Genomic DNA, 136207 nt, shown 5'->3' with positions numbered 1-136207 from the left:
ATGTCGTCCCTAAATATCTTTGGCCCGTTAAGGAATGGCCATAAATTATGGAATAACAAATACAAAATAGAAAGCTCGCTGTCGGAGAATGAGTTGTGAAATTTATGAGAAACTCTCACACACATACGGCGGCCATTCACAACCACGAAGCGTTCACCATGGCATAAAAAATGAAACAAATGGGATGCATAAATAGAATTTGCAAACAGAATATGGTAGCCTCTAATGCCAATTTAACGGCATTTATTTAACAGCGGATGCCAGCTAGTAAATGAAGATTACGATTTTGCACACGCAAGTAGTTCGGATGGGAATCGCTAGTAACGGCGACGCTGACTTTGGTGGATTTAAAACGTTCAATCCCCCTTAAAATTCCAACCTATTGCAGCGACATTGGCACCAGATGTAATTTGTGTTGTTGTTTTTGTTTTTAATTAATGCTAAACAAGCTATTTCCGTTAATCACTATTCGAAGAGAACAAATTTTCATCTACTTGGCTAGTTCCCACCCATATTTGTAAGCAGTTTATACTTTATCAAAAGCATAATACGAATTTAACGAAATAGTTAACATACGATGTGAATGGACAAACAAACTGGAACTGGATCAGCTAATATGTCATTTGATTTTAAACTCTGTAATAATTGGTTAATGTCTGGTACAACGGAACGTATGGATTTTTTTATTTAACAATTGTAACAGTATTCATACGAAACCTTTCCTTTGTATATGCTCGATTGAGTGTTTTTGGAAAATAGATACTCCGACGAACTGGCTCATTGAAATAAAATAAAAAAAATCAAGTAAAGCGTTGGCAGTCCCTTTATAAGCGATTTGCGTCGATTGAATAGGTACTGGCTGAGCGAGTTCGATAATAAAATAAAATGGAAAATTTGATAAGATTTGTTTAAGGAAATTCCAATTGGCCACCATCCACATCTAATCACAACAAATGATTTGCACTACAAACAACGCTGTAAAAAATATAAGATACATCGTGAACTACGTATCCATTATTAATGTTAAGTGATAATGTATAGATAGGCGTATTAATTTTAATTTGTTTGGTAATACAGATGCCTATTATGCATGTATTCCTTTATATTTTTGCCATTTTCCCATTTGAGATGAAATCGTTTTTGTTATTTTCCAGCTTTTGTTAATAAATGTTCTAAGAGGGAATTGTCTTTTATTTGCCATGAAATAAAAGCATTAAAGGCTTTTGTTTTACAGTTGTAACCAGAAAAAACCAACATCGAAGAGGTTTTTTTATTCGTCTTATTTTTCTGTCCATACAAGTACAGAGACTCAGTTACATTCGCAACGAGTCTTTTTGTGACATCTATCGATTTATTCATTTGGCTTATAACATTTTCGGAGATTATAAATGTACTTCGGTGTCAAAATTTTTGGGAGCGCTTGTTCATATTTATGGATGTATATATGTATCAAACATTACACAGACACACGCAGTTAAGAGTCGAGGCAAATGTTTATAATGTATTTGAAATAAAAAGCCAATGGTTGCAGAAAACACGTTTTGTGGCTGGATGAATGGAGGGGAAATGACCATTCGGTCGCCCTTCCCGCTTCATGGTTACACAACAGTCAATCTTTCCAAGCTGGGGTATACATATGAAGGTCAAGAGTGTATCGCCATTTTCCTCATTCCCCAGGCAGCCAATTTCTTGTGCTCTTTTTACCAGCAAATTGATAAAAATAACATTTTACTTGGGGTCTTATAAATTATGCACGCTAAGTGATTGGTATACATACACATATTTAGCCATATATATATATATATTGTAGTACATGTTATATAAAAATAATTTGTTTAATAATCCAAACAGTATTTGAATAAAGCATTTTCACAACCAATAGAAAATTTCGACTTTAATCGCCGTTGGAATAAAATTAAAAGTTATATTTAAATGTGGAAAATACATAACAAACAAATTTTAAACTGCAAGAATCTTGTTTGGAAATTTATTAATTTTAACCCAAATGCCCAAAGGTCGCAGGGATATAGGGCGTTGAGAGCGAGATTAAGAACATCCTTTTCATTCATTCGCTATTATTGATAAAAATAAATTAGTTAGATGTTTTAGGTTTGCTCTGCGCCATAAATTGTTCCCTAGTTTCGAACCACTGCTGCCTGCAAGTGGTTATATGCCATTTTTAAAGACGCCATAATTTGTATCACCTTTCCAAGTTTATCGCCGATTGTTGTTTTTCATCCCTTGTCTAGTTCAAAGTTCTTATCACCACATCACATTCAGTATCTTGTTCTTCCTTCATGCAAAGCAGAAAGGCTCTACCTTTCCATTCGAATGTATATAGCACACCTGCGATATTTTTCAGGCCAACATAAATGTGGTTGATTGGTTGATGATGAAATGTATTCATTCGTGCGATACTCAGTCACACGTTGAATTCGCCATAACCATGAATGCTTTCACATCGATGTTGAAGGTTTTACACAGCGAGAGCTTGTACTGTTCGTTTTGGCGACCGGAATCAAAGGAGGCAAATCCGAAACTATACAGCCTTATTCTGGATGTCAATTCCACGTGAATTTACTCGCCCTTCGTCCTACTGAACAACATTTCTTTGTGAATTTTTTTCGCATTCTCGCTTTCGCCTTATTCTGAATGAAGTTCGAAAGCGAAAAAATCCGCTTTGGGGAAAAATTAGGTATTCTGGATTACAGGGAGTAGGAGAATGAGATAAAATTTTGTGCGAAATTTTTCGCTAATAAATTCAAAGTGAGTTGACTACAAAAACATAAGTTATAAATATTTTTATGAAAAATATTAACACAATACATATTCTATGACGATTTAGAATATTATAAATGATAATAAGCAAATATTTATCTGGAAAACAGCAAATAAAATGCCTTTGGAAATCCTATTGATAATGATGACTGCTGAACCAAATATTGCCAAATGTATAAGGGTAATAATGAATATTTAAGTCGAGTTTGATGCATTTGGGAGGCGAAAAACAGACATTTTGGTTGAGGATCTGTCTCTCAAGAAAAAAAAAAATTGTAGAAAAACCAAATTTGCCTAATGAGCCGCTTAGCAGTGAAAACTTAAATACAAATTATGAAACAAAAAAAAAAAAAAAAAAATACAAAAAATATATATATTTTTTTAAATGATCGTTTGCATTATTTGAAGGAAGAAATAAAGGAGTAGGTCACTTTAAGAATTTGGAGAGATAAAATATCGAAATTAAATTAAAAGGCACACAATTATGTGCCTGTGTTTTTGCCATCATAAAAAATGTTCTTTTATTTGTAATCTATTGTAGTTGTTGCACCAAATTGAATCAAAACAATGAACAGCTGTTTCACATGTCATATTGTAGGTTGTCATATTTTCAAACTTTAATTAAATTTCTTTTAATTATAAAGCATTTACAAAGCGGATTCTTGATATTTCAAATTTGTATTGTTATAAAGTTTAAACAACAATAACAAGTAACAATTTTTAATAAAATAATCAATAAATAAAATATTGAAAAATATTACACAATTAAAATACAATAGGGCAACATACATTACAACTTAAATTACAATATGGCAACACACATTACAACTTAAATTATAATATGGCAACACGAATCTTTTTTTCAACCACCATTTTTGAAAACTCGAATCCGCATCTCGCATTTTTTGCGTCTCCCTATTCATTCAGAATAAGGCGAGAATGTGAAAGCGAACATTTTTGTGCATGCGAGATATCTCCTAGCGAATATCCAAAATAAGGCTGATAGCCTTTTTAGAAACCCAAAAACTCGCTCAGTCACACCAAATTATAAAAATGTTCTGCAAAAACGTTTAGTTTTCAAAACGTCTTCTGTAGGCCTTCATCAAAAGCGGCTATAATATTTTTACAAATATTTTTAATCAAGCTACATGTTGTTGATATATATATATATAAAAGAGGAGCACGCATAAAATCTCAAAAAAACGAAATTAAGGGGATACCGTTATATGGGGCAACCCTTAAAGGTGAACCAAAATTTATCATTTTTGGTAAGAATATAAAATGCGAACCCATAATACCAAATTACAGGTAATTTGGTTAACTTTGACATGTTATTTGTAAACCGTGACCTACAATGATATAAACATTTATAGTACAAAATAACACGTTTTTTTCTCTCTAACCGAAATGGACTTTTTGCAAAAAAAAAAAAAATTGGTTTGCTGGCCCATATTGTGATGACTGAATATCGACAAATTATAATGGGGGAATTGGAAAAGGTCTTAAAAGTAGACAATTGATTTGCCCCAGTTCTCCAAGAATCTACTAATTTGAACTCTTCTTTTCGATAACATAAAGGAAATTTGTTATCGTAGTAAAAAATGTACATTCTTGCAGCATCTGGAACAGATCAAATTTATTAAGTGCTATTACTTATCTTATACATACATATATGCATATATACGAATAATTTACAATGGAACTTTATTTGAGTTCCAGTTGTTGCCAATGAAAATGTGCCATTATTTTGAGATTTTTGTATACCAAGTATATATCACAAATTTGCATTCCCTTTCCTTGCAGGTGAAAGTACACCATCCCTTTATATTTCATGGGGTTCTAAGAGGTTTAAAAAATGATATTCCATTGTGGTATCCTGCAGAATTGTTGTATAAGCAACAAAAGAAGTGCATGCTTAAAAATTATTCAATACATTCGTATGCATGTGCATAAAAACAGATTTTCCTTTGCTTCGCTTCATGTTGACTGACTCCTACTCTATGAAGAACCCCGTTTCGCCCAAAAAGTTAAGTCAATAAAAATCAAGCTGCACGTAATATAAAGAGTTCATTAAAAGTTCATGGATGTTGCAACAAAAATATAAAGGCAAGTTGCCGGATATGCAATCAACCGTTACAATGGATATGCAGACTAGCAGTTAGCTGTGAAGCCTGTTGGGTAGCCTTCCCCCCAAGAGCATGAACGAACATAATTCGTGAAACACAACCATCATTGTAAGTTCCCAGGAGAAATGCAATGATTATCGATTGAAAACTGATGAACCGAACAGGAAAAAGAGCAGAAAACGAGCATTTTGAAAATATGACAATGTGTAATAATAATTGTCTATTCGTATGACAATGTGTAATAATAATTGTCTATTCGTTTAAACTAAACCACAAATTGAAAATAAAATGTTGCTATTTCCTTTCATTTATCCTGCTATATGTGTCAATTTTATATTCATAGTCCACTGTTCAAACTGGTTCTCTGGACACCAAACTCAGCGACGACATCGCCAGCCAATGGTTCCAGTTATGCAAACACTATTTTTCTTTTGTCCTCCTTTGTCTACCATCAAATCATGAGTATTTAATTCAATAAACTCTTTAGAAAACATTCACTTGGCCCATAACTTTGGCACTGCGGCTCTATATGCACATACAGACATCGGGAAAATATTTTTAAAATATTTACGTTGTTTTGGCTAAACTTCAGATTTTTGGCGCTGGAGAAGGTCGACAGATGTTGATATAGGTCCATGTGTCATTGATACATTTACTGTTGTCCACATAAAATCAAGCAAATATATTGAACGGCTAATATCTATTATCTATAGGTGGCACAAAATAAATTTCCTTAAATATCCTTTACGACGGTTTAATACGATATCATTGCCATCGGCCACTTGCCCTCTTCGTGCCATTCTTCACGCCCATCCCCATAGATGATAATAATTTCCTGTTTTTGCCTTTACGATTACAAATGATTTTCTCTTTGAAGTGGAGAAATGTCGAAAGCGCAACGACAACGACAAGGAGCAAATACATTTTCACGGGCTTCCGTAAGAGAAATGAATTGCCAACAACAGCAAATCAGCAATTAGTTTCACTTAGTCATCACGATGAAGATGGATTTTCTCATAACAGAAATGGTCAATGTACATCGGTCCAAAATTGAATTTTTTTATTTGGTCATTTGGTCAATCCTGCCGGACATCAAAATTAATAACATGTACACCCAGATTTGGCATAATCTAAATAGCGAGAGCTATTATGGGAAATTGCCTAAGAGTTCTAATATGTATAGCCCGTACCTAAATTCATGCGTATGCGTAAGATTTTATTAATCTGAAATGAATATTACCCAAATACGCTTTGCGTATCAAAGTATAAAGTTGAAAATGTTCAACAAATATTTGTCCTCTTTAGGAAGAGCTGCAGGTATTCTTCATCCTATAGGAGAGCTGCAAGTATTTTTCTTCATGTGGAAGAGCTGCAGGTTTTCTTCTTTTTATAGGAGAGCTGCAGATAATCTTCCTCCTGTGGAATAACTGGAGGTATTATTTTTCTTATAGGAGAGCTGCAAGTATTATTCTGCATGTGGAAGAGCTGCAGGTATCTTCCTACCTATGAAATATATTTCATATTACTGAGAAACCCGATATAATTTTTTTCCATTAGCAAATTAGACTACTCCAATCTGAAAACCCCCAATTGCCATTTTTGCTGTACTTATATTTTGTTTGGGCAACCAAACTATTTTTATAAACTATATCGAAATTTTTATGATCCTAAAATTGTTCGAACTTTATTGTTAAATCATGAAATAAATAAATAAAATAAAAAAATCTAATGTATATCCATTCGATCATCCGATTTTTAACGGGCGTTTTTGGTGTTAAAACTGCATTTCACAAACAAATTAAAAACAAAAAAAAAAAAAAACAAGTAAATAAATTGACACAGAAAGCTTATCATGAATTTTAGTTGTATACTCGCTGGATTGGAAAACGTCAGTATGTGAATAGCTTAGCTACTACCTGCTGGACAGTGACAGTTGACGTTTTTCAGTGTATTCGTGGACTTTAAACATTCCAAATAACAGAGAAAGCGTAAAAATACAAAAAAAATGGTGTGTCATTATTAATAGATTTCCAAACACATATACACATACAAGTCCGTTCACAAACAAACGGACAAAAGGACTCGCTACTAAATATCCAAATATTGTTTTCCATTAAATATTTATGTTCGGTGGGAATTCGGTTGAAATAAATTTAAGTTACCCACTACTGTTGCAAATTGGAGTGGTGCGAAATTTATTGCATTTAAATACAAACAGTTTTAAATTTTTGACAAATGTAAGCCTGAATCAGTCACCCTAACTAAAATGGAAACAAACCGGATCCATATACGACGGATGTCTACATGTTGCATATAGTTTATATTGTATGTTATTTATTATTTTGTATACTGGGAAATTTTCTATTTCTTGTTATTTGTAAGATCAACTGTGGGTATGCGAGTGACTGGTATATTGAATATTACTTGAAACGCTGTGAGTTCCGTTGCAAGAGGTGGCAGGGTGGCAGACTACTATTCTTAAACGGAGTTATTGTTATGGCGGCACTCTCCAAATTCAGATACACTACAGTTTTCCCCACAACTGTGTCTGTATTTATATTTTAATAAATATGTAATTATTGCCAGTACACACAACAAACGGTCGCCTTCAGCTGCACGAAGTGACCTTAAAGTCCGTTCGAAAATTGAAATACGAAAATATGATAAAGATTGAAGTGCTATGTAAATAACCCTTTATTTTGAATGGTTACAAGTATAGCAAGTCCTAAGGAAGAGTTTAGCGTTTGTGACGGCACACTTTAAAAGTTGTTGGTAAAAGTTGCCATGAAGTAGGAAACTATAGACTTGAGGAGATCGTTTGCTTTTTGTATACGTTCTATTTAAAAAAGACAGGAATAATTGCATGCTGAAGAAATAAGAGCTTATAGCCTAGACAGACGATAGCCTTAATTTGCATTAACAGCCTTAATTCAAATTAACTTGTACATTATCCTCATTTTTATGTGTTGTTAATGCACAAAATCAAACTGAATTTATACTGAATTAGGCAATTTCAATATGGCAATGCTGTCGAAAATTAATTGTTTCTTGTCAAATTTATTTATATTTATGAAAATAAAAAGAAGGAATGAAGGCAAATTTCAACCATTTTTTAAATTGGGAGCTGTTTTGCTAAAGATGATAGTAGCTATTCCTCCTTATGTCATGTATATATCTCCTAAAGATGTAATCCCGAAAATATCGAAACGTAAAAAAAAATTCATCCTACACACAGACAAACAATTGTTTTGAAGCAAAAAACTGTTTCGTAAATGCAGAAACCCGCGTCTGTCATGGGTAAATATTAATTCAAATTAAGAAATTTTTAATGCAAATTCTGTCTATGGTATTACACGTATTATATAAAACAATTACTTTGTCTCTTCCAAAACCTGCAAGAATGCAATTTTTTCCTTTATTATAGCGAAAAAATAGTCAAAATTATTAGATGTACTTGCAGTACGGAAACAGGTCAACTATTTTCTTGAGAAATGACCAAACCATTAAATGTAGTTTGCCGTTGGAGCCAATACATATACAATACATTTATTAGCTTTGCTAAGTATTGCTTCCTATTGAATATGATTGCATAATTTATTTTTTTTTTATTATATTGCATTAAGATATATGTGAGAATGTTCAAAACAAGTGAACATACGAACATACGAGTAATTGATAAAAGTATAGCTCATCATTGTAATTAATAGACAAATGGTCAATAGGTAGAAAATTCTGCTGAAGAATTTAACATTTTATACCGACTACCATCATCTGGCAAAATTCTCAGCGGCTATTAGGACCAATTATACAACCTATGACACGTAGGACCGATTGTGCTTATGATAAACTCTTGCAATTGGATCTTTGGAAACAATATATGTGCACAATACTACATATAAAATTGACTCAGGCGAAGCATGGATCCATGTTATAAATATGTTTATCAACATCTACTGCCAACATCGTTTGTTGTAGTTTTTCGTTTTATTTATGTATTGAAATATACAGAGTACCACTGATATCTTATCACTTACTTTATTCTCACACGCCCTCGAGAAAATCGTTAACTCATCCAAACACCACTGTTGTAAAACAAACGTTGTTTAGGCGACATTCTGAAAAGTCTCTTCGTGGTAACATGTATATTGTCACAAATTTTAAATTTTTAACAGAAATTTTCAATACTTAATTCGAGCCTCTATATACTTACAGCCAGGCACCGTAACAGTTATAAGTAATATCAAATTAGTTATATAATAAGAACTATTTTGTGACCTAAATAAAATAATCCCTTTAATTTATTGAAAATATCTACGTGAAAAAGTTAAACGGAAAATGGCATTTACAAAAATAGTTTAGTGTACAAATCAAGGAGCATCATTCCCTGGACTACAAGGTCGCAGGTTCTAGCACATTATATAAGTGGTAGCGAGCCAGAATGTGTTTTATTTTCTGACGGAAAAGTAAAATTTGTCGAAGATACGCCTATTCGATTCAGTTTATTTATTTTCGATGTTATTCTATCTGCGTTTATATATATATGTTTAAATGTTTCTTTAAATTTGTCAAAATCTTTTTGTATTTCAAGTCATTTTCGGAATTTCCGTTCACAATTCACCACAATGCTTTGTGAAAAGATGAAATTTGCCTTCTGTGGTCGCACCACTTTTGCTGTTTTCTGCGTTTTCTTATTGTTTGCTTATTTGCGTGTGTATGCATGCAGCAAAGCCAATACGATGAGTGGAGGCGGCATGAGTGAACACATTTTGTTTTTGTCACTTTGAGATCGTAGTTTGTATACATAATGGCTGGCCTGTATGTATCTATATTTTCATATATGTAAATATGTATGTTTTTATGAATTTTTATACACATGTATATTGAATTGCAGATTGCCCGAGGGACTCCTTGTTCGCCGGAACTGACAGATATATTTGAGAGATGCTTATCTTGGAGTTGACACAGTCTTAAACGCTATTTCTTCAAACCGATGCAACCAATGTCACTAAAATACCACAACACATACAGACACACAAGTATGTCTAAGCTATCCAGGACACACCACTTGAGAAATCCATCAATGGCAAACATGGAAATGACTTTAATAACAAATCGAACCAAGACACCTGATGGGTGGGTCAATGTCTATAAATAGTTGGTCGATGTTGCAATGTCATGAGGGCGAATAGGCATAACAAATGGGAACCATAACAGGTCCGACACAACACAACATTACATAAAAATTAATAGCTACACATCTACACTGGTTTTATAAATTAGAATGGATTTTGTGAAAATAGGTAAGGCCAGAACATGAGAATTCAATCTTTTCAGGTAATGAAAACTAAGTGTAACTACAAATTTTCCATGAGAAGGATATTAGGGGACAGTAGAGGTGTGACATGCGATCGTTCGGCGTATTGGCTCCTTTGGTGATATATATGTATAAACAGATTTGTATTACGTTAAATTTACCTCACACATTTCTGTTGTAATTAATTTTGAATACAATTGTAGAAAAGGACACACCCGCCCCAAACCGACTTGCAAAAGCTCTCATTGCAATATTTGTGCCGCCGATTAATTTTATTCAACTGATGTAGCAAAAATAATTGCAGACTTCGTTTTAATTACATCCTAACCGAAGAGCAGAAGGTCGCCCATAATGATTGGACTGAATTAATGATTAAATAAGAGTGTGTAAGGATTGGGAAGTGGGTGCAACATGACGTGCGGAGGGCAGAAGTAAAATTGTCAAACCATATGTAAAAATATTCGAGACTTGTTGTTGTTATTGCAGCCAGCAGAAGCAAACATACTCACCCACCCCATATCAAAGATATGTAAATGTGGACGAAAGGCACAGTAGATGGTTTCTACAAATTTGACCTGGTTTTTTTTTACAACGGACACAACATTGTAAACCCTTTAATATTTTGTGTATTCCTGAACGTGGATTCACCTTTAGTGGCAGCGGCCACACACATGAAATTACTTTGTAATATGCCTGTTCAAATGATGATGATTCGATAAAAATAGATGACGCCTAAATTGCTTCCCGTTCTTTGCAGCGGTATATTGTCATTCTTTGAATGTAAGCTAGACAATGTGTTTGTTGTTTAGTTAGGTTTTTATTCCAAAACCATGTGGAAGGACTGCGCGTGCAGGGCATTGCAAAACAAGCCAGTAAGGTTCGTTGGGCAAGGCTTTTTATTAATTTTGTGCAACTTTTAGAAACTTAATCTGAATCGCACACAAACCACCCAGCCCCATCAACAATGTTCGTCCTAAACTAATTGAATTAATAGAATGTTCGACCTTCCGTAATCCCTGACTTAATAATGTCTGCTAACTAGTGCATTATCTTGTCCCCACCCTCCCTCATGGATGGAATAACATAGAATGCCTAATCAAAACAATTCAATTGTCAATTCTTGTTAGAATATGTAATCGTCGTCGGGCGAATTAGGCAAAGACAACAAAGCGAATTATGTAAATTAGAATTTAATCTGAGTTGTCTGGCACCACAGCCCACCGAAACTATTAATATTAATTTCTGGAAATTTGAAAAATATTCAGAATGTTATAAATCCACATCCTCCACATCAGAAGTACATCCAATTTTTTTGGTGGCATCCGGTACAAAAATGCATTCACACATACACACAAATACTATCAACTATTCCAATATTAACACTTCACACACAATACACGCCTCATTGAGAATCCTTCGATTGTTCATTGTTTCGAGAATTTCGAATCGCCCATGAAATAAAGAGATAAAGCATGACTTAAATGACGTGAAGAGTAATCGTGTGAAGAACCTCGTGCTATTTAGTTCGCGCACACCTCCCCCGCCACCCATACGGTGTCACTGGCATCGATTAAAAATGTTAAGTGGTTATGATATAAGTAAAGTGCAGCCGCCGAGGACAGCTGACATAAAACAAAGCCCGTCATCTTCAGCACCACCTCAATATCTGTGCTCAGCTGAAGTACTATTAGTTTGGTCTGGTACTCAATTGTTGTGGCAGTTCAAGCTGTTTTTTTTTTTTTTTTTTTTTGATTTTGCTAACATTGTGTTTTTTTACTCGAATGTCTTACTAAATGGGAATCGACGTTAGCTGAGAGCATTCCACTATTTGTTGAAGGAGAAGCGTTTGTTTTTGAATACTGATTGGTCCTGGCCAATCAAACTAACACCGAGTGCAAAGTGATTAACCTAATCGAATTGTGTTTGTAATTAACTGAAAAATTGATTTTATTGTCAGCTAAAATAGACTTCAAATGTTTCCAATGACGTTAATCTAGATTTCAATACGTAAAACGAGTACAACAAAATTTGGGCATGGGAATGGAGTGGAATGGTGTTAATGAAGAACTCAACGACAGTATATCCGGGAAAATACAATAAATTGAAGTCAAATTTAATGTTTTTATAGTATTAAGTGAATTGAGTGTACATACCCCTCTTGCTGTAGCTAGTTTGCCCTGGCGAATGGAACGCGAAAAAGCTGGAATTTGTTCCCGATGCCGGTTTCAAATAATTTTTTGTGAAACTAACTAAAAATCCAAGTTTCTCCAAATGCCCTTTGGATATAGTCGCGAAAAAGATGGGACTGGTAGTGATTTACTATTTGATTACAACACCAGCTAACGCCAATGGTATTTCTAACAAACAAACGAGTCCTTAGAATTTTTGTCTATCTGACGGTTTACTTCCGCACGGGTTCTATTTTCCTTTGATTGAGTGGATCAAAGTAGAAAACACCTTACTCGTTCAACGTTTGAAATGGTTTTGTTTGTGACGGTGGCCTCGTAACAGCTATACACTTTCAGTTTGCTTTCGTTGACACACGATTTCATTCTCAGATTTCTTATTTCTAAGAGAGAACCAGGCGCATTAAAGGCATGGTAGCCATCACGGGGCACAAAAATAGCAATCTACGGGAGAAACGTACATCGACATGAATGTGTATCACAATAACGCTCGGAAACAGCGGTATGTTAAGCTTTTGCGGAGATGTGAAGGCAATTCTTCTCTCTTCTTCTCTACCGTACAAATGCTGTTGTAAAACCGGGAACATTCTCACTCAGCTCAGCCAATACAGATGAGATATTTATAAGACTTATTTACTGCGGGAACACGGTTATTTTTGCACAAAATCTAACAGTAAGAAACGAGCTTTAAGCTTAGCTGGTGGAAGGGTAAAGCTCCATGAATACATTTTACTTATGCCATCATAAATAACCATTCCCGCCTTTTTTTATTTTGAATTTTTATATTTGGAAACCTTGAGGCAGATGTTTATGCAAGAGCGAAAGCTGTCCTCATATTAAAATAATAGCCCTGAAAACTATAAATTTCTGTTTCCATAGATTAAAGTAAGAGCTTTGATGGAAATGTTAAACACAATCGTTGTGCAGAAATAGCTGTGTTCATTTTTAATCCGTGAGCTTTGAAGGTGAAATTAGTTGTGAATGAAAAAGGGCGTTAGGAAATATCTACACTGTAAAATTGGATAACAAATCCGTTTCATATAAAGATGTCGGGTTTGTTAGATAGTATTTGAATATTTATTTCGAGTATTGTGGCTCAACAGTCAGTGAAAGAAGATGTCAACAAAATCTCAAGACCCTCAATAATATCTTCTCTTCATCAGCGAATTAGTTTTACTCCCGAATGGATGAGTGGACCAAATCAATGTGTAGAAACCAAAATGTTTACATTGTGTTTTCTGACTGGGTTTTGTAAAAATTTTTAAATTTGTAGACATTTTGATGTGCATACAATTTAAATGGTTCTGGTATGATTAACTTGACTATGACTTTTTTCAGCACTGGACTACATTCAAGAAAGATGATATTTTCAACACTGAGAGTTGCTTTTTATTATTAGACAGCCATGCGATAATTGAACGACAACAAAATGGACGGATGCATAGAAAAATACTTAAAAGGAAATGTCTAAGAATATACAGGTTATATTCAGAGATACAAAGAGAGAATGAAAGTTAAACTAGACATGCAAAATCTACCAGAGAATAAAACACCAAAAATATAATTATTCCAAGAACAACAGGTCCAATACAAGATGAATAGAGACAAATGATCGATACAAACAAGCACAACATTTACAAATCGGAAACAATCATCGATTAAAAGTTGAATTCACACTCACACACCAATGGAATAGGCCGTTATGGACTTTAGTGTTGTTGCGACAATCAGGCGTGTCAGCTAAAACGAATTAACATCAAATTTGAAGTCAAGATCCAGGTTTTTCAGCGGATTGCGCCGGATCTTTGTGCTGCCGTGGTGATGATGATGGTGCGGTATGTGTATTGTCACTTCCTTTTCTGCATTCCTTCAACATAGCAACGGTTTGTAGGGTTTCGTATGTGTTTGGTTCGCAGTCCATACGTAACCAAAGAGCGGCATTAGTTATAGTCCGTTCGTAGTCGTTTTGAGGCGGTAAACATAAAAGACCAATAAAAAGAAAAAAATGAATAGGAATAAACAAATAATATAAATAATAAGTTAGGTGTCCAAAGAGCAAATAATATGCCTGTAAGCACCCCTGTAAAACGAGCTTATTGATCACCCAATGTGGTGGCTAGACCTTTACAATTGAAATGGTATTTTCTTGTAATGTTTTATTGTGAGTTTATTTTGTCGGCTTACTGTCTAGAGGATGAATTGTAGTTAAATACAAATATATATATATATATATATAATATATATATATATATATATAGTTTTACACGTATATATATATATATATATATATAATTGTTATGTCTGCCATTAAACTAAATAACTAAATTTGTTAATAAAATTATAGTCTATTATTCGTCATATGCAATATCGCCCTGCCGGGCACACTTTTTTTGACATGTTTATAGTTTTCATTCAAAACAGTTTTTTGCTTCTCCTACACAATTATGCTTTTGTTAGTTACGCCTTTTTGCATTTAGCTGGCGCTATATATATATATATATATATATATATTGTTTTGGATTGGTACACATGTTTGTATTGGTCCACTTCACCCGATGATTTATTACATTGACTATGTATGCATTACTGAACTTTCGTGTAAAAATACAACATTTATTAACATCTCGTACGCAGACAGAACAGGATAAAAATCAAGTTTCTTTCACGAAATTGTATATTCCAGTTAAAACAAAAACGGTATAATTTGGACAGACGACGAAGTCTACATGGCTCAACCATATAATTAAACCTTGCAAAAAACTATAAATATAATTGCCAACTCGTTTATTCCTTAACAAATTCAAAAATTTGTACAAATTTTGTCTTTTTTCTTCTTTTAATTTTATTGTTTATTTCGCTGAACACTGTGTTAAAGGACATCATTTAAGAAATGTTACAAAATATTGAGTTCAAAGATAGTCGTATTGTGTATTCGACATTTCTGAGCGACAATTATTTAAAAAATCATAGCAAATGCAATGTGATACGAGTGTATAAAAACTGACATTGGCATTTAATAAAAATTATATTACGAAAAGGATTTGTTCATCGGTGTCCCTGTTTGACTGGTGGATTTAACTAAGCGTCAACTGTGCCAGTAGACATGTCGACAACACACACACACACACACAAAGAACAAAAACCGGGCGCCATTTAGCTACCATGTTGTCCTTTGCGTTGAACACACAAACCAATACGCATGTTTATAAAAATACAGCAAAAATCTGACACTCATACACATGGAGTGGTACACACAAATATCTACCCGAATCGATGACGGGGTGCACCACCTGTGATGTAGAGATATGGAATTATCTGAAGTAGTACTGAAATCATTGTTCGAACCAATTTCATTTACACTATTATATTTTCTACATTGAATTGAAATGCCTTTAAATATTCTAGTGTCAACACAGATATACCACCTGCTGAACGCTGGCTTTAGGGAGAGAAAAAAACAAAGCCCATTATATCCATAAGTAAGTGTTTGTATGCGAATACAAGATGCGTGTTTATATAGATTTATATCACGCATACGATCAGCGACAGGGGAACAGCACCAGATACGTGTTTTAATTTTTTAAATTAAGGTGATGCGTGATTGTCCAAATTTGTGGAGCAAATCCAGACGTATGCACCATAAACATAAATTTCTATGTTTAGCAACATAGCCAACAATTCGATAAGAGTACGGATCAAGCCCTGTACGTATCTGATACTGAGGTATAGCATGCTGTCAATTAACGGATCAGTTTTTGTATGTTTTGCAAGTATGTGAGTGGGATAATTACATACACCAACAGAAATATACATCACACTTTTCCATATCCCCAATGTAGAAACGTGTGACACATACACATTTCCTAAAAGAAACGTAGTAACTGCTTTAGGGCACGGCGAATGGCTGACTGACTAACTGACAATTTCGCACAGAGACATTTCACAGCAGTATAATTTAGTTTAAAAATCACTAAAATGAGCGCCCCAAACGGAAGGGAGTGTGGATATACGAATTAATTTAAAGAGGAAACTCCCAAACACACCTTGTTTTGAACACAGAAGCGAGGGTGGGGTTCACACGAAACCGCATTTAAAATGTAAATAGAAACGTACGAAAATAAAATGTTCGGCAAATCCAAAGGCGTAGCAAGGAGAATGGGTATTTTGGCCATTCGACAGCGTAGTGGAGCCCTAACAGGCAGCAGAATTACAAATGCGTGTGCGGATGACTCACTCACCTTCATCTTCGCCCATATCATCGAATTCCATTTTCTCGGCCTTGCTGCAGGAGTTTTGTGGTATAGCACCGTTCTCTTTGGCCGGCGACGATAGTCCTGTCTTTGAATTACAATGGGTATTGGTGAAATGCTTGTTATTGGTAGCACTACCGTTTGAATTTATTGAATTCGTTTTGGAGTGTTGACTTCTTGTAGACTTTTGTGATTCTCCCGTGGTTGGCTTGGATGATTCTTGGGTAGCAAGTTCGTCCATCTTTTTCTCCTGTGCTTGTGTGGCATTTTCGTTGTTGCAATTTAGTTGCTCGGAGGCGGAATTTTCTCCGTTCTGTTCCCCAACTTCTATAGTGGTGCCGTTAACGCCGGTTGTCGAACCCTCTTTGTTTTTCAGCTCTTGGCTCGTGTTGCAACCCATCTTCGTCTCCTCTTAAATTACACAAATTCACACACACACAGACACTCGACTTATATGAAATGCGTTCTGTTTTCAAAAGAAAACACGGAGGGACTTATTTTAGGCAAGTCTTTCTAATATCCAAGAACACTTATAAAGGCCGTTTTAATTATTCCTAATTTAATATTTCGCTTAATGGTTAATTCATTGTGGTGTTGGTGGTGTTGTTATTTATCAGTCGAATATTATCTATATTTCGCCAAGGCAACGTTTGCACATAAAATTGTTTAATCAATTCTTTTTGGTTTGTTTTCGCTATTACAGGCGACACAGCACGCAACTTTATTAAACTTCATGCACATCGTTAAGAAACCGTCCCAGTATTTTTTTAAAGACACTTCTAATTACTGTTGATGATTAACCGTTTTTGTCATCAATGAAGCTTGTCTCCAGATGCTATGGGCTGGCCTTTCACTTGCGAAGCGATAGAAAAGGCGTCTGCTGCTATACTCTACTCGATAAAGTCTAAAAATAAACTAACTCTGTGTACGGAAATTTCCCGCAGGATAACCTTACATTCACACATACACAGAAACAGAAACGCTGACTCTTGAAATGGTCGTCATCGTAAATATACGAATTTCCCCATTACAACGTGACACACACAGAAGATAATAACAAGAGAGCGAGTGATTCTCTTATTTCCGGTGTGTTGGGCGCAAAAGTGGAAAGCAACAGAGCCTTCCATAAAACAGTGTGGCAAAAAAGTTGTGTAGTTATATGGCAAAATAGTTATAGAAAACACTGAAGTGACTCAATATTTACGAATATTTTTTTTTCTATTATATTCAGATATGTTTGTAAGAGAATTTAAAGTATTGGATAAATATTAGTCTGCTATTAAAAAAATAGTCAACTCACACACTTTCTTAACCTAACCATTTTCAAATATGTTTTGTGAACATTAGTATGAACAAATAATTAAAGAGGGAAATCATCCTTTAAACACAATAAATGCGTTTTGTACTAAATTGAGTGGAACTATTAGTAGGATCACCAATGACCAATGAAATAAACCAACAAAAGGGAAACAAAATATCTTCAAAATGTAAAGATTTAGGTAAGTGTTTTTTCCGAGTACGGCTGTTATGTTACAATTTCTGTGTTTACTGTTAATTTTTCTAATGGGCTGGTTGAGGCTCTACAGATGATAGCAGAATGCCTAAGAAGCAAAGTAATGCCGTAAGCAAAGTAATTAAAGAACAGGTGTACTGCATTTTTAATCCTTGGCATATATGGGTTAATTTGAAAAAAAAAAATCTTAGAAATTACAGTTTACACGCAATTAAGGAACTTTGCAATTAAGGAGTGAATGGCAATGTTCTTAGATAACTACACAGCTTTTCCAATAAAATTCGCAGATACGACGGGCGTTTTCTAAGAGTGGTGTCTACATTTAAAAAAGGACGTAATGTAACAAAAACATATGTTAGAAATGTGCAGAACTATAATATCTAACCCATATAACCCATTACAAACAAATGCAACGGAATTTGATTAAAACAAACAATAACATTTATTATAAAAAATCATAGTCGTCTTTCTTATTATCTGAAGTCTCTTACAAATACAATAAATAATAATATTGTGCAATATATATTTCATTCCGTACGCGTGAAAAATAATATAAAATCTAAAAATAAAAACTTTTATTTTGGCGTACAAACACAGTCTATAATCTGATTACAAGTAGGCAAAATGATGTCATCGTGTCATGAGGACAATTTTAGGAATTTCTTAGCAGATTGCAAACAAAAGTACTCTTAAGTAGGTAAATTAAAATGCAGTTTATTCCAATGTTGTATCGACATAATTCCAGGGTTTCTGTGACAAATACAAAACCACAATCGTGGATAGTGCGCTCACCAAAAATATTACATCGAACCATCGATGGTAGAAGTTAAAATGAAGGTTGCCTAGTACTTCGGTAATAATAACACGATATTCGGCTGGCATATTCATACGCATTAACAATACCGAAGAACAGAAATACATGCCCATAATTTGGGCCAATATCAAGACGATTATATTGGAAGATTTGCTTGACGAAATGCGGTAGAAAAACTATAATGAAACGAAAATAATACGCAATAAAAAGTGATGGGCAATTTTGCTAGAAAATATCCTCTATTTACCTTAGTCAATGTCAGCAGCAAACCTCTTATAGATGTTACAACAATACATCCCACTAACAAAAAGGATATATGTTGGTTCCAAAATGCCAGGTCTATATCAAAGCCACACCAATGAACCGCTATTTCGAGACCTCTAGTTACTGGGTCTTTCCGACCAACTCTGTCGAAGATAATATTCACACAACACTGTAAAATGTGACAAAGGTTAGTCAGTTCCAACGTCAATGTACGCCATTATGTTTCATACCATGAATATCTTATACAGACAATAGACACTGAAGAAATGCCCAATCACATTAAAGTATTTGCCTTGTAGTGTTTGCGACCATTTCTGACGTTCCTGCATGTTTTTCAAGTAATTGATTTCGAGAAACAACTGTCTCAGCAGTTCTTCTAAGCCATATATCTCCATACGCAACTGATTTATATCTATCAAAGTCTGAAATTAACATTGTAAACAATATTTCGGCAAATCACTTACTTTCGCCTCCAGTGTCGGCTCTGTTCACCGCTGAACTTAGAATATTCCATAAACGGGGGCGGGACTGATTTGATTTGTTCCTTCGGTGCATCTCCAATGCAATGCGTTTCTTCTTTCCCGTTAACATGTCTACAGTTAGGAGAAGTCGGCGTTCTAAGTTAAGTATATCACTCTGAGAAACGGGCCTAGTGGAGAGGACATCATCTTAACAATTTTACGACGTGTCTATTAAAATTACCTACCGAATAAAATACGTCATGCTTTGGAAGGGACAGTTAACAGCACCAAATCCTGAAAGAATCGCCATTACTGTAACCCCAATAACCCCAATTCTCGATACTCCCTGCTCTATCGTGAATATACCATTTGACACGCTTAGTAGTGGAAAAGGTTCTCCAATGCGCCACAAGGAATACAGAAATACAAACCAGCAGCAAACAGTCATTATTCGGACCCATTTTTCAGAGACTATATAATATGTATAATTAGTGAGATTTTTATCGATAAAAGTAGCAAATTAGAAGCGATGATTTTTGAAATAAATGTTCACCCTTTAATTCAACGAAAATGCATTGAATGACATAATTATATGTAGAAGGTAGTCTGATTTGAGAAATTGGCATCATAATTCTGTGTTAATTTATAACTTATCTATCAATTTCAAATAATATGAAAACTAATTTTTCATAAGTTTTTATGCATTTTTTTAATTGATTCGTCTTTATTGAAAAATAATGTTTCATAAATGTTTATGCATTTATAAAATAGCACAAGTAACACATTCATTTTGATAAAAAAAATACCTTTAAAATGGAGAAACGTTTTATGGGAAGATGAAAGTAAAATTGTGCTGTATGGAGAAAGAGAATCTCAAGAATATGTCGGACGACCACCAAATGCAGAACATAAAAAAAAATTATACACCATCTAAACATCACCATTGTTGATGTAAATTGTTTTCAAGATTACAGAGTCAGGAAACTTCAAATTATAAAACAATATTGATAATAAATTTTCAATTATTGCAAACTTCTTTCCAATTGCAGGCATTACATATCCCTAAAGTCGGCATGTCGTATTTTAATTGAAGAAAAATTATATGTATAATATTAATTTTTTCCTTTAAGGGGACCCCCCTCATTCCCTGGGTCAAAATTGTTGTTGATATAATTCGAATCTACACTGATTAAAGAATGTCTCTACAAAATTTCAAGTGAAAATCTCAAGAACTCTTGAAGATATAGCCGATTTATTGTGTCAGCATTAAGTGACGGCTGAAGGGCTTCTCAAACTTTAAACGCGTTTTCTCTAAACATTTTTTTCCGCCATACGCAAAATAACTCGCACGATAACTCAAAAACTAATAATCCAATCGGTTCCAAATTTTGCAACGTTTCTCTGTGAGTGTATAGCTATCGTATGAACTAGGATGAAGCCAATCGGTGAAGATCTTCCTTATTTTTTAACTTGGTTTTTGGTAAAAATCGGCGATTTTCCAAAAATATTTTTTCAAAGGTCCACCATTTTGTTAATTTTAGAGCGAAGTCAATAATCCTAGTTCATACGAGAGCCAGACATGTACTCTTTCTAACACCGTTGGAATTTTCGGATTCCGATGTTCCTGTGAGGAGTTATCATGCCCGCCATCAAAAATAAGGACTTTTATTTAATTACGAAAAACAACAACAAAACAATAACAAACTTTTTTTTTGTAAATTATTTTTCTTCTCTTTTAAATCAATTATATATGTGCAAAGTTACAAACCTTAACAAGCATTTGTATTCATTTACCAGCCCATTGAAAATCTTGAAAAATTAAAATCGAGAATGGGGGGGTTCCCTTAAATAAAACATTGTTATAAAAAATATTCCATTTACATATTTATATTGTATTAAGAAAGTTTAGATTTATTTTATTAAAATAGCAAATATAGCTGCCGACATTTAGAAACATATATGGGAAATTACGAAAATCTTTTAAATTCCTTGAAGCTGAGGTTTTCAAGGTTATAACTCGCGAAATATGAACATATTTCATATAATTTAAATTCATTTCTATAAAATGAAGTGTTTTTGTCATAATCTTAAAGTATTGGTAATAAATAATAAGTTGCGTGGAAGCTGTGATGGTGGTAATGTAAAAATATGGGTGAAAATGTGTTGAAGCCAACGAGTTTTTTTGCGTTCCTTCCTGATTTGTGGCTAAACTACACGACGCACGCACATGTGATCAGTGACTAAGTTGCAGAATACCCCATGGACAATATGTCAGCATCCAAAAAGGATGCTGACATTTTGAAGCCGGATTTTCGGTGTTTTTTGAATTTTTCTTATAATTAGGATGCGCATCCCGATAATGGACTAAACTAATTATATGATTGTAGAACTCGTGATTTTGCTTCGTTTAGTGTATATCTCATGAATGTGCCCACCGTAGCTTCTTTGCAATTGGGTTCCAAAGACGATAATTTGGTGCGTAAATTTTTATAAAAAACATATTTTTTGAGTCTAAAATTAAGAAAGTCCATTAAAATTCCGTGGAACGCCGCGTGATTTTAGTTTTTTTTATGTGTGAGATCTAATGAGCCCATCCATGTTCAATTCCGCCCAATAAAACGGCGGATATAGGTACCTTGAATGTGGGAAAAACTGCAAAAACTTATTTTGACAAATTCGCGTATATAATCGCGTTTTTCTTCGAATTGATTTCACATACATTCATTCTTGTGTTATCATATTCGCGAATCTGTGTGAAAATAGCTCAAAAATATATCGATACGCGGTTAATATGCGTATTTTATTCAAAATCGATTGTGGAGGCACATCCGCGGTTCTTAACCGATTCTTTTAAAATAGGTGTCCTTTTGTTTATTTTTATAGGAGATTACTGAAATCGGATGTTGCGTGATTATTAGGGTTTTTGCATAGTAAAGTGCATCGGGCGGCACACTTTGACCGCTAAATTAAACATCGAAAAATTCATAATTATTGAAAGACATTCATTCGGTTTATACCTAAACCACATGCGCATCAACTGATTTCAACTAATACGCGAATTGCATGCTTTTAAATATTGATAATTTTTATGTATTGTAACTGCAATATATTTAGTCATTTTTACAGTTGAAACTGTTATCAGATGAATATACCGATATTTAACAATCATCATCAATTATTTTATTTCATATATCTTCATGCTTCTATTTGTTTTTCGCCACAATTTAACCGTATTTGACTAGTATGCAAAGAAAACAAATGTGTTTAACCATTTGTGAAGAAATTCGCGAATTACAACAAAAAGGAATTAATTTAATTTATATTTGAAATACAAGATTTAAAATCGCTATAACTTTTGTGCGCAGCATCCGAATTTGTGAACGCGAACATATTTCGAATCAGCATATTTTTCTTAACCTATGTACCAAAAATAGGTGTCCTTTTGTGTATTTTTATAGGAGATTACTGAAATCGGATGTTGCGTGATTTTTAGGGCTTTTGCATAGTAAAGTGCATCGGGCGGCACACTTTGACCGCTAAATTAAACATCGAAAAATTCATAATTATTGAAAGACATTCATTGGGTTTATACCTAAACCACATGCGCATCAACTGATTTCAACTAATACGCGAATTGCATGCTTTTAAATATTGATAATTTTTATGTATTGTAACTGCAATATATTTAGCCATTTTTACAGTCGAAACTGTTATCAGATGAATATACCGATATTTAACAATCATCATCAATTATTTTATTTCATATATCTTCATGCTTCTATTTGTTTTTCGCCACAATTTAACCGTATTTGACTAGTATGCAAAGAAAACAAATGTGTTTAACCATTTGTGAAGAAATTCGCGAATTACAACAAAAAGGAATTAATTTAATTTATATTTGAAATACAAGATTTAAAATCGCTATAACTTTTGTGCGCAGCATCCGAATTTGTGAACGCGAACATATTTCGAATCAGCATATTTTTCTTAACCTATGTACCAAAAATCATGAATGTGCTCGCAAAAAAAATTTTCAAAATTTTTTTAATGGAATTTTAAAAGAATTTTGTAATTTCCCATATGCAATACTGGATTATTAATCTTTCTTCATGAAAAGTTTGACAAGGGTATTATATGGACCCTTTGTTAATGGAGGTAAAAATACTACGTTGTGCAAAATTTGGGTCGGATATTATACAATAATTATTTTTGCAAAATTTTGACCATTTGTAGGGGAGATACTGGAATGAATTGTCTGATATTCTCCATCTTCGAACATGATTTATGTTTGGAAGAAATATGATATTACGATGTGCGAAGCTTGGATTAAATCTGCAACTCCATTCGAAAGTGTATAGAAATTGAGTTTATATGTAAAAACTTTTTCTATTAGTTTTCCGATAATGAACATTTTATTTTAATCGAATTGAGAGAGTTTTCTTCACAAAAAAAGTCAGGAGTGAGTCAAATTGGCTCTCTTCCGTACATGTATGTATGTATATACTAAACAACAATAAATCTATTGTGTAAAAACCATGTCTAATCTTGTAGAAATCCACTCAAAACTGATTATTTGAATGAATCGTACTTTAGAATACATATTTAAAATTTTCCCAATTTTAAGAAAAAAATAGTATTTTTTTAAAAAAGAAAAGTTTCGAAATTACAGTATCTCCCAATAATTTTAAATTGCACCACTGCATTGGGAATCTTTGTTATTTGCTGTTAATAAGAAAATGCAAATGAAAAGTATTTAATTCCCATTCAGTACACCTGTTATTTTTAAGTTACTATGCTTACTGAACCTTAAATATTATAATCAGAATGCTGAGGCTCTGCAGAACACCCCCCCCCCCCCCCTCCACTATTTTATATATAAAAAATATACTGCCAACAAACCTTGCCATTTAATTTGGCAATTTCCCACATTTTTCCCAATATATTTGAAAAAGAATGTGCTACCGCATTGAAAGCTGGTAATAAAATAGTTTGAATTGCTTTATAAATTCCTCGTGTCCTACTTACCAAAAGATATGCTGTGTATGACCGAGTACAAGATGTACAGTGGAATAACAGCTATGACCATAAGAAGCAATGACGTTAGACCCAGTCGCCAATGGAAATACCGCGAACTGCTGTCCAGAACTCCCAGAATTTCGAAAATAATTAGCTCGAACATAGTCAGCGACAAAGCAAACGTCACAGAGAATATAAGCTGAACTGATATGTGGCGAATCTCATAGTTCTTGAATAGTTGTTTGACAAAGAAAATCCAACCACCAACAAAAAACAGTACCTGAAAATTAAATTAAAATGTGGAGCTGGTGTTGAACGGCTATTTGCCAAGGGCACATACCGCACATACCTGTGAAACGAATACAATAGTTGTGTCCTCCAAGAAAGCCATTTCGCTCCGGAAAAACTTTAGTTGTTATTGTACACCACCTCTCATCCAACCATTTCCAAGATTTATTGAAAAACAGCTTTGTTAGTTGTACCTGTTGATGTTGGCGCCTTTCTTCCAAGCGTGTCTATGCGTGACTTTCTCGTAGAAATAGAATCGGTTTTAAAATCCCCAAAACATTGGGCTTGCTGTCCCGTATTGTATTGTTGTTGTTTTTGCAGTTTTTTTTTTTTATCAGTTTTATATAATTATTTTAAAAAAGTTGTTGTATTAAATTCATCCTCAGAATCTAGTTCTACCGTAGGAAGATCTTTAACACGGCTGGATAAAGGAATGGCTTAATTACCGCCGTAAAGCCATCCGAGAATGTATAAAGAAATTATTTTGGTTGTTTTGTTGTAACTGAATAAGTGCGATGACAACCTATAAATATATAACAAAAAAAATAAATCAAAATAAATACAACATTTTCCATTTAAAAGAGATACATACCTGTTTTTAAATAATTGATTTTTAAACTTTAAGATTTTAGTGTTTTCGTGTTTTGGTCGACCATCTTATATTTGACAAAATTAGCGTAGCGTAGTATCTTACCGATAACACCGATAACGTCGACAACAAATTAATTGATAATTTTCGATCTGTCGATAGAAAAATCTATCGTGTGACAGCTTGGGGGATTTTAATCGAAAATTGCCGATATTGCTTCTTACTTCAGAACTTTTAGCCGTTAACTTCACTCTAGTTTAAAAGAATCTTCAGACCAAAATAAAGTTCGGTCAATAGATCTAGTAAGATAAATGGCGCAATCAGAGCTGGACTTTATGGCAGTTAGCTCATTAAAGGTTGGCCTTCCGTTGCAACGGAAAGTCTTTCCTGCTTTCAAATAGTAATCGCAAATCCAAATTTTAGAATTCCAGCTTGGTCTGTTCATTAAAAACAAAATTGTACCAGATCTAGTACCATTCTGTAGTTTTCGTACCTATATTCCAAACCTGCTTTGAAATTTCAGTTCTGTTTGTTCATTAAAAAGCAAATAGTACCAGATTTGGTATCATTCAGTATTTTTGTATCCATATTCCAAACCTATATCAATCCTACACTCCCACAGTATCCTAAGATGCAAAATTCAGATTCAAATTCTACCCGTTCACAAAAGTTCAAATTGTACAAAATTTTGTGATTTTCGTACCCAAAACTACGACTTCAATAAAAACCTTAAGTCCAAATTTAAGGATTCCAGCTCCATCCGTTCACCAACATACAAATTGTAACAAATTCAGTACCATTTATTACTTTTTGTAGAAGTACGAGATTCTAAAACTTTCTCAATTCCACACTTATTTTTAATCATAAATTGCAGGATTCCAACCTTATGCGTCCTCATAGATCCAAATTTAGTACCATTTGGTACTTTTCGTACTTATGAGTTTGGATTTCCAACACGGTCTGAATCCTGTACTCTAACCATGGTACAATTATAAAAGGTAACAGCAAATCCTAGCTGATTTGATTCCAACGTAATACTAGTGTCAATATGAATTTGACAAATTATGTTTTTAAAAATCACCCAACAGCAAAATTGGGAACGCATACAATCTGAAATTGTTCTTTATTAATGTGCTCCCATATTCAATTTACTCAATCTGCCTGCTGGGAAAGTTTGAGGAAGCAAATCTTTCATGAAGGAATTACTCGCTATTCCCAGCATTGTCATATGTGTTACACATATATATGGCAATGACTTAATTAAAGGAAAGATGTGGAAGCGATAGAAATATAAATTTGATAGATTTTCATTCATGTTTTTCAATTTTTATTTTGAGGATTCGTAAATATTCCATTTTCAAAATAAAAATAATTTGATGATAATTTGTTTGTTTGTTTACATTTTTCTGTCAAATAATAAAAGGTAACAGCAAGTGTTGTTGTACAAAAAACGATACAACAACCACATGGAAATTTGTTGTTGTAAGTTCTACTAGTGTCAACTCATTTGACAGAAAAATGTAAACTATCGCTTCCACATCTTTCCTTTAATTGAGCCATTGCCATATATATGTGTAACACGTATGAAAATGCTGGGAATAGCGAGTTATTCCTTCAAGAAAGATTTGCTTCCTCATTTTTAAAATTTTTGACATTAGACTTGAGAAAAAACAGCTATTTTCCGATTTCGATTACTATCTTGGTGACCTTATTAATAGATCTTGCCAAAAATGTTTCAATAGTTATCAAAAATGTTTCAAGTGTTGTTGTACAAAAAACGATACAACAACCACATGGAAATTTGTTGTTGTAAGTTCTACTCAAATTTAAAATGTAAACTATCGCTTCCACATCTTTCCTTTAATTGAGCCATTGCCATATATATGTGTAACACGTATGAAAATGCTGGGAATAGCGAGTTATTCCTTCAAGAAAGATTTGCTTCCTCAAACTTTCCCAGCAGGCAGATTGAGTAAATTGAATACGGAAGCACATTAATAAAGAACAATTTCAAATTGTATGCGTTCCCAATTTTCCTGTTGGGTGATTTTTAAAAACATAATTTGTCAAATTCATATTGACACTAGTATTACGTTGAAATCAAATCAGCTGGGATTTGCTGTTACCTTTTATAATTGTACCATGTAAAACTACATTCATATCTAAATCCTACACTCCACCCTTAATTTTAATTCCAAATTTTAGGATTCCCGCTCACTCAAAACTAATTGTACCATATTTATTACCATTTAGTACACATAAGTAATATGCATGGCCTATAAATAAGGTCACCAAGATAGCAATCGAAATCGGAAAACAGCTGTTTTTTCTCAAGTCTAATGTCAAAAATTTCGACTTTGTTTACGTTTTCATAATGGAAGTCAATTCACAATAATGCATTTTGACAGCAAACTTGAGAGGTATCGATAATCAGCTGGTCTCCCTTGGTGACCTTATTTATAGGCCATGGTAATATGCTTCCATATCTCAATTCTATTCACCCCTATTCCGTATGTTGTCGTCGTTGTCGACGACGTTTCTCTTTCGACATCACTTCGCATCGACATCACTTTGACACTGATTTGGTATTCTGTAACACTCATGCGACGATGTCGACTATTTATCGATAATAATATCAATAAAAACAAAAACACATCTCTAAAAATGTGGTCAGCTGTTTATTTTGTTGCATATTTTTGGGCAAAAATGTGTTTGTATCCTTCACCGCACTGTGGCACAGAGCATTATGTCTTGGTAAATGTGTTTGCAACGACCAAAAAGAAACGATATAGACCCATAATTACTTTTTAGTATATATATATATATATATATATATATTTATTTTTTATTTATTTATTTATTTTATTGCCACGAAAAAGCCATCTGGCCAATAAATATCGCAACATGCCAAAACTACAAAAGTGTACTTCACATTATAAAACGCATCTTATAGCTATACAGTATATATCTTAATATAAATTATGAATTCTAAGTAACAAACTTTAAAGCATATTTAAATTCATTTTAAAACTAAACAGTTCATATACTAACATAATATATGGATTTTAATTAACAAACTACAAAGCAGAAAAGGCTCCCCAGCCATGTAAAAATAAAGCAGTAAAGACTTTGTTGGTAATATCTAAGCAAAAGAACTGAATAAAGTCGCATCTACCAAACAAATTAAAAAATACATTAGTCCAGCATGTAATTAACAGCAAAATCTTCAAACTTGCGTTGAAATACACTGCGCGAATAAGAAAAATGTCGTAGTTCAACAGGAAGTTGATTCCACAAACGTGACGAACGAATAATAAAAGATCTTTCATATAAACAAGTGGAATAGCGCGGGAAAATTAACTTCCAGATTATGAAAACAAGTCGATCACGCAGGACACCGGGAAGATCTAAAGTGACAGATTTATATAGAAACGAAATAACTCTTTTCTTTACGAAAACAGAAAACGGTACTCCTAGAAATTCAGCCGCATAAGCTGAAACATGATCTGATCGACGTAAATTATAAACGTACCTTACAACCATATTGAACAATTTTTCTATTTTGTTAAAATGCTCATGTGTGGTGCCAGATACAACTTCTATACCATAAGAAATAAGCGATATTAACAGAGAATAAGCAAGATTTCTCTTTACAAATCGTGGCAAATAGAATTCAGTTGAGTATAATTTTCGAAGAATATTCATTACTCTAGGGTGTAGAGCATCAATATGAGCAGAAAAATCAAGTTTGCTATCAACAATAACTCCTAAGCACTTTATGCGATCAACGAACTCAATAATTAATCCATTAACACGTATATCTATACTATTGAGATCTATTAATAAGGTCACCAAGATAGCAATCGAAATCGGAAAACAGCTGTTTTTTTCAAGTCTAATGTCAAAAATTTCGACTTTGTTTACGTTTTCATAATGGAAGTCAATTCACAATAATGCATTTTGACAGCAAACTTGAGAGGTATCGATAATCAGCTGGTCTCCCTTGGTGACCTTATTTATAGGCCATGGTCACCAAGGGAGACCAGCTGATTATCGATACCTCTCAAGTTTGCTGTCAAAATGCATTATTGTGAATTGACTTCCATTATGAAAACGTAAACAAAGTCGAAAATTTTGACATTAGACTTGAAAAAACAGCTGTTTTCCGATTTCGATTGCTATCTTGGTGACCTTATTAATAGATCTTGGGGAATACCAATTTGGAAAAGACAACTCTCTTCGACGTCGTTTCGTGTCGACGACGACATCAGAATGGGGGTGATTATTCCTTAGTATCCAGCTCTCTCCAATCTAGTGCCGTTTAGTACTTTTCGTACACCATCTATGTTGACCCTTTCAAGCAAAATCCAAATTAAATAAATAAATTTAGTACTAACTACGAATTTTCCAAATTATACTGCAGCTCTATCTGTTCACGTAAATACAACTTGCACCAAGTTTAGTACTTTTCGTACAAACATGTACAATTTTGTTAAGTTACCTTAATCCTGTACTCCAATAGCAATTGTTATTCATATTTTAATGATCAGGTTTTAGAAATATAGATGACTAAAGTCAGATTAACGCCATTGTCGTCTATTTCACCTATGGTATGAATTTCAAAATAATCTGAGAGGTGTCCGTAAAGCCACCATCGCCACCACAGCGCCCGCGGGCGCTTTCTGTGTGCACTCATACAATCATAGTTTTGTTGAATAAACGACAGTTCACCACTCTAATTCCACCACCAAGTGGTTGCTTAAGAATTAGTCTCGTATGAAATTGATGAAGGAGGTTGTGTTGTCGCTTGTTTCTTTAATAAGCACGAAAAATGATCACCACGGGCCTTGTCTGTGAGACAAACACAATCAAAGCCAATGCATATGTGGTGGTTGGTTAACCCTGCCGTAAAGTGAATTTGTTCCAAACAATAACGCAAAAGAATCTCAAATAGATTTCGATTCCATAAATGCTTAAAGGGAACCCCCCACTAAAACAACTGAAACCAAAAATTCGAAAGAGCCAGACATGTGACTCTGGCTTCGCTGGAAAATTGGTAAAATGGCGGACCTAGGAAAATCGCCAATTTTCGAATTTATCACAATTCATACGAAAACTATGTAGGTCCAAGGTTAATAGTTCTTGAGTTATCGTAAAAACTCATTTGCATATTTACGGGGAATAGAAACATAAATGTCACAAATGTACCTCATTGAATACAAACACGACTTTTTTATTTTACTTTTCTAATTATTAAGTTATTTGTGTTGGATTTTGCGGTTGATTTGGCTAATTGATGGGATTTCGTCACTGCAATGGAAGGACTGACGGCATTCCTATTCTGAATTTGTTTGTTAATCAACTTGACCTTCATACCTCCCTTAGACTGGAGCTTCCTCAATATTTGCAATGTCTTTTCATCAGTAACAACGCTATCAGCAGGAGAAGTATTGTCCGTTTTAGGATTAGTGCGCTTTATTTGTAATCCCAAGCTGGAAAGTTTGTTCAATATCTGGGCAGTCTCCTTCTCTTTGGTAGGTGTTTTCAACTCATTGCTAAAAGTTGACGAATTTGAAATGGATTCTTTTGCTGAAAACATATTGCTTTGGGGGACGACCTTAGTTTGGCCTAAGCCTATGTTAGCCGTTGAGGAATTGTCAGCGATTTTAATCCTTTTATTAGATGCAGGTAAGAAATTTGTAACATTTTGTTTTCTTTCCAATTCATGGACCATTCCGTTAACTATGTTACCAACAGAAGGCGTCCACTTTCCTTTTGTTTTTGCCACACATCGTTCCTTTCCTTTCGCCATAGTTCTGGAGTCATTTTGCACCTTCTGATTCTTAACCCCATTTCTTATGGGGGATTCCTTGAAATGTACGAATGGCGTCACCTCCTCAACTAATACCTCATACTGTTTTTGGGAGGTTTTATTTGTATTGGAATTTAAGGAACTACCATTATTTCCCGTGGTATACCATTTTGGATTAAGCAGTTCCTCTTCTATGTCCAGCAGGTCAATGAAAGCATTGTTTATTTTTACAAATTCCACGTCGGCATAATCGTATATAAGAAACTAAAATAATTTGTAGGAGTTACAAAATAGTTATTATGAACATTTGCAAATGAAAATTACCAACCAACCTCATTCATATCGTTAGTTGTCCTTCCCACTTCATGGGTAGACTTCTCACTCTGATATTTCAATTGGTGCCTTCCAGTCTTGAACCTGGAAAAATTTATGCATGAATCCAGGTGCTGCAAAAAATCCTTCACATCGCCCTTTATATCACGTTTACATATATTGCATATAATAAATAATTCAAAATTCTCTCCCATGAGAATTTGCCCAAAATTCACGCACTTTATAGATTTCATTTCCATCTGTATTGGGATCTTAATGGGAACAGGAGCGAAGTCCGTCCATGGAATTCAAAATTCATTAGCTTTATAATTTTAAAAATACTGCAATTCAAATAAACATTTTATAAAATATTCTTGCCTCGGAAAATTATTATTGCAAAGACACCCCAAACAAATTAAGAGTTCGCCATTTTGATTTATTATTCAGCTGATACATGAATTTAAAATTAGTTTAAATATTTTGTGAATATGCTGTTTCAAAAATGTTCACTTTTTAATATTAATATCGTAATATCCTTGTCAAATTCCTTGTTTTATTGGTTTTATTTGTTAATAAACAAACACAACTCAATAATAATAATAAGAAGAAGAAACAATTGCACAAATCTTTGATATGATAACGCGCTGATGACAAATTTAAGGGTAGCTCACATTCATGGATTGTACATTACAACCCTGTAAACCGCGGTGGAAGCAAACGAGACGAGGGCCACATTAATCAGCTGTTTCATAGTCGACACTAAACGGCGTTATTACAAACAAAACCTCTCAAAATAAGAAGAATCACTTTGAGATGATAACGAGGAAATATTTGGGTGCGTTCGTATATTTTTAAATTCAAACTCTTTGCAAGCATACACTTTTAAGTTTTAATTACGCCTACGGCTACTACTACTACTATTCGCTACAGAATTTCATAGCATAAGAATCAGTGGGCCTACGCCTAATTTAAGCTGAAAGCAATTTTCACCAATCTCTTTGAGACAGTCTTAGATCATGGAATATTCACAACTTGTATTCAACATAATTTCCCAGGTATAACATTTATATAAATGATGCACTGGTGTTGGGAACTGCTAGATGTTTACAGCTATTGCCTAAAAATGAGCCTCAATCATGACCTTACGCCATCAGAGAACCAGCTTGACGTGGTTGACGGTAGAAACGTGAGATAACAATTGCTTCAATCAATTATTTATTGATTTTTTACATAATTTGTAATTTTCAAATCCCGTAATGTGATTCATGAAATATATATTATTATTATGAACTAGATTGTATATACACGGTATATTAACGCCTATTTTTTCTTGCCTTTGTCCTTTTTCGTAAAGCGGGGCGCTCCAAAGCTTTTTCCTTTATTGAACTTATTTTTGCCCGCCTTATTAATTAGTTTGACGTTGCTGGTCTTCTTTTTGGCTGTAATCTTGTTCATCTTCTTATGGCGGTTTGCTTCTGATCGTAGGCGCAATGCACCACTACGACTTATATCAGTTAAATCGTTAGTAAACGCCGAATGGTTACCTCCTCGCTTATTGGAGTTGCTCGATGAGTTATTTTTATTGGCGGGGGCATCGGACACGGCGCTCAATTTACCGGGGCGTTTTCGTAACTTTGATATCTTTGCCCTGACTAAAGACACTTTTTCAATTTCTTTCATTGCTCTTTCCTTAGCAAGTTGTTCAGGGGTTTTCTTTTTGGGCTCCTCTTTCTTTTTCTTTTTGACAGCTAAATCCTTAACTGGTGGACCATCTTCGCCGTCACCGCCATATTCGCGTTTTTGTGATTTCTTTGGCTTTTCCGATTTTCCGCCAGTAGAATCCAGAGCTAACCGTTCCTTCTCTTCTTCGCGCTGTTTCTTCGTTTGGAACCAGTCTCGATGTTCACCATTAGAATTGCCCAGCAACTTCCGCTCAGTTTTTGACAATTGTTGTTCCATTTTGGCAAGTTGCCGCTCAGCTTGCTCTTCATCTAATATGTTTTCTAAATTAAGAACAAAATCAAACAAAGTTAATAAATGGACGTATGACCATACATACATACACATGTTCAACTTACGTATCTCCGGTTCCAGGGCTATCAACTTTTTCCTATATTTTTCTATGATCTCGGGAGGAATTATGCGATTCTTGATAGATCCTTCAGCGTTTTTTATAATGTCTTTGACGATTTTCCTTTCTTTTTCACCCGCCAATGATACCGAAATACCAGCTCTACCAGCCCGAGCAGTTCTACCAACTCGATGAATGTAATGTTCTGTAGTTATTGGCATTACAAAATTGATGACAGTCTTAACACCAACAATATCCAGGCCTCTGGCAGCCACATCGGTAGCAATAAGAACGTCGATTTGCTCATCTTTGAACTTCTTTAGTGATTCCAAACGTTGTTGCTGTGTTAAGTTTCCATGCAGTTCGCCGGCACGTATACCAAGTAAGCCAAGCAGTATGTGAAGTCTATGAGCTTGCTTTTTCGTCTGCACAAAAACCATACAATGGTCATGAAATGTACGGCATATAAGACTGGCCAAAATCGGCTCGCGGTCGCCTTCCTTGTCCTCGCGAATACGAATGAACTCTTGGCGCAAATTGAATGCAACTTGTTGATTGTTGTTGACAAAAACTTTGATAGGTTTGTTGAGGGATACAGCGGCCAAATCCTTAACTTTCTCGCTCATTGTTGCAGAAAAAAGCATTGTTTGTCTGGTTTTTGAGCATGAATTAATAATTTCTTTCATCTGTTCGGCAAAATATTCATCCAACATTCGATCGGCTTCGTCGAGAATAAGAACCTGTAATAAAACTGTTATTAGCCACACTACAAATGGCACACGATATTTGTACATTAAAACCGAATTCAGGATACGTAGCAATATACGTATCATGGTTTTATGTCCTCATATAGTGTCTAGGAGCGCAAGGATTGAATCATCATATGCTATGTCAATTCAATTAAGATTTTAGTATACCGATTTATTTTACCTCAATGGAGTCCAAAGTAAAGCTTGGCGTGTTTTTAATGTGATCAATTAAACGACCAGGTGTGGCAATCACTATATCTGGATTCTGTCTCAGAACAATTTCCTGGGCCTTGACATCTAAACCACCAATAGCTAAACCTGCATCTATGTTTGTAAACTGACACAGTTGCTTAGTCACTTGGTACACCTGAGCACCCAACTCACGTGTTGGCACCAACACTAGAACTCTAGTAACCGTCTTATTGTTCATTGGACGGTATAAGAGACGCTCCAATGTGGGTAACATATACGCCGCAGTTTTACCCGTACCCGTGGCAGCACAGCCACAGATATCTCGTCCAAGTAAAGCAACAGGGATCGTTGAAGCTTGGATTGGCGTTGGATATATATAACCCAATACGCCAATAGCTCTCATTAGGGGCCTGGAAAGATTCATTTGGTAAAACGAAGTGATAGCCTCATTCGAATCGATGGCTTCTTCAAATTTCATCTTCTCATCCTCATTTTCACTATCCTCCTCGTCACTGTCCGCATGTTTCTTCTTCTTTTTTATTTGTTTTTTCTCCCTCAATCGAAGATTGTCATGTTTCAGCTCATCTTCGGAGATATCAAGTTCCTCATCGCTATCATCATCATTATGTACTTCATGACTGCTGCCGTCTCCACGTTTTCTTAAGCGTTCCGCAATTTTGTCATCCGTTTTTGTACGTGCCTTCCGTTTTACATATTTCATCAAATCATCCCAGGTATCTTTATTATATTCCTTTACCGAAGATACGAATTCAAATCCCTTTTCAAATTCCGTAATTTTCCTTTGTTTTAGTTTCGTGGGTTGGTACTGAAAGGAAGGTGTTTACGACATGAAAATTCCATCACCTATTTCCTCGAATATCAATTCTTACCTCAACCTCGGCATCGGAATCTTCTGATAGGTTCTCAACCTCTGCATCGTCCTCAATTGTCGTAATCAAATCCATATTTTTAATTACGGTCATTTAGTCTGAATTTTTGATATTTTTGAAATGAAAATGAAAACTGAACCCTGAGCAAATAAAAAAACAAGAAACACTACACGTGAAGACTCAACATAGTGCTGCCAGATTGTGTTACCTAGAGTACCAAACGGAATGAATTCCGAGTAACGGCACCACCTAAATTTGGGCGTATGCCCTTGACGTTTTCATCGAAATACGCCGGTCGTACGAAATTTGGACACCTACACCAACAGAAAAAATATATGAATTTGTTGGATGTTTTCAAGATTGTATTGCTTACCGATATTTTAAAAAAATATTGTTTTGATTATTGCACAGAATATGTGTATGTATATGTTCTCTCAATAAATCCATTTAAAACGCAAAGAGCGCGCAACGCGCTGATTGGGCCTTGGCCCTAAAGCAAATTTGACATCACTAACTTTACCCGCCATTGGAATTACCAGTTATTTATTTGGTATTGAATATCCGACGCTAATAATGAAACCCAAAGACGCTACGGGGATATTCGTGCTCTATATTCCTTATTTGCAAATAAATATTCGAAAACTGCAAAAATAGAATAAATATTTTGTTATTTTCGAGATATAAATGAATTCGGACATTCCCTGTTATGCGTATTGTATATTTGCAGTGTTGAGATATAAACACAACCAATATTCGCAAAATGCTTGTGTACATGCTCCGGTGTTAAATGAAAATGGAAGATATTGAATACTTGGAAGAGTATGAAGAAATAGTAATTCGAAATTCGGGTAAATCCTATTCATTGTCTTGCGTGTGAATGGCAATAAAAAGCTAAAGGTTTTTCATTTACGTTGGTTTCGTTAAAGCTTTAAATCTAGGAGCTGCTGAAGATTCGAAGAAGACCAAGCCAAATGAAAATATCGATGACGAAGGATCCTCATCATCGCTAGACCAAGACATATTCAATTGCCTATTTGATGACAATTCGGACGACGACAATGAAGAACAACAGCCTAAATGTGGTAAGTGGTAGCAATATGACCCATACCATTTCTTGAGTGTTCCATGCTCAGGAGTGTTTCCGTTTAATTTAGTTAATACGTGCACTGGTAAATTTCTAAAATGTGTACTAACATTTTCAGACCTGCCGAAGACTAATCAGCAACGTGAAGTAAGACCTTCATTGGATTCAATCGATTTGATAAACGATTTAGGTAACTGAAAGTGTACTCAACACCCATTTGTTTTATTGATTTATTTTCTTTGGACAGGAGAGCAAATTGCAAAGGAATTCGAAATAACCAAAAGTGTTACAAAACATCCAAAAGATACAGTTAGTGCAGAGAAGAATTGTAAGTAATTAACAAGTATAGCGGAATCTTGTACGTAATTTTATTTTTCACATAGCATCTTCAACGTGTAAGCCGAAGTTGGATATCACAAAGAACAGCGGCATTAATAAGGCACCTAAAGGAAAAAACATAATTGTTAAAAAGGTGATACCTAAAAGATTTAATATTATTAATGATAGAACGAGAAGTTCCCCTCGACCCGCTTCTCTTGTATTGGACAAAACAAAACCAAAGATAGCACCAGTTTTCAAAGGTGTTCCGATTCCCTCAACATCAAATGTTTTAAAGAAAAACATTGTTCCAAAACCTCAAATCGTAAAGCAGCGTCCTGCGACGATTATAAAGCCAGAAAAAATTATATCCAAGGATCCACCACAGGACCCATTAAGTATGTAAAGTTCAAATATAAGGAAGTAATATTGGCGATATCGAATTATGAATATATATTTTTATAACTCTCTATTCATTTTTAGATTTAGACGAGCTTTCATCCACAGAGTCGGCTAACTTCTCATCCGTTTCTGATATAACAGGAGAAACGTACAACAGCGTAAGTGAATTTGATGATGATGATTACGACTTTACAAGTCATGTTGAGAATATAGACGAAGACGAGGAATCCAATAGTTCTCAAATCATAGATATATCGAATGATTCTAGTGGATCACGTTCACAGTTTGGTGAGTATTTTTGTTATACTTCCCTTTTTAGCTAAACAACTGAACATTCAAATATCGCTATTCAAACGCTCAGACATTCTGCGCGGCTCTACACCATCGCCAGTTGTATCGGAAGACAAAGAAGTTCATAATTTACCCGGCACTTCAAAGGCTACAACATCCCCAAAGCTCATGGCAAATCACGAGATCATTAAAAATCTAATGAAGAAGGAGGGGAAACCAAAACTGTTGCAACTCATAAATGAACAGGAAAGCATACTTAAAGAAAGCAAAATAAAATCTAAAGGTAAGGTCTTGATTCATAGTTTGAATTGCTGATTTATGAATTTTCCGTTTTTATTGCTTGGACTCACAGATACGGCAACAGTGCCAGCTCGCAATTCTGAAGATGTAGAGTCTTCCGAATCTCAAGATTCTTATTTGTCAGTTGTGAATGAAATGCTAGAAGAGTCGTATGCCGAAGCGATGAAGAATAATAAAAATGAAACATTGGCAAATCAAGAGGTTGGTGCCGAAATGGAAATTTCTGTAGAAGACATTACTGAAGCAACAAATGCTGAAGATAAGTCCAGTGGAGAGACAAAGTACGACTCAAATGAAAAATCGGAGGATAAAGTAGGAGAATGTAAAGAAAAACAGCAAGCAACTGGGTTCAAACAACAATCCAACATTACTGAAGCAACAAATGCTGAAGATAAGTCCAGTGGAGAGACAAAGTACGACTCAAATGAAAAATCGGAGGATAAAGTAGGAGAATGTAAAGAAAAACAGCAAGCAACTGGGTTCAAACAACAATCCAACGTGTCAGATGCAGACAAATCTAATGCAACGTCACCAGCCTTGGAAAAAAGTAGACCAGGCAGTCACGAGAGGATACCAATTATATCTATTGGTATAAAAACGATATCCCACAAAGAAAAATCAGGTAACAAATCAATGTCTGAAATTAAAAATCGTGATTTCGACAAAGAATACTCTCCGGATGAGAGGGAATTTCAAGGATTTGCTGAAGATATTATTAAAACAACCGTCGAATCTAACGAACAACAAATGTCGACATTTCCCAAACCATTGGAAGCACAGAAGACATTACTAGAAACGAAGGACAAAAGAAAGGAAATATTACGAAAAGAAATCAATCTTACTGATGCCAATAAAAGGACACAGTCTACAACAACAACAAAAGAACAAAGTAAAGGCATTATCAGAAATCCGTTTGTACATAGAAAAGTTAACAATGAATCGACAACAGTTGGCTCTAGGAAACGTGATGCTGATGATGATAAAATCAAAGGCACTTCTATTGCCGCCAATAGGAACATCAAGGAAAAACTACAAGTACAAAAGAACACAGAATCTACTGAAGAAACAAGTCAAGGACAAAAAGAATTGGTTCTGAAACAAGATAGATTTGCTCCGAGATCAAAAGCTGAAATAAAAACGGACTCATCGAAGACAAGTCCGAAAGCTGAAAAGGTTCCCAAGATCTTCAGTGGTGAATCAGAAAATACTACTTCCAAATCAAATGAAAAATCGGGATCATCTGAGCAAAGAAATAACGCAGATTATAAAAAAAATGGGGACGAAAAAAATGCAACGCAGCGCGAAGAAGGTTGTCAAGTGAAATCAAAAGTATCCTCAACCACAGAGAACCGACTGAACGATGCTGAAACCGACATTGACAAAGATGTATCGCAGAAGTCATCAGAAGTAAAAATACTTGAAAAGAAACATTCTGATGTTTCCGGAACATCTGTGCATGGCAACAATGCCGTTGATGTTGAAGCCGTTAGAACAAAAAACATAATCGAAATGACGAAACGACAAACAGGCAAATATGAAAAGGCTGTTATGAGTCCTCACAATAAGTCGGAGTCGACGAACAAAATATCGGACAGCAATTCAATTGGAGATAGTTTCGAAGGTAATAGACAAAATCAATTAGAGTTTAAGTCTAGCCAGACAAGTGAAAATCAATGCAGTGCAGAGGAAGGCGGTAAACTTGTTAATGTCCTGGAAAACAAGGTGGATGAGTCCATGAAAATAAAAACAACACTATCGTCAAACACGGAATATCCTAGTTCCAGCCATACAAACAATAATCAATGCCATGCGGAGGAAGACGGCAAACTTATTAATGCACAGGAAAACAAACTGAACGATGAATCTGTAAAAATAAGAACAACAACATTATCTTTTAAAAAGGAACCAACTAGTTCCAGCAATACAAACGACAATAAAGTGGATGACAAATCTCCAGTACTGATTACGAGCTCGGATAAAAGCGACAAAAATGACATAACTAAAGCTCAAGTTAATAGAGTTGTCGATTTCGAGTCGATGTTCTTTGGTGGCATAGACAAAGATCAGCAACAAAATAAAACAAATGATCAGGATATCCCAAAAGCATTTAGCCATGAAGTGGCGGCAGATCAAGCAGAAAGCAATTCTGAAGATCACAAAAAAAGTATTCGCAAAGTTAAAGGCACGAAAAGAAACCAAAGATGTAAGAACAAGAGTGGAAATGGTGATTTTAAGGCAAAAGAGCTTCAAATAAAAGGATCGACAAGAAGCATGAACATTTCAACAACTAGCGCTACCATTTCAAGTGTGGAAGGAAAATGTGGACAGACAACAGGGAATTCAATCACAGCCAGCAATAAAAAAACTCGAAAAACAAACATCAGCAAAGACCAAGGTACAACACAAACGAATTGTAAAAATGTTGTTACTGACTCATCTACGACTGGCTCAGTACCTCAAAATGATCAGAATATGGCTTCCCAGGACACCACACCAGTTGACCAAAGGCCAATAATAGAAAAATCTGTAGAAACTACTGCGATAATAAGCGGTTCGCCAAAAAAGAATAAGGTATCAACAATTAAACCCCCGCAGCATTGTTATCCAATAGATGAGAAAAAGAATGAAACTGAAGGCGCCAATTTAAGCTTGAACATTTCTGACGGAAATAGTATTAGTAAGAAGAGCGGAAGTACATTAGATCCTGTAGGAGACAGTAAAGCAATTGATGATACAAAGATAAGGTCATTGGCTAGAAAGCCGCCTCGCAGAAATATTTCTAATAAGGACAATGCAAAAACCAATAACGTTGTAAAAGATTTGCCAAAGGAAGAAATTAAAAGTAATATGTATCCACTGCCTCAAAACAAAGATGATTCGCCTCGTACAATGGAGACAAACTTGGAAAATGCTGAGCAAGTGAGAATATTGAGAAAGCGTGCAATGGATTCGCCAGTAAATGGTAAGTTGGAAATAAATTCCCTATTCCACACGTTGTAATTTGTAATAATAATTTAGTGTCCAAAAATATGGATATACTGCATAAAAAACCTTTGTTACATGTGGATATGGAATGTAATAAGAAGCGAGTATTACGTTCCCCTGCGCACCAATCTGTAGCTGTACCTCCTAAAAGAACTAAATTAGATAGAAATGGTAAGATGGTAACATTATGCCATACTCTCATATTGTATTTTCCATTTATAATTTCGTGATAAAACTGTTTCTATGTTACCTATATTTTTTATGAAGTTCGAGCCAAAAATGTGACCGATAAATATTATGCAACTGGTGCGATGCCCTCAGAAAGTAATACGGATCAGTCTCGCCCAAGATCGATCTCCAAACAAATCAATGAATCTGTTAATCCAGAAGAAAACGCCCAATTAGAGGTTGCAAACCAAACAGCTCTGCCCGACGCATGTATACGTGATGATAATGAAGCGAAATCAGTTGCAGAAACCCGATCGATTTCAAAAGAAGTAAATATGACTGTCGAAAATCTAATGAATGTGTCGGTTAATACAATGCCAGTCACTAAAGTTTCTCCGACTAAAAAGTCAATCCAGACAGACAAGAAACGAATAAGACACTCTTCGAACAAATGTGACCTGGATAATAGTAGCATTCCTTCATCGGTATTGTCGTTTGCTGAATGGTTAGACAAAAACAAAAAAATCGAGCCGGCTGAGGAAAAGCGGGTAGAAAATGTCGTTGAAAATTGTCGTTCGCGAAAGTCGTTTAAATCGAAAGGTATATCGTACAAGCATGGCAGTCATGGTCCAGAAATTTGCTCCGAAAAGGGGTATAAAGCCGAAATGAAACAGCAGAAAGCAGACATGACAGAATGTGAAACAAATATTCAAACGGATGGCTTATCCAAAGCTTCAAGCTCCCGTTCACGTTCTAGAATGAAACGACGTACTATTGGAAACACACAGCAAACATCTAATATTAAGCAAAAGATAGATGTAGTTCGACCATCTTCGGCCAGTCCGACAAAAGGTGACAAGCTAAAAAAAAGAACTGAAATTGAAAAACTGATAGAATCGATGTCGAAGGAAATGAAGGATGGCGGAATCGAGGACTTACTTAACAGAAGCGACCACGTAAAGCGACAAAGGCTGTCTTTAAAAAAAAATACCTCAACCGATTTAGTTGCAGCACCAGGACGGACGAAAGCCGACCAGGAAAATAACAATAAGACTAAAACAATCGGCGATATTGCGACAAATCCTTCTGACAATCGTCCACCAAAGTTTAAGAAACCGAATGTGCCCAAGAACCAAGACTTAGTTCTATCTATCGAAACCGAAAAGGCTCTCATTGATGAAATTGAAATTATAAACATGAATTCTAACTTCTTGAAGCCACTAAAATGTGGATCACCAATTCAAGTGGCAAATGGTAACCAAACCCAGTCTTCAAGGCACATCCATCTTAATAAAAGTAACATATCGAAGCCTAGTAACAAAACTGTACACTTCAAAGGGTGTCGCAAACTGAAGATACGAATTAATCGAAGTTTCGTAAATAGGTATTTGAGAAATCTTGAAAAGGAAAAGACTGCAGAATCATTGCTGCGTACAGAAAATGAGAAAAACGCAAACAAGAAAGGTATTTGTTTTATATATATTTTATTTATTTAAATTCATTGCTTCAAGGCCAGTCGTGTATTCCTAAGTAGGATTTAAAATTAATCAATATAAAATTATCATTTAAGTATTATATTATTTTGATTGAGAAAATGAAAATAGCTTAAAGAATAGTAAAATAATAATTTATATATACTGCATATATATATATAAATATATTGCTTCAAGGCCAGTCGTGTATTCCTAAGTAGGATTTAAAATTAATCAATATAAAATTATCATTTAAGTATTATATTATTTTGATTGAGAAAATGAAAATAGCTTAAAGAATAGTAAAATAGTAATTTATATATACTATATATATATTCTTTTGCCGTTCTTTATTCTCTTAGGAACACAATGCTCCACGCATCCTGTCCAAAAAGATATTCTGTCCGAAAATCGGGTACCGACAGTCAATAACAGTGTCAACATTCCTAAGATTTCATCAAATTGTGATGTTACGATATTGAGTACTAGTGAAAAAAATATCGGATCATCTAACCACGTTCTGCAACCAGAAAGTGGTAGAGGAGACGCAACGGTTTCAAAAGTTATACAAAATGTCGAGTGCCCAAATGAAGTTATGAATGGAAATAGCAGTGCTCTCTCTGGTGTTCCAGTTGAACTTAAACACGAGTTTTTGGATGAGACACCCGGTGGATCGCAGGAAGGCATACTGCCGGACACCCCAACTCTTATGGCGCGATCACATTCCATTACGCAAGCGGCAGCCAATGCTCTGGCAAGCACAATCATACCAACGGATATACGTCTGTTGACGAATGACCCTTTGACATGCATTCATGTTCCGTCTTTTGGGGTAACGCCGACTCTAATTGATGCAAAGGGGACACGAATGTACACATTTTTGCATCCTGCAAAGTACAGTCGGAATCATGGAAATGTGTTACTTGATTATTGCTGTCCCAACTTGGATGGTCCTATGCCAGCAATAGATCCCACACGAATACACGCACAAGTGCAAACTCCTGTCGTTGAATTACCAGAATTCATTGTGCTGACGACAAAGGTAGTGACGCGCGCCGAATTGGAGAGTAACTCCTCTACCATTCCTGAAGTTATACGGAAGAAGGCGGAGAAATTAAGAAGTAGTATAACAAATCAAAATGTCCAAATTGCTGCATCGGGTTCATCGCTTGTAGTGCCAGCCACGGACGGTTTGTTGCTAGAACGCGGTCGGACTAATCCAAATCAGCCACAGATTCCACAACAAACGCTACCAACAGTCATGCCTTTGATAATGAGACCGCCACATTTAACACCAGCTCCACACTTATCACCTGCTCTTAACGCACTTACTAAACACTTGCCATCCACCACAACCATTACTCCTAAAGTAAGACCAGCACTCCCACCGACATCACTTTCTATGTCGTTACCCCAAGCCAAGGTCAATCCAACAACATCTATATCTGTTGTGCCTAAGGCATCAGATTTGTTAAGTGATATGCAGCTGGAACTACTGCGGTCGAATCTAAGGCGTTTTGATGTAATACTTAAGAAACTAGCTCAACCATTTGATAAACTTAGTTTTATTGAACGGCACCAAATCATTGAGAATATTATAAAATCAGGCAAATTTCTCCCCAAGGACCTGGAATGGAGCATGGTCTTTATGGAAGAGTATTTGAAACAAGTTAATTCTGTGTCGCAACGCGAAATAGTATCATTAAACAATACCAATATTAGTTGCAATACAAAGAGTATTCCGTTGCCGATCACTCAAATGACAACATTGTCAGGCGCGCAAAGCATGGTAGAGCCAAAAACATCAGCCTTAAGAACCAATGCGTCATGTCCCCAATTTGAAGTCGGAATCAATCAAAATACTGGTGTGAGAAAACAGCAGTTGTCGTCAACAAAAAACGTCAAAGTGTCGGTGAATACGTCTAATATTAGAAAACGCCAAGTGCCTATATATGATACGGAGAAAAACATTATAGGATATCAACTACAAGTCATAACTCCAACTAACAGTGCGACGTCATCTTCCAAGGCAATAGGCAGACGATCTGAGGGAATGTTAATGCCAGAAATAAGAACTGCTCCTAAACGAGCAGCTCAAGGCTCTCCTCAAATATTTTACACAACACCCCCCTTGCAAACATCCGTACATCCAGGACACTTAAACCCGACTAGTAGTTCTCATGTAAGTTTTTCCTACTTCCAACTTGGTATACGTTAACACAGTATGTATTTTCACAAATGTCAACATTTTAGCAACATGGTTCTATTGTAACTACTATGCGTTCTTCGGGCTCGGCTACCGCAGGCACCGAAACCATTACAACAACGACAATGGCAGTGAAACGTGTCACACGTAGTCGGGCTGCGGGTTCAAAAATCATTATAATGTCCAAATCGAATAACAACGAGGAAGCTATATTGCCCGACGTTAGCCATCGCACAGAGATTAAAAATGAACAAGATGATGCAAATGAGTTTGCAGGATGATGCCATACGAAGCAAAGGACATATAAATGTGAGATATTTATTCGATAAAATGACTGTCGTCATCGTCATGCCTTGTAAGTCATGACATTTCACAATGTTTGAAATACTGTCAAGAATCTTGACATTGTTGATTTTAAGGGCAAACAAACCTGTATGTTTAAATATAAGATATATAATATTACATTATATTACAAATATCTACGATTGATTAAAATATATTACTTTTAAGAAATATAAACAATTATCGATGTGATGTAAACTTGGAAACATAAAAATTCGAGTGGGTTACGACTAAAACCCCGTTTAAGAAAAAGAAATATTCCATTCATTTTTGACTTGAATCGATTCGAATTTTTGTACATATGCAGAAGGATGGTAATAACACACTAGGATTCGTTCGATTCCAATTTTTCAGTTTTTTGTTAATTAAATCTTTTATGAGTTTTTATTTAAATCTGTATGGAATTATATGTATTTAGTTTGTTATACATGTTAAGCTTTTATTTGAACTTCAATAAACGCATGAAACCAAGAAAATGAATGAAATGAACACAATTTATTCAATTCAATTTTAATTTTTAAATTAAACAAGAACCTAGTCCAAAAGACCATGAGCGATTCCAAAAACTTCTTTACAGGGACTACTCCAAAAGCTTAAAATTAACAGTATATCACTTAATCATATCATAAACAACAATACATGAACTACTCATCATTACACTTACAGTGGATTGATTTCCCAGTCGGTTCCATCGATTTTGAAAAGAAATTTATTTTTTTTTTATTATGATTGATAATTGGCGAACATGGTATTGCAAATTGGAAAAACTGCGCAAAAGACCGACGCATCTGGAAATCTTTTTTAAGCTCGGCTTATGGAACGAAAGTTCTGTCGGAAGCGAGCTAAGTAAGTAATCAGGATATATCAAGCTATATTTATTTAATTTTTATGCTACACCCGAAAAAGTCATAGTTCCCCGGACCAATTTCACCGCTCCCTTGTTATAAGCGATGGCTTAACTCTAGTTTAGTAAAAACGATCAGATATTTCGGAAATTTTTTCCAGATATCTTTTTTCCTGGGGGATGTACCCCGTTACCCGCATATTTGACCCGGAAGTTCGGGTACCGGTACCCGGTTCTACGGATCTGGTTAATATAAAATGGGTATCATGGCGACTGGGGTTATCAGTTACCAATCGGTAATTCGCAGCATGCCTCTTTCGCAACCATTTGTTTTTTGAATTATGGTCGCGTATCATGACAGTTTTTTAGATTTGCGCTATTTTTAATTTTGTAACAAGCGTAATTGTCGTTCATTGGTAAATTAGTAAATTTTTATTATTAAATGTAAATACATGTAAATACATTTATGCTTAAATTTTAAGATATATTTTTTAAGCGACTAACAAGTAAAAATATTGGCCAATATTTCTCGATAATTATGATTTATTACCATTTGAAATACAATTAAAGGTAACAAAACGTACGAAATTGTTCCTACCTACGGCAATGTTTTCCTACCTCACTGTCAATTTACCAATGAGAGAGAAAAAAAACTACCATGCGGGGTTTTACATTTATCGGAATCGGGATTGGTGTTGAGAGTTTCTCTCTCTTGAGAGAGTAATTAGAGTTGCGCTATTTTTAATTTTGTAACAAGCGCACTTTTGTTCACAAAAGATACGAATTGACATAAGCGTACTAAAACAAAAATTAGATGTTTTTATTATTCGTGAATACATTTTCGCTTAAATTATAACATATCGCTGGTTAAACTTGTAAAGGCAACAAGTCCAATTTTCGAGAAATTGAGATTTTGATACAGTTATGTATAAAGAGGTAAAATACATCTCATTTGTTATTGTTGTCGCTGGCTTAACATCATGTAAAGGCTGTAAGTCCACTTTTTATTTATTTATTTATTTATTATAGTATTAACATTGTAGTAAATACAATGCTAATAATAAAAGTATCTAGCATTGGCTACAATGGCCATCAGCTAAATCGGTTGCAAGTCCACTTTTTATTTTGAAGATTTTGGACATGATCTTCAGCCGAATTGTTTTTCTTTCATTTTTTGAATAAATTATTATTCCAAAACAATCCTTACTCTTTTAGATAATATTAAAATGTAAACAATCAAAATTATTGCAGTAATTAGAAAATATAATGATAGACAAGTTGTAAGAAAAAGACCTAAGTCCATTAAAAAATGCAAACTTAGCGACAGAAAAAGATCTAAGTCCAAAAAAAGGCGTGTATCTCCGCAAATACTTATTTTTTTCATTTTGCCTTCACGCAATTAAATTACACATACAATACAAAAACAAATTGCATTTACAAATTTAAAAAATCGTTATTCAAAAGAAAGTTTGATTGTTTTCTGTCTCTCCTGAAAAATTGTGAAATATGGACTTGCCGTCTTTACAAGTTAAGCCAGCGATATATTATTTATGGAAATAACTGGTATAAATATTGGCCAATATTTCTCGATAATTATGATTTATTATCATTTAAAATAGAATTTTAGTTACCTTTTCGTACTTTTTTGTTCCTACCTGTGGTAATGTTTTCCAACACAATTCACAATGTACCACTGAGAGAGAGAGAAACTCCAATCACGATCCCGAGAAATGTAAAACCCCGCCATGAGTCGTAATATAAAGTACACCTTTATCGGGCATTTTTCTTTCACCCTTATTTGTATTAATTCGAGCGAAGTTGGTGGCAGTTCTTGCTTTGATGTTGGTATACTTTCGTTGGTTATTCTCATTGGAAGACGCATCATATTCATTTTATTCTTTTTCTATCGGACTTGTATAAGAAAAACAAAAAATTCAAAAACATTAGGAAATTTGTAAAATCTGACTATATGAAATTGTAAAGAGAGCAATGAAGGTTACTAAAAGTGATTTATCATTAGAGCTTGAGTGCTGGGTTGAGGAATTGTCGCCGGCCCAACTGGCAGCATACGAAAAAGTTGCCAATGAGCACAACGCCATCAAGAATGCGCTGAAGAGTGCTCTGACTGCCAACGAAGGGAAGGAATTGTTTAATGGGCAAGTTTTTCAGGCATATTCATTCAAAGGAAAGGTGTTGCAGGAATTAAAGGAGGCCACTATACCGAAGAAAGCTCCGAAAAGTGAGACTACTCCGAATAGTACAAACGAAAAAACGTTGACGCGTTCTGGCCGAAAAAGAGCGCCGAATTTTGTTTACTTAGAATCTTCCGATGAGGAGGAAGACGATGTGCCGCTGGCAAAGAGAATTGCAACGGCCAATGCCAAGAGCGGAAAGGGAGCCGGATTAGACTCGACTAAGGGAGGCAAAAAAGGTGAGAAGAGAATACATCAGTACTATTTTACTTGTTGCTAAAGAAAATGTGAACCTCGTTTTTCATAGGTGAAAGCAAGAAAGATTTGCTGACACCCGGAAAGAGTGGAGCCAAAGGTACGAAGGATAACAAAACCAAGACGGTAAAGACAGAGGAGTCGTCTCCACCCGTTCCCAACTTCAGGCCATCAGAAGATTCGGCGGTGGGTGGACTGATAGTTGGTTCGGATAATAAGGATGGAAAAGGTGCAAAGGAAAACAAGGATGGAAAATTGCAAGGGAAAACTTTCCCCTCTTTAGTTGTTTTGGCTAAACCGTGGCTCAAAGTCAAGGATATGTCGGCCACTCGAAACAAGTTGGATTCCAAAGTAAAATTGGTGCTTATGTTGACACCCAATAAATTTACCGAGTGGCTGATTCAAGAAGGACTTCTAAAAGCAGAACAGAAATGTGCAAACCATAAAAGCAATGACTTAAAACTTGGTAAGATTGCGGTGGTTTTGAAGTGTGTTTCGACAAGTCACAAGATATGGATGTACGGTATTAATAACTCATATTTGAACAGGTGTGTATTCGGATGCTTCCAAATTCCCTTATACTGGCGGTTATGTCTGGATTAGTGAATGTTGCCCCACGAGATTCGTTTCGGTCTTCCATGGATCGATATTTGAAAGTGCACCGCATCCACCCTCGTGCATACTAAAGCTCATCTACCATTGGGCGTGCCAGACGAATATCCAAAATGTTGTACAATGGGTTAAAGTAGACAATGTGTACATAAAAGGAGTGTACACCTGGCTTCGTGCTATATGCACTTTAGCTGTGCACCAAAAATGCAAGAAATTAGGTGGACCGGATAAGTTCGTCGAAGTCGGTGTCATATCGTTCGGCACAACATCACAAGATGGACAACAGCGGCAGTTGAAGGTGGAAGTGCTGGGTGTCTTAGATTACGCAGAAAAAACCATTAGATTGCGAGCGGTAGAGCCCCTCTCTGATTCCGACCGTAATTACAAGAAACGGTTTCAAGTTATATTGGAGCCGCTTCAACGTTGGGTCCACAAGGACAGTACAATTTGCATTGATTTGACTGTTGACAAAATGACATTGTATTCGATGGGATTCAAGAACGTAGTTCAAGCTGCAGCCGCAGACAATTCGGCGAAGCATACGAACTCTGCCGTCATGGACTATTTAAGGCGTATAGTTCCCCGTATGTTCCAAAACACTTTGTCATTGCTTTCGAGGCAAATGATCCAACAGTTCCTGGATGAATTGGTATGGCGTGAGCAGTTTGGTACATACGCCCTGCAGGCATTCAACAATATCACAACTCACATTGCCGAACAAACACGCATCAATTGCAATGAATCCCTGACCCAACGACTGTACCATGTAAGTCATTGACATAATTTCCAACAATTCGCATCGATGAATAAGGTGTTTGCTTTTGTTCTTTCAGGTGGCCACAAATCCATTTAAAGACTGGAGCGTATTGCCTGCCAATGCCAAGGAAATTCCAGCCAACACAACACCCAAAAGATTAAAGAAACGTTAGTAATATTCTACTTTGTTGTCAATAGTGTATACCAGAGCACAGAATGTTGCCAACTGAGGCTAATATTTTGATAAGATGTTGTCCAAAGTTTTCTTCTTTTTTCCTTTTTTGCGGAGATTAGTTGCTTTAATTGGACAGTTCGTGTCGCATTTATTATTCAATACGTACAAGATTAGGAAATCAGTTTTTAACGTTAAATTCTAATGTTAATACCACATATTGTTCCTTTAAGGTTTATTTATGTTTTTGGACCTCTATCACATTGACTTAATTGAAATTATGACAGTGTTGGAAGTCCAAACTTTTTACGCATGTTACTCGTTCGAAATTTCTACCATTTCATTGTTTTCATTTAAGTTTATGTTTGTAACGCCGTGGCACATGAACGCTGTTTTAATACGCAACGGATTTCTATGCTCTTACATAGTTTTAATATTGAACATTGTTAAACAAAAAGCATAATTTCTGTGTTTTCATTTTATGTTTTTACGAATAAATTTTTTTGCTTTCACTAAAACGAGTTTCTTTCATTCGACCTTGTGATCTTTGTTTCGGAAGTGCAGTGTGCTCCCTCTTTATGCTTTCATTATGCTTTTTGTTCTAACACTGTGATTGAGGATCGACGGTGATAAAATGATTTCGTTTTGCGATTTATTTTTAGCAATAAACGAAGCGGATTATGTGAACAGCGAAAAGGTGCACATTAAGAATATCAAGAAGGAGAAGGAGGATGACATAGGCGCGTCAACTTCCGGGAACAACAACGGCAAGAAGGGAAGCGGAAAAAAGGACGACTACAAAAAGTCAGCATCTGGCAAAATGGCAACACCGACAGTAAAGGGAGGAATCGCTCCCACCGGTTCGAAGAAGGAATCATCAGTGGTCGGTAAGAAACCGTCCATTGATAATGGTAAACCGACCAAAAAGGAGAAAGACGACGATGAGCTCAAGGGCCTAGAAGAGATGTACTACGGCATTCTGAATGGACACGAGAAATATTATGAAGATTTCCCATTAAAACCGATAACGAAACTGGAAGAAGGCACTATGGCGCTTTATGCAACGCATGTTGAGTGTCCCATATGTGACACGGCGACTACATTCGATTCCAACGAAAAGCTACAAACTCATTTAGTTTCCCATCTCAATATTGATGGGAAAAATCACAACTTGCAGTGTCTTTTTTGTTTGGAAAAAATGGACTCCGAGTCTGTACTAGCAAAGCACAATAGCATTATGCATCCGGAGGAAACGAAAAGCTCAAATTCAGCATCATATAGATGCCTGATATGTTTCAATCGTTTCAATTCTCTAAATTTCTTGACATCTCATTTGCAAAATAAACATTCAATGTTGGAACTGCCGTATCATTGTCAAGCTTGCGGCTACAGGACATCGTCGCATCGTGACGCAATCCGTCACTACTACGATGACCACAAACACCATAATTTCCTGCAGTGCCCACACTGCTTGGATGTAAGAAAAAATAAAAAAATACTTTTTTCCAGCATTAATAATTCGTTCTATGTTCTCACCACAGATATATAGATTTGCTTACAAGGGCCAAATTAATCAGAGCAACATTGAAAATTATTACATGCACTTGCGCCAACACATGGGTAGAAAAGACCCCAATCTTAAATGTTCGAAGTGCTTTTTGACTTTCTTGGATAAAGGTAATAGCGGATATTGAAACATAATGTTGTACTCATTGTACTTTTTTTCCTCCCAAAGGTGCTTTGAAGCAACATATCTCCAATCATCATACCAGTCTGTGGAAGAACTCAACTCATGTTCGCAAGTTGGTTAAAAATTCGATGCTTATTCAGCCGCCGAAGGTAAAGGTGTTAGTGTGATAAAGATTGAGAGGTAGTAATGATTGTATGTTGCAGGTCCGTAGCCATCACAAGGAGCCTTTGCCATACACATTGCAGTCCAAATTAGGAGAATTTTTCGCATTTATCGATGGGTCCATATGTGCCGAGTGTAATACGGAAATTATCAGCGAACATCATTTTATGTATGTGCCGACTGCTGTCCGTATTTTATTGATACATTTAACATTAATTTTTTCAGCGGAAATTTGAAGTGCAATAAGTGCAATTACAAGACTTCGTGCGAGCGAGCAATGTTCCAACATACGAGTGACTGCAATGGCGGAAATGGCACAAAAGATATTATGGAAATGCCATTGCCCAATGAAATGCACTGCATTTGTGGATTTTCCACAGCAAACGGGAATAACATGGCTTATCATTTGGCGACGTGCGGCCAAAAATCGGCTTACCCGACATTGCAGTTGGCTCAAGAGAACACTGTTAAGCGTAACATGCTTGATATGCTCGGTCTGGTAAAGAGGGATGGTGAAACGGGTGGTGATATGGATGGAGAGCCATCTGCCGGTGCTTCTTTTGCGGTCAGCAATGTGGATAGTAATGCCATTTCCGAGCAGCAACAACGCCGCGACGATCATCACACAAGAGAAGACAACATGCAACACTCAGATGATGCCATGGACACTCAGTCCACATCGTTGGCACCCGACCAAACGCCCATACCTTTTGGTCAAATCGACGCCACGCCTGTCGATCAACAACAACATTCGTCCCAGCACTATGGACAAATTGTTGATAATCATAGCCACATGCAAGCAGCTGCTCAACAACAATACCATATGGGATTCGCCCAAACCGAAGTGGCACCCCATACACTAAACGCAGCCGATATTGATATGCCATTAATTGGCGAGTTGGCTGATCCTAATCCGCCTCCAACTCCACAATTCCTGGGAGAAGTTCATACACCCATGTTCGATCCGGCTGCTGCAGCTGATCAACATTATCATCAAATGATGCAGCAGCAGCAGCATCACCACTTGCAGCAGCATCATCAGCAACAATGAAAATGACCCAAAAATGTCAGGGATCGCCTGCCCACCATTCCACCCTGGCAATATTACTAAATTAAACTAGTTATGACATTGGTTTTATTTTATTCTTATTGATCAAGTCACTATGGCATATAATCAAGGTAAGGTAAAATGCGATATTTTCAAAAATATTCGCTAACAGATAAAAATAAATACTTCATTGTAGCTTCGACAAAGGTGTAAAGGAAAGCAACAAACAACATAATAAGACATTGGAAATACAAAAAATAAACCACTAATAAAAATGGACGCATGGATGGATCGAGACATGCAAACACAATTATGAATAAATACAATTTATAATTCGCGGCAATACTGATGCCGCTAATATTCTTTGCACACAACGGCAATTTTACCATATATTATGAATACACATAATTTCAAAACAAAAATGTAATAAATATATACATTATTAATATTTCATATAACCCAAATAATACTTAAATATACCCCGTAGATGTAATTAAGGTCGAATCGTAAACCATTATGATGGTGGGGTCCATCACAGCTGGACACCACAGTGCCACAATTTGATCTCATTGCATCAAGCTGTTACGGCATTAATATCTGCTACTGTTGTGATTTCTGTCTAAGTCGAGAGATTAGAATCGCTGATAAAACCAAAGCGGTGTCCAATTCCTTTTGTGAACCTTTTTCGCTGTCCAATACAATTTCGGAAGCTCGTTCGTGAAATCTGGATAGCACTCTTGGTCGATAATCTGAAAAGACCATATAATCGTTATTCTTGTTAATCGTGGAGATATTGAGTGACCACTTACCAACACTGCTAGCCAATGGATTTCCTGTTAATCGCAATGTTTCCAATAGGGGTAACGATGCGATATTGTCCACTTCTTCCAGGTCATCAATAAGATTGCAGCTAATGTCCAAATTTACTAGCGACAAGAGTCTCCTCAGACCTCTTATGCATTTCAGTTTGTTCTGCGACAAGTTCAAAGTAACCAAATTACCCAATTCCAAGTGCCAGTCATTGCAATCGGCTATTAGATTTATTGACAGATTCAATACTTGTAAATGTGGAAGTTCGGCCAAATTCTTAATATTACGCAGGCGGTTTTGTTCTAAGCTCAACACTCGAATTTGCGGCACGGTTCGGATACTTTCATCGATGTGGGTAAGTAGATTACTAGTAAAATCAAGCTCAGTTACATTATACCATGTCCGATTAGTTGTAATGGCTGTCTTGGCTAAGGATGGAGACGAATTGCTCATACAGGTCGACGATCGATTGAGCGATATATCTTCTGTTGAAGGAACATCAATTGAAGTATCCTTGTGGACATCATCGCATAGCAGAACTTGATTAATGGATGTTATAGTTGTATTGTGGACACATATTTTTTGAAGAGAGGGTTTCAGCAAAGCTATGTCAATAATATTCTCTGATGGTATAGCGAATATTTTCAAACATATCAGATTTCGAAATGCATTCAAATTGAACTTCAAATTCTTTGGGATGATATTGCTGCGACCAATGGGAACATCGACAGTGTTGTAGTCGTTGCCGAACGTATCTTCGTTGCCCTTGACTGGTGTTATTTGTATGACTTCCAGTTGGGAGCAAACATCCAAGACATGAGAAAAGTCAAATTTACCTCGATGCTCTATACTTTCCGGTGGGCAAGGCAGATTTAAACGTTCACTAATCGCATATACCTGTATTCGAAGATATTTATATTTACTATATACAAATATTTTTTTCAACCGACTTACCTCAAGAGCGGAGAAATGAAATTCTTTCTTCGTGCGCAACAAGGACTCCCCATTTTCATTGAAATGCTCTGCTAAATCTTGCAATAGATAGATAATGTCATATCTGTTAAATTCCAGAAATTCAGCCAGTACTCTTGGCAGTTGTATTCGGAAGAAGATCAGCAGCTCCTTGAGGTATTTCTCAAGCTGTGCACGTCTCTGTTCCAAGAACGCTGGGTTTTTGTTTCCAACTATCTAAGTGATTAGCGAAAACAAAATATTTATTGGCGTTTGGATGAACAACAAAAGTATTCCATACCTTTTTCGGAGGAAGAAGTTTTTTGGATATACTTATCTCCTCAACCAGCTTTTCGTTGAGATTGTCGAAATCTTTATATCGACGAGTCACAAGCCACTCGATCTGACCAACTTTTATCTTGATGTCGTAATAGACCACCGATTGCGACTCAATTGTTCTGAATTTAGGTACAGTGATTTCGCAATTAGAATTCTGCCGAAAATAACAAGACATGTCGAACAACAGGCTTTGGATACCAATTAAACTAAATAACTATTCGTATTTTAACACGTAAATATTGCACATAAGACGTATGGATTCCAAGCAAAAAGAAAATAAACGTGGAAAATATATTTAATATTTGTGGTTGACCGGAGGGAGTTTTCAGTCCGGTAGTCAACTTGCATAAAGTCACCGACTATTGGACATTTTAGAGATTTAGAATTAGTAGTTTTAATATTAAAAAATTAATCTTCTTTTGACTTGTTTCGTTTCACACCAGTGTTGGTCAGCCCTTTACGTTTTCTGAAAACAAACCACACGTATTCCCCTTGCGATTTAGATATGCCGTTGTTTAGCATAGAAGGGAGAGTACGAGTCTAAACACAACTAGAGAGTCAGCGGCTAAGAGTCTAAACGCAACCAGAGAGTCACGAGTCAGCGTCATACTTTTTCGCCGGCGTGAAAACCAAACGAAAGAGTTGGCGTTAGCGGCACAAAATGTCAATTATTTGTTTTCATTTTCTGACAGAAAATTGTACGTTGTGCAAACCAAAATCAATTTATTATTTAATAAACAATAATGTCAAGGAACTTGGACAAAATTATTGAAAAAATTATTTTTCTTCCATTTTATTATTAATTCGTTAAAAAAACGTCCACAATCTTTGAAAATATTTGTTTTTTTAACAGCACTGCCATATGTTTCGATAAAAATTCTCATTGAAATTTGGTAGCACTGTTGATTTTTACCTTAAATATGGCAACTCAATTGAGAGCAAGAGAGAAACTTTGAATATGACGCTGAGCAAAAATGAATAAAATCTATTCTAGCGTCATGCCGCTAGACGCGAACGTCAGCCGTCGCGATTTCCCGTTGCCAATAAGAAACACACGGCAAACGACTGTCGCTGACTCTAGACTCTATGGTTGCGTTTAGACTCTTACTTTTTCGCCGGCGTGAAAACCAAACGAAAGTGTAAAGGGCTAAACAGAATGTTCGCGTTGAGCGTTTTTTGTTATCGCGTTAACGCACGCAAAATGTTAAAATATATTTAACTCCGAAGCGCAGCGCACATCAACTTCGAGCGTTTGTGTTATCGTTTCCATGAGGTTGTTGTATTTTCGATAACACATAACGCAACGGATTTCTCAACGCGAGCATTCTGCTTAGCCCTTAAGCGTGGTTTTATATTTACCGGGATCGGTTTTGAGAGTTTCTCTCTCTTGAGAGAGTAATTAGAGTTGCGCTATTTTTAATTTTGTAACAAGCGTACTTTTTATTCACAAAAGGTACGAATTGACATAAACGTACCAAAAAAATTAGATTTTTTTATTCTTCGTGAATACATTTACGCTTAAATCATAACATATATTATGTATGCAAATAACTGGTATAAATATTGGCCAATATTTCTCGATAATTATGATTTATTATCATTTGAAGTAGAATTTTAGGTACCTTTTCGTACTTTTTTGTTCCTACCTGTGGTAATGTTTTCCAACACAATTCACAATTTTCCACTGAGAGAGAGAGAAACTCAACACCGATCCCGATCCCGACAAATATAAAACCACGCTTAGAGTTTAAACGCAACCATAGAGTCTAGAGTCAGCGACAGTCGTTTGCCGTGTGTTTCTTATAGGCAACGGGAAATCGCGACGGCTGGCGTTCGCGTCTAGCGGCATGACGCTAGAAGAGATTTTATTCATTTTTGCTCAGCGTCATACTCAAAATTTCTCTCTTGCTCTCAATTGAGTTGTCATATTTTAGGTAAAAATCAACAGTGCTACCAAATTTCAATGAGAATTTATATCAAAACATATGGCAGTGCTGTTAAAAAAACATATATTTTAGACTCTAAACGCAACCAGAGCGTCTAGAGTCAGCGACGGTCGTTTACCGTCTATTTATTATGGTGTTTTTTCCATATGGAAATCGAACTCGTCATGTGAAACATACGGAAATTTCAATGTGTCAAAACGATATGCATTTCGTATGTGAAACATAAGGAAATCAGCTGTTTGAATGAAACACATTGTTGGAAGAAAATATTTCAATTGCAAGTCAAAGAAAAGGATGAAAAGGCAACAATTACAAATTATTATTTCGTTTTATTTTTTTATTATTATTTCGTAAAAAGAAGGTGTTTCATATGTAAAATACATATGCCGATTTGAAAACAAAAATAAATTTTGTGTGTACGCCGCTAATTTTGACACACATATGGATGAAATAAGTGACAGCACATATGTAAAATACATATAGTGTAAAAACACCATTATTGGCAACGGGAAATCGCGACGGCTGACGTTCGCGTCTAGCGGCTTGACTCTAGAATAGATTTTCTCTCTTGCTCTCCATTGAGTTGCCAAATTAAATAAATGTTTTGTGTATGCCGCTAATTTTGACACACATATGGATGGAATAAGTGACAGCACATATGTAAAATACATATCGTGTAAAACCACCATTATTGGCAACGGGAAATTGTGACGGCTGACGTTCGCGTCTTGACTCTAGAAAAGATTTTCTCTCTTGCTCTCCATTGAGTTGCCATATTTTTGGAAAAAATCAGCAGTGCTACCAACATTTCAGTGGAAATTTATATCAAAACATATGGCAGTGCTGTTAAAAAAAGAAATATTTTCAAAGATGTGGACGTTTTTTTTAACGAATTTCCATTTACAGAAGGTTTTTGAGCGACGTCAATAATCCTAGTTCATATGAGAGCCAGACATGTACTCTTTCTAACACCCTTGGAATTTCCGGGTTCCGATGTTCCAGTGATGAGTTATCATGCCCGCCATCATCATAAATAAGGACTTTTCATTAATCACCAAAAACAACAACCAAATTTTGCAAATTATTTTTCTTCTCTTTTAAATCTTTAATAATATATGTGTAAAGTTACAAACATGCACATGCACATGTATTGGTATTCATTTACCAGCCCAATGAAAATCTTGAAAATTTAAAATCGAAAAAAACTGGCAACGCTGGCAGCGTAGACTTCATCATACGTGATGACTTGTTTAACGTATTCTTTTAGGCGAACAAATCCGACATTCTATCCACTGTAAAATGACTACCCGTCACTGTAAAATGATTACTATACATCAGTCGAGATTTCATTTTCATCGGGTTTTGACGTACTGCGTCGGGTTGGTCGGTTATTGTTTTTTCTTTTGTTTGATAATCGAAGGCGTATTAACATTTTGGATTTTTATGTTTTTAAAGTAATACTTCAGATAATACGAATATTGTAAAAATATATGTAACGCGTTGTCAACGGTCGTCGAAATCGACCGAAAAGTTAAAGAATGCTGGACGTGCGACCATATTTAAAGATATTAGATATTTGAAAGAAAGCGATTCATATAAATGTTGTTCGTGTATGTGTGTGAAGTGAAAAAGATCATCGTGTAAAAAATGATCTCAGCGAATATTTAATACAACAAAAAGTCAATATGGCCGCCACTTGTTGGATGTTGGTGGTGCTTTAACATTAATAAGCTTGTAACAATAATAATAAATTGATAGATCGAAAAGGAAGTAAATAGTGCTACAGTGAAAAAACAACAAATAATTGAGCAATTGCAAGAATAATGTGAAACAAGTTGTGTACATCTTAGGGCATTGTCGTTTTCTGAGGTAACAGTTAAAAGACGAGCAATTCGTGTATAGTGTACATGCAATAATCTTGGAAGCTTATTCATAAATCCAAAAAAGTTGTCAAAAAAATATATATATCTATAATATGTACGATTGGAAATGTAGAATTCTTGAAAGAGAGGCAAGTTAGTAGGTGCGGCAGCAATACTTTAGTAATTTTAGAGCTTTGTTTGTATTTTTTTGTAGCATATGTGTTTTTTGTTTATTACACCCGCAAGAGGCGTACTCGTTAGATATTTTTTTTCTGTGCAATCAGCTTGGAATCAAGTAAATTAAATTGACTGATCGCATTTTGTTTAATTGATTTTACCAAAACTTTCTTATTTCTCTCATTTTGTTATTGGGCTCTCTCTCTCCATATATATCTGTTCTTCTTATTGGTGTTACCATATGGTTTTGTTTTTTGCGGTTACTATGACACTCATTGTTTTGGTAGTCGGTAAATAAAAGGTAAACATATCAAAAATTTGCAAATTATTAATTAAAAAGTAGAAATTTTTTTTATGGGATTTCCAATATTCAGACTTTTGTCATTCTTCCCAAGATATGCGCATGAATATATCATTTGTACAATTACGTTTGTATCATTTCTTAGATAATATTGATTGAGAACATATAAGCTTGTAAATAATGTAAATCAGTTATTGAAACGCTTAAGTTTGGGGTGTTCTGCCTGTCAAAAGCAGTTGCAAAACAAAATAATCCACCAAAATGTATAGCCTTTATATGACTTAAATTTTTGGGAAAAATTTTTTAGGACTATGTCTTTATCAGAGAATTTAATTAAATTGGAGGAAGCCCACTTTTTCCAAAATATGTAGGGTAAGTGTACCAATCGTCGGCACTTTAGGGATTTTCGCATTTTAAACGTTTCACCATCCCGAGAGCATTTGGTTCACTATATTGTATTTAAGTTTATAGGTTTCAAAATTTTCTTTACTCCCCGATGTAATAAAAATTTGTATTAAAGTTCAGTAAACTGATAATTAGGTAATATACAGGACAGTCCTGATGTTTTAGAAGCAAAAATAAATTCTTCTTTAGGAAGAACATTTGATTGGGCAAATAGAAATTCCTTTTTGGTTAACCCGTCAAAATCTAAAGCCATTTTGTTTGGAGGTTCTCAGTTTAATCTTAACATTGTTTTGGGCCAACATACGATTGAATTTGTGAGCAGTCATGTGTGCTTGGGTGTTCATGTTGACAAAAATTTGGATTTTGGTTTGCATATTAACCACATATACTCCAAAGTTTATGGTACTCTACCTAAAATTTATTCTTGTAGTGTGTACTTTCCACGTTGGGTTAAAATAAGGTTAGCACATGCTCTATTGATGCCAAATATACGGTATGGCTTAGAAATTATTTCAGGAACTCGATCTTGTAATATGCAGAGACTGAAGAGATTAGTAAACACCATAGTTCGTTTTGTTTTCAACTTGGGTAGACGGCATCACATTTCTGAACATACTCAGCAATTTTTGGGAGTTCCATTTATGTCTTATGTTGACAGATGTAACTTGCAGTTTTTTTACAATATGGTCAAAAGGGGAATTCCTTATTCATTTCGACAGTCTTTTACCTTTTCTCGGTCAACGAGAAACCCAAATTTGGTTATTCCGAGGATATCTTGTTCTATATTTGAGAGATCATTTTTGGTTCGTGTTGCCAGGAGTTGGAATCAGCTTCCATTGGAATTACGTATTTTTTCACACTCTAACAATGTGTTTCGAAGAAAAATAAATGATTACTTCTTAAACACTTGATGTATACTTATACCCTCATATCTATATATGTTATTGCTAATTTGGACTTTTTTATTTTGTTTTAATATTTATATATTTTTGGTTGGGGAACCAAAACAGTATTGCGTAATTATAATGAAATTTTTATGATATTTGAAAATGTTTAATTATATAAATGGAAATTTATTTTAGGCGTACATTTTTAGAATGTAACATATTTAGTTTTGGCCTTATTAGGCTTTATTGTTACATAATGAAATAATAAATAATATAGTGCTTTTGTGCCAATAGTCGGTACTTTTTCCAATTGTTAGCATGTCGTATTTTAATTAAACAAAAATGATGTATTTAATTAATTTTTCTGCTATTTTCATTGATAAATTATTATTATCGGACGTTTCCATCAGTGTTGTATTAAAAAATTTTTATAAAATAATTTTATTTATTAAAATATTGCAATTATAAAACATGGTTCCGACTTCGGGAACCTTTTATTAATCGATATTTAAAAGACTTAGTAAACATTTTTTTCCCAATTTAGAGCCAAAATGATCGAAAATGTGCTTATCCCATATGCCGACTAGAGGCATCGATAAAAATATTATAATTACAAATACTTTTCAATGATTTTAAATAAATTAATGATTTTAATTAAATTAATTAAATTTTAAATAAATTAGATCTGTTAGAAACATACAAATACTTGTTCCGCGTTTGTGTCCTTTATTGGAAAAAGCCTTTTTTGTACGAATTGCTAGAATTTTTAACACCTTACCGCCTTCTCTTAAAACTTTTAACTCTTCCTTAAAATGTTATCGAACTCATTTATACGATTACTTCAACCTCAATTCATCTTAAATTCATGGGTTTTGCTTATTTGTTTGTGTTTTTATTGCATAAATGTTGAAATATTTAAATAAATATAACTATAATAAATTATATTTTTTTTATTGATAATTGTGATATAATAATAAGATATTTGAACCTGTAAATTGAATTTAGTGGTTGAGAGTAGATATAATATTGAAGTCCTTTGCCCTATGTGATAGGTCGCTACATCAAATAATGGAATAATAATAATGTTTTTGAAGTACAATGGTTCTGAACCCCTCCAACTGAATAGACGTTAAGTTATCATTAAGCTAATACACTGTTAGTTTTAAGCTTTTGGAGTAGTTTATTTTTTGTTGTTTTTTGAATCGCTTTTGGCCCTTTGGGCTAGATTCTCGTTTATGAAATAAATAAATTGAAATTGAAATTGAAATTATTCTACTCTATGTTCTTTATAATTACGAAGAATATCCTTGTGCAAAATATATAATTTTAATATAGTTACAAATAAATTTTATATAGAGATAGGTTGCAATATTATTTAAGATTATTGATGGTATTTTTTATATTAAGTTATTGGATTTCTTAATTATTAGAAGTTATATAAAACAGATGTCGACTATTGGTACATGCCGGAATTAGGTGCGTTTACCTTATTGAATTGAAACTTCGAAGCCTCTGTCTCGGGAAGTATATATAAGGTCTGTAATCACTGTGAATTTGTGAAAAAAACGTTATGTTAGTATCATATCTTAGATTTCGTTTCCGATTTTGCAGAGAATTGCCCAAATACAATTAGTTTATCCAACTAAATTAAACATTTTAATTTACAATAAATGTTTAACTTTACTATCAATAAAGAAAATAACAATTTATAATATAGGTATATGTATTTTTCCTCGTTTTCACTTCCGCAGAAAAATCAAAAGATAATATTGTCCAATATTAAGATACCAGACTTATGGAAGACCCATCAATCACTAAGAGGTATGTACAAATCTAATAAATATATTTGTAATATAATTAATTAATCACTGTACGGATATAACTATTTACTGACAACATTCAAAATGAATATTATTCACCAGATTGATAGGGTTTCATTTTCAAAATCAAAACTATTTTGATTTTCTTCATGCATTGTGTGTGTCACACATACATAAATAAACTTTCAAAAAATAACACATACTATTATAAATGCTGTACGGCATGATGTATAGTGTATGGGGCCCTTAAAGGTTTGTAACTTTGCACATATATATTTGAAGATTTAAAAGAGAAGAAAAATAATTTACAAAAAAGTTTTGTTATGTTTTGTTGTTGTTTTTTGTAACTAAAGAAAAGTCCTTATTTTTGATGCCGGGCATGATAACTCCTCACTGGAACATCGGAATCCGAAAATTCCAACGGTGTTTGAAAGAGTATGGGGGGTCCCCTTAAATTAGGAGAGTTAAGTCTGTTACTTTCTTTGATTAAACAGTTAAAGGCAATTGTGTCCTTTTTTGTGAAGGCAATATAATATGTTGTAACACGGTGACAACAACTTCAAATTCCCAGCATTCCCCCTTTTTCTAACTGGAAATGAAGTTCGCGTTGTGCGTCAATTCAATTCTATGCAAAATGAATTGGAAGATAATTTTAATCTACGATGATCATGAATTTCAAGCATTTCGGGGAGAATCTATGAATTATAAATCCCTACTAATGCTTAATATCGCTAGAAAGAGTTTTTTTTTTTAAGTAGAAAGTTTATATCTATCCAATTTAGTGAAGAACAATAACATCAACATTTTTTCTATTCCAATCTGTCGGCAGTTGAATGTCATTGCAATCTGCACTTCTATGGGGGCAAAACACAAAAGAGCCAATTGTGTTTTGTACATTTTCCCTGTCATATATTCTCTACTTGTCCGTATAAATTTTGGGGGTGCTTTTGACTTGTCTTCGATTCACTTTTCTTCGTTGCGTTTAATTGAAATTAGGTTGGTTGTTTTTGCTGGTTATGAGGTTGTATGTGACGGCGGTGGTGCATTTGTATTTGTTCCCTCACTTGAATGATGGTCGGTCATCGATGACATCATATCAACTTAGTACAACATACATTTTTTGTCTGGTAGTCTAATATTTGTTTGCTATTTGTATAGGGAAAACCTAGCTATGCACTTTGATTGGCATACAACCATTTAAAATCTCGTAGGCATTAATCTATCAATTACCTTTTATAATATCTAAGAACAATAAAGCTAAAATTGGAAGAGGACAATTAAAATAAAAATCAAGGATATTCATATTACAGATTCATACTGGTAATCTCAGATAAATATCGCAACGATTCGAAAATTCTCTTAAGGACATGATATCAGATCTGTATGTAATTAAACAATATAAATACAAATGTTCTTTAAAATTTAAATGCTATAGCGTTTAGGTCATTAGCATGAAAATGAATGCTAGTGATGAATGTACAATGATTGCATATTGACTTCTCTTCTGATTTCGTTAACGTTATCAAATGACAAATAACAGTATTCATTACTCCTAGACATCGATTAAATAATGCTATTTACTATTCATTCTTTATATATATATATATTTTCTGCAGGTTGATTGATTTTGGTGCTGACGAACATGATTATGACGAAGTTCAAGATTTACCTGAAGAATCAACAGCCAATAATCAATCGATACTTTCCTCTAATAGTGACAACCCAGTTCCACTGTCTGAGTGTCCAGTTGCAACGAGAGACACAAAAACGTCTAACAATAATAACGTGGTGCCTGAGTTACCTTTGCCAAAACAAGTTAAAAGTGCTCTAAATAACAACAAATCTAGCAAAACGAAATCTTCAAAAGCTTCCAAGTCAAAAATTCCAAGATCGCCATCATTAGCAAGTGCCTTAGGCTACAGCAATTTTCAGCCTCCGCCAATTTCAGGTATACCTCCTCAGACCCCGCCCCTTCCAGTGGCTTATCAAAATAAAGGAAAGGCTTCTTATTCGCCGACCACAGTGGACAATAATAATGCTCACTTTTTTGGTAGTAGCCACACCAACTTAATGGCGGGTGGAAATAGCGTTAACAGTGGCGGTTCTCTCGGTCTCTCTACCACGAACGGCGGCGGACAACGCAATAGCCTCAATATGGCGGCCAATACACGTCGCTCTCAAATATCATCACCTGCGTCTGGGGAATCGCCCAAAAATTTCCAATTTCTAACCTTAACCGTAAGAAAGGACGAGAATGGGTACGGAATGAAGGTAAGTGTTCCATCTACATAGATATTTATGATACTAATAATACTGCTGGTGGATTTGCTTTCTAAGCATGTCTGCATTAAACTCGGAAACTAATAGATGAATTGATATTATTGTTATTATAATAACATTCAGGTTTCTGGTGACAATCCAGTGTTTGTTGAAAGCGTGAAACCTGGTGGCGCTGCTCAAATTGCTGGTCTGGTGGCAGGCGACATGATCTTGAAGGTAAATAATTAGCTGTGGCTGACAAATTAGTATAGAAAATAATATAAAATCTCCATCTTTCTACTAAAAGGTAAATGGTACAGAAGTCCGTTCGGAGAAACATCCAACCGTTGTTAGCTTGATCAAAGGTAAATTCAATATATTTATAAGCGCATGTAACGTTTGTGATCATACAAACATCTGCATATATGTTTCTTTATTACGCGTACACTTTTAAGTGAATAGGATTCAGCGGTTGATTCAACACACTTATCTAAGAAAGACATTGGAAGCGGGTCAATTTCAAAATGCATACAATATTTTATCTTCGGTCGGGTGTCGTATCTACATATTGTATATTTTGCGTTTACGTACATATTCCATATGTATGAAGTGGACGCGTTCTACTCTTCGTTATTAATTTTCTACTATTATCCCTTTCGCCTCCCTCAATGGAAATGAAGCACTTAAGCAACACAAATGACGGCGGGTATATAAAATGCGAATTCCAACTCTAAGCCACATTTTAAAGGGAATACAATTGCGAGTTGTGCAACGAAAGAAACTATTGACAGTCCAACAAAAATAAACTCGCTCGTCGGATGTGCTCTGACAGTTATGATAAGTTCTACAATTCTACAGATATGCTATTGAAATTATCACACTTGTAGTGTGTTCGATTTTAGTTGAAAATCGAAAATTCCATTTTTAAAAAATACTTTTCCAATTGAAATTAGGTATTAATTTGCAAATGTAATCATTTGAATTACAAATGAAGTAATTTCAATTACAAAAGAAATGTCTTCGATTACAAATTGAATTAATTAATCAATTTGAAATCGAGTGGAAACATAATACGCGAAGTCCATTTGCAAATTACAACTGAATTTGACGAATAACAATTGGAATCAACAAATTACAATTTAAATATTTTGAATAACATTTCAAAAGAGTAGCCTCCACATGGAGAAATCGAATTGACCACCTAATCTAGACATTAGGTGTATCTTCGGGATATTGTCGATAACTGAAACTTCTCATTTGTATATTGTTAGTTGTCGGCAAGGTCGGAATAAAAATAACAGTTGTCCTATACTAATAGGAACAATATTACTGATTTTACGACACCCTACTTTACGATCACACGGTTATCATTATAACATCAAAATTGCAAAAATGATATCATACATGTTTACAAATATGTTTTATGCATAAATGATATCCCTAATACAAATACATGCCAATAAAGATGCTTCATTAACATGTATACGGGGACAACACATTATTGCCCATAGATTTTTTTTCCAGCAGTTAATTGTTTTACGAGGGGACGACACTTTGACAATTACTCTGTAAAACAGGTTGAACAATAAACGGCACACATACGTCTTCATGTAAAAGTCAATTAAAGTGAAATATGTCGTCACATCCACCTGAAAGTATAAACGAATGAATTTAATATTTGGAAAATAAGTAGTAGTTCCATGGGAACTGTTACTACATATATGCCTATCTATACATACATTCGAATTTCTATTCTACCTACAAAATTAATACCTAAAAACTATACATTCTTGTTTGAATATTCAAAATTGTTTGAATATATGTATGTTTATATATATATATATATATTTGCCTGAAATTAAAATCAATATAAATGTCTGTGTTTTTGTTCGAATTACAGCTTCTACGATTGTTGAATTAGCCGTTAAACGGAGCCAACAAATGGCCCGTCCTACATCAGCAAGTGTTGTGCCATCCACACCAGTCCTGGGAAGGGATCGAACGGCTTCTATAACTGGACCTCAACCTGTTGATGTAATCATCTTTTATTTATTTTTTAGTGATAAATCTGCTTCCCACCGAAATTAATATGTTTTTCTGTTGACAGAGTATCAAACGGCGTGAAATGGAAACTTACAAAATAAAAACTCTACAAAAGATGCTAGAACAAGAACTATTAAATTTGGAGCGTTTAAAGGGAGATACCAATAATGCAGGTTATAAGACATCTGAAGCAAATATAAAGACATTGCGGGAACAATTGCGATGTGCTGGAGCAGAGGTGAGTAAAAAAAATAAGATTATGGCCAAAGTCCTGCGATTCCATTCCTTACCTTCCGTACAGTTATGTACGTGTGTATAATGTGCTAAGACACCTTCCTTCCAATTTGAATTCCCATCGCCCACAATTAGTAGTAGTTCTGACTATTATTTTTGAGATTAATGCATCCGGCATTAACAATATCCACAGCAATTGTAATTTACAATCTGACATTTAAAATTATCCAAATTCACCACGTTTGATGGGAATTGTCCCTATAGTTGTGTAGGAGCCACCCTTTAAACATGTATCCTCTGGATCCCTTTTTTTCTTACCCTTGAAACTGTCCGCTTGATTGAAATTAACCACCAATTGGTATATTCACAGGCCAGATTGGTTACATAATGCTTGCTACACTAAAATATCCTAATTAACGCAATCAATTGTCCGCAAATATGTTCAATGCCGCGACGCTACCGATCAAAAACAAAAATAACCTTTCATGGCGTTATACTTTTTCCAATTATTTACACATAACACCAACACATGTATATAACATCCCTAACCGAGCATTATTAATTGAAAGAAGTGTCGTCTTTTCGTAATTTTCCAAGCAGTTCATTCACTATTCATACCTACATCAATCAACCAATTATATATACACAAACGATACACGTCCGAACATATCATGCATATCTTTTCTCAATTAACAGGATAAACCAACGGTTAAGTTACAGGCTATGGCGAATAATAATGGTAAAACTGTAGGTTTAATGTCGCCAAATCAGTTGCATCCTTTGTCTTCGTCTTCCTCCAATCAGTCGACATCACCACAATTTTCTACACATCTTAACCCACACCATTCCCAAAATCACAACAATCAAGCCACAACACCACAAGCCTCACAATCATCACCAGCATTTCTGTCTTTGTTACCGCGTTCGCTGTCGTCTTTATCGTTGGGTGGACGTAGAAATAAAGTTGATAAAGATTTAATAGCCGCTCCTCTTAATAATACTACGGATTTTTTACATACCACATCTTTCGCGGACAACATTTCCTCCACGGCTCCGGGTAATATGGCTACTTCCTCTGGACCGCACTTAAATATGTCGCAGTCCCTGCACAGTCCGCAACAGATGCAGCAGCAAAGAAATTCTGCTCAGCAACTGTTTCATTTACACCAGCAGCATTTGCACCACCAACCCGTTAAGGGATCGTCGAAAGCGTCCAAAGGTAAAAACAAGTACTCGTCGCAGACGAAGAATGTGATCGAAGAGGATGATGTTCCACCGCCCCTACCTCAGAGGAATCCGCCGCGTCAAATGCATTTGGATGCTTCGAATAATAACCACAGTTTTTCGCCTATATCCGATCTGGATCATGGAGCAGGAGGTGGTACGAATTCGCCTGTAAGACATTCACCCCAGCCGACTTTGCAGTCAGCCAGTAACTCTCCACAGAATGCAAACAACAAATCAAAGCGTTCCAAGGCCAAAACCAAAGCTCTATCTGACCCAAAAATGTCAACACAGATGTTCCTTCAAATGGAAAGTGCCGGTTCCCACCACAATTCTTGCAGCGACGACACTCAGTTGGACGAATTGCCTCCGCCGCTTCCACCCCGACAGCCAGGTTTGCTTGAAGAGCCACAACAATCTCTTCGGCCTTCACCGAATAGTGTCGATACTCTAATGCAATATCCACTTGTTTCGACATGTACACCAGTACATCGGGATAATATGTCCGCTGCATTTCCTTTTTCGCAAAGACCCAACATCGTTCAACAATTACAACAACATCAGCAACACCAGCAAATGCATATCACTGCAACTGGCGGTTCTAATGCAGCTGTAAGTATACAATCAAGCAACATTATCTTTAAAATGAAATCTGGTATCTGGGTACTCAACATGCATACAAATTCTTCTTCGCTGTATTGTATACATGTCTAACAAGACGGTAAATATCTCCGCTGTTATCTCTCTCAAAAAGAAAATCTATATCGTATGAGAAATGTATTACTAAAAGCGGAAGTGGTTTCTCATATACTTCATTACTATGTACACATAATTATAAGCACATTTTGAATATTGTAGATAATTAACACCATCTTCCATATTATCATTTAATGTGAATTTTTGGACGAGTTTAAATGTTCATTGGAATACAAAATAAATACAGTCGAAGTCGCTTATAAGGACGGGCAAGGGACCGGAAAAATTTCTCGTTATATGCGATATGTCGTTATAAACGATATAAAATCAAAGGCAGAACTTGTCTCGCGTCGCTTAGATAAGTCGTTGTAAACGATTTCGACTGTAGTAGTATTTAATGCTTTTATACAAATGTAGCTTGAGCCGAGAGTTAACTGTATTTGTTTCCATAACTGCTACCATTGTGTTTCATCTTGCATTACACCCTATTACGCTTATTACTACGTCTTTAAGCTTGCACTATCGAACGAAAGATATACTCTACTAACTTCTAGATTCGTTAGCTTTAAAATACCATAAAATATCTGTACAAATTGATCATCAAAACGTGTTATTATCGGCATTGCTACCAAGTTATTATACTGCTGTAGTTATAACCGAGTATTTCATAAAGTCAGTATAAAGTGCACCCGTTTGCAAGTAGCTTTAGTATCCTACACAAGTTGAATGTGCCCAGTTTGGTACAGTGAGAGGGTAACATTCTAGTTTTCTTTCTGTGTGTTTTAAGAATGGTGAACTTGCATGCGAGCGAACTAGTACTCGAGCATGAGGGAATCCATGGTGGTCTAATGGGACGTCAACAAATGTCGTGATTTATTATTTGTTTCTGGTTTTCTAGGTATTGGGACAAACGCCGCAGAATGTCAACAATATGAGCAAACACAGACGCGTGGTGTCATCACCGGAAAATATTCATCCAAGACATCCGGGTAAGCAGCGTTGTAATCTTCAATATAATGTACATTTTGAAAAATGATAATCGATGTGTGTGAAATTGTTTTAGATCGTCATATAAAGACCAATTCCGGTTCGTGGGAGTTAATTGAAAAGGACGACGAAGTAACACCGCCAGGTACACCGCCCCCGCCTTATCGACATGCGCATTCCGCCAGCCTTTCTGGCAATGAGGACAACCTTCATGAACATGGCGGTTCACCGACGAGCGGAATTTGTATTGAATCTCATCAGTTCACTCCTCTGGGTGTAGCCATTTCACCACCACCTTTACCACATTCCAGTCGTATACAAGCGGCCCAGACAAATTGTACCCAAAAGGAAATCATTTCGATGGAAGATGAAGATGCCTCCGATCAAGAAAGTCCATTTATAGACGAGAATGGGCCCTTCAATTCATTGCAACGTCTATTGGAAAGCGAGAACGTTGCATTTTTGGCAGTATTTTTAAATTTCGTTCTCTCAAATTCAGAACCAGCACCATTGTTATTTTATCTGATAACGGGTCTCTACAAGGAAGGTACCGCTAAGGACATGCGCAAATGGGTGTATGAAATTCACTCGACCTTCCTGGTGCCTCGTGCACCGTTGTCTTGGTATCGTCAAGACGAGATGCTAGCCCGGGAAGTGGACGCTGTGCTCCAAAACGAGTTCGACAAGGTGGAAATTTTGAGAAAAGTTTTTTGGAAAAGCCGTAAGAAAGCAAGGGATGTCATCTGTGAGCAACTAAGAGAGTTTCAACAAAAGCGGACAGCTGGCTTGGGAACCATTTACGGGCCTACAGACGCCCAACTGGCGGAGGCTAAAGGTGACAAACAACGAGAACTGCAAATTTTCGAAGATACCCTAATGAAAAAATTGCAAATTTTAATGTAAGTCGCATTTTCCATATTTGCCTCTGGCAACTGAAATTATTTGACGTGTACCTATTCCATTAGTGATGAATACGAAAAAGATCTCCCTGCCGAGGATCCAACAAAGCTGGCTCTCTGTTCTGCTTTATCCACAGTTATACATCGGATATTTATAACTAGGTCCCATCCAAACAGCATTATAGATCGGGTTCATCATTTCGTTAGCCGTGAGAAAAGTTTCAAGTCACGTTTAATGGGCAAAAAAGGAAAGGTAAATATCGCTGTACCTCGGCAATATTTCATAAGACACATCACGCACATAGAATCCATTTAACTCCATTTATTTCTCATTTCAGATGATTGTTCGTGGTCATCCACTAGTATTGAGACAATACTATGAGGTGACCCACTGTAATCATTGTCAGACGATAATATGGGGTGTTAGTCCACAAGGCTTCCATTGTACAGGTAACGAAAGGAATAACACAACAAAATATACATAGGAACAAAACTCATGGTTATGCCATTTTAATTAATCGTATGCATTTCTTCTTTTTTCTGACAGACTGTAAATTAAATATTCACCGTCCTTGTTCGAAAATATTAGAGGAAAATTGCCCAGGCCCATTACCTCAGGCGAAGCGTAAAGATAAGGATATGAACAATGACAGCAAAATAAGTAAATTGATTATGGGAAAAATTCGTCCAAAAACGTCAGTAGACGCAAGTGGAGGTACTACTTGGACAAATCGAATGAAATATATAAGACCTAATACATATTTTTTTCTTTTCAGACAAACGTCAACGACAAGACCCGGATGATTTTGATCCTCCATTGGATTTTGCAAGTGGTAAGTTGAGACGGTATATATACATACATATGTACGCATAAAATATCTAAATTTAAATATAAACTTAAATTTCCACTTAAACATGACATATGTATTAGGTCATCCAGTAAAGGCAGCATTCAACTTATTTCAAGCCAAGATCTACTATTTTGTTAACCTTTAGCAAGATTTTTTCTTCTTGGAAATTTCCATCATAACAATGAATGCCCAATAAAGTATTTACAAAATATGTTAACTGTTGTTTATAGTTGACCTGGTAAATGCTAATGCTTATTGATCATGGTTCGCCTGAAGGTCAATGAGAAAACATTTGTTTATGTTTATGTTTTATTTTTGTTTATTTTTCCAATATTTCGATTGCCATCGAAATCAATTGGTAACAAATTTATACACGAATCTTACACAAAAGTTATTGTAGAGGAAAAGCGTCTACATTAATTCAACGTCGAAGTTAAACTAAGCTTCTTACGTCGGTGCTTATGTACTAAATTCCCATAGATATGCGCACAGTGGTCTGTGTCCGTTTTATAGCTAACTCTCTTTTTTCCCGTGGGTACATTTATGATGTGTAAAATTTCTTCTGTATTTATTTTTGCTACAACGTCAAAATCATTGAAAAAAACATTCGTACCAAAATATACGTGTACATTACTATCATTACGTTTTCCTGAGAGATATTTTGAGTTTGTATCCTGTTCTGGTTGCACATTACTATCATTACGTTTTATTGAAAGATATTTTGAGTTTTATCCTGTTCTGGTTGGTATTTCGCGATTAAAAAGTTGACAGCAAGAGGCATGAATTCGCCTGCCTGTTAACCTTATGAATAAACCTTGGTTTGAATCAACATTTATTCATAAGGTTAACAATGAGGCGAATTCGAATTCTTCATTGACTGGCAAATATATTGTTTGAAGAATAATGGGGCCTTGACATGGCTCAACCGACAATGTCGGTGGTTTTCGCCGAAGTTATCCGGCTAATAGAGGAAAAACTGTGTAAAATTTTGATTGTATACAAATTAACGGAGGAGGAAAAAGGGAAGAACAACATTTTTTTTGAAAACTAAGTTCGGATGTATTGATTATACACACGTACATATCATGGATCCAAAAGAAGATGTTCGCCACTTTATGTCATTTATTTGGAATGCGTGTTGGTGGGCCATAGCAGTTAAGGTCTTCTGAAATGGCCTTCCACACATAGTGGCTTTGGTTTGACCAAAAGTCCGCACGTGCTACATTTGGGTGAGCTTCCATCCGGGCAAATTGTTCTTTTGTAGTAATATTAACCATTATGGGAAGCCTACAAAGTTCAGTTATTATAAACAGCAACCAGAAATAAATGGTTGCCGAAAAATTCTATTTGAAGCAACTGAAGCAACTGGTTGCCATCCGTAATCGACCCATAAATAAACAAAAAATTTATTCGAACAAAACAAGGTTTATTAATAAGGTTAACCGGCAGGCGAATTCATGCCTTAAACGGCATATACATTACAACTTTTTACCGGGTTAACCTACTTTATGAGGATTTATTTGACATATATGCAAAGAATTAACAATTGAAACCCACTGGGTTAAGGAAATCCGGTTATATGTAAACGTATTATTAGTCTTCTCCTGCTGTCAACTTTTTAATCGCGAAATACCAACCAGAACAGGATAAAACTCAAAATATCTTTCAATAAAACTTAATGATTGTAATGTGCACATATATTTTGGTTTGAATAAAAATATTTTTTGTTTATTTATTCTTCAAACAATAAATTTGACAGTCAATGAAGACTTCGAATTCGCCTCCCTGTTGACCTTATGAATAAACCTTGTTTTCAACGTTTGTTTTTGAAATAGAAAAATTATTTTACATACTTTTGATAGCCAACTATGTTTTATATTACAAATCAAATATTTTGACAAAAATGTAGATAGCAGTTGGCCCAAGGTTTATTCATGAGGTTAACAGGGAGGCGAATTTGAAGTCTTCATTGACTGTAAAATTTATTGTTTGAAGAATAAATAAACAACAAATATTTTTATTCGAAACAAAATACATATATGTATGTGCACATTACTATAATTTCGTTTTCCTGAATGTTATTTTGAGTTTTTATCCTATTCTGGTTGGTATTTCCCGATTTCGCGATGTTGACAACAAGATTCGGCATGGTTTCACCTGCCTGTTAACCTTAAGAATAAACATTGAGCTGGCCCTACTGAATGACCTATTTTATAGACCTTGGATTGGTTGATTCAAGGTTTATTAATAAGGTTAACCGGCAGGCGAATTCATGCCTTAGTCTTCTCTTGCTGTCAACTTTTTAATCGCGAAATACCAACCAGGACAGGATAAAACTCAAAATATCTTTCAATAAAACGTAATGATAGTAATGTGCACGTATATTTTAGTTCGAATAAAAATAATTTCTGTTTATTTATTCTTCAAATTTAACCTTATGAATAAACCTTGGGTTGAATCAAATTTGCCTAAATTTTGAAATGTCAAGGCGAATTGAATATTATTTGCCTTGTTTACAAATTTTGACATATAATGTTACTAAAAAATTGCTTTGTTGTAGTAATTCGCTGATGCGAATACCTAATATATGTGCCTTGCATGATCCAAACAACTAGAAAACAACCGTTACCTCAGTGAATTTCTATAAATTATTTGATTGTTGTATCACGTTCTATACTCTCCTAGCTTATTTCTAAAATAAAATTTTATACAATAATATTTATTTATAAATAACATATTAATATTTAAAAATCATATTTATGATTTTGAAGAAAAACTCTCCAGCGTTTTCTGGGCTAATATATATACCTTGCCTATATACAACAGTATGTTAAACGTCAAATCATAACTGTTAACATTTTGTCAACATTCAACTCAATTAAACAATTAATGATACGTCATGATTTGGTCAAATAATTTTTCGATTTTTTAATGTTGAATTAATTTGAGGACACTTTTATACTATTATCAAGGTTTATTCATAAGGGTAACAGGCAGGCGAATTCATGCCTTAGTCTTCTCTTGCTGTCATCATTTTAATCGCGAAATACCAATCAACATTTAAACTCAAAATATCTTGCAGGAAAACGTAATGATAGTAATGTGCACATATATTTAGGTTCAAATAAAAATATTTTTTGCTTAGTTATTCTTCAAATAATAAATTTGACAGTCAACGAAGACTACGAATTCCAATCCCTGTTAACCTTATGAATAAACCTTGACTATTATAAAGTTTTGAAAATTGAAATGAAACTTTCCTCCGTACAACATGTGTTCAGGGCCAAACTATTAATATTGTTTAATATTTTGTTCCCTGCCTATATAATATATAAATGTAAATTGTAACAGCCACAATTATATATTGAGACCAATGTGCATCAAAAAATGAAGATATTTATTACATTGATTTTTATTGACCACAAGATTAAAATATATATACATATGTATGAAATGATAAAAAGACTTGTCCATCACGAAACAGTTTAAAGCTTTAGAAAATATAAACTTTTAATTTATTAAAAAAATATGCCAATCGACATGCATAGCACTTTATGAAATTTTTTTTTTATATTATTTGAAGTTGATAGATGAGTTAGAAATTAAAATGGTTGTCATTATAAATCTCAGATGAGACTATCTTCCATAATTATGCCATGATGTTTACTGTTAATGAAACTTTTATACAAAAGCTACTCTTATTGCATTCGCACATAAACTTTGAACTGAAAAATATGCAATACAAAGGAACTGTTTGAAAAAGAAAATAATGGCAACACTCGTTTTAATATTTCAACAAACAAGAGAACGTGGCTGCCAAAAAGATAAGAGAATAGGTTGAGGAGTGCATTCTCTTCGCTCACTGAGTTTCGTCTGAGCATGTGTGTGTTTACAATTTGTATTCTCCATGCTAGTGCAAAGTAACAACGCATCACTCACCACTGCCCCATACTTCTCCATAGCAAGGAGTCGAACAGACAGTCGTGAATCGAGTAATCAGTTGTGTTTTCAAAAACGGCAAATACGGACGTTCGAAATAGTGGATGCTCCGTTTGTTAGCTTTCATGGCATACACAAAAACCGCTAATTTAAGGAATATAAATAAAAGAGACGGGTGTGATAATATTATATATATAAAATAATATAATCGAACGTGTAAACAAATGAAGAATTAATAGAAATATAAACAGCATAAGCCCCATTTATATTTTGGAACGACGTGGCTAAGATTAGTAGATAAATTTAAGTTTGTTCTGACGTTTCCATATTTTAAGTGGATATAGTTGATTTGGCTAATTGAACGATGCAGGATAATCCATGCGACCATTGTTATTTTCCATATTTTTGTTTGGACCGACAGCAAATTGCACTGTTTTACAATGGAAGTACGCAAATCGTGCGTATTGCTCCTGTAAATATGTTTGTTGCTGCACACACAACATATTTACATACCCCCCATATGTAGGCATGTAAACAAATGCCAATTTCTGTCCGTTTGGGAAAGTTCTTTACATCGGTTCAACGCATCTTTATCACCATCAGTGGGGAACGGCAACTGAAACAAACATAAATTGCATATGTATGTACGTTGCTGGCCCCATGAGATTGATAAAGTTTTCATAGCGAAAAAAATCTTTTCAGATTAAACTTTAGGTCATACACTTGGCCGTAACATAGTTTATCCTTGTGAATGGATGAGTTTATGGACTTTAATAAATTAAAGTAACCTATTGATTTTAATGCTGCATTGTTGTTGAATTGATGAGGTAATAGTAATTTTCTTTCATGCGGACTCGGCGGCGTACATTTTCACTACTGAAGTAGGCCATTCTTAACCCCAATATTAGGCGTATACTGATTAGATATGTTTTGACCTGATGGTTGACGATTTTGTGTATACCGTCTAAATTTCAAACTCCTTCAACATTATTTTTGACTCCTAAAGTATAATGTAAACTATTTTATTCGTCAAAATTGACTTTTACTCATATTAGACTTTTATTTTTCAGAAACAAAGAACTACATCTTTTAATACATTTTGGTAGAATTAGGTGTTTATGTTAGCATACAAAAAAATTTTATATATACAGTCGAAATCGTTTATAACAACATATTGGCTATAAGGTCGAAATCCAAAAGTCCCGAATTTCTGCTATTCATAGCCCACACAAGAGAATATCGCTTGATTTTGCAAAATATTGGCATTTTTCTATATTTTTTAACGATGAAACTTACGAACAAAAGCAAGGTAGATGTATTAGGTAGTTGAATCGACCCAATTGTCTGTAACATTAAATGTCAAAACAAATTGCTGTAAATTTTAATTCGCCTTAAATTGAGATTTTTAAAACAAAATCTTGGTCAATTTGACCCGCTAAATATTGACTTGATCGTACTTATTCGTTGGCCAAACCCCCATTCTGCCTTTAATTTCGTGGTTTTCGGGTCATAATTGTGGTCTGTAAATATAAACCAATCACTACCAAAACCAATAGCAGTCATCTTAGGCAAGAACCGAATCTACATTCAAAATCTCCAGAATTCAAAAAGGTAATTATTGAAAGATGCCGACGCAGAAAATTTGTTTTCAAATAATGGTTTTCAATCGAGATTTGACTTGGGTCGTTATAATTTTATTGCCAATTACAATGGACAGACGGACACACATGACTAGAACGATTCTGCTAGTTGAGAGATGATAAACGATATACGAAAAGGATCTAGAATCAATATATCGTGCCGCTACAAACTCTTGAGGCAACACATACTTATAACATAGAGGTCAAGGTCTATATAAGGTCGGCAGTAAGCGAATTCATAGAGAAAAATTAAGTTTAACGTCAAAACTTAACTTAAGTTTAACGTCAAAACTTAACTTAAGTTTTACGTCAAAACTTAACTTAAGTTTAACGAAAACTAATTGTTTCGCCTTTAAATAAAAAAAACACGACACAATTTATAATTTGTAAGATAATTTACTAGAAAATCTTCTTTAAAATCTTGAAATAGTCCAAATGTGCTCCACAAAGATAATATAAATTAAAATTGAATTGAATGTTGACAAAATATTAATATTTTCGTTTTTACGTCTAACATAATTTTGTATGTATGCATAGGTTTCAAAATATGATATGATTTGACAGTAAAGAAGAAAGAATTGCTTTCTTAAACTTTCCAGCAAGCAGATTGAGTAAATTGAATACAGAAGTACATTTATTAAAGAACAATTTCGAATTGTATGCGCACCCAATTTTCCTGTTGGGGCACAATAATTTTTTACACAGCACTTTTATTTTAACTATGTCAATTTTTTGAATTTCAAAAAAAATGTAGATATCAGCTACATTTACTGGATGACCTTTATATAGACCTTGGGCACGAGTAGTACGTTGGAATCAAATCAGCTGGATTTTTTGAATAAAAAAATATTTAAAAACCTTCCAAACGAATCGAGGGTTAATCAAAACACTTTTCGCTTATAAGTACCAAAATATCCGGTCCCTTGATCGTCGTTATAAGCGATTTCGACTGTATATTTATGTATACACAAATTGATTTCATTGAGCCTATGAAATTCCTTTCTATTTTTCTACCAATCTCTGCCGCGATAAATGATATAGTTTTATTTATGTATAGTATTTAAATTGCTGACATTTAAATCGCCTTCCTCCACTCACCTTCCAGCCGAATATTTTCTTACAAATAATGTGAAAATGCTGTCGTCAGAAAATTTTCTCAGACTTTGTTCTTCATTCATGTTTTGATATAGTGAACGAACATCAACATCAGCACCCATTGACCGCAATGATGTTTAAACAAAAAATTCATTTGTTTAAATCGGTTTATAGTTTACATTTCCAGTTTCGTTTAAAAGAATAACAAAAAAATATAAACGAATTGTATTTATAGCACAAGAAATTTCGAAGATTACAAAAAAAATAAATAAATAAAAAAGTAAAAAACAAATAAAAACAGCAGTTCCGCTTTAATGTATTAAATTTAATAAACGTCCACATTTCTTATATTGTTGATATGTGTTATGTGAAGATCGATCTGTACAACTATTGTCGAATAGCAGAATAGGGGAATTACAAGATTATAGATAAAGAGATATCGATTATAGTGATCAAAACACAGCAGTTGAGACGCGTCATGTGTTGCTTTATAAAACTGCTAAGAATTTTTATTGAATGAAAATTTATTTTATGAAAATTTTTATTTTATGAAAACGCTGAGCGACTCATGGGTACTTTAACGCGGTTATTTTCGGTGCCGGTAACTTGGAATGCAACGTATACGAAGAATATTCTTGTGGGTGTGTGTTTTTTTGTTTGGCTAAAATAAAGGACTTAATGCCAATAAATTTATTCTTAACTTAAATAGAGGAATATTTGCGTGCATGACTACTTTTAGTAATACGTATATATCTGAGTGAAGGAATGTAATTTTCTATCATGGATATTGATCCGTTGGTTGCACCTACAGTTCGCAGAAATCCGAGCATAAAAAGATTACTGAAATTTCCCTGGGGTGGGCAACATCAAGGTCAAGGTAAGCATATGTCGTCACATAGTCAATGAACAATTTGTTTAAATTGGTTTTATTCAAGTCCTGTGTATTAGGACTTGTTAAATATTTCTTCGTTTCTTTTCTAAAAACAATTTTGTGAAAAAACGAAAAATGCATTCTAATTTTGTGAAAAATTAATTAATTGAAAAATGAAATGAAAAGTATTTTTTTTGTTGTCCGCGTTAAAAAATATAAAATAAATAAAATGTTATTTCTCATAATATATGTATATGTATCATACGATCCGGGAACAACTCCGGATCGTATGATCATGTTGTATTCAATGTCAAAAGTCATTAATGGCAACGCTAAAAATGTCGATTAACTACCGTTGGCACGAACCAAAGTAGAAAGCTTTAAAAAGTTTCAATATTATCGATTACTGTTCCCTTATTTGTTTTTGTTTTTTATTCTGCCAAAACAACGAACTGCCCTAAATGAGATATGTATAAGACAAGATGGTATGACCATAGCCGAACAACGACAACACTTGTTCTCTCCGTTTGCACAGAGAATTATCAAAGGAAGCTCCGGAGTGTCGATCTAAAATATTCTCAGCAATAGTTAAACTGATCGTGTGCGATGACACATAGACCCAAAAATGCTTCCGTTAAAGAAAACATTCCTCTGTATACGAACGAACTAACGTGTCTGTCGTCTCGCCATGCCCTTTTTGCGCTCCTAGAATTGGAGAATTTACACATTCTGGTGTTTGGCGATTTATGCCCTCTTTAGTAGGTGCTCAGCTCGATTTGCAATACCATGCGGTGACGCGCCGCTATTCGCCAAAGTTTATTGTTTTGGTTATAGAGTGAAAAAAAAGAAATAAAAAATTGTCGCTGGTATTCGACAAATTACGTAGACGCGTATACAGCTCATTTAAATTGAAAAGGATCTATGGATCACGGAAATCCATTTATTTTGTTAATTTTTGACTGTTTTGATGAGTGTTTCTGTAAAAATAATAATTAAAAATAACTGTATATAAATATGTGTATGAGTGTATGTGTCTGCAAATTGCAACAGTGAAATAAGTGATATAAAAATGTTGAAATGATTGGCTTTCAAAGAAGAATTCGAAATTAATTAGCAATTACTTTCGTGCAATTTGGAAATTTTGTTTTCCATTTTTAGTAGCAATCGCGAAATTTGGAAATTTATTTATTTACTAGATGTGCTGCACGTAAAATACATCCACAGGTAGTCACAGACGCCGCTGAGAAAAACTCCATAAACATATTCATGTGTATATGCATCTTTCCCCTAACGTATTTAACGATAAAAGATAGAACGCATAATTTTCTTAATTTTGTCATTATTAACTAAACCTTCAATAAGAAAATAAAAACCACAATTGTAGATTCTTGTTATTATTTTTGGCAATCGTGGCACAATTTATATCGAATTTCCAAAACAAAATCGACAACCCATACCTGCTAATGGCAAACGCCACGTTTTTACAAAACGCAGTAGAGTAACTTCGGGTAATGTGGACTATGCGTCTAATGTGGACCACCCCATATCATAGAAAATGCAGGGAATATGACAATGCTGCCTTGATATATTTTTTCGTAATAAGTGAAAACAAACATCAAACATGATTTGGAATACATAATTGCAATGTTGAAAAATTTAGTTAAGCTCATATTGAAATCTGTTATTTGCACATTCATTTTTTAGCACAAGAGTCGAACAATTTGCTTTTCTCAAATAAAAAATGTTATCTGTTTCAATATTTTCCACAAGAAAAATGTACGTCGTTTAGCAGTAATTACAATCAGTGAGGAGGAGGTATTTAAACGAAATTATAGCCGCTTCGGTTGGAAATGAAGCCAGCTCCTTCAAAATACCGTAAATGGGGCGAGAGCTATTCCAAAAAAGGAACGCATATATTTTTGCATTAATTTTTACTCAAGATTAAAAAAAATTAAGTCCAAATTACCCGCCAAGTTATTTATATCGCAGTTTTGACTTCTTTTCGGAATGAGTTCCATAGGAGCTCGAGCATATAGCAGGAGCATATAAATCTGAATGTTTCATATTGACATGCTCTTTGCGGGCGGCGACTTTTTGGCACATTTAAACACTTATGGGTGTATTAGTTGATTAACATTTTTGTTTGTAATACGTCACCATTAGCAAACAAATAATAATACTACCTATCAAAACTCGTTAGTATTCAGTTTCGTTACATCATTTCTTAATATTTTCGGCAGAACACTTGAATGTGCACGGTATTTCGCCAGTTTAACCGAACTTGAACTGTATGATGAGGTAGTTTAACGAATTTGAAAAAAAAATACAAAGCAAAGCAAGAATGTTTATTTTTGTTTAAGTTTGTAGACACATGACGCTACGACGTAAACTGTAAAGTTGTAACACTGTAGAAGCTACGACGTCAACACATTGTTCGAGCAGATATCCACCCTATCTGCCCAGCGCTATTGTGCAAGTTTCCAGTGTATTGATATTTAGGAATTTTGGTATGGAATAATAAAACAATGGCGGCATATTATTACATATGTTCTGTCTGGCTAAAGCACTTTATTGAATTTTGTGATGGGATAAAGTGAACGCTTGTCAACACTACTTACAACAAGTACAAATCATGATTTTTCGATGAAAGCTTAATTAGCGTTTTAGTGCATATCAAAATCATTGTTGTTGTGCTTTACATATGTTTCAACTGAGTCCTGGAACTTAAACACATAAAGTAAAATCAACCATGAATTGCGAAAAAGGAATACTAAATCTGTAACGTAAAAATGGGTTCATTTGATGATTACAAACATATTTGTAAATAAATTGTCTAATAATCCGTTAAGTTCGTTTGCGGCGCAATGTCCATGGTGTACAATGTGCTATCTAGCTGCCGCACATATCCAGCATAAATCGCAATAAAATTGTTTATTTATATTCGGCTTATTCGTCATTTGTTATGTTCGGGCTCTCTAACAAAACATCAAGCCCGAAAAGGGTAAATGAACAGCGACGGCATGTGTGATGACATCATGTGCAGTTAAAGCGAATGAATATCCCATTCATTGGGTATTGTGGCTTTGCGTACGCCGCTTCCCCTCCATACCTGTTACCTGGTTATTCAGTTTTCCTGTATTAGCTTTTATTGCAATATGTTTGAATTTTTCGGTTATTTATGAACATTGTTTGGCATTGTATTTGCCTTTGTTTTATTTTGGCGCTGGCTTGTTACTGAATATTCGAATTTTACTCCAGCGGAGATAAGAAATTTGTCATTGATAACCGCTATCATTATCAATTGGATACATACATTGTCATAGCTATTTTTGTATTAGTAAACTTCGAAAAGTAAGCGTATTGCAAATAAATAGACGAATGGTCGAATATCCTTAAGGCCAAAGCACAAACAGATCGTTAGGCGGTTTTTCATATAGTGCAATTCACATCATCTAAATTGATTGACAATTCATAATAATTTTCGATTAGATTAAAAGGTATTTTTAAAATGACATATATAGTTAAATGTTGCATTAATATTGATCCACTGTATGCCTGTTGCACAAAAACATTTTTTCTGTACATCCATTGTCTTGGCCAATATTTCTTATTATTAAAAAAATATGTCGCTGAATCAGAATTTCATTAAACTTGACCTTTAAAATGTTGGCAGTTTCATCTCATTTTCGTGTAATATTCCATAGGCTTGCCTGTGCCACTGTCAACAGGGATCTATCTATTTGTGCGAGATTTCTTCGCTTACTCTCTCTCTCTCTCTCTTTTTCTTTTTGTTTGTCGTATATATGGAGGTCATACATTAAAACCTCATATCTGGTACGCCATCCGTAAAACACGAATCTAAATTTAAATATAATTATATTCAGCTTTTCCGAGCAAGAAATTGTCGAAAGCTTTTCATTTTTAGTATTTTTCGATATGTGCGAACGACAACAACATCTCATTAGCGTACGATTTTTTAATTCAGCTGTAGTAGTTTATATATATTTGCGCCGTACCCATCGATCATAATAATGTAAATTTCAATGTTTGTCTCTGGAATTTCGTTCGCCCAAATGGGACCTCTATAGGGATGACAATGCCCTACGAAGTAAACACAAAATTAACGAAATGCACGAAAGTAACCGATCATCATACACACTAAATTCGCAAAACCACGTCTTGTAAAGTGTTCGTTGCAACATACATGTACATATGTATATGTTATTAATAATAATTCATAATAATTCAGCCAGAGCGGTGAATATGTGTTATTAATTGCGATTGCATATTTTAAAATTGTGTGAATAAAAAAAGTGAAAAGCGAGAAAATGAGTGATTTGTCAAGAATGTGGTTCCGTCTGAAAGGCAGTGGTTCCTCAACGGAGGACGCCAACAACAATGCACAGGGTAATTTAAATTTGGTGAACGGGAAAACAAACGACGACACGTCATCGAAATTTGAAAAGTTTCGTCGTGCAAGTTTTCGACGAAAGTCCTCGACTCCTAGTCCCAGCAGCGGAAAACGGTCTAGTTCGCCGAGATTTTTTCTAAAGCAACAAAAAGCTCACTCTTTAGACGAATGTGATGAAATGGAAGAAAAGGATATAACCGTCAAGATATCTACGGGAAATGCATTGCATGCTGGCATGCCCGAGAAACCAGTGAACTTTGGGCCAGTTCCATTAAGTGACGTCAAAGCCAATAACTCCATAAAAAAACCATCAATGAAAGCCGTCAAAAACTCAGAGACAGCAAAAAAGAAAATGTATAAAAATGTATATCATTCTAGTAATCAACATTTAGCGCCTACTTTCGATGTCCCCGATGAGGAGAGTAACATGTCCAAGGGGCCATTGAGAAATGTTATGATATTTCCGCCAAACACTACGGCTATGTCAGTAGAATTTTTGGCCGAAGATGATAATGGCGAGGACAGCGACAGCGAGACAGATGAGGATATAGATCACAGTGATAGGGCCCGTCTGATAATCCAGGACAATGTACCACATGCTGGTAAGGAGAAAATTCTACTCACCGATCGCAAGTTCCGCAACAATCGCATTGAAAAAAGCTCATCAAAAACAAAAATTGGCGATTTGGAGAAGAAAGAAAGCATAAAGCGTTCTCGTAGTAGCCGCAGGGTATATCAACAACCGACAACTCTGATCGAGGAGAACAAGGTATCGAAAAAAAATAAGGAGGCCAAGGAAACAAAGAAAGCGCCTCGCTCTCAGTGTAACTTGAATTTTCAAGCCTTAGTTAAGTTCGTTGTTAACAACAAAAAATTTCTGAGCAGCGACGATTTTAAACTCATTCGCCGCCGATCGATATCAGAAGCAGCCTCAGCTGTAATACAAGTCGCAGCAACGCGTAAGCCTCTCCCAATCGCTTTAAAATATTGCAACCATGAGAGTGCTGTTGCAAAGAGCCCTAAGGTGAATGATTACAAAGGAGAGCGTAACGTGGTCCTGCTTAAAAATAAGCCATTGGATAACTCATTCTGCGAACATTCTCTGAACAACATCAACAACGACGTCAGCAAAAATAGTAATGAAAATTACGGAAGTAAGTCAGATTGCACTAAGCCGCCCGTCAAAGCAAGGAAGCCATCGTCAATATCAAATGACTCTATCTCCTCGCAATCGGGTGAATCAAACAGGTCCCTGGAGACGATCGATCTTAAAAAGGTGAAACGCAATAGCTCAAACAGCAGCAAAAGCAGTGGTAATTTCGAAGATGAGGCCTTTTATTCGTGCGACGAGCTCGAAGAGCAACGGCTACACGAAGACGACCAGCAAACGTCTAACACCAATGGTAAATCACAGTTTAAACGGAAGCCAAACTCCCCCTCTCTTACCTCTAGAGTGGCGGCAAAGATCAATGAGACGACCACAAACTATAAAAATCGAAAAGTAACAAACAAGAATAATAGGAAACTCAAAAATGTCGCTGAAGGTGACAGCGGCTCTATGGCTGGTACCAAACCCGAAATTTTTAGGCAGTTAAGCGTTGGTGAGCAATTCGCAAAGTTCTTACTCTTAGCACTCCTTATGTTGTCCCATACGTAATTAATAATTAAGAACAAAATTTCAGAGCTTCGTTGTTAGTATATTTGTCTCTTGTAATAATGTATATTACCGGCGTCGTGGTACTAATTCCCTTCAGAAGAATACCGCATCATTTGGTACTTCATTTCCCGATAAGTTCCCATGTCGTAGAAGTACTAGGCCGTTTTTTAAGATTAGAGTAACTTGTCCAGTTGTTGGCATTCGTTAGCCTCAGCATAATTAAGTTGTTAGTTTGGCAATAAGTAATAATTGCTAATTGTTTTATTTTTGCTTTGAAATTCTAGAACGTTTAAACTCCACGTCAATTCAAAGACAGCCTTCAGACCGCAGGACGGATGCCGCAAATATTTCAATTCGATCCAATGGAAATACGTCAGCCCAACTGAATGTAAGTGACTTGCAATCATCTTTTAATGCTGGCGACTTAAGTCTGGGCGCAGTTGGTGGTGGCTCGACAGGACTCACATCCAGCGCAGATGTTGGTCAAACAAACTTTGGGCCCGTAGCAACAACTGGCGTTGCGGGAGCTGCGTCGTCAGCAGGTGTATCAGGTGCCTTATCGGCTCTCAGCAGTGTGAATGCGCAGGACGCAAATGAGAGCAATTTGATACGTAGGGAACGGTAAGCACACCATATATATATGTCTTAGATCTTTGATCTTACATGTTTTTGCATATATATATATATATATATATATGTCTTAGATCTTTGATCTTACATGTTTTTGCATATATATATATATATATATATATGTCTTAGATCTTTGATCTTACATGTTTTTGCTTATCATTTTCAGTTTACAACAACAACATCAACAAAACAAAAGTGCCCCAGTCTCCGTAAACCGTTCAGAATCGTATAAAGAGCGCCTATCACACAAACGTAACCGAAGCCAACGGAAGACTTCTGATCCCAATTTGACCTCAAGACCAAAGTAAGTTTCAAATTATTTGTTCAATTTTAATGAATGTCGTCAACAATTTACATAATTTCGAATGGAAGCTATAGTTAAATATTATTACGTCCGAAAATTTGGTTTTTTGTTATTCGGAAACATTACAATTGTATGAAACTTGTATTAACATAGCTTCCTCCGATTGGAGTGAACTGGGCGCAATGTCTCAGGCTTCAGAAACGCCAGGTACACTGGGGCACCTCGCTATATTTTTCTGCATTGAACTGGGCCAGTTTTGAAGTAAAATGAAGGGGTTTATAATGTCTCATCCTTGTGTAGGTTGCCAAAACGTGTACTATGCCGACCACTTTACCGGTAGTTCAAGCTAAAACATATTTGCCTCAGAACTTCCAGATAAAAGCTTTGTCGGCCAAATTTTCCAAATTGTAACTAAAAAGCTTTTGGATTTTCGCTTTCTGCGTAGATAAATGCTTTCCGCCTTCCGAGCGGCGATAATCTTCAGTACTAGGAGCGCAGACACGCATACCATGTCATTCTTCTTACACATCCATGCACACATACTTAGACACATTGTTGGCATATGATTGTGTATAATGATGATTTTTTGTTTTGTTTTTAAAACGATACGGTGGCATTTGGCAATCGGTAGTTTCTCAACAAATCGACAGAAATACCAAATTCCGTCAGTATGGCCACTGTACGTGCAGCATTCACAACACTATTTTTTTGTTTATTGATTTTGGCAGAAATTGTTCGCTTCGTTGTCCCACTGCTGATTGTACGTACATCCAACTGTGTCTTTATTGTTCTGCGCCAGATGCAACATAGAACTTCCAGTTTTCCACAACTGCACTTGCTGTGCTATACCAATAAAATATGTATGCACGTGTAATATGTATAGACATACGTACAGCAGCATATATAAATAGTATGAAGATCATCTGTGATAACATCCGATGTGAAATAAAATAAAAGAAGTGAAAATTCGAATTTTAATGTGTTTCGAATAAAGTGTTTCAAATGTAATTTTAAATGCATATTACCAAATATAGCATGTGTTAATGTATGTGTGCGTGTGCGTCCGATATATAGATATTTTCAAAAGCGTATATCAGAAATGATGAAACGTCTGTTTCTTCCTCGATGATGTTTTAAATCAAACCCAGAAAAATATTGATAATTGTTGTAAGATTCAATTACAATTGAATATCAAAACAAAAATACTTTTAAACAATTGTGTTTCACAAACAGCTTTCGAATCCCGGTATCTGAAAAAAATAATATAAAGTGTTTCTTTGCATGAGCATTGGAATAATTGGAACTTGCTTTGTTCCAAAACCTTTTTTTACGGACGTTCAACAAACACTATAATGGTGAGAAGGTGCCTATTTTATTCGTACCATCGTCGCAATAGCACAAACTCATTTGTTTAATCTTTGAAATAGGAAATTCCTATACCGAGAACGTCAAATTTTAGGTAATGTTTTTATAGGTTTTATTGGACTTCCGCATATTCCAGACCTATCGATGATTCTGAAAATGATTGTCACATTTTAATATATCTAAAAATGTGTATAGTTTGATTACTCGGGTTTTACACATGCAATATCTGTACGCCACACTGCTGCGGATCTTTATGGTTGGACATTTGCTTGGTCAAATCGTGTTCATTGTATTCGTATTATGGAATTTTCGATCCTTACAATTATACTGTGTAGAGTTTGTTTTAAAAGAAAGAACAATAATTCATAATTGGTTGAATGAATTTCGTGTGGAAAATATACACATTAGGGTTATGACTTCGTATCCCAGTATCATATTTTGATGAGTTATTCATAAGATTAACCAACAAAACACTAGGAATTTTTTATTTATGATTTTTTTGATTCATTGTAAGCAAATATATCAAGCTATAAAGCCCACGAAATGTTTTCCATTGGGAATTGGTTTCAGGGTCCCATACAAAGAAATTAAATTCAAAATAAGATATCTACACTGAATTGCACACAAGAACGTCAAATGTTTATCGGTTTCTATGACCAATGTCTCATCATTCTGTTCATAAGTTATGTGGCTTTTCTTCCGTGGAAGTTATAAAATGTACACTTTTCCGATTTTGATTTGTATGTATGATTAAAGAAATTAGAACATTATTTTTTCACAAAAAAGTCCTATTATTGACAAAAGTTCATTTCATTGTACGTTTAAAAAAAAAAAACTCATAACCCTAATACATATACATTGATATGACATGCAGTACACTGTTCCGCTGACCACCTACAACCAAACGCCATATGAAAGCATATTGTGCTGTATAGAGGACCATACAAAATACAGCCCTCTCTTTTATAATAAACAAATGCCAGAGCCAATATCCGTAATGAATGAAAAAAGTTTGTAAAATAATGAATGAATCTCGAATACGAACAACATTTTCTCGCATTCCAAAAATATATCGAATGTGTTATGTTTGTGGTTATTTATAATTGTATTCTATTCATTAAAGTAACTACAAGGTGAGAAGCTGTTCAAAAAAATATTTTAAGAAAAATTATTAAAAGTCGATTTTCAGGTGTTTTACGCCTTGTAAAACAACGTTGCCGATAATTTTTCAAAAAGTACCGCTTTTTTTTTTGAGATTTTGGACAACTATAAACTAGTGATTCACACCCTCATAGTTGGTGTCGAGGAGATGTTGAATTCGTTGCAGACTGAATTCAACATCTCCCCGACGATGTAAACGCTGCTCTGTTTTAGCCGAAATTAAATGACCGACCATACTTCCTGAACAAACATCGTATTTGCCTTTGTCGAATACCAATTATTATTTCATTTCCTTTCCAAAAATCTCACTTTTCACGTCTGTAAGTTGTTTTGTGTACATCACAGTAGAATTCACGCTGCGCGCTGTGCCTACCAAACACACCAATACCACATACGTACAATGTTTTAAATGCGCATTTTATAGTCGTCATGTCTAATATATACAATATCGGAATCCATCGGCACTTGATGGACAAACCTAAGCATTCTTCTGCCGGATAGTGAAATTCAAAACAGAAACAATACAAAACTCGCCATGGCTCTTTTTCGATAAAGAAGCATACAATCAACTGATAAAAATCTGCCAGAGTTAGTTAAACGATGGACAATTAGACAACACATAACGATTGTTTAAAATAAATACCGTGAGTCGTTGAAAGTTGATCGTAGAATACGAAAGTGGAAAAATGTGTTAGTGTCTGGAACACACATACGGATGTGTCTTTTGTCGACCACAGCATCGGTTGAACAAATGCCTTACAAAACACTCTCAATCAATTAAAACCGAATTGAATTGTGGCAAATGTGTCCATTGTATCGTAGAATGGATTGTTGTCTAGGCCATCGAATGCTAATGAAATAGTTACCTAGGATAATAAAATTTTCCATTTAATCGACGACGTCGTTGGTATATTATGGGTGCATAGGTGTGCGTGCAAACACTTTCATTTGCGTGGACTGCATTGCATCCGATATCAAAAAGTCAATACTAATTGAATATGAATATTAGCAGTTACTTGAGAGCTTTGCTGTCGATTGTTTGCCATGTATGTATGTCACCACCCGAGGACATGGGTAAGTGGTGGTGATTGCTTTCAAGGAGTCGTGAAGCATTTAAATGTAACGTCACACAGAGGTTGTTGCAGTATATCTATATATAAATATATATATACACACACACGAACATTTCGAAGGTGTGGCTTTAATTGTGTGGCGAATTATTAGAACGGATATTATGAATTTGTGCAGACGGAAGGAGTGTGACATAAAGTGTCCACCATAAATCCCAGAACCATCCTTGCCGAACTATCTACGAATGGTTTTGGTTTTCAACAGTCGAACAATTGCATGATATCATCGCAATTCCTGTGATCGAAACGAAACCAGGGAGGCAACAGACGTTTTTATGGTGTTTACAAATAAAATGGTATGACAACACCAATTTAGTCTATTCTGCGTATAGACATCACAGTCCCCATATATAAAAATGGAAAATACGCTAACATACCAACACACAAGGTCGTCCACAAGAGTTTTCAGTTACGTTAAAAATCTTACGAGAAATACTAGGGGGTTTATGGAAAAGATTACGATGTGGCATAGCCGTTCTGCTTTTGAACTTTTCCGCCTCCAATAATTTGCTTAGTGCTTAGGTGTGGAATTATTTCCGTAAGGCAATAAGAGGGGTCGGTCAACTGGTTGTTGGTTACTCATTATTTCTGAGGCAGTTCAGTTATATAAGAAACGTTGCATTGGCAGGACATCTGTTGATTTGTTTTCAGATTTTTCTATATCCGTCGAAATCACTCTGTTATAATTTCCTGTGATATGCAGGTTTGCGGATTACTCAATCCATGCGTAGTTCATTATTATTCGATCAGTGACATTTATTAGAAGCAAACATATGAACAATGAAAAGTAAAATTCGTTACACCCGCAGCAAAAGCTTCAGAGAAATGCTGGGCTACAACCAAGAAAGGTATATAGAAAACTTCCTAATTATGTAAATTGTGTCTGTCAGTGGAATTCTCAGCATATGAGTTCCTTCAGAATTTAACGTCGACTTAATGTCTGCAACTCTTCTTTTTCAGCGATGATCAACCCGATTTGGGCCTTTCCAATGCTAACTTTACGGCAAGTTCAAATTCTAGTCTTTCATCTGGTGGTGGCTCCGACAGCCCATCCACTTCGATGGAACAAATGGGAAGTGTTGGAGCCAATACATCAGCTAGTGGAACAATGCCAATGCACCAACAGCATCACCATCAACACCAGCACAGTCACCAGGATTCCTTTCATGGTAGCATGGGTGGTTCATCCAATGCCAGTTTCCTGTGTGGATCGGTGGCGGGGAGCCAGATCGCTCGACACTGGAACGTTGACAGTGACGAAGAGGACGATCTAATAAATGAGTCGGATTGGAGTTCAAACGTAGCCGCTGAAGTATTGGCAGCTCTAACAGATGCCGAGAAAAAGCGGCAGGAGATTATAAATGGTAGGGCTTGTGAACGGATAACAAATACTTGATTGCAATTAATTTTTTACTTTCCTTTCAGAAATTTATCAGACTGAACGTAGCCACGTTCGCACTTTGAAACTTTTGCAGTGTCTCTTCTTTTACCCGCTGCAAGAAAGCGGGTTGCTTTCACAGGACGATTTGCTGCTACTCTTTCCCCCGTCGTTGCTTTCTCTGCGTGATCTCCACGGGTCGTTTGAGCAGAAAATCAAACAGAGGCGAATTGACCACTCGTACATTGTAAATAATATTGGTGACATTCTGGCTGGCATGTTCGACGGCAAATCGGGAGAGGAACTGCGTGAGTATGCTGCCCAGTTTTGTGCCCGGCAACAAATAGCTTTAGAAGCCCTCAAAGAGAAGCGTCGCAAGGATGATCAGTTGCAAAAATTACTTTCGAAGGCTGAATCACACAAAGCTTGCCGTCGTTTGCAATTGAAGGATCTGCTGCCGACGGTTCTTCAGCGACTTACCAAATACCCTTTACTTTTCGAAAATTTGTACAAAGTGACAGTTCGTGTAATGCCGGAAGACACAGTGGAGGCTGAGGCTATTCAAAGGGCTTTAGAGTCGTCAAAAAAAATTTTAGTCGACGTTAATCAGGCGGTTAAAACCGCTGAAGATGCTCACAAGTATATTGGATCGATAACACTCGACGTATTCAATATTAACTCCCGAATCTCTTTTTCAGATTACAAAATATCCAGCGTAAATTGGATAAATCGACATTTGACAAAGACGAATTTAAGGTAAGCCGAAATGTGGTCCCTAAATATGAAGTGCAAAAATCATTTGTTTTTTTTTTTAGAATCTGGATTTAACTCAGTTCCGCTTAATTCACGATGGCAGTTTGACGATGAAGAAGAATCCCAGTATTCAATTGCATGGCTTGTTATTTGAGACAATGATTGTGCTCCTAACCAAACAGGTAAAGTTTCGGAATCGAAATAACCTACTGTACTAAAGCTTGTTACTTGTTGTATAGGACGACAAATATTCTTTGAAATATTTACATGCGACACGGAGTCCAGATGTGAATAATAAACCAGTTAGTCCCATAATGAGCATCGACTCGGAAACGTTGGTGCGTCAAGAGGCAGCCGATAAAAACTCATTCTTCCTCATTAAAACCAAAACATCCCAAATGTTGGAACTTAGGGCACCGAGCAGTTCAGAGTGCAAAACGTAAGTACAAAAATCCTCTCTGTCCCTTTGAACTTCTCATCTAAATACTTTAAAGGCATTTCCGCGGTCAGTCACACAAATTTCGGTAGCAAAATGTATTTTTTAATATTGTATAAATCAAACACAACTATTTTTTTACAATTCGCCTTTAATATTTTTGTAGTATTATAAGAATACTACCAATGGTAAAATAATTGAGAGCCTTCGGTTTTTATCTTTTGAGATAGAAGCCACTCGATTTCCAATAGACATCGTTTTCGAAATCATTGTTACAAATGGGAAACGCTGCGGCTCATAAGCGTAATGGTGGTGGTGCGTAGGTTCTTCTCCTGGCTCCTGTGTAGTTTCTTCTCCTGGCAAAACTTCAATTATTGTTATTATTTTTTTTTTGCAATTTTTTTTGCCAAAAATCCATAGTAAAGAAGCATAAAAAATAATTTAAACAAATTTCAAATATACGTGCTTGCTCTTAAAATTATGCAAAGAGTTGTTAAAGATTTTAAGTGCTACTATACCAGTTTGAACAATAAACGTAATTTACACGACACCTACCCACAACTACCAATAAAGACCATATATAAATAATGGGATTATCAACGCATATGCCAAACGTATTTTTTAATATGTGGCAAGACAAGGTCAAACGAGTACAATTTTCTTAGCTAAAGACTTGACACGAGCTTCAAATGACATATTGTTGCAATCAAAACGCCTAAGCCATTTATCTTGTAAATGACATCTATAACATTATTAAAGACGGTAACAGAAATTGCTAAAAATTGTATACGACCAACCAATCATAACCTTTATTGTTTAAGTGTTGACATTTAGACCATTAGCGAACCAAAAATGTACTAAATAGAATTTTATTGAATTGGGAATATGGTACTACGGTTACATCGAAAGCCGTACACTGACTATTGTGCAAAAGAGATGATTCTTCCTAGTAAACCATAATCTGCTTATTCATAACACGTTCTGTAATTTTTGGCAATATTGCTATAATTGTATAAGTCAGGCGAATTCATGCCTTAGTCTTCCCTTGCTGTCAACTTTTTAATCGCGGAATACCAACCAGAACAGGATAAAAACTCACAATATCTTTCAGGAAAACGTAAATATAGTAATGTGCACATATATTTTGGTTCGAATAAATATATTTTTTGTTTATTTATTCCAAGGCCTATATAAGGTCAACCAGTACTTTAGTTTAACGTCAATTAACTTTGCATATATATATTTGAAGATTTAAAAAAGAAGAAATATAATTTACAAACAATTTTTGTTATTGCTTTGTTGTTGTTTTTTGTAATTAAAGAATAGTCCTTATTTTTTATGGCGGGCATGATAACTCCTCACTTGAACATCGGAATCTGAAAATCCCAACGGTGTTAGAAAGAGTACATATCTGGCTCTCGTATGAACTAGGATTATTGACTTCGCTCTAAAATTAACAAAATGGCGGAGCTTTGAAAAAATATTATCTTGTAAATGACATCTATAACAGTATCACAGACGGTAACAGAAATTGCTAAAAATTGTATACGACCAACCAATCATAACTTTGATTGTTTAAGTGTTGACATTTAGACCATTAGCGAACCAAAAATGTACTAAATAGAATTTTATTGAATTGGGAATATGGTACTACGGTTACATCGAAAGCCGTACACTGACTATTGTGCAAAAGAGATGATTCTTCCTAGTAAACCATAATCTGCTTATTCATAACACGTTCTGTAATTTTTGGCAATATTGCTATAATTGTATAAGTCTATTGGCACCAGATGAATTATTCCTTGAGAATGAGGCATCGTTAGCTATCTTCCAGTTCACTGGAAATACTTATGTAGTGATAATATTGTTTACAATATACATGACATATACATAAATATGAGGAAACATCACATTTTAAAAAAAAGTTTGTTTGCATTTCATAGTACATAATTATGGAAGGTAGTCTCATATGTACATATATCAATTTCAGTGTCGTACCTAATTTATTGCGCTCCGTACAAAAATACTCACCTTCTCACCTCTATAGGGTTTGTAAGACGTCCGTATTACCCAAATACGCAAGGACTTTATTTGCATCTGTGCCAATTGAAAACGGCAAAAATTGATGAAAAAAAATTTATTTGATCGGAAAATGTTTACATTTATAGAAAAACTAATTTTTTAATGACTGGAATTCTATTTTCAAAAAAAAAAAAAAATTCAAAATACGCATTGTCAATGTTGAAATTTTTAAATTTTATATTTTTATACGCAATGCGTATTTGGGTAACATTCATTGAAATACATGTATTTAACTTTTGAGGTGAATAAATTCGTACGCATACGTATGCATTTAGGTACGACCCTCAAATAAAATGTAAAATAAATTCAATAAAATAGTATGTAGATATGTCGATTGGCATATTTTCAAAAAATTAAAAATTTATATTTTCTAAAGCTGCTCATTGTTCTCAAGAAGTAAATATTGGTGCTGCAACTTATATTTATAGGTTTTACGGACACGGAACTTCAAAATATTAATAAATATAAATAAATTAGTATTTTTTGTCACTGAACACATGCTGTGGCAAATAATGTAAGGTAACAGCAAGGTATACTAAGAAGGTAACCGTATCAAACCAGCTGATGGTAACATTATATGTCACAATAATTTTCTAAATCATTTTTAAATAAATACATTTGAAAATTCGAACAGAAAGGGATTAAAAAGGTATATCGGTAGGCCATAGAGATGATATCTAGATTCGATTGGACCTTTTTGTCTTCCAAAAGAAGATTCCTTGATTTGCTTTTTATCTTCTAAAAGTCACTTCGGTCTTTTATAAAAATATATTCTTGTCTTCTATTAAATAAAATAGACCGTTCCACCAGAATAGTTTGTCTGTGTTGTGACACTTGAGGTTCCTATGCCTTCAGTTATGCTTTAGTTATTTGTTTTTCACATTTCATATGAGTACATAAAAACACTAAGGAAAAATAGTCTAAATCTTGTTATCCTTCCACAAATCCTATGACGCCAACTTTATTGATTTTAATTCGCTCCTTTGATGTTATTTTTATTCACAAATCAGATATTTTCACATATATTTAAAATTTTCAAAATATTAAAAAAGTAAACAAATATTTTTTTCGTATTTCAAAATGGTTGAATTTAATTTGCTTTGAGTCAATATTTATTAACAAGGTTAACCGGCAGGCGAATTCATGCCTTAGTCTTCCCTTGCTGTCAACTTTTTAATCGCGGAATACCAACCAGAACAGGATAAAAACTCACAATATCTTCCAGGAAAACGTAATTATAGTAATGTGCACATATATTTTGGTTCGAATAAATATATTTTTTGTTTATTTATTCCAAGGCCTATATAAGGTCAACCAGTAAGCGAATTCAAAAAAAAAAAAACTTTAGTTTAACGTCAATTAACTTTGCATATATATATATTTGAAGATTTAAAAAAGAAGAAAAATAATTTACAAAAAATTTTTGTTATTGCTTTGTTGTTGTTTTTTGTAATTAAAGAATAGTCCTTATTTTTTATGGCGGGCATGATAACTCCTCACTGGATCATCGGAATCCGAAAATTCCAACGGTGTTAGAAAAAGTACATATCTGGCTCTCGTATGAACTAGGATTATTGACTTCGCTCTAAAATTAACGAAATGGCGGAGCTTTGAAAAAATATTTTTGAAAAAAACGCCGAATTTTGACCAAACACTAAGTTAAAAAATAAGGAAGATCTTCACCGATTGGCTTTATCCTAGTTCATACGATAGCTATACACTCACAGAGAAACGTGTGAAAATTTGAAATCGATTGGGTTATTAGTTTTTGAGTTATCGTGCCCGCCATTCGCAAAAGAGAAAAACGCGTTTAAAGTTTGAGAAGCCCTTTAGCCGTCACTTGATGCTGACACAATAAATCGGCTATATCTTTAAGAGTTCTTGAGATTTTCACTTGAAATTTTGTAGAGACATTCTTGAGTTAATGTAGAATCGAATTAAATAAAAAAAATGTTGACCCCGAGAATGGGGGGGGGGGGGGTGTCCCCTTAAATAAAAAACACAGCCCAAACGCAACCCAATTTTTAATTTGTACGATAATTTACTTGAAAATCTTCTTTAAACTCTTGAAATAGTCTAAGTCTTTAAATAGTCTTAATTTAATGTTGACAAAATATTAATATTTTCGTTTTGACGTCTAACATAATTTTGTATGTATGTATAGGTTTCAAAATATGATTTGACAACAAACTTTATACTCACCTCTGCTTACTGGCCGACCTTATATAGGCCTTGATTTATTCTTCAAACAATAAATTTGACAGTCAATGAAGACTTCGAATTCGCCTCCTTGGTAACCTTACGAATAAACCTTGCTTTGAGTCAATGTTTATTCAAAAGGTTAACAGGGAGGCGAATTCGTAGTCTTCGTTGACTGTCAAATTTGTTATTTGAAGAATAAATAAGCAAAAAATATGTTTATTCGAACCAAAATATATGTGCACATTACTATCATTACGTTTTATTGAAAGATATTTTGAGTTTTTATCCTGTTATGGTGAGTATTTCGCGATTAAAAAGTTGACAGCAAGAAAAGACTAAGGTATGAATTCACCTGCCGGTTAACCTTATTAATAAACCTTACTTTGAGTTTTGTATATCATGGCGAAATTATTATTATTCGCCTCGATAAAAATATTGAGATATCATGTTCCCAATTCGCCGATGCGGCTACCTTATTTGTCTACCTTAGGTAACAGCAAGAGTTTGTTGTACAACAAACGTTACAACAACCACATGGAAATTTATTTTTGTAAGTAATGCTAGTGTCAACGCCATTTGACTAAATGTAAACAAACATACAAGGTTTATGCATAAGGTTAACAAGGAGGCGAATTCGAAGTCTTTCATTGACTGTCAACTTTATCGTTTGAAGCAAGGTAGATATATAAAGGGCCCCATACACTATACATTATGCCGTCATGCCGATGAACGCCTTTTTGTATATGTGAGATTGACTAGTGTATGGCAAACTCTTCAATCACTATTCCAAAAAATCGATTTTTGTTCCAAAAATTGCATTTTGAGTCTTAAATTCAGTTGTTTTTTATTCCGTAACAATTTTATTATTTTTGTACACAAAATTATTTACTGACAACTTTCAAAATGAATATTATTCACCAGATTGATAAGGGTTCATTTTCAAAATCAAAACTATTTTCATTTTCTTCATGCATTCCCAGTAGTTCGAGTAACTGGTGATGAACTAGATATTTTACTAATTACCTGTAAGTAGCACTAGTTACCACTTCATGCCCTAGACTGGTGAATTTAACATGGGTATGTCATTGGGGAAGTCAATTGTCCCCTGCCTGCGTTACAAGTATACAATCATTTCGATAGTCGATTCATTACCCTTTGCATTACCAGTAACTACTGAATTGGTATGATGTGCGTAGACAACTTTTTCAATTGACAACAAAATCCAACAGTCTATTTTGTGTTCCTTTTTAGGGTATGAAGTAACTAGATCACTAGTAACTAGCTATATAACTATATAATAGCAGACAATTGATATTTTTTGAACAACTGGGTTGTGTGTGTCACACATACATAAATAAACTTTCAAAAAATAACACATACTATGATAAATGCTGTACGGCATGATGTATAGTGTATGGGGCCCTTTATTTTTTGAAAGTTTATTTATGTATGTCAATCTTACATATACAAAAAGGGGTTCATCGGCATGACGTCATGATTTATAGTGTATGGGGCCCTTAAGGTAGCCGCATTGGCGAATTTGGAATATGATATGTCAAAATTATGATAAAGGCGAATAAAAATTAATTCGCCTTCTTTTTTTCCACCAATCAGAACACAGCATTTTTAAAGTTTTATAAAATATTTATTTACCTTTTAAATTTGTGTGCTTTTTTTAAATGGTTTAAAAATAAAAAACCTAAAATTTAAAAATAGCGTAAAAGATAAAAATTATACGTTAATGTTAAGGAACTGATGACAAGGAATACATTTTTGAGATACGAAGACGTGGACCCATTTTGAATATGTTTCTGAATATGTTTTCTGTAGTAACATCTCAGCATGCCAAACTCAACATATGTGGAAATCTAAAAGGTCGTTTACATTGAACCGGATTTGGTTAATCCAGTGGGTTTAAGTTTTCAATTCCTTTGAATATATGCCAAATAAAACCTCATAATGTAGGTTAACCCGGTAAAAAGTTCTAATGTAAATGCCGTATAAGCTTCGAAATTACAAATCATTTGAAGATTAACGCTTCGCCTTCGATTATGGATATCGTGTATGCTGTATTATAAACGATATCCATAATTAGGAGACTTTTACGTGAAATACGCCACCAAATCGTTATGGAAAGTCTGAAGACAATAGATTGTTATAAAAATCCAAAACGCTCTTCTCGTGTAATAGTAAAGGTCTTCCTATAGAAGTTCAGGTGAAGCTATCCTAGACACGACCTATATTTTTTGTATCTTTAGAAATTGGCTTCTTTAATTTTCATTTTTAATTTTATTTTTTACGGTGATTAAAAACAACAAATTGTTGTGACATATACAGCCTTATTCTGGATATTCGCTGGGAGATATCTCGCATGCACAAAAATTTTCGCTTTCACATTCTCGCCTTATTCTGAATGAATAGGGAGACGCAAAAAATGCGAGATGCGGATTCGAGTTTTCGAAAATGGTGGTTAAAAAAAAAGATTCGTGTTGCCGTATTATAATTTACGTTGTAATGTGTGTTGCCATATTGTAATTTAAGTTGCAATGTATGTTGCCCCATTGTATTTTAATTGTGTAATATTTTTCAATATTTTATTTATTGATTATTTTATTAAAAATTGTTACTTGTTATTGTTGTTTAAACTTTATAACAATACAAATGTGAAATATCAAGTATGTCAAGTAATTGACAACGACCGTTCTTTTCGTTTATTGGTTGAAATTCTTCTGACATTTGCTCACGAATGAAAATAAACTTTCGCGAATTTTCGCGAATGCTCAAAACAGCAACAAGAATAACAACAAACATTTGTGAACTCAACAGTTGTTGGGCATGTGTTCTGCTACACACACATTCGCTGTGTGGGTTTATTTCTTATTATATTTTTGTTTGTTGTTGTTGCGCTCGCGAGCTTTCGCGAACATTTGTGTTTTGTGTTTTTCAAAAGAATGCTCTTCAGCAACAAATGCATGCGAAAGAACGAATCGCCGACGCTTGCCGAGAAATTTTATCGTTCGTGAATTTTTCATACAATGCGAGCAATCGCGAGAGATTGCTAAAGCTTGTTCATTCATTCTCGCCGTGAGCATTCGTGAGAAAGATCGTATTTTAATCATTCTCCGCACCCTGCTATAATGCCACAATAAATAAAAACAAATCGTTCTGTTCATTTGACACATTTTTAACATTTCGATTGGGAATGTTGTTTAGATATTGATTCATCCAAAAATCATAAATTTCACAGTCACACATTTTTTATACGACCTTGGCTACCCACAATATGAAAAAATTGTTATTTATAAAAGGTAATATCAAATACTCGTGTCAATATTAATACGGGCACTTCCGCAGTCATTTACACGACTCGCAGAGGCAAAATCAAACTTTAAACGTTAAATATATCAAAAACAATTACATTTTTTACAACTCTCCCTTAATACTTCTTGTAGAACGTTAGGAGTACTATCAGTGGTAAACAAATTGAGGGCCTCCGGTTTTTATCTTTCGATATAAAAGCCACAAAAGAGCGGTCACTTTAAATATACATGACTTTAGACACCATTGATAATAATGGGAAAACTCTGCGAATTGTGTGGATATTTTGAACTTTTTATATTCCTTGCATGAATAAGAGATATCAAGTATTATTATTGCACTTTCAAAATTTCCAAATTTGGCATATCATTATTTACGATGGATTTTTCTCGATCACTCACGCGACATTTTTCATTTTGCATGTTTTATTTCAGCATTGTCTGCATTTATAGTCTTTAAATTAGCATTTATGCAAAGAAACAAATTCTTCGACTTTGGTTTACCTTTTTTCGGCGATGCCCATATAACAAATTATGTTTTTAAAAATGACCCAATAAAATCGAAGCTGTTCTTTATAAAATGTACTACCGTATTAAATTTACCCAATCTGTCTGCAGGGAAAGTTTGAGACAGCAAATCTTTCTTCATAGAATAATTCACAATTTCCAGCATTTTCTATTGTGTAGCAATGGCTTAATTAGAGGAAATATGTGGAAGCGATCAAAATATAAATTTGATAGATTTTTATTTGATAGATGTTACATACAATATCCTGTCAATCTATACACATGTCATTTTGCAATATATGCAACAATTGATTACCATTATTTAGGGAAGTTATAACTAAACCTGAACCCGTTTAAACGAAACGAATACTCTTCATCAATTATTGGAAAATGGCATGGCAATAAGACAATTTTTCGGTATTTAGTATTCCATTTATATCAAATCGACCGAAAATATATAAAGGATCTATATCTGATTACAACAACACAAATTATGCCAAACATTGAATGTTTGGTGTACCATTAGGAACTATACCTAATTCTGCACTGATTTCGACAATATGCCGAAGTTTCGTTGGGGCTCAAATGGCACGTGGTAACATCTTGCAACTGTGCTCAAACTCAGACAAACTCTCAGACGACCGCCTTAATTTGCATTAAAAATTTCTTAATTTCTTAATATTTACCCCTGACAGACGAGAGTTTCTGCATTTTCGAAACAGTTTTTTGCTTCAAAACAATTGTTTGTCTGTGTGTAGGATGACATTTTTTTACATTAGTTTCGATATTTTTCGGGATTACATCTTGACATGACATAAAGGAGGAATAGCAACTATGATCTTAGCAAAACAGCTCCCAATTTAAAAAAAATGGTTGACATTTGGCTTCATTTCTTATTTTTATTTTCATAAATATAAATAAATTTGACAAGTAACAATTAATTTTCGACAGCATTGCCATATTGAAATTGCCTAATTCAGTATAAATTCAGTTTGATTTTATGCATTAACAACACATAAAAATGTGGATAATGTACAAGTTAATTTGAATTAAGGCTGTTAATGTAAATTAAATTAAGCAAATTAAGTCGTCTGTCTAGGCTATAATACAATGAATCGTCATAGGTGTTGCCGCCAAAAAACTAACTTCGATTTTTAAAACCCTAACATACCCTGTTCATGCCATTTTGTTTTATTTTGTTAATATTATTGCAAGGAATCTATTCTGTTTGTTGCCAGCGAATACTCCAATTATCCCTCCAGGATAATTGGGAATGTTGGAGTAGAGTGGCATTCATAGCCATGTGATATACCGGTCTATGCATATGTAATTACGAAGAAAAAGTTTGTTAAAGAAAATACTTCAAATAGTGGTGTGTCGTACATTTGTCTATCCATGTGTAGCATTTTTATTCTCATCTTTGGCACAGCGCATTCTCTTTAATTTGTTTCTCTTTGACAACATGAAAATACAAACTTTCACTCCGAACAGCTTTAATCTCTATTATATTGGTTAAGAAATGTTGACAATAGTGTGGTGTAAAATTTGGATAGCATTTGGAAAATAATTTCAGCACAAACATCACCACAATCACTTTTCGATTGTCGAGAAAATGAGTAATAGTGCTCGTCGTCTGGATTTGGCTGTATCCAAATACAAATACTTGCCGAATAATGTCATGAGTGTGCCACCTCCTCCGACTAATGTGGGGCCCTCAGCGAATGTTCAGTATACAGTTGACATTCAAGATACACACTAGGCGTCGCGCGTGTTACACATGTAATGTGAAGGAACGCGCGTGTTTTCTATTTTGTTTTTATTTCAAATTGTGAAACTAGCAATGTTAATATTTAATCATCATAATTTTCCTATACCATTTATGGTAGCGATTGAGTAAACGACTCGACTCGGTTGTGTTGTGATTGTGGAAATCCTTGTTTGTTGATGTAAAAGGAAATTATTAGGCAAAAACCACAACAGTGTGTTGCAATATGAACAGTAATATCTACAAAGTCGGAATGTCTACTACCAAAGTGTATTATTTTCGAAATTGCATTATTCCAAGTTGCTGATTTAATGTGTTCGAATTGTTTATTATGTTCTGTTTAAAACAAAAAATAACATTTCTAATGCTGTATACGGAAATAATTCTCTACCCAATTGGCAGATAAGGACAACAGTGTTGCTGTATATAGTCATACTTGTGTACACATGTATAGAGATGGTATTTACCGGGTAAATACCCAAGGGGTGGGTAAATACCCATTTGCGGGTATTTATTTGGGTATTTACTATATTGAGTCGGTAGTACAACATCTTACACCCTATTTCCGGGTTTCTGTTATCAAATCGATTTGGTTGGATAGTTTTACGATACTTTAAAGACGTGGGTAAATACCCGAGTTTTTACCCAAAAATTGGGTATAAACTCATTAACTGCCGAACCAATTGACATAGGCAGCCAAAATTTTGCACACATGTTTCTAATGTCAAAGCAAATATAGAAATCCAACATGGGGTCCCTGGGTCCAAGTTTTGATATAGCTCCCATATAACCGTATCTCCCGATTTAAGGTATTTTTTGTCTATTAGACACATTTTACAATCAAATTGGCTTTAGAGATGGTATTTACCGGGTAAATACCCAAGGGGTGGGTAAATACCCATTTGCGGGTATTTATTTGGGTATTTACTATATTGAGTCGGTAGTACAACATCTTACACCCTATTTCCGGGTTTCTGTTATCAAATCGATTTGGTTGGATAGTTTTACGATACTTTAAAGACGTGGGTAAATACCCGAGTTTTTACCCAAAAATTGGGTATAAACTCATTAACTGCCGAACCAATTGACATAGGCAGCCAAAATTTTGCACACATGTTTCTAATGTCAAAGCAAATATAGAAATCCAACATGGGGTCCCTGGGTCCAAGTTTTGATATAGCTCCCATATAACCGTATCTCCCGATTTAAGGTATTTTTTGTCTATTAGACACATTTTACAATCAAATTGGCTTTAATTTGGCACATAGTGTTCTTTTTGGGTACCAAACGTCCATACATGTTTCTAATGTCAAAGCAAATATAGAAATCCAACATGGGGTCCCTGGGTCCAAGTTTTGATATAGCCCCCATATAACCGTATCTCCCGATTTAAGGATTTCTATATTTGCTTTGACATTAGAAACATGTATGCAAAATTTTGGCCGTCTATGTCAAGTGGTTCGGCAGTTAATGAGTTTATACCCAATTTTTGGGTAAATACTCAAAATAGGGGTACCTTTGTATGGGGGCTACCAGTAAACGTGGACCTATATACATACAATTTTGCATAGACATTTAGTACCCAAAAAGAACACTCTGTGCCAAATTACAGCCAATTTGATTGTAAAATGTGTCTAATAGACAAAAATACCTTAAATCGGGAGATACGGTTATATGGGGGCTATATCAAAACTTGGACCCAGTGACCCCATGTTGGATTTCTATATTTGCTTTGACATTAGAAACATGTATGCAAAATTTTGGCTGCCTATGTCAAGTGGTTCGGCAGTTAATGAGTTTATACCCAATTTTTGGGTAAAAACTCGGGTATTTACCCAAGTATTTACCCACGTCTTTAAAGTATCGTAAAACTATACAACCAAATCAATTTGATAACAGAAACCCAAATAAATACCCACAAATGGGTATTTACCCAATTTACCGGGTATTTACCCTTTGGGTATTTACCCACTGCCCATCTCTACACATGTACATAGACACACAGAGTGCTTGCGTTTGTTTGATTTTGTGCACATATATCTGAAATGGAAGTGCACTGATTAGTACATATATATAGATATTACAGTTACAGAGAATACCAAGTGAATAGACGAAAAGTTATGCAGGTGCAAAAAAGGGTTTATTCTCTTAGAGATAGTTATCAGCTTTATATTTGTACCTATAGAATTAGTCACATTAACTCGATGTAATCAATCACGGACATAACTAATAAACAAGAACCTTTGCTTGTGTGCATAAATATGTATATACATATAGGCAATTTTAACGAGCTTCAACTGTATTACAAGAATACCATTGACAATTGTTGTGGTTCGACATGCAACAACTTGTTGCGTTTTATAATAACTTTCGAGAGCATTTTGCTGTGCTTTAATAAGGGTCTTATAATCTGTTTCATTGTTTGCTATGAACTATGTCGTATGGCAACTGACAAGGAAACAATACCAAAGAAATTGATCATGATGATGCGGTTAGAGTTGGGGAAAGTTTACGAAGTGTCTGCCGCTTGAAGATGCACATACAGTTGGACAATTAAATGTTTGCATGCCAAACAAGGAAACCATACCAAATAATACATTCAGAATTGGACCGAAAATATTTAATTATTGACCCATAGTTCGCTTATAAGGACTTTGTTTGCTAAGTCACTGTGCATTGAAAGAAGAAGATGGCACAGTTTTATGTCTGTATTCCTGGCGGACATTGGCATAATCTTAACACTTAAATCCAACGCCACCATAAGCTTTGATTATTTACGTTGCAATTAAATTATTCGGATGCTACGTCATCTACAACTAAAATGATTTAAACACTCGTACAATTGCACTACAAGTTGCCTACAAACCGCAAAAACGAAAGGTATTTCGCAATGATGATTGCAGTATTTGAAGCGTAACATGTGTAGCATAATGTTTAAATAGATCAGAGAAGCGCGGAGGGATTTTCATCGCTTGATGAGCGCAATGCATTGTAACATGAGAATATTTGTTAATGCAATGATACAGTGTATACTTTAATGATGTAAGTGGATATACGACACTTGCATTCAAGACAAAAAAAAAAATAATAAATAACATAAGCAACCTCTAAACTCATTAGACGTAGACAATATACGTGCTCTTTGAATATTGGCATGCAATTAATAAAGTCGAAATCGCATATAACGACGGTCAAGGGACTTACGAAATTGGTCGACCATAACCGTTATAAGCGAGACAATGCTATATATAAACAAAATACAATTTCTGCTAACGTAAGCACTCCACCAAAATCCGGACAAATGCCCCATTAGCACCATTGCAGAAAAACATCAGATATTAGCACGTTATTTTGGCATTGACAGTGCTAAGAAAGCATTGACCGTTCCTGACACCCTATATGCCTGTGTATCAATATCGTCATCTCCAATTGTACGAAGTCATTCACAGTTTCTCAGATAATCTGAGTTGGTGGATGCCCCCTAGTTTCGAGACTCGCCTAGGGTATCACCATGTTGACATCTTACCGTTATTGCAGTATTGTATTGGACGAAGCTGATTTGTTTATTTATGAAAAAAAGATAATTTTCTTAAAGGATTGTTGATAATATGTTAATTAGTGTATTCCTCAATCACAAACAGAATGTTAGTTCAGTCCAGTTCCTATAAAAACTAAACTGATTTGACATCACTGCTGGTCGTACAGATCACTTGATTGTAATGTTATGCATAGGATAGGGCGTTTATAAAATTTAGTGAATAATGGAAGATCAAAGCTGAAAAACGTACAACTATATTGTAGTCGTGATGAACTCATATATCATATTCAGCATTAAAATTATCTAAAGTATTAAAGTCATATATGCGATGAACTTTCTGTCTCCGGATGACATATTTAGTGGTGTGCGTCGCAAGAGTCTCTGTAATGGTTCCCTTCTGAATCTCACTACCAAACACAATGAAGGGAGCAATGGCTCGAACTCTACAAAAAACAAAAAAGAACGACGGCGAGGAAGTTTTAATGAGCCAATACCAGTTATTGAGAGTACGAAGGAGCATAGCGGCCGGAGGGCTTCTCTGGTTTCAAGGTAAATTTAAGAAGATTGAGCTGACAAAATTTAATGTTAACTTAACGAATTATTTGTGGGTTATGGGGTTCTTACTACTAAGTATGGGAAGTCAGTTGTAACAGTATTGAGCGACACAAGTCGACTCTACTATAAAGTAATGTTATGTGTCAATGACAGATAAGAAGATTGGGCATATGATATTAAAAAGACAAAACTGAAGAAAGGAAGAGAGTGAGTTAGATGTTTGTATTAAGTATTGGATATGCTGCAGCTATACGAATTCATGGATTTCGTTCTCTTTTCCACAGATGGTTCAAGCATATATCTGACGCCGCGGAACAGTATAAGCCACGTTCAAAGAATGCTAACCATGAACCTGTTGATGACCCCGCCATTGCTACATTACCGCATTCCAATACCCGTGAATCCCTTGAACTTACGCCCGAACGACCGCCACCGCTTTCGGCAACAGCAACTGTTGTAACTACTCCTTTGGCGCCGATGATGCCAGTTCCGGGATCTGGTAGTGACCGAGTGACAATTGCCGGCCAGCATAACGATGTCCAGTTGCGAAATGGGCGACGCGAAAGTACTCCGGGAGGAACAAGCACAACGGCGAGCGACTCATATCCCCCCTATTATAATATAAAGCAGAGGTTGAGTCACAATGAACTGTCCACCAATAATAACGCGGTCAATCGTACAATGTCGACCCGTAGCTGCGGCGATGCCAATCATAATTACAGCAATACTGCGGATATGCCGGGAGCTAATGGTGTCACATTGCGCCACACACAATCAGCAAGGCAGGCCAACGGTGCGCCAGATGACAGTGCTGTGTTACCTTCGGGCAATAAGAGAGACAGTGCCAGTATTGTTTATTCCAACAATTCCAATAACACCCGTACACTAATGCAATCATCACCGCCCCTGGTGGAGCCTACTGCAATACAAATCAGTATAAGTCCAGCTCATACAGCGGAGCCTGTCCTAACATCGGCCGAAAAGCTCAGACGTTTGGATGCTAGTATACGAGATGGTTTGCTAGAAAAACAGAAAATAATATGCGACATGTTCCGCATACCTGTCGAACATTTCCATGAGATTGTGGACATCGCCGCCATGCCAGAAGCGCCAAAGGACAGCACCGACATTGCATTGGCCGCTTACGCTCAAGTACAATCACTGACGGAGGTGTTGAATGAGTACATGAAGGTGACACCCGAGCAAGAAGTATCCGCAGTATCGACTGCGGTCTGTGATAAATGTCACGAAAGACAACAGCCAAATCGACCACGACATCCATGCTCGAATAAAACGGTTCCCAGTTCGGATGTGCCCCCGCCATTGCCACCACCCAACAAACAAATGGCCCAGGCACAACAGCAAACACCGGCGCCACAGGTTACGAAAATTCAAATGTGTGCCTTGGAAGAGACCAACATACACGAAGATGACGATGGATATTGTGAAATAGATGAGTTGCGTTTGCCGGCCTTACCTCCTTTAACCTCAAAGACAACAACCGGAGTAACGTCACAACCATCAACCACACCTATAGCAAAGAGTACTGGAGCTAAAAAGGGATCGCCTCCGCCTCCGTTACCACCACCAGCTGGTAGCTTTAAGGCCCCACCCCCGCCTCCGCCTCCACCACCATCAAAGTGTGCAGTAGCGACAAAGATGGAAGCAACGGCTTCTGCTCAGTCTTCTACAGTTATTTCTCCAGAGTTAAAGAAACGTCAAAGTACAGTAAGTGCTGACAGCATTCCTGAGGAGTCTGCGGATGATGTGACACTCGCGCTGAAAGATCGACATGAGAACAAAAAAACCGACCGCAATGAAAAGAACCAGCCCCATGTTGGAGATGAAACAAATGCCGACGTCCAAGCAGAAGAACATGCCTCAGTAGAAGACGACGACAGCGCACATGACGTAAACGCGCTCCTAACTAATATCGATGCCAATGCCCCCCTGGCTACGATAGACGATGAAGAAGATAAGGATGACGATTCGGCCATGCATACAGCCGAATGCGAAAGTATATCTGCGTTTGAAAATCTAACAAAACTCTCCGAAAGTAATATAAAGGACGTCGCCACGGAACCAGAGCAACTGCAACCGTCCATGAGCGCTGAACCCCAAAGGCAAAATAGCAATGCTACCCAGGCAGATGACATATCCCTGAATAGTGAGCACATCGAAATAAATGAAGCCTACGAACATGTGATGGCAAGTTTGCTTTTATATTTATTGCGTTTTATATTTATTGACTGTGTATGTTCTTCTCCTCTAGCCCATTATAAACACATCAACTGACAACTCGCCGCCTTCTAGAGTCGATTGCTCCACACAAACCATGACCTTAACACAAGCGATTGCTTTAGCTCCAGGCACCAGCAGCACAAATTCTCCTAAAATCGATACTTCGGCAGCCACCGTCAGCAGTGTCAATGGCCATCCCCAAACATTATGTGGACCAAACCGAATTCAACATGCAAACTCTCTGGAACCAAGTGTACCTTGTTATGCTCTAAGCAGTATAGTTAGTTCTCTTAACGCTCAAATTTCTCTGTTATTGGTAAGTGCTACGGACACGAATTCGATCAGAGCACACCCTAACAATACAGTTATTTTTCTTTTAGCCCAAAATTAATGAGCGTGACATGGAACGTGAACGCCTACGAAAGGAAAATCAACATTTGCGCGAACTACTTAATGCAATGCATGAGCGACAGAGAGTTGAATCAAAACTGGTAAGAATATGTTTATTTTCAACCCTTTATCGCTAATAAGGGCTCAAATGTAAACATCACCTGCAGTTTTTGCTTCTTTATCGGTTAACGACGTTCGAACTGGTTTTGACTGACCACCCACATAAATTTCAATATTTATTTTAGGAAACTCCTATAGATGTAACAACAGGTGCTGATTTGCTCGATATTGAAACGGACATTCCCTCGTCCAGAACACCGACACCCACGCCAACCACAGGCCATGTAAATGTCGAAGAAGATAAACAAGAGAATGTGTCAGAAATAACTCCCACAAATACATGTACCGAGACACAAAACTAGGCATATGCATAGAAGGGAACACCTAACGCCCAAGCGGAACTAATTTTAAATATGAATATGAAAAGAATTATTTTTGATAGATCCACCTGCCAATAGAATTGGCCTAAACCAACGTATGATAGATTTATTAATCCTCTCCATTATCGGAAAACTATAAACTTATACACACAACACATTTGTTATTTTTAGATACTTTCTTTCGCCCCTCTAAGTTGTCCCCTTTATGTTAATATTCTACACATCTTTTTCTCACCGTAATTACGACTAAGCATAGAATATTAAATATAAATTAATACGCATATATATCCTCTACCTACATATATACACACTGTAACACATAAATATATAAATTACATGCAAGCTGTGTAAACATTTAAATTAAAAAACAAAAACAACAACAACAAATATTAACACATTGGTTTTCGAACATAGTTTGAAAAACTTCTAATCCCTCATGTCTTATTATTACAATATACATACACAAAAACCTTTGCTATAGATCTAATCTAAATTTATATGATTGTATGAGTGTATCTTCTTTCATCGGTGGCAACTATTGCCATCAATAATAATAATAAATAAATAAAAAATGATAGGTTTATTCACAAATAAAATTATATGGCAAATCAATGAAGACAGTCCAAAACATCGGTAATGTAAGTATTCAGCAAAAGCCGAAACTAGTAGGAAAATCACGAACAACAACCCAAAGCGACCAACATAGATTAACTCATACTACCTTTATGGGGTCAAATAAAATTAGACTGTTTTTTGTTTTTACTATAAATATAATTGGTTTTTATTACAATTTTTACAGTTCAATTAAATTACATTACAAATTGTAAAATAGACGTCTTAATAAAAAAACATTTTCTAAAGATATGCCGATTACTACAACTATCTTCCGTAGTGTCGTAATTAATATACATACAAATATAAATAATAATGATAATATCATTTGCTTTTCATAAATAAGGAATTATCTGCTAATCGTTATTCTAGAAGGCAAGTTTCTGAATATACATATTTATATATACTTTGGAAGTGATATACTTCACGTGGGAATCTCATCTATTTGCACAATTGTGTTCCCACAATGGGCAATATCAAATATTATACTTTAGAAGTGTATGCTTAAGGCAGGATTTTCAGTTTGGAACAGGCACACGCGTAAGTCTTCAGTACAGGACATCTATAATGGGGTTCCGTTCGTTATAGTTCTTTGGTTTGTTCGATCGATTTCTATTTGTATTTCATTGATACCTTTCCACGTGCCCGACATCGTTGACAACGAGAAGAAATTTACAATATGTACGAAAGGGCGATAGCTTAATATGACTGTTGGAAATATTTCGCAAATGCACTGAACCAACAAATGCATTCTTAAATGTACGGTAATACCGAATGGATTCGAACATGGTTTTAAATAATATTAGTTGTCTGTACTGAATATTTCCCGTATATGATACACACTATTTATGGCTAAGCTATGTAGAATATATAAAATCGATACATAAGCATTAATATGCCTACGATTGCTTGACATAATACAAGTAAAGTAAAACGATGCGGAATACTGGAGTCTAATCAAAAATAAATTTAGCTGTTGACCCATTGGATCAACGTTTCGTTTATTCCGATTAATGCTATTTTGCTAAAACACATTCTTGGTTCAGTGCAAGTGTGGTATTTACATTTTCGTCGAATGAAATTATTCGAAATAACACACGCACGGACAAGACTTAAAATTAATAATATCACAAATATTTATACACACAGGATGACTTGGGAGAGTTGCATGAGAAAGTTGCCAGACGAGTACAGTTGCCATTTACACTAGTTTTAGTTAATAGCTGCGCGGTTCTTTTCCACTGCGAGGGCAAGGTAAACTTACAACTAATATGTGGCGAAACGATAAATTACTTTTTTGCACAACAGTCTTTTTTGGTTTCAGGATTCAATCAATCCCCCTTGGTTTTATGCTATGGGAAATACAGGCAATTTAAATGTCCACCATTTGCGTTTCCGCATGACATTGAGGGGAACTTGCTACCGGCTTCGGGCAATTTCCTGCATTGTTGTCGCAAAGTAAAGAAGTCTGTAAATTCGGAGAGCCACTTTCATTAATGTTATCGCTGGAAGTTTTCAAGCATCCTTTGCTGATAGGCGAGCCATTGTTGTTGAGCGGCGTAATGTTAGCTTCTATAGTATACAATGAAATGCCCAATGTCGGTGAAGCGACTAAATCGTCGCTGTCTTCATGGGCAATCACCTTTGTCTCTGCATTGTAACCATTATCTTCACCGTCTTCCGCTTTAGCAGGGGACATATTTGGATGTGGCTTCATTGTCGAAACAGTAGCTGTAGGAGTAGACGCGTGGGCCGATATTAAAGAAACAGAAAAATCATCCAAACTGCGCTTATTGGCTGCATCAGAACCTGTACCTGAGTCCTTGCTGGACAAGTGATCCTGTTGGGGGTCTGTGTCATGTGACGTATTTAAGCCTAAGTATTCCAAAGTTAGATCTTCGTCATCATCTCTAAGACTTTTTTGAACGTTGCGACTATCCCGAATGTTATGTTGCATAAGCAGTTGATTGTAATTGGGAGTGGCGCTGACGATCAAACAACTTCGTTGCTCGGCCGTTGCTGCATTGACATCGTCGTCGGCATCGGCGAGATAACGACCAGAGTTCAACTCTAAAGTGGCCAAACTTCTTGGCCGCTGGTGACATGGGTCTCTATTCGATCTAATGTATGTTCGATTGAGTGTTGTCATTTGCGTTTGGTCCAGAATCGAGTCTTGGGCAGCAGCAACCCGGGACCCACTGCCGGGACCATTATGTTGCCCAGAATGCCTACACAGTTTCCTCTTTTGGTAAAATAATACGATCCAAACTACGAGGGAGCCAACCACTATACAAGTCAGCGTCACCAATACCACCCCGACGATAATAACACGTTGACTAAAGTATTCCTTGACCACTATTAGGTCCATTTGCATTGTGTATGTTTTTGAGTTGTCCGTAATTTCACAGCGGTAATGTCCGGAGTCAGCTGACTGTGTATTAACGATGATCAAAAGCTCCTTTTCAGTTGTAAAATAATACCGCTCTGAGTCGAATGTAGGTGTTATATGGAAGGGCTTATTGTCCTTGTACCATTCACGGCGAGGTTGATTTAGTTCGAAGGCGAATTCGCTAAGGCACTCAAGGACGCTAGACTTACCTACAGCTATTTCCTTAATTACTACAGGTATATGAGGTTGCGGTTTGTCTAAAAAATATAACAAAACATTGGTTAACGATCACAATATATTTATCTAAATATGTTGTCCGTTGGTAGATCCCATCTCGTTTATGTCTGATCTATATTATATATTTCCATTAAAGACTCACCATTTACTATCAAGGTTGCATTTACTTTGATTTCGCCTGCTGGACTTTCTGCAGTGCAAGTGTAAATTCCACTATCGATGGGCTTCGCATTCGTAATAACAAATGCATTTTCCTCCCTCAATACTTGTAAACGGCGCTCTGTTGCGGCTGGGAAATCACTTGCTCCAAATTTTTGCAATGCAATTACAGGCGTGGGGTCACCAGTTGCAGAACAAACCAATCTGGCAGTGTCACCGGAATCAATTGTTAGATTAGATGGAATTTGCAGAAAAGAAGGATGAACTGCAAAGAAGGATATGTAAAGTAATGTCCATTATTGACTCAGAGTCGGGGTGAGTTACATACTTCCAATAGAAATTTTAAATTTCTGTGAATACGTCGTTCCAAACGCATTCGATACGACACACTGGTACTTCCCAGCCAGTTCATAGCTGACATTAAACAAACGCAAGTAGCCAATAATTGTGGTGTGGTTGTTAGACGGGTCATTGTAAATCTGCGTGTCCGTTGTTGCGTACGATGAACCACTTTGCGAAGAACTGACGAAGGTTGAGCTACGGTCTTTTTCCTTTATATTGCGATTATCGTGCCGCCATTTAATTTTCAATTCATCTGTCGCCGAAATAGATGCTGCTCTTGGAGAGGTAGCTCGACATTCCATTGTAATATTAGCTCCTTTAACGGCTAACTGATTGGAAGGCTCGTGGGACAATTTTGGTTTCGGAGTTTCGTCTAGGTTCAAATATTAGTTATTGACATGTTTCAATTGCATAATTTGGCATTTCTTACCACATATTAGTTCGTTCTGTTGCAGCGATAGTAATTCCCGATCAAGTAGATGTTCGGGGTAGCCACACACCGCTTGAGAAGGATGTACCGGCGACTGTTGGCCGGTTGATAGTAAATGTTTCGTAAGCCAACGTTTAAATCCCAAAATTTCACAATCACAAATAAAATTTAGCGATTTGAAAGTGAGCTTCTGCAGATGACTCAAGTGATCGAAAGCTGACGTTTGTATTGAAGCTAAGGCATTTCCTCCCAGATTCAGGGACTCTAAACTTGAAAGGCCACTCAATGACTTGCTATTGATTTGCTTCAAATTATTGCCGTACAAATCCAATTTCTTCAGTTTACGCAATGACTTGAATGGCGGCCCTGCCCCAGGGTCCTCAATTATCCACGATAATCTGTTTCGGCGCAAATTCAAGTCTTCTAAATTTTTAACACAGTCGAAAGTATTCTCCATTAAATAATGTATCTTGTTATGGGCCAAGTTTAGATATTTCAGGCGCTGCAGGCAATCCAAGTGTTGTGGCTTGAAATCACTTATATTGTTATGGGAGAGATCTAGACTGGTTAGCGACTGAGTGAACTCCCAGGTGTCCACTTCAATACGAGATATTGAATTATTTGACAGACTTAAATAACGCAACTTCGTCAAATTGAACAAGCCTTGGCGGCTTAGAGAGCTAATGCCATTGTGATCCAGTTCTATAGTTTCGATTGATTGCATGACGTGGAACACACCATCCTGGAGTATACGAATATTATTCGACTTCAGGAATAGCTTCTGCAACGAGGTCAAGCCTCGAAAAGTGGACCAATTAATTTCCAGCTGGTTATAATTCAAGGACCTACAATAAGATGGATTATAGTCGTGCATTGGGCCAATGAAGACGAACCCCCACTCAATCGGTACTTACAGTTTACGCAATTTACCCATGTTCTTAAATACGCCTCCGGGCAGCGTAGTCAAGTGGTTGTTATTCAATTCAATATCCTGCAGATATGATAGATTTTCAAATGCATTTTCCGCAATGCCCGAAATTTCATTTCCATTTAGTATTCTGCAAAAGAGATTCACATGCATATTAATCATAAAACCACTCCCACAAATATTGATCGAGAAATAATTTACAAGTGGACCAGACGGTTTGTGTTCGGAAAATAATCCGATTCAATTGCATGCAGGTAGTTTTTCGATAAATCCAATGACTTCAATTTCGGCAAAGCAGCAAGTGCCTCAGAAGAAATCCTTTGTATACGGTTGTGCGCCAGACTTAGCTGCTTCAGTGACGTGAGGCCAACAAACACTGGTATTTTCTCCAGTTGGTTCCGCTTTAAAACTCTTAAAGGATAAACACAAATTACGCCGATGAATAATATGACAAGTTAAGCTACTTACAGTTTATTAAGATCCGGAAGATTGTGTATTTGCAATACCGTCGTGTCATTAAGTTTATTCCCAAGAAGGTCACTGCAAAAAAGAAGAATTTAGTTCCCCAGTAATTACCACTCAAAAAATATTCTTACATGACTTGTACATAGTTTGGAAATGGCGGGACATGGTCTAAAAGTTTTTTTCCACAGTCAAAGTAGTCATTAAGGCATTTACATTCTTTTGGACAATCTATATTGTTGTTATCCAGAGACGACTGGTGAGCATTCGGTGCATTTGAGACAACCGCTGCCAGAGCCTTCTCATATTGTAGGCCATCATCGGACACGTAGCCTGCAGTTTCCAATAGGGTAGTAGTAGCAGCACGCTTTAGGGTCAAATTTTCAGACTTATTCTCGTTTTCATCGTCATTTTCATTTGCCTTTCTTTCGTCATTACTATGATGAAGATCGGCAGCGCCAAAGAGGTCATTGGACAATACAGACGCAGGATCCCCTATGTGACCCGTTTTCGACATATTATCCAACTTTAGAAGAGCAAACAGATGTTGTTGTTGCATTTGACGCTGCTGTGTCGACGTAAAAGTCGCAGACGGCGATGACAGAACAGGACTTGGACCGGCACTCAATATCGACGAAAGAGAAATACTGCTGCCTCCAACAGTAGCTGCCTCCGTAGGTATAATATTTGTTGGAAAACAAATCATGGTCATAACCAATGCCAGCACGAGTAGAGGAATATTTTGGCAATATAACATAGATCGATTTAACATCGTCGTTGGTAGTGTGCCAGCCTTTTTATACCATAAAAATCTATCATCTAAGGTCCAAATAATCGGTCGATATGTGATATATGTGTTTATGGAAGTGAGTAAATGTTTTTTTCTTCGCCGTTTGCAGTGTTTGTAAGACTGGAAAAGCTGCTGCTGTCGCTGTTTGTACTTCCGTTGCATTTGCAATTCATCATTACTGCATTGTGACATTATGCGTCCTAGTATAATTTTCTTCGCGCACCTGCCGTTGTCTTTCAACTTAAGTTTTGTTTCACTTTTCCGCTCTAAAGTATAACTCAATCATTGTCCGGAACAATTTTGTCTGTGGTTAATACGAGACGGGGCATCACTGTGCTAATTTCCCTTAAGCATTTACTTGTGACACCTGGTTTCGTACAATTGTTAAGACCGTTGTAAACTTTGTCATATTCACCTAAAAGATAAACATGCTTAAACGTTTATTTCAATCAGGAATGAAATGAGTTTGTACATTAAAGATGTCAATGTGTTTATTTTATATAAAGCCCACAGATCAGATGATGGACCTTAAAGATATGAAATGCATGCATATGTGTTTACACCCAAATATTAATTGTTGGAAAGGCTTCTCAAAGGCCATACACACACATCGTCGCTCGAATTGTGTGTGAATTTCACGTCTGCTTTGAATTCAAACTAAAGTTATTCTTAATAATGCAGTCGATTTAGTAGCACGCTTTCTATTTCGCCCAGAAGCCTCTTTTTAGCTTTGACCATGACCACAGCTTTGTGAGACAGTTTGCTCATTTACAATAACTATGCTCGATATTAGTTGTGATTCTTATTTTCTTTATGAACGTTTGTTCTTTAAACTTACCATTAAGGTAATTATTTGGACTGAATGCCAGCATGTCAGCGATAAAAACAAAAATACTAAAATAATTTGTATCAACAGTGTTGCCCAAAATAAATGAAACTACTGCGATATCATCCACACAAAAACTCGGAAGTACCGAACAATGTTACTTTACATTGCATGTTTGGATTAAAAGCCAAAATTGATATAAGTAAAATTATCTGCATATTTGCTTTGTAGGAATGAACCAATATTGATTTAAGGGGCGCCCTTCCCTTCAAAACACTCTATGCCCGATATGGACGAAAACAGAGACAATTTGCAACCTAGCAAATACACTTAGATTATCTCTCGACATAATATTCCAGAATCACAAAACAACAATTTATGGCATATTCCAAAATTATTTGTCATCAAATGCCCTTGTTCGATTGAGACAAGCGTAAACACAAAATACATAAGATCGGAAAAAATTCGCACACGCTCACAGTATAAAGGTGTGAAAACTACATACATATAAAATGAAATCAAGATTAATGGTCAACGAGCTTGAATATACGAACTGCGAACAACAGAACACTGGAGCTGGTTTTTGGGCATACCTAACCTATTCCCTTTGAGCCCTAAACCGTACTTAACACCAACAAAAGCGCTACAACTGCCGACAATAAAACGTAACAAAACAACAATCATGCTTCACACATCGTTTTAGGATTATTTTGAGTATTGAAGTTGTCCCAAGCAAAAACAAATGCATACACACTACCTGGAAAAATCCCAATTAGACAAGAATTTCAAAACCAGAAAACACATGCACTAATGCTATGATGTGGACATTTTTTGCTTGCAAGTAATACAGATTATTTTTGATATGAACGATAAATATGGTTGTAGAACATTATGCCCTTGTATATCCATCAATTGTTTGTTCTTTTCGTTCATTTTAATGAATTCATACGAATCCGATAGGTCTTCATCATTTACAATTTATACGGAATTTATTTATAAGGTAGAAAAGGACGATGAAAACATATATATTCATATATGTTGAAAAGTATAAGACTATAACACGCTTCTAAGATTCCAAACGAATCGTGGGTTAATCTAAGATATAGGTATATCATGTTGTTTTACTATGACTCCAATTATTAATAAATGTTAGTGGCATAAATGTTTAAATATGTTTATTTGTTTTCAAATCATATCGAACCGATTTACTTACGACATATCCCAAAACCGAAAACTGTGCTTTGACAAATTTTCCCTATAGGTAACAAGGAGACTCGCTACGTCATATTAGTTCAAGAGCAATGGTTCAAAAGCATCGCTTCCGCGCGATATAAAACAACATTCGGCAGACATTTAGTAGGTGTGTATCCATTGTATGCATAGTGGTTACATCTCCAGCAAAAAAAATTACTTACTGTAGAACACATATAGAGGCGGATGTCGGATGTATGCTGAACAAATAAAAGAGGACTCACCTCATTCTTCTCAATGCTGACTCGGGGGCTCGTTTGAAATTTGATTGTTGTTTATGTGACGAGTCGGTATGTCTGCCTTAGAATGTTTACCTTTATTGGCGCGTACATTTCCTCCTCGCTGTGGTCACGCACCATGGACACAATACTCTATATACACAATCGACGCAGTATTTACATTTGATTTGAGATTTTCACGAAACAATATCAAAACTAACACACTCCACAGAAGCACACATACACACACATCTTCTCATAATTTCATTCTCTATTCTGTTTGATGGTAATGTGTGGGTTCCGCAATTTATTACGTTGATTATACCACAGAAAACAATCAAGAATTTATTCAGATCTTGCCGTCTTTCACAAGGCACTATCGAAAATTAAGTATTACAACTTTTTCGTGTTTTTTTTTACTATTTTGCAATATTTTATTATTTTTCGGTGGAAAGGAATAAAAATATCAAAAGTACCACACAACGTCGTCGACGTCCCACTAGATCTGTCAAAACGTAGATGACAACACTAACCGTCTCTTTCTAACAGTTTCGAAGAAAGGAAGAGTGTCAGAAGGTGATAAAATTCAGAACAAAAACAAAATATGCCAAAGGGTAATAGGGATAAATTAATCGACAAAACATCGTACTGCAAGAATCTACGATAACAAATGTTCCTTTATGTTATCGAAGAAAATAGTAACATCTAGTAGATTCTTGCAGTACGGGAACAAATCAATAATTGGAAATAAAGGGCTAAGCGTGGTTTTATATTTGTCGGGATCGGGATCGGTGTTGAGAGTTTCTCTCTCTCTCAGTGGTAAATTTTGAATTGTGTTGGAAAACATTGCCACAGGTAGGAACAAAAAAGTACAAAAAGGTACCTAAAATTATACTTCAAATGGTAATAAATCATTATTATCGAGAAATATTGGTCAATATTTGTACCAGTTATTTACATAAATAATATATGTTATAATTGAAGCGTAAATGTGTTCACGAATAATAAAAAATCTAATTTTTGTTTTGGTACGTTTATGTCAATTCGTACCTTTTGTGAACAAAAAGTACGCTTGTTACAAAATTAAAAATAACGCAACTCTAATTACTCTCTCAAGAGAGAGAAACTCTCAACACCGATCCCGACAAATATAAAACCACGCTAAGCAGAATGCTCGCGTTGAGCCTTCCGTCGCGTTATATGTTATCGAAAATACAACAACCACAAGGAAACGATAACACAAACGCTTATCGTTTCCTTGCGGTTGTTGTATTTTCGATAACATATAACGCGAAGGATGGCTCAACGCGAGCATTCTGCTTATCCCTTAACGGTGATGTATATATATATATACTTGTTTTTCTCAATCTTTTGGATTTGTCTGAAGGATTTTATCGATATATCATAACCTAGGCCCCGTTGGTCTGACCAAAAAGTTGACTTTTCGGTTTTTGACTGTAACTAAAAATAAAAAGTTGACTTTCGATCTTTCGATTTTGTCCAACCTGCTCAAAATCGATTTTCCATTTAATTTGTAATGAATTACATTCCAAATGCACATTTACATGCAATAGAAAAATCAGGATTTAGGCTGTTGAGTCATTTACCATACAAATATAAATCACAATTCCAGCTAAAACACAAAACACTTATGCTATACCGATTCTGTCTTTGTGCCATAAAAAAGTTGCAACTGTTCTCATTAAATATTAAATTAAAGTCGCTCGATGCATATAGATTAATTAATTAATTTAATTATAATATTAAGGCAATTTTATATCATGTAATTTCCCTACTTTTAGTATATGAAGTTACACAATATATGCACCGAGCGGCTGAAATGATTTTGTCACTTTCAGATGATTTTCATTTAATGGTCTGTTCCCGTATTGCAAAGATCTACCCGATATTACTATTTTCTACGATATCATAAGGGAAAATTCGTTATCGTAGTAAAAAATAATTTAAAAATAATAAAAATATATTCCATATATTCCAATTGGAAAAAATTTAAAGTCCGCCAATAAAAATTTTCCTGTGGAAAAGGGGACTATATCGGCCATTTTGTGTTCTCCTCACATTCGTTAGCTGGTGGAAGCTTTTCCAATTTTTCTTCAGTCGGTGAATGAACAGCCTAATCGCTTCATTTGTTTTGATTTTGATATAATACACTAATACTAATCTTTGTTTGTTTTGATTCTGGTTTTATCAGTTACGTTTTAAAGCTATTTCGTCCAATTTCGTAACGCCGTCAAAACTTTAAGAAGCGGCATTGCAATTAAAACCAACGGTACGCTCCAATTGGAATTAAAAATAAATAAAGTCAGCCAATTCATTTGCGCGTGGTTTGGAAAAATAAAAATATAAAAAATATAATAGTGTTATTAATAGATGAATACTGAAATACGAAATAATAATGTTAATATTTAACATCGTTTTTGCCATAGAAAAGTGAAATGCAGTGAATATTCAAGACTAAGAAACGCCAGAAATGACGAGCAACATCCGAAGGGCAATGCATCCCCGAAATATATTCAACACACCTCCAGACTTCACCGAACTGGCAATTAAGTATCCTGATTTTCGACGCGTCTGCAAGTTGGTAAGTTCAAAAAAATTTAAACGGTTTCTACTCAAAACAAGACGTTTGACTATCCAAGGAATTGTGCGGAAAAGTGCACATCGATTACAAAAATGAGCAGGCATTAAGAGCACTCACAAAAACTCTGCTGTTAGAGTACTTCAAACTAGATGTTGAATTTGCACCGGGAAGCCTTATACCGACACTTCCACTAAGACTGAACTATATTCTATGGCTGGAGGATCTATTAACTGACCGAAGTTGTAATTCCACCGTTAAAGGAATAGACATAGGTAGGATAATAAGTCTTCTTGAACATTTTGTTGAAGTCGTCCGATGATCAATGAATCAATCATATTTGTACACTCCCAACTCCCCCAATACAGGCTGCGGCTCATCTTGCATCTATTCGCTATTGGCCGCAAAGAAGAACGGTTGGCCGATGGTTGCTCTCGAAACGAACAAATCCAACTTGGAGTATGCAGCAAGTAATATTGAGCGTAATAATCTGACCGAGATGGTTTCCCTATTTGCTCAGAAACAAAGTAACCAAATCTTTGAGGAATTTTTCCAAACAACACATGATAAATACGGAGAATCCATGGATAGTCCATATGATTTTTGCCTATGCAATCCTCCTTTTTTCGATTCGCAACAAACGGAGACCTGCAATACCCGCAATCCCAAAAAGAGACCTCCGCCTCACAATTGCCCGACAGGTTACAAGGAAGAGCTTTCTTGTTTGGGGGGTGAAGTAAAGTTTGTTGAAAAAATTATCGATGAAAGCATTAGGTACAAAACCAATATCAGGTATGCAATTTCAGGTAATAAACTTTTTTGAATAGTTCCCTAAATTTAAAAATATGCATTTAGGATTTTTACTTCAATGTTGGGCCTTAAATCGAGTCTAAATCAGATAACAGGTTCCTTATCATCGCGGAACATGTCAAATTGGTGTACCACAAAATTTCACCAAGGCAATACAACGAGATGGGGAATAGCCTGGACATTTTGCACAGACATTGATCTAAAGTAGATATAAGTATGTGCTAATATTCCGCATTACTAATTAATATAATCGTTCCACAATCTAACTGAGGCTTTTAATGAAGTAGTATTTTTCTAAAAAAATCAATTATTGTTCTCAATAAAAATTAAACATTTATTTATTCATTTATGCAATACAAGGACTTTTTAATGTTACATAAAATACAAAAGTAATAACAAAAGAGATGAGATTAAACCAGTAGTAAAAAGAAGAATAATAAATATCAAAACCACCATTCGTTACTGTAAACCAAAATATAATGAAGCTTTCTTTTAAACACATTAATACAATGGGAGAATATCCTTATATCATATGGCAATAAATTCTAACATCGTGCTACCCTAACTACAAATGATCTTGCATAAATGCATTTATAAATTCTTGGTATCACCACCTGAAGGTTTCTCGAAGAATGTGAGAAAGAAAACGTGCTGGTTAATGGCAGCAACAAAATCAGGCAGTTGAAAGAAACATTTTTGTCAAACGAAATATCGCTGGCTTAACTTGTAAAGGACACAAGTCTACTTTTCTAGAATTTGAGATTTTGATACAGTTATGTATAAATAATATAATATAAATTTAATTATCTCATTTCTTATTGTTGTTTTGAATTGGTGAGTAAACGCGCTAAGTCCAATTCAACACACGTCGCTGGATTAACATCATGTAAAAGCACTAAGTCCACTTTTTATTTTGAGGATTTTGGACACGATTTTCAGCCGAATTGACTGTAATTTGGTATTTAAGTACTGTTTGCACACCTTCCAACAAAAAATTATCAATATTGGTCCACTTTTTAGGGTATCCCCCATATAACGTTATCCCTAATATTCGAAATTTTGGAAGGTTTGTGCATGTTTTTCAAACGAATTGGCTGTAATTTTATATTTGGGGTTCTCATTGGGTAAAAAATCTCCCCACCAAAAATTATCAATATTGGCCCAATTTTCGTAGACGCCCTCATATTACGTTACCCCATTATTCGGTATTTTCGGATTTTTTGTATGTTTTTCAATCGAATTGGTTCTAATTTGATATTCTGGGTTCTCATTGGATGTCGAATCTTCCTACAAAAAAATTATCGATATCTGTCCGCGATTTAGTATAGCCCTATATAACTGTACTGTCAATTTTTGACAATTTGAGGATTTCGGAATGTACAAGGTCCTAGCCAAAATTTCCAAAAGCCTGTGGTTTGATATTTCATTTTCTTTTGGCAGTAATTTACCATGCCATAACACCAATATAAAGGCCCGATCGATTTTAAGTATTTGACTGCACATCTATATAACGCAAATTCCCTTTTAACAAAGTTTTTGCGACAGAGTTTTGATTTTGATATAGTCCTTGCCTTTGCAGTTGCAATGACCCGATGTTTAAATTCAAAACTTTTAACATTGTCCACCGTTTGATTGGCCAACTTTTTTGTTGAACATACGCACGAATTTTTAAACACGTTCTCTAAACTGTCTGGGAATCAAGAACCTTAGTAAATATGTCACGTCGGTGCCTGATTTCAGCTAATAGTCACCCCTATTCTGTATGTCGTCGTCGACACGAAACGACGTCGAAGAGAGTCGTCTTTTGCAAATTGGTATTCCCTATGTCGTTGTCGACATTTATCGATAACTATTGAAACATTTTTGGTATTCCGTAACAATATGTGACGACGACGATGTCGAAGATTTCTTCGTCATAGTTTTTGTTGACGACTGAAGCGTTTGAACATTTTTTTTAGAAATTAAAAAAAAAAAAACATGACCGGACAAGAACAGGATGCATCATTCTAGAATCTATTCAATACTTAATGCAAAATAAAGTGTAAATAAAGAAAAATATATGGGATCTATATATAAATCTGAACCGATTTTGACCAATGTCAATAGGTCTATGTGGGATTAAAATGTCATCCCAATTGCACACAAACACATTTACCACGACATAATGCTCTGTGCCACAGTGCGGTGAAGGATACAAACACATTTTTGCCCAAAAATATGCAACAAAATAAACAACTGACCACATTTTTAGAGATGTGTTTTTTGTTTTTATTGATATTATCGATAAATAGTCGACATCGTCGCATGAGTGTTATGCCATGTTCTGACGGGCATTCGAACAACGTAGTTCGCTCTCAGAATTACGTACATGAATTAACCCGTTCATACAACACTATTCTTAATTCATGTCATCAGAGTTTATTTTTTCAAACTTGTTTTACACCAAAATTGGAACATATTTGCATGAATCACATATTGATTTAAATAGAAAAAATAATTCTCTTTCTCCTGACTATAGTATGAACCCATATCTATTAACTTTTAATTCATGTTTTCAATTTTTTCTGAAAATATTGATGTTTTCATACATTTTTATATTTTCTCAATTCAAATGTCACATATAAAAAATTTGAGATTTTTTTTGGGTGACCCCACATTTCTTTCTTGTTTTGTACGCTAATTAGAACAAAAGGGAAAGAAATGCATATTACATTATGTAGACAACTAAATTTAGATCCTTCTGCATACAATTTACATAGACAATTTTTTACTTTTCATTCATCATTTTCAATTTGACTGAAAAAGTTTGAAAATATGATAAATATTTTCCAGCTGTCAATATTAATTTATTTTCGATAAATACTCTCAATTGTTAGGGATGGGACAAATTTCTTCGTTATTCAGAGAGTGATTCGAATTGAACATCGCATAAAAGTAGGTGTTCGCTCAGAAAATTTTGTATGAGGAACTAAGTAATTACTTCATAATTAAGGATCGAACAACGAATGAGAAAGGGAACGACGCTCGTCTGTACATGGCATTACAGAATACCAAATCAGTGTCGAAGTGATGTCGATGTAGATGCGAAGTGATGTCGAAAGAGAAACGTCGTCGGCAACGACGACGACATACGGAATAAGGTTGAGTGTTTCTGGCATTTTTTTTCTGTTTTTGCAATTTTGGGGTTCTTGAGCGCTTTTTTTAGCAGATTTTGCTGAAATTTGGTACATAGGGTTCTTGTAAGGTACCAAATTTTTCCACTAAAAATTATAAATATATGTCCACTTTTTCTGGGAGCCCCTATATAAAGGTATCCCCAATTTTCAGTATTTTGGGTGTTTTGAGCGTATTTTTCGACTGAATTAGCTGTAATTTAGTACTTTGATTTATTATTGTGTAGAAAATCTCTCTACAGAGAAATTATAAATAAAGGTAAATTTTTTCTTAAAGTTTATATATATTATTTAATTTCCATTCGGTCATTAAAACTTTTTTGTTCCTTAGTTTATCACAAGGTGTATTTAATAAGGTGTATGCATCTGATACAACAACAAATATTTTACAAAAAAAAAAAAAAAACATTGTTGTTATAGAAATTAAATTGTCATTTTGGCAATCAGTTTTTGACAAAAATAAACAAAAACAATTATTCATTTTATTTTGTTCATTTTTGTGGAGAACTATTCTTTGGGAAATAATGAGTGAGTTTTTATATTCTTGGGATTTTAGGTCAGTGAAAAGATAAAATTTAAGACCCGGTCGCGAAAAATTTTGAAAATTTTCACATGTGCTCCATGGGATCTTATTTATGTTGTAAATTACAATATATTGTTTTCGAATAAGTGTCTTAAAACTACCGTCCTTAAAGAAAAGTTGGGGCGGCATAAATCCCCGGTCTAAAACTAATCGAGGAAATTTAGTTGCACGTATGCAACCTGTCCATAGGCGTATAACAAAGTCTTTCAACACAATATACTATTTAAATTGTAAAAATTATGTGTTTAACCTCCTCCGGTGCGTTTATTGCGTTTTTATTATTAAAAAGACTAAATTTAAATACAATTTTTTAAATCAAAATTAAATGTTGAAAGTGAGTTTGACAATTTGCTTTACAAACAATAAAGAAAAAAGTTTAAAACCATATGATTATCACTTACACCTTTTTAATACACCTTGGCCATGGTACAATTATAAAAGGTAACAGCAAGTCCCAGCTGATTTGATTCCAACGTAATACTAGTCTCAATATGAATTTGACAAATTATGTTTTTAAAAATCACCCAACAGGAAAATTGGGAAAGCATACAATTTGTAATTGTTCTTTATTAAATGTGCTCCCGTATTCAACTTACTCAATCTGCCTGCTGGGAAAGTTTGAGGAAGCAAATCTTTCTTCAAGGAACATCTCGCTATTCCCTGCATTTTCATATGTGTTACACATATATATGGCAATGGCTCAATTATAGGAAAGATGTGGAAGCGATAGAAACATAAATTTGATAGATTTTCATTCATGTTTTTCAATTTTTATTTTGAGGATTCGAAAATAGTTCATTTTCAAAATAAAAATAATTTGATGATAATTTGTTTGTTTGTTTACATTCTTCTGTCAAATGAGTTGACACAAATTTCCATGTGGTTGTTGTATTGTTTTTTGTACAAGAACACTTGCTGTTACCTTCTATTATTATACCATGCACCTTGGCCTTAGCTGTATAAATAAAAAAATTAAAGTTTTAAATTATCAAAAATGCGAAATGATACAAGACCGACAATCAATAATACTTCGAATACCACTCCGAAACGTTTGAAATGTTTAATGTTTATCTTTTGATGTTGAGTAAAACCACATATTTTTTAATGAGAACTTCAAAGGTATGTGGTATCAAAATTTTGAAAACATGCTTTTAACGGCCGTAGCAGAAGGCCCACTATGGTACAAAAGTTCAGAATGTTCTGAGACGTGTCCGTAAAGTGTATTTGTACCAGTGGGTGTAAAAACCATTCAAAAAATTAGAGATCTGTAATTTTACGTATTTGAGAAAAAAGCCTCTCCCCTGCTACGAGATCCTGTAAAATACGGGATAGTTTATTTTCAAATCTTTCCAATTTACAGTAGAATATAATATTATTTTACCACAATTACCGGCAAAGACAATCGAAATATGCGATTCCAACTATATGGAACTATTGGGTTTTAATCGAAAATAAGAATCTTGTTAGGCAACACATTAGGATTATATAATTGAACTATACAATATGTTTATGTCGGCATTATACATGAATTTTGATTATGTTGAGGGCAATATATAGGGGCGAATGTCTTCCACATCCAGGAGCTTTTCAGGGGCCACATTTTCACCGCACATGGGGCATTCATTGAGCTCAGACAAAATACTGCAATTAAAGAAAAATTAGAGAAAAGAGTAAGAAAATATATCACATTCGCATTGTATACTTTTCCATTTCCGCTCTAAAGCAGGGGAAATCGCAGGACGGACATGACGTCATGTGATGCTTAGTTATGTGTTGGCCCGTTGCTATACAAATTGGAAGAATTGTTTTACAACTAAAGCAATTCACTTCCATGTTAGGCAAGTTGGCATCACAGACTGGACACTCCATAGTTTCATCGTCTATTTCGTCGCGGAAATTCTTAATTCCCTTTGGAGCTTTACGGACTATCGATTCAATTTTCTTTGCATATCGAGGATCAAGGTTTTTTCTATACTCGGGTCTCATTAACATAGATGCGTACATGAATGCGGACTTTTTCAGACCAGAACGATGGCATTCTATTACAGTTGACGTAATAATGGGAATAACATCTAAATCGAAACAGAGCGTGATGTACGTTTTAGAAAAATGCATTTCCATACTCACGTTCCGGAAACTGTGATATATTGGCTGCAACCTGAACCAAAAGTTTAGCCGCCAAAAGATGATTTCCCAATTTTACATGAATACGCACCAAAGCATAGCGATGTAGCAATATCAGATTATGCCTCATCTCGGCCGTCACAGACAGATTGTTGCGCCTTAACTCCTGATACATGGAGTACAGCAGATCTCGTGCCAATTTGTAATTGCCCGAGAGCTGCTCCTGATTGGCAATAATAATAGCAGTTTTTGCAGCATCTTTGTAGTGTCGCCTGGCCATGTATAATCTGAACAAATATCTTGGATCTTTCGGAGATCCATCGACTTCGCCCAGTAAGAATTCTATCAATTGAGCAGACAATTGTTCGTTGTTTGAGGTTGCAACGCAATCAATTGCCATAGAAAGCGCCTGAGACTCCTCATTGGAAAAGGCAGAGGCTTTGAGGAGGAATCGAAGAGCTTTCGAAAACTCGCGAGCCAGAAAGTAGTACTTTCCAGCTAGCAGTGTGTACTTTTCCCCTTCAAAGTACTGAGCCAGCGCCAAATAATCACCTGACTTGGCATTTTCATACCTCTCCAAGAGCTCACCATGCCTCTTGAGTTTATTGTGTCTTTGGGCAAGGGAAAAGGCCTCTTCCACGCATCCACAGAGTACTAAGAATTGTAAAGCCTGATCTATATCCCCAATTTTTTGATAAAATTTTGCCAATAATTTGGCACTTTCCATAGATCTGGATTCCATTACAATTTCTGAGGCCGAATGTGGGTCGCAAAGATGGTCCAGGTATATGCGCACACATGCCTCTAAATCTCCTGCTATTCTATAACTTCGGATGGCGTCTTCAAACTGTCCATCCGATTCTTTGGCTTTGGCATATAGAGCATGCAATTTCGTCGACTTCACATTTGGCAGAATGTTGGCGATTTTGTTCCACATTTTTAGGGATATGTAATGAGAACATGCCTCATCATAGTATCCGCCTCGTTCATATAATGCGGCTGCTTCAGTGATGTGACCCACTGTGGCCAACAGTTCGGCACAGTCGAACAAAAGCTGCTTGTCGTTTAATTCCACTGCATACTGAATCTGAAAATATTTTCAACATATGTATGTCATTCAATGTATTGCTTCAAAATATTAGGTGTCTGTGTATGTTTAATACGTACTCCTCGACGAAAATCGCCCGCTCTTATCGATGTCCGAGCAATGCCCATTTTGCACAAGCGAACATGATCCTCGTACTCGGGCGAGGCGTTAACTAGCTGTTGGTTGTCTCCAGTATCAAACAAATCTTCCTTGAATGCTTTTTCATAGTTGTACAAAGCATCCGTATAATTTCCACTAAAAGATTTTAATGATAGAAATGATTATCCGAAACAAAGTCGGTTGACTGATCAAAAATATTCGGTCGTACTTAAATTCTAATTGCTGTGCATATTCCCTGGCGATAAACGCCACTTGATCAGGCTCGTATTTATAAGCTAACAATAAAGCTTGTTCCCACTGCAACATGTCCCTGCATATGTCTAATGCATCTTTGGTATATGACCCCTTAAGCAAAAATCCTTTGGCCTCCTCGTATTTTTGCAGCAACATGCAACAAAAGCCACAAAGTAAATTGACGTCCTCCAGGTAGCGAATATCCTCCAACACCGTTACCATTCCAATTTCTCCAGCACGACGGCAGGCTCTTAAGGCTAAGGAACAAGCAAACAACACCACATAAACAAGTGCATATATAAATTCAGTTGCTATTAGCTACCTATGTTTGGTTCCAGGTCCGTCAGTGCTTGCTGGACCATCTCCATCCAGCTTCCTTTCAAATTGATTTTCTCACAAGTGTTGAAGGCTTCGTTGTACTTCCGTAGGCTCAACTGATTCTTAAGGACGCTTGCTTGACTAGATCCCGGAATTACTAAATGGGTTGATAAGGTTTGTGTTGCATATTGTCCACCGTCGATGTACAATATCATTTCGCCATCACACAGCATCAAGGGTATTTGCGAGGGATTTAGTTTCGTTTCACCAGCTTTGAGTGTGTGTTTGCCGTTCACAGAATAGCGAACAAAGACATGAGTATCGACATTCCGCTCGTTGTACGTAATAAAGTGATTCGGGTTTGCCAAATCCCATAAACACAATTCGCATTTCTTTGGAAAATCGGCTATAACGATTGATTCTTCAAGGGCCGGCAGGAAAACATAGCCCTGAGCGTGATCGTCTATGAATATTAACTTGGTACCCTCGGAGTCTGTGAACATTTTAGTAATTCCCATGTTGTGTCGAAATGTTGTACACACCTCCCATTTCTCCAAAGAAAAATAAAGGAGGTGACCAATCTGTTAAAAGCATTATATAGTCAATTATACATTAACCTTATCGCTTTTCTATATACTCACATCTGTGGCAAATATCAAATACTCTTGTGTCAAACTATAACATGTTATTACCGCATCATTGAGTGTGGGAACATTTGCTGGAAACGTTTGCATTATTTTATCTTTCACGTTGGGGTTGTCGGTCACTATGGCCTGGAGGACCAGCTGAGGCCGACAATAAACAGCACAATAGTTCGAATTGAGTCGAATGTCTTGAATAGGTTGGGAGAAATCCCGTTCACTCAAGGGTTCCGGTTTGTCTCCAAGTGTTTTGCCTAGATCGTAAAACCACACATGTTTGTCTACGCCCACGGCCAAGTGATATGGGCCTAGTGCTAAAAACTGAGGTTCTGTTTCCAATGCTTGTCGATAGGGAATTGATTTTGACTAAGGATTAACAATTTAATATTTTAAATGCGTAATGTATTTAGGTCGACAAACCTTTTCGGGTGAATAAACATAAATTGAGACCTCTGCCAGACTGCTCAGAATTGCAAATCGCGGGGCTGAGACCGCATATTTGCAGGGCAATTTTGTCACGTAAATATATACCGAACCTGTCACTGTAGTTATGGCCAAAAGCTGTCCATCTGCCGACCAGTCAATCATTTGCACGCCGGAGTGGTCAGGTACCGTTATAATCTTTTCAGTTTCGTGCAAGTTCGTGATCGAGTGTATTTTTATACTGAAAATATTCCGGCGATAAAAAGCAAGGCAATGTCATTTATACAACACCTATTCATACTTATCGTCTCCACAGGATGCAACAATCTCTAAGGCTGGGCTGTAAGCGAGTCCCGTTAATAATTCTTTGTGATTCTTCACCTGCCACAATTCCTGCCCAATGTCTTTGGGATGTGTTGATATCGCAACAACGTGGCCATTTGAGAACCCCAATAAAATGTATCCATCACCGAACCATTTGTGCTGTAGCAATGAACCATAACGACTTTGAAATCCCAACTCGGTGGGTGAGTCAGGTTCGGGTAAATAGTAAAGATAAAGTGTCCTTTTGCCAATTATCATGCTAATGGCATTGTCGCCGCTAATGCGGTCATCATTAGCCATTTCTGCGAAATACATATCACTCGGCACGTCACGCAATTGGACGACCCTAACAGAATCTCCTTCCTCATTACTCAACGAGAACGTCTTATCATCAGAGCCTAGAGCTAGGAGATTCTGTGCAGACCACGCACCACAGGTAATTCGCTTCGAATGCTTTCCCAGGACGGGAATTCTTTTCCCGTTTTTGTGATTGTATATGGACAAGTTGCCGCGAGCCGTTCCCACTGCCAATATTTGATCCTGCTTCGACCAAACTACGCACGACAATGGGTCCCTTAGACCAGATTCAATTGAAACCTTTTGCAATGTATTTGCATTCCAAAGAATAATGGTTGGCGATGTAGCTGTGATTATACCCAATAATTCACCACCATTGTCCCAGGCAAATCCCGAGCATAGCCTGCAAATAATAGTCGATAGACTCCATGATAACAAATCGCACTTACCACATTTTGTACATACCCTGACAACATTATTCGTTCCAACATTTGACCCTGTCGGTTAAATATCGCTACTGATCCGTCATTCCCAGTGGTGGCTAAAAATGATCCGTGCGTTTTCTGCCATATAAAATATACATCTCCCGGGCCATGGGGTTCTTCATATTTGTAAAGAACTTTTTCAAAAGACATTCTTTCGATTGGTTTCTTTTTCAGCTTAATTCTAATCGACTTGTTGTGCTCCGAAACCATTTGTTGTTAACGCTTCCTTAATATGACCAACATCTGGAGTGTTTCATCAAATTTTGTATTACTCGAAAAGAGTACACTATATTTATTCTGTATTGCACTTCGCCAATTGTTTCCATAACAACGACATCGTCATACTACCTTCCCCATATCAGGCGAAAGAGTGTCTACTCAAAATAATATAATAACATTTATATAAAATGTTTATTACATAAATATATATATTTATAGATACTTTTCAAAAGTGATCCCTTTCATAACCATAAAGACAGCAAATTAATTTAATTAATCACCCGTGATCACTTCCTTTGCGCGCTTTTACCGACTTTAAAAACGTTCCACCTGCTAATAGGACAATGGGACATAGGGAGAAAGAAACAATGGTTGATAAAGAATGAAACCATAGTGAACAGACAAATGTTTACGAATGGGGTGTGATGAACATCGTTCGAGAGATCCGGTTGTTGAGAAAGGGAGAAGGGAAAGGCAGCGCCGAATTGAGGCTATTCACAGTAAAATGTGTGCTATCTTGTAATCTGTGGGGTATTCACGTATCAGCAGACAGACAAATCGAGAGGAACGCAACTTCAGAACAACTCTAGTTTAGTAAAAACGATAGAGGAGGTGATGCAAATGTGGTATAGGTTGGTAATGTGGTATAGTCACTTTTTTTGTAAAATGAAAATTTTAGAATGACTGAAACATGTTCTATAGTTTGCTGTTCTCAAAAAAATAAGATAGCAATGATCTGTTTCATTTATTTAACTCAGTTTAATCAGTAGCAAAAATTAAATTTTTCATGAAATTTACTTTTTTTCGGTTGACTTTTAAACGTCAATATTTTTTGTTTTACAAATGTATTTTAATCTTTATTATTAAAGCATTAAAATAATTAGTAAGTGCTAAAAATCAAATAATATGCTCAATTGACCACATATATACCAATTTAAGAAAAAAACTGTACGTTTATTCAGTAAACACAAGTGCAGGTAATGTGGTATACCTTGAGTCTGCATGAAAAAGAGCCAGCCCAAGACAAAATCTCATTACTATTTGAAACATTTGTACTCTACGAGAGTCTACCATGAATCACAAGGATGAAAAGCAAAGGTTATGAGTTTTAACAACTTCTCCATACAAGAATGAAATATTGCCATGTGTAGACATTATTATATAATAAAAATTAAAGTAAAATCTTTACAGACATAAATCTCAAGCTAATCCGCATTCATTAAAAAGAATAAATTATATAAGATATCAATTGATATCAAGTTATAAGATATCATGTGGTATACCACATTACCTGCACTTTTTTTAAAATCACTTTTAATGGAATTTTAAATATCTTCTCAAATATCTCTTAAATTGTTAAAATATTTCAAATTATTTTCATATTGATACATGGAAAGACAACACATGTAGCATGTTAATTGCAAAATTTCAATTTAATCGGATAAAAAATAAAAATTTGGCAATCTAAAAAGAAATGAGTATACCACATTTGCATCACCTCCTATAAGATTTACTTTTGCCTGCCGCAAAACTATTCTATTTAAAAGGAGATTCACAAATGACATCATTTTGGAAAGCTCAAAGTGTAGTCTGTCCTTTGGAGCAGACTAATTAACCAATTAGGGTTTCCTCCTCATATTGAGTTGGGAATTTAATTTATATATTGATATTTGTATGTTGGCAAAACCTATTTCTGTATTCTGACAAATTACAACACTGTAAACTGAGGAGAGATCCATCTAAGCAGCTGTTGGTAAATCTCTATGGTAGTGAAATGTTTAAGAAAATGTGGTATAGTATGGTAGGATAATGATTGCAGTTTTGTTTAATGTTTAATGGTTTTGTTGGATCTAACGAAAGCTTTTGATCGCATAAACCACAATATTTTAATACCTATGCTACGTAATAATTTTAATTTTTCAAAAACGGCATGCAAATTAATTTTCTCTTATTTAATTGGTCGGCTACGTTATGTGCCTGCAAACGGTTTCTGCTCTAATGTTGAATGTGTGACATCGGGTGTACCACAAAGGTGTACCTTTTGCCGAAAATGCCCATATGTCAATACCATATTTTCTCACAAAAAAATTAAAACATAATTTTGAATGGAAATCTTTACATTTTTGGGGGATTTATTGATAACAATATTTCTTTAAATACAGTCGAATTCGAATAAGCGAACTCCGGTTTATCGAAAAAATCTGTTAATTGAAACTAAAAATTTTAAACTAACCCTAAAATAATGTTGCACATTTTTCCAACCATTCAAGCAAATGTCTATGAAAAAAGAAGTTCTTATTTAATTAATTTTATAATATGATTTATAAATTTCACGATTTTTCAGATATTGACTGGAAACTTCGTTTAAGCGCAACGAGTTTCTCTTATCCGAAGTTCTTTTAATTGAAAATCTTGCTTAAGAGAAAAACATTTCCTGAAATTAGGCGTTTTCGCTTAACCGAATTCGACTGTGCACACAAAATTTTCTAAAAAAATGTTATAAATGCTGACCTTTTGATGTAACAACTTTCTACAACAGCTTATTTGTTGTTATAGATTCATATTAGAAGTACCATGTCAAAAACATTTAATTATTTTTTATAAAATCTTTTTAAAAGTTTATTAAAAATAATATGGATATATTGCTATTTTTATTATAGTCTTCAGATGCAATTTTTTATTAAATTTGTAACTGGGAGACTTTATTAATTTTATATTTATTATTTAGTGTGTAGCTTTAATTGTTTGTCGCGTTGTAGCTGTTAGTGTATACTGTAGCTGTTAATTGTTATTTTGTAGCTGTTAAAAATATCAAGAAGCTGTAGCTTTGTTTGCTAATTTTTTTTATATGTGATGCTACGAGCAAACCCTCGATAGTGTTGATCAGACTTTATGCTTTTATTTTATAGTTGATGTTGAATGTTGTGTTTTCAAACTGACATAAGTCGCACACATTCAGAGATTGCAATGATATGAGTGCTGAATTTACGCAAATTTACAAATAAAATAATAAATACACGTGGTTGAAGAAATGTTTATTCTACTTACAAGTTTTATTTTACATTATAATAATATAAACAGTTAAATAAAAAAGTGCCAAGTCAAACGGCGTATTAAAAATGTACATATAAATTACATTCAGTCCTAATTTAGACAATTTGTGCGTCCATTCCATTTTTAGTGACAATATGAACCAAGCAATACTGTTGTAATCTTCTTCTTATGTCCAGCCTTTTTTATATCGAGCTTTAATGATGGTCTATTGGAAGCGCCCATTTTACTACAAAGTCCATTTGTTCGCATTGTTAGGTATTTCGTCCCATAGGGATTAAGTTCGTTATTTTCGTGAGTGAATGATTTGGTTTAAGATCAGGTCTAAAGGAATATTCGAGCATTGGTTATAATTTCATTTTTGATACATATATACACACATATATACAGTGGGACAATCTTACATTTTAGTAGTAGTTTTATTTTTAATAAATAGTTATTAAATTATCTAATTGTAATTGTGTAGTTGGAGGGATTTTGGTTAATTGTTGTTTTATTGCTATGATGGTGTGAAATTGTACCGGCGCACCGATCGGACTGGTGTGACTAATTCGACTTTAATGTTGGCGGTGGCAGTTACTTTCGTAGAGTTCGAGTCAGAGTGATGCGTTTCGACGGTAACTTCCGGTTGAACAACAATGCTTTGTAACTCGGGCGGAAAGCTCTCCATGCCGATGTTGGCGTCATGCACGTTGGAGCTGGGGCTTTGATGAGAACCGACCGAAGATGCATTGCTCGAGGAAGATGTGGATGTGCTTTGTGGTGGCGGTTGTTGATTGTGATGATATTGTGGTGGTGGCGGTACGTGATGAGGATTGTAATTTGCCTGCTGGTTATAATGATAACGGGGTTGTTGTGGGGTATTTGCAGAATGTTGGCGTATGTAGTTCGGTGGCGCATCTCTTGTCGTGGCGGTCATATGGTGGTAGTTCATATTGTTTGCATAATTGATATTGTTGCCATAATGTCCTCCCGCCATTCCTCCTCCACTGTTACCAGTCCACTCGTTATTCATTGGTATCGACGAATTGGATGATTTCCACGAGGGTGGCTCTTCAGTAATGGTTGTCAACGAAGGGTCATTGTTATCTTTATAATTGTAGTGCGGTTTCTGACAACTACGTGATGAAGATCGCATTGATCCCATGGCGATGTTCTTATTGTTTCGTTTACTATTGCGTGCCATTTGTGGAGAGGGGGTCGAAATCCGATCTGGATGTTCTAGTGGTATAAGTTCTGGCGCTGGTCCAACCATACTCAATACTATAGGATACATTACCAAACTGTTAAAAGCTCCCACACAAAGTACAGCTAAAAGTAGCCAGAAGAAGTGGCGAATGACAAACTCAAACGGTGAGGTGGATAACATAAAAACGGCGAGTGTTGACGTAAGAATGCCATGAGTCAGTGGGCCCAATGTAACTTGCATGGACAACAAAATACGACGTTCGCGGTTACCAACAGAAGTTAGAAAACCCTACATCATTTAAAAATACAAATCAAAAATATGCTCTGCTAAAAATGTGAGAATGGGTACTACTTACCAGTGTAATGTGAACGGTGAAACAAAGCATCATGCCCACACTCAGTATGAGAATAACAGCAGGCAAAGCCGATAACTTAATACCCAATACCGCCATAACTCCAAAAATC

General features: G+C 35.4%; 10 protein-coding genes across 10 annotated transcripts in view; 4 read left to right on the top strand and 6 right to left on the bottom strand.

Moving 5' to 3' along the window:
• Positions 1-18881: 18881 nt before the first annotated feature.
• Positions 18882-25113, bottom strand: LOC133335637 (Golgi pH regulator). Its single transcript, XM_061543947.1, has 7 exons — positions 25072-25113; positions 24732-25002; positions 19952-20177; positions 19710-19894; positions 19476-19657; positions 19229-19414; positions 18882-19157 (listed from the first exon to the last, which is right to left on the bottom strand). Exons 1-7 carry the CDS (start codon positions 25111-25113, stop codon positions 18882-18884), a joined length of 1368 nt encoding a protein of 455 aa, XP_061399931.1.
• Positions 25114-33043: 7930 nt separating this feature from the next.
• On the bottom strand, positions 33044-35734 carry LOC133335636 (probable ATP-dependent RNA helicase DDX27). The gene is made up of 4 exons (XM_061543945.1): positions 35626-35734; positions 34725-35561; positions 33802-34534; positions 33044-33726 (listed from the first exon to the last, which is right to left on the bottom strand). Exons 1-4 carry the CDS (start codon positions 35716-35718, stop codon positions 33044-33046), a joined length of 2346 nt encoding a protein of 781 aa, XP_061399929.1. The 5' UTR covers positions 35719-35734.
• A 2154-nt stretch (positions 35735-37888) lies between these two features.
• On the top strand, positions 37889-45132 carry LOC133335635 (dentin sialophosphoprotein). The gene is made up of 6 exons (XM_061543944.1): positions 37889-38003; positions 38073-40982; positions 41039-41176; positions 41273-42637; positions 43008-44827; positions 44899-45132. Exons 1-6 carry the CDS (start codon positions 37889-37891, stop codon positions 45130-45132), a joined length of 6582 nt encoding a protein of 2193 aa, XP_061399928.1.
• Positions 45133-48026: 2894 nt separating this feature from the next.
• On the top strand, positions 48027-50063 carry LOC133335653 (uncharacterized). The gene is made up of 4 exons (XM_061543962.1): positions 48027-48468; positions 48537-48950; positions 49033-49862; positions 49930-50063. Exons 1-4 carry the CDS (start codon positions 48027-48029, stop codon positions 50023-50025), a joined length of 1782 nt encoding a protein of 593 aa, XP_061399946.1. The 3' UTR covers positions 50026-50063.
• Positions 50064-53524: 3461 nt separating this feature from the next.
• On the bottom strand, positions 53525-55199 carry LOC133335633 (nischarin). The gene is made up of 4 exons (XM_061543943.1): positions 54987-55199; positions 54689-54922; positions 53734-54631; positions 53525-53673 (listed from the first exon to the last, which is right to left on the bottom strand). Exons 1-4 carry the CDS (start codon positions 55197-55199, stop codon positions 53525-53527), a joined length of 1494 nt encoding a protein of 497 aa, XP_061399927.1.
• Positions 55200-62369: 7170 nt separating this feature from the next.
• On the top strand, positions 62370-109404 carry LOC133335632 (uncharacterized). The gene is made up of 24 exons (XM_061543942.1): positions 62370-62423; positions 64039-64693; positions 64826-64918; positions 64989-65046; positions 66582-66715; positions 66789-66962; positions 67655-68794; positions 69777-69867; positions 69942-70764; positions 70831-71017; positions 71103-71214; positions 71312-71479; positions 71541-71597; positions 85513-85849; positions 86025-86162; positions 90779-91182; positions 91244-91835; positions 91895-91952; positions 92012-92131; positions 92189-92388; positions 106636-108559; positions 108624-108908; positions 108973-109083; positions 109228-109404. The coding sequence occupies exons 1-24, from the start codon at positions 62398-62400 to the stop codon at positions 109402-109404; spliced, it is 8064 nt and encodes a 2687-aa protein (XP_061399926.1). The 5' UTR covers positions 62370-62397.
• Positions 109405-111406: 2002 nt separating this feature from the next.
• On the bottom strand, positions 111407-115687 carry LOC133335631 (leucine-rich repeats and immunoglobulin-like domains protein 3). The gene is made up of 8 exons (XM_061543941.1): positions 115116-115687; positions 114988-115059; positions 114721-114930; positions 114506-114649; positions 113592-114436; positions 113148-113534; positions 112803-113084; positions 111407-112680 (listed from the first exon to the last, which is right to left on the bottom strand). The coding sequence occupies exons 1-8, from the start codon at positions 115685-115687 to the stop codon at positions 111407-111409; spliced, it is 3786 nt and encodes a 1261-aa protein (XP_061399925.1).
• Positions 115688-120557: 4870 nt separating this feature from the next.
• Positions 120558-121683, top strand: LOC133335630 (U6 small nuclear RNA (adenine-(43)-N(6))-methyltransferase). Its single transcript, XM_061543940.1, has 4 exons — positions 120558-120668; positions 120727-120940; positions 121034-121457; positions 121521-121683. Exons 1-4 carry the CDS (start codon positions 120558-120560, stop codon positions 121681-121683), a joined length of 912 nt encoding a protein of 303 aa, XP_061399924.1.
• Positions 121684-126766: 5083 nt separating this feature from the next.
• LOC133335604 (WD repeat-containing protein 19) lies at positions 126767-131482 on the bottom strand. The gene is made up of 10 exons (XM_061543910.1): positions 131265-131482; positions 130480-131202; positions 130176-130419; positions 129756-130121; positions 129119-129695; positions 128771-129053; positions 128523-128697; positions 127359-128442; positions 126934-127303; positions 126767-126872 (listed from the first exon to the last, which is right to left on the bottom strand). Exons 1-10 carry the CDS (start codon positions 131432-131434, stop codon positions 126767-126769), a joined length of 4098 nt encoding a protein of 1365 aa, XP_061399894.1. The 5' UTR covers positions 131435-131482.
• Positions 131483-134999: 3517 nt separating this feature from the next.
• The window catches only part of LOC133335610 (protein patched), a 10646-nt gene continuing 9438 nt past the window's right edge, over positions 135000-136207 (bottom strand). The window contains exons 5-7 of the mRNA XM_061543920.1: positions 136099-136207; positions 135559-136031; positions 135000-135252 (exon numbers count right to left, since the gene is read on the bottom strand). The exon at positions 136099-136207 is cut by the window's right edge and continues 163 nt beyond it. Of these exons, the coding sequence (XP_061399904.1) occupies positions 135054-135252; positions 135559-136031; positions 136099-136207 (781 nt within the window). The 3' untranslated portion in view covers positions 135000-135053. The remainder of the gene's footprint in view (positions 135253-135558; positions 136032-136098) is intronic.

The sequence above is a fragment of the Musca vetustissima genome, unplaced genomic scaffold (assembly GCF_032173495.1).
Source record: "Musca vetustissima isolate MV318-11 ecotype Yass unplaced genomic scaffold, APGP_CSIRO_Mvet_v1 utg8222, whole genome shotgun sequence".
NCBI lineage: Eukaryota > Metazoa > Arthropoda > Insecta > Diptera > Muscidae > Musca > Musca vetustissima.
This window is presented reverse-complemented; position numbering and strand designations above follow the sequence as displayed.

Excerpts from the sequence above, each read along its gene's own strand:
- LOC133335637 (XM_061543947.1), bottom strand. The coding sequence starts at position 25,113 with ATGGCTTTCTTGGAGGACACAACTATTGTATTCGTTTCACAG. Across the intron at positions 20,178-24,731 it reads CATACACAGCATATCTTTTG|TCTCTGAAAAATGGGTCCGA; the intron begins GTAAGTAGGACA and ends CATATTATATAG. Across the intron at positions 19,415-19,475 it reads GTCTGTATAAGATATTCATG|TGTTGTGTGAATATTATCTT; the intron begins GTATGAAACATA and ends CACATTTTACAG.
- LOC133335636 (XM_061543945.1), bottom strand. The coding sequence starts at position 35,718 with ATGACCGTAATTAAAAATATGGATTTGATTACGACAATTGAGGACGAT. Across the intron at positions 35,562-35,625 it reads ATTCCGATGCCGAGGTTGAG|TACCAACCCACGAAACTAAA; the intron begins GTAAGAATTGAT and ends CCTTCCTTTCAG. Across the intron at positions 33,727-33,801 it reads AGCCCTGGAACCGGAGATAC|AAAACATATTAGATGAAGAG; the intron begins GTAAGTTGAACA and ends TTCTTAATTTAG.
- LOC133335635 (XM_061543944.1), top strand. The coding sequence starts at position 37,889 with ATGGCAAATCACGAGATCATTAAAAATCTAATGAAGAAGGAGGGGAAA. Across the intron at positions 40,983-41,038 it reads AATGGATTCGCCAGTAAATG|TGTCCAAAAATATGGATATA; the intron begins GTAAGTTGGAAA and ends ATAATAATTTAG. Across the intron at positions 42,638-43,007 it reads GAAAAACGCAAACAAGAAAG|GAACACAATGCTCCACGCAT; the intron begins GTATTTGTTTTA and ends TTATTCTCTTAG.
- LOC133335653 (XM_061543962.1), top strand. The coding sequence starts at position 48,027 with ATGAAGGTTACTAAAAGTGATTTATCATTAGAGCTTGAGTGCTGGGTT. Across the intron at positions 48,469-48,536 it reads GACTAAGGGAGGCAAAAAAG|GTGAAAGCAAGAAAGATTTG; the intron begins GTGAGAAGAGAA and ends CGTTTTTCATAG. Across the intron at positions 49,863-49,929 it reads TGACCCAACGACTGTACCAT|GTGGCCACAAATCCATTTAA; the intron begins GTAAGTCATTGA and ends TTGTTCTTTCAG.
- LOC133335633 (XM_061543943.1), bottom strand. The coding sequence starts at position 55,199 with ATGTCTTGTTATTTTCGGCAGAATTCTAATTGCGAAATCACTGTACCT. Across the intron at positions 54,923-54,986 it reads AACTTCTTCCTCCGAAAAAG|ATAGTTGGAAACAAAAACCC; the intron begins GTATGGAATACT and ends CTAATCACTTAG. Across the intron at positions 54,632-54,688 it reads TTCATTTCTCCGCTCTTGAG|GTATATGCGATTAGTGAACG; the intron begins GTAAGTCGGTTG and ends CTTCGAATACAG.
- LOC133335632 (XM_061543942.1), top strand. The coding sequence starts at position 62,398 with ATGGAAGACCCATCAATCACTAAGAG. Across the intron at positions 66,716-66,788 it reads CTGGACCTCAACCTGTTGAT|AGTATCAAACGGCGTGAAAT; the intron begins GTAATCATCTTT and ends TTCTGTTGACAG. Across the intron at positions 91,183-91,243 it reads GCGGCAGGAGATTATAAATG|AAATTTATCAGACTGAACGT; the intron begins GTAGGGCTTGTG and ends CTTTCCTTTCAG.
- LOC133335631 (XM_061543941.1), bottom strand. The coding sequence starts at position 115,687 with ATGATTTGTTTTCCAACAAATATTATACCTACGGAGGCAGCTACTGTT. Across the intron at positions 114,931-114,987 it reads CTTCCGGATCTTAATAAACT|AGTTTTAAAGCGGAACCAAC; the intron begins GTAAGTAGCTTA and ends TTATCCTTTAAG. Across the intron at positions 114,650-114,720 it reads ACAAACCGTCTGGTCCACTT|AATACTAAATGGAAATGAAA; the intron begins GTAAATTATTTC and ends TCTCTTTTGCAG.
- LOC133335630 (XM_061543940.1), top strand. The coding sequence starts at position 120,558 with ATGACGAGCAACATCCGAAGGGCAATGCATCCCCGAAATATATTCAAC. Across the intron at positions 120,941-121,033 it reads CGTTAAAGGAATAGACATAG|GCTGCGGCTCATCTTGCATC; the intron begins GTAGGATAATAA and ends CCCCCAATACAG. Across the intron at positions 121,458-121,520 it reads AGGTACAAAACCAATATCAG|GATTTTTACTTCAATGTTGG; the intron begins GTATGCAATTTC and ends ATATGCATTTAG.
- LOC133335604 (XM_061543910.1), bottom strand. The coding sequence starts at position 131,434 with ATGTCTTTTGAAAAAGTTCTTTACAAATATGAAGAACCCCATGGCCCG. Across the intron at positions 130,122-130,175 it reads ATGTTTATTCACCCGAAAAG|TCAAAATCAATTCCCTATCG; the intron begins GTTTGTCGACCT and ends GTTAATCCTTAG. Across the intron at positions 126,873-126,933 it reads TTTAGAGCGGAAATGGAAAA|TATTTTGTCTGAGCTCAATG; the intron begins GTATACAATGCG and ends CTTTAATTGCAG.